At 36.5% G+C, this 121,896-nt stretch overlaps 8 protein-coding genes and 4 long non-coding RNA genes across 44 annotated transcripts; 6 read left to right on the top strand and 6 right to left on the bottom strand.

Moving 5' to 3' along the window:
* Window positions 1-647: 647 nt before the first annotated feature.
* Window positions 648-19,433, bottom strand: LOC115767937 (trithorax group protein osa). The gene is made up of 16 exons (XM_030712309.1): window positions 18,504-19,433; window positions 16,135-17,188; window positions 13,322-13,618; window positions 12,956-13,165; window positions 9,863-10,019; window positions 9,435-9,806; window positions 8,686-9,375; window positions 8,445-8,629; window positions 8,132-8,386; window positions 7,277-7,493; window positions 6,843-7,031; window positions 5,995-6,351; window positions 5,202-5,361; window positions 4,835-5,030; window positions 4,688-4,769; window positions 648-4,628 (listed from the first exon to the last, which is right to left on the bottom strand). Exons 2-16 carry the CDS (start codon window positions 17,059-17,061, stop codon window positions 1,165-1,167), a joined length of 7,758 nt encoding a protein of 2,585 aa, XP_030568169.1. The 5' UTR covers window positions 17,062-17,188; window positions 18,504-19,433; the 3' UTR covers window positions 648-1,164.
* On the top strand, window positions 18,670-22,949 carry LOC115767938 (chorion peroxidase; the record flags this gene model as incomplete). Its single annotated transcript, XM_030712310.1, has 7 exons — window positions 18,670-18,685; window positions 20,261-21,466; window positions 21,526-21,853; window positions 21,935-22,091; window positions 22,149-22,307; window positions 22,369-22,688; window positions 22,755-22,949. Coding segments are annotated over 7 exons (2,253 nt in total), but the record flags the coding sequence as incomplete, so codon positions are not given.
* A 135-nt stretch (window positions 22,950-23,084) lies between these two features.
* On the bottom strand, window positions 23,085-23,704 carry LOC115767914 (gamma-aminobutyric acid receptor-associated protein). The gene has a single exon (XM_030712284.1). It carries the CDS (start codon window positions 23,583-23,585, stop codon window positions 23,208-23,210), a length of 378 nt encoding a protein of 125 aa, XP_030568144.1. The 5' UTR covers window positions 23,586-23,704; the 3' UTR covers window positions 23,085-23,207.
* Window positions 23,705-25,880: 2,176 nt separating this feature from the next.
* Window positions 25,881-29,948, top strand: LOC115767884 (lutropin-choriogonadotropic hormone receptor). Its single transcript, XM_030712250.1, is given in 16 exon segments — window positions 25,881-25,964; window positions 26,071-26,222; window positions 26,300-26,374; window positions 26,507-26,584; window positions 27,293-27,367; window positions 27,454-27,519; window positions 27,578-27,646; window positions 27,705-27,779; window positions 27,848-27,965; window positions 28,016-28,443; window positions 28,499-28,651; window positions 28,716-28,861; window positions 28,919-29,147; window positions 29,210-29,405; window positions 29,478-29,674; window positions 29,738-29,948. Coding segments are annotated over 16 exon segments (2,319 nt in total). The 3' UTR covers window positions 29,916-29,948.
* A 274-nt stretch (window positions 29,949-30,222) lies between these two features.
* LOC115767913 lies at window positions 30,223-31,122 on the top strand. The gene is made up of 4 exons (XM_030712283.1): window positions 30,223-30,388; window positions 30,443-30,586; window positions 30,651-30,708; window positions 30,765-31,122. Exons 1-4 carry the CDS (start codon window positions 30,242-30,244, stop codon window positions 30,797-30,799), a joined length of 384 nt encoding a protein of 127 aa, XP_030568143.1. The 5' UTR covers window positions 30,223-30,241; the 3' UTR covers window positions 30,800-31,122.
* A 4,186-nt stretch (window positions 31,123-35,308) lies between these two features.
* LOC115767895 (5-hydroxytryptamine receptor 1D) lies at window positions 35,309-40,333 on the top strand. 2 transcript variants are annotated; one of them, XM_030712265.1, is made up of 7 exons: window positions 35,309-35,432; window positions 36,082-36,157; window positions 36,220-36,565; window positions 37,381-37,483; window positions 38,051-38,176; window positions 38,332-38,515; window positions 38,571-40,333. In XM_030712265.1, exons 3-7 carry the CDS (start codon window positions 36,340-36,342, stop codon window positions 39,312-39,314), a joined length of 1,383 nt encoding a protein of 460 aa, XP_030568125.1. In that variant the 5' UTR covers window positions 35,309-35,432; window positions 36,082-36,157; window positions 36,220-36,339; the 3' UTR covers window positions 39,315-40,333. The 2 variants fall into 2 exon arrangements, with proteins under 2 accessions (XP_030568125.1, XP_030568126.1); XM_030712266.1 differs by lacking the exon at window positions 35,309-35,432 and having other exon boundaries at window positions 35,595-36,157.
* Window positions 40,334-40,395: 62 nt separating this feature from the next.
* On the bottom strand, window positions 40,396-47,174 carry LOC115767929 (5-hydroxytryptamine receptor). 4 transcript variants are annotated; one of them, XM_030712302.1, is made up of 7 exons: window positions 46,176-46,932; window positions 43,621-43,711; window positions 43,004-43,508; window positions 42,766-42,868; window positions 42,583-42,708; window positions 42,142-42,325; window positions 40,396-41,922 (listed from the first exon to the last, which is right to left on the bottom strand). In XM_030712302.1, the coding sequence occupies exons 3-7, from the start codon at window positions 43,473-43,475 to the stop codon at window positions 41,074-41,076; spliced, it is 1,734 nt and encodes a 577-aa protein (XP_030568162.1). In that variant the 5' UTR covers window positions 43,476-43,508; window positions 43,621-43,711; window positions 46,176-46,932; the 3' UTR covers window positions 40,396-41,073. The 4 variants fall into 4 exon arrangements, with proteins under 4 accessions (XP_030568162.1, XP_030568160.1, XP_030568159.1 ...); XM_030712300.1 differs by lacking the exon at window positions 46,176-46,932 and adding an exon at window positions 47,134-47,174 and having other exon boundaries at window positions 43,004-43,711; XM_030712299.1 differs by having other exon boundaries at window positions 43,004-43,711.
* Window positions 47,175-50,826: 3,652 nt separating this feature from the next.
* LOC115767906 (rho guanine nucleotide exchange factor 17) lies at window positions 50,827-62,065 on the bottom strand. 2 transcript variants are annotated; one of them, XM_030712279.1, is made up of 15 exons: window positions 61,800-62,065; window positions 58,612-60,737; window positions 58,055-58,559; window positions 54,707-54,967; window positions 54,448-54,638; window positions 53,935-54,380; window positions 53,650-53,872; window positions 53,501-53,592; window positions 52,813-53,402; window positions 52,600-52,751; window positions 52,431-52,498; window positions 52,232-52,374; window positions 52,043-52,164; window positions 51,615-51,977; window positions 50,827-51,547 (listed from the first exon to the last, which is right to left on the bottom strand). In XM_030712279.1, the coding sequence occupies exons 2-15, from the start codon at window positions 60,729-60,731 to the stop codon at window positions 51,388-51,390; spliced, it is 5,436 nt and encodes a 1,811-aa protein (XP_030568139.1). In that variant the 5' UTR covers window positions 60,732-60,737; window positions 61,800-62,065; the 3' UTR covers window positions 50,827-51,387. The 2 variants fall into 2 exon arrangements, with proteins under 2 accessions (XP_030568139.1, XP_030568140.1); XM_030712280.1 differs by lacking the exons at window positions 58,055-58,559; window positions 58,612-60,737; window positions 61,800-62,065 and adding an exon at window positions 55,058-55,712 and having other exon boundaries at window positions 50,830-51,547.
* Window positions 62,066-63,123: 1,058 nt separating this feature from the next.
* LOC115767912 lies at window positions 63,124-67,069 on the bottom strand. 2 transcript variants are annotated; one of them, XR_004018443.1, is made up of 4 exons: window positions 65,414-65,591; window positions 64,112-64,205; window positions 63,583-63,707; window positions 63,128-63,521 (listed from the first exon to the last, which is right to left on the bottom strand). It is a non-coding gene; the product is annotated as an uncharacterized LOC115767912 (long non-coding RNA). The 2 variants fall into 2 exon arrangements; XR_004018444.1 differs by lacking the exons at window positions 64,112-64,205; window positions 65,414-65,591 and adding an exon at window positions 67,033-67,069 and having other exon boundaries at window positions 63,124-63,521.
* Window positions 64,358-75,907, top strand: LOC115767907. Of its 24 annotated transcripts, none has more exons than XR_004018435.1 (6): window positions 65,795-66,009; window positions 66,074-67,800; window positions 70,974-71,078; window positions 71,143-71,477; window positions 72,520-72,573; window positions 72,699-72,781. It is a non-coding gene; the product is annotated as an uncharacterized LOC115767907 (long non-coding RNA). The 24 variants fall into 24 exon arrangements; XR_004018437.1 differs by having other exon boundaries at window positions 71,143-71,299; window positions 72,676-72,758; XR_004018433.1 differs by having other exon boundaries at window positions 72,676-72,758.
* LOC115767909 lies at window positions 68,304-74,618 on the bottom strand. 2 transcript variants are annotated; one of them, XR_004018438.1, is made up of 4 exons: window positions 74,206-74,618; window positions 72,102-74,139; window positions 69,137-69,639; window positions 68,307-69,070 (listed from the first exon to the last, which is right to left on the bottom strand). It is a non-coding gene; the product is annotated as an uncharacterized LOC115767909 (long non-coding RNA). The 2 variants fall into 2 exon arrangements; XR_004018439.1 differs by lacking the exons at window positions 72,102-74,139; window positions 74,206-74,618 and adding an exon at window positions 70,483-70,661 and having other exon boundaries at window positions 68,304-69,070.
* Window positions 75,908-77,085: 1,178 nt separating the features above from the next.
* Window positions 77,086-77,967, top strand: LOC115767910. 3 transcript variants are annotated; one of them, XR_004018441.1, is made up of 5 exons: window positions 77,086-77,165; window positions 77,227-77,397; window positions 77,452-77,525; window positions 77,582-77,687; window positions 77,746-77,965. It is a non-coding gene; the product is annotated as an uncharacterized LOC115767910 (long non-coding RNA). The 3 variants fall into 3 exon arrangements; XR_004018440.1 differs by having other exon boundaries at window positions 77,579-77,687; XR_004018442.1 differs by having other exon boundaries at window positions 77,087-77,165; window positions 77,235-77,397; window positions 77,579-77,687; window positions 77,746-77,967.
* The last annotated feature ends 43,929 nt before the right edge of the window (window positions 77,968-121,896 follow it).

Here is a 121,896-nt window from a genome sequence, read left to right as displayed (position 1 = left end):
AAAATTAAACCTTGTTCCAGCAGCACTTCAGTAAATAATAAAAAAAAAAACAACATAAAAATTACATCAAGTGCTCCCGTTCTATAATTTCTGCTTTTGTGCAGTTAGCTTGCCAAAATGATTATAAAACAAGTTGTACGAGCATCCAATGAGTTTGAATCATTCGTCGATACTTCACACATACATACATAATACGAAATGAGCTTTGCATTATAGCAACGCGAAAACAAAATACAAGATAGAATTTACAAAATAGTTAAGTATGTACATTTTTTTGTTTTTATAAGGTGTCTGTGTTCTTTTTTTCATATCAGTTTGTCCACGTTAATATCCATTTAATTGTATTACATATTTCTTATCGGGTTACATACGCATATGCATACGTAGTAAGGTTGTATGTTCATTTTATGACTTCATATGACATAAGTAGTATAATTAAGAATTTAAAAACTAGCGTGTATATATGTTTATTTTAACACACGTAATTCGTTTCTATTATTATTGTATATATATCTATATATCTATATATCTATATATATATATATATATATATATATATATATATATATATATATATATATATATATATATATATACATATATATATAGCGTATGCATATGTGTGTATTAGGTTTTAATTATTATTTTTTATTAAATTTAATACATAAGTATATTGTGTGCTTAACTTTTACGCATGCATATATATGCAATTAAACCTTCTGCCTTAAGTTTGACGTTGAAAATTCATTGCTAAAATTTGAAAGGGGCTATTATAACGCCAGACCATTTTTGACTTTATATTAACTATAGATTTGAGTGAAAAAATATACAGTTATTGTGTGACCATAGTAGTTGAGTGGTCATGGTGTTGTGTTTGAAGCTGTTCCAAGTTTTCCGTATTTTACTTTAAACTTACACGGTTTCTGGCTATGCTTTTAAAACAAAATTCTCTTCTCATTACGCACATCGTTTTATATCCCATTCAGTTGATTTACAGTATTTGATTAAACAGTTTTAAGGGAATACAAATCGCATTCTCAAGTTCTAGCAATATAATTGTATAATGTGTGTGTTCGCTCAATACGTTTAGTTTCTTTTGCAAATTCCTTCGACAGCACTAGCATGTTGCCAATAGTAAGACGCTGCCGGTAAAATTGTTGTATACTACGCAACTGCAGCTGTTGTATTCGTATTTGCTGACGGCGGCGCAGTCGGTTGGGTCACAGTTGATGGAGGAGTTGAATTCGACGATGAAGCGGAGTCGTTTATGTGACCTAAATTGTTAGATGACATAGCGGAAGCCGAAGCGGAAGGAGATTTACCCACTTGTTGTTCGCTAGGTGTCACCAAGTTGTTTAGAGTAGGCTGACTACTGCTACCCAAGCTACTGCTATTGGTCTGATTGCTGCTGACGGTGCCGCAGCTATTACTGTTGGTACTACTGTTACTGACATCATTAAATGTTGCCGCTGGTGGCAATTGTTGACTGCTATTGCTGTTATCATCGTTGATCACAGCTGTCATGACAACAGCAGTTGAAGGCTTAGCATCTGCAGACACATCTGGCTGCAAGGAGGGCTCTTGTTTTACATTATTGGTCGCTATTTGCGCAGTTAGCTTTTCAGACGGCGTCTGGATGGGCCGTTGTTGCTGTTGACGTTGCTGCAACAATCTGTACTCAACTGAATGTAATGGTCCGGTCCCGCGAGATACCTGGTAAAGCACTCGCGATATAATCAGTGCTACCTGTTGATCCAAAATATGTGACATTACCAACCCAAGCAACCGCTGCTCCTGCTGCATAAACAGTGATCGATTATCCGGATGCTTGGCCAAATGTAGCAACGTGCCTGCTGCTCGTCGTAACATATCTAAGCTTGTACCCATTGAGTCGGGATTTTCTCGCAGATAGTTGATGCCATGCTGATTTGCGACACCCAAGGCGGTTTGTTCAGCTTGTTCAATAAATGCAACAAGATAAGAGATGCAAGGCGACTGTAGTGCTACGGTGCGAGCCATGGCACTATCTGCTGCAGCCAGATAGTGCAGCAAGTTTACAGAAAACTCGCGCAACACTTGATCCTCGTTCTTGCACAAATGACGCGTCAGAACCGCGCATAGTTTCTCCAATCGTGAAAATGGAGGGGTCGCGATAACCAAGTCAACATTCGCATCTGTTACACATAACTTACATAGCGCTTCTAGGGCAAGGCGTTGCGGTGAGAGCGCAGAGTTCGGGCCACAAGATGGAAATGGGTCTTGGCCATGCGCACTGGGACACACCGCCCAGTGTAGTAATCCGTCAATAAGCGGGCGTGCAATTAACTCATCATAACGAGAAAGTTCCAAATGCCCAGCTATATTAGCCATGGCTACGAGCATATTTTCTCGTATGGTTATTAAATATTCCCACCACCATTCGCGCTCACCCTGAAGTGAGCTGCAAGAATCGGTGAAGTCTGTATCCTCTTCTCGATCGTAGTTGCGAGTTTTAGGGGTCCGCCGCAAGTGGTCGTGGTTCAGCAAGAGTAAGCGGCCGAGCACTGCTAAAAATCTCGTTGACTTAGCCAGCACTGTTTCATTCCCGGGTACAAAAGTCAAATTTCGAAAGATATTTGAAAGAGCAATACAGCGACGTGCTAATGAGTCCTGACTGTCATTTACTAAGTACAAAGAGGCTTCGTCCCGCGTATAGCATTCATCTTCGTAGCTAGAGTCGCGGCGTCGTTTTAAAACTTGCGCATCATCGCGGACTGTTGACTTCGGGTCGAATCCCTTTGGTAGCGAGGTGACTCCATTTGTAAGTCGTAGCTGCCGCGGTGACTCGATTTCCATATCAATGGCTCGGCAATCACTGTCTGTTAAACTGGCTCCCACAATTTCGATGTTCATCTCTTTCTTAGCGTCGACAGTTGGTTGTGCAAACTCTTCTTCTGATTTGGACTTCTTGTTGTCACTACTGGCTGTGCAAATACTGCCCACAAGCCTCCTTTTCTTATTATAAGTCTGTTGAAGAAGACTGCTATCTTCGGTACTACTTGTAGTGTCCTCCTGTTTAAGAACAGATGAAATGTTGTCTGGTCGCATGATTTTGCCACTTTTCTGTGCGACATCCTGCTTGCTCTTATATTTAGAGCGTACGAATCGAGCAAATGGAATGTTAACAATCTCTGACTTAAACACGTCGATAATGCCATCAAGTGGGTCGGGTTCCGTGAAGCCATAAGTCCAAGCATTACTGCCTACTGGTTCGAGCTGCTCATAAACCTTATTAGTGTCAATATCCCAAGCTTTTTGACGCTCGTCAACAAAGATATCATGATCTGCCGTTTGAATGCGGACAGGTACACCCTTTCGCGTGACCAGAGTGTAATTAGGTGTAAACGAAAGGAGAAGCGACCGCTCTTCAGGATTAGGCTGAACACGTACCTGACCCAAGTCGATGCCCTCGTCAGCATCATCGGAGTCTTCACTGCGGCCAACACGCTTTACATCCATGTTTTCGTAGTGCCTTCTACGGTTATAGCTGGAGATGCTGTGCACACATCGGCTTTGTCGTCGTTGCAGCTTATCTTCAATCTTCAATGATACAACAGTACCACTGTCAGCATCATCATCTGCCTCGTCTGTCGCCTCTTCACAACGTTCATCAAACATTTCGGCGAGATTCTTTTGAAAGTGTTCCAGCAGCAGGGTTAACAGACCGGGCAAATTTGATATGCCAAAGAATTGTACTGTGGAATCGTCAAACAAAAGAACATTAAGGACATCTAACGCCCATGTACACTCAGTAAGTAGACCCGAACGCATGGCCATAAAAATTCGCCATGGATCGACAGGGCACACGTCAACCTTCGTCAGGCGTTTTCGGCGATAAAGCACCGGCGTAGTTGACTCTACACTATCGTGAGGGAAGATTAACTCCTTTTTCACCAACTGTGCACCTACGCCAGTTACTTGTGGGGAATAGGCAGCTTGCTGATTGGACAACTGATGTGCCGGCTGCTGTTGCGTAGGCTGCATTCCCTGTCCAACTATTGGTGATTGCTTTTGTGCAACCATAGTGGCTGGTGCGCTACCAACTATTGGCACGCCCGGTAAGGCGCCTCCAGACTGTGATGGGGGTGGCATAGCAAAAGGCGGCTTTACCATGCCCCCTGTCACCGGCGGCATACTTGATGTTGGTACGCCTCCATGTGGTGGTTGAGGTACTGTTTGCCCCTGCTGTTGTTGTGGCGTCATTACAGGCACTCCACTGGGCATACGTTGTTGTTGTGCAACTCCAACTGGAGGACGCAATGATGACCCCGGTTGCGAAATACTTGCTTGTGGTGGCGCTTGAACCGCATTTATTTGCGCCCATTGTGGCGCCGTTTGCTGTTGTTGTTGTCCAGGCGGAGTACTCTGCTGATAAGACTGTTGTTGCTGCTGCTGCGGAGGTGGTGGAGGCTGTTGAGGTGGGTAACGATGCTGTTCCCACTGAGATACACCCGTTTGCTGCTGTCCGTGCGGACCATGCGGACCTCCAGGAGGAGCAGCGCTCCGAGGTTGGGCATTTCCCCACGATTGTGGTGCAGACGATGTGGGATACTGGGGACGATACTGTGGGTTGTTGCCTTGCCAACCACCTATGAAAAAAGAATAAATAAATAAAAAGTGTAAAATAAAAAAACACAGAAATGCTAACCATAAATTTGAGGCCGCGCAGCATAGCCTGGGTAAGGCTGCGAGTCTTTTATGAAGTCCGGATGTCGGCGCGGTTGGGGACTCTTTAAAAGTAAAATTTTAGTTATTTTTGTAAATATATTCTGCAAGCTTGAATTTAAAATTTTACTTGATCTGGCGGTCTATAGTAATCCTGCTGATTAGGAGTACTTGGCACATAGCCACTATTTGGGGGTGCTACTGGTGCTCCACTAGCTGGTGGTCCACCCGTTACGGCTTGAGTTGGTGGCTGTGGTCCGCCCGGTGGTGCCTGACTGTAGGGTCGATTTCCATAGGGACCATACTGATTAGCACCAGCTGGCGGGCTGTGTAAGAAAAATAGCAAATTTCATTAGAAAAAATGAAATGAATTTTAAAATGGCATATGTATTTAAAGCAATGGTAAATAATATTAAGCTGAGTACGGTTGTATTTCTGAATAAAAATGTATGTGTCTGAGTGTAATGAAGATGCATGTATATGAATTGTTCACTCACGCTTCCCCTTCGGGTCCATAGGGAGGGTACATGTTGCGATTCTGGGGTGGATATTGGCCCTGATTTGGTCCAAAAGGTTGACCAGGCGGGCCAGCGGAGTTATACTGATCGCTTGAACCATATTGACCATAAGCTCCTGGTTGTGTTGGATAAGGAGAACCTGTAATAATTATAAATATGTGCTTAAATTCATTGCCATCCTACACAGTTAAAAGAAACAAGTTATAGTGGCGGTACAGAAAAATGTAATACTAATTGTTTAATGTAATTTGACTTTTACTAATTAAAAACGCAGTTTAAAATACAATAAAAAAAGCACAGTTTTGTCTTTAGTTTGTGCAATCATCATTTTACATAATTTTCTTTTTACCTTTTAATGTACCCTTATACAAGATGACCAATAATTTGAGCCGCTTTATAGACTTGTAGTATTTCATCAAATTTATCAGCGCACTCAAACATAAGAACTAAACACTTTTTCTTTGAATATAGGCATAAAGATCTAATAATTATAAATATTTATACTTATATAAATCAATTAAATTTAACAAAACACATAGTTAACAACAGTTGCTTAAGAAAGTTGCTTTGAAATTGGTAAACAAGACAGATAAGGCATACAATGAAATAAGCAATGTAAAATATTTCTATGCACAAGCAATTATTCTACGACCCACATGCAGACCGATTGCAGACTTAAGCCAATGAAGAGTTTTAACAATCAAATTAAAATAATGACACATTAAAATAATTTGTATAACAAAAGATAAAAAAGAAAACAAGATGAATGTACCTGGCGTTCTAGACACAGGCGTTGGATACCCAGAGCTACCCTGTGGATAAGGTACTCCAGTTCCAGGGCGCGCATGCTGCGTAGACGGCGGCCCATGTTGCTGTGGTGGTGGCGCCGGTGGTTGCTGCGACGGCGGCGGCAATTGCGTTGGAATGCCTTGTTGGTGATGTTGGTTGCCCGATTGTGGCGCTGAGTGCGGTGAATGTGGGGGCGGTGGAGGAGCACCGTGTGACGCACCACCAACTGCAGCAACAGCAACACCACCAGCGGCCACACCGCCAGCAATAGGATCTTCAAAGGGATTGCTCACATTTATGTTATCACCGGCAACAGTGGCAGCTGTTTGATTTTGTGTGCCTAAAGCGGCAAGCGGCATTGATGATGGTTATGGATTGATGAAGAAATTAATGAATGACACAGTATAAACGTAATAAGATTTTTAGTTGACAAGAAGTTAAGGTTTGGTTGAGCAATGTCGAAGTTGTTTTATAATTTTAGTGGTGCGATGTGGTGTTGTTGTTGGTGGTGTCAGATGATTGTAATTTTTTATTTTTAATAGTAGTGCGCCCATATTTACGTAACCAACATAAAAATGAATAAACAAATTACACACATGAAATTAATATTCAAATTAAATTGTAGGCGAATAAAATATATATGCGTTATCTATTTGCAATACACATATAACATTGAAAACACAAAATATTGAAGAGGATAAGTATAATCTTACAGCAAATAATTGTTAATAATACATATATATATATATATAATACATATATATATATATATATATATACAATATATATATATGAAACTTTCAGATTAATTTAATAAATGATATTGCTTACCTGGATGAGGTGCCTGCGGATTGTTTTGCGACGGTGGTCTTGGCATCTGGCCTGCTGTGGCATAATCTGGTTGCGGTCCAGCAGATGGTGGATATGCACCAGCGCCAGAGTAGCTCGTGTAGCCATCGATTGCCGAGTTCGGTGCGCCACCAGGTGGTGCAGGGAAAGAATCCTGCGAGTTTGATGATCCTGTAGAATTTGTTGTTCCAGCGTCCAAATGACCACCACCGATTGGTTGGAATTTTTTGGGCATTGTAAGAAATAGTGAGAAAAAATTGGGAGAAACATTATATTGATATAAAATATGAAGATAATTAGGAAAAAGGTGATGCCGATTGTAGCAGATTAAGTTCATTTGCAAACTGTTTAGTAGTATACAAAATCCATGTTACTAGCCTATTTAACCTCTAACCGTATCATCTGTAAACACTTACCTGGTGATGGCACCGATGCTGCCTTTGTTGTCTTTTTCTTGCTACCGGCTTCCACTTGCTGAATGATGGGTAATGGATCAATGTCGCCGCGATCAAAGTGACACTCGAATGCCAATAGATTCTTTGTATAGTGTTTCCGAAGTGTATATGCGGCGCTACTGCTAGCGCCAATGCCCAGAAGACCGGCAATATCCTTCCAGGTCTTGCTCTTAGTCACCTGTCAACAACAACGAAAATATGCGTATATATTTGAAAATAACACAGGTTAGACTATTCAGGTACATCATTAATAAGTATAAAAGATACATAAATTACGAGCAATTGAAGCGTTTAAGTAATACGCATTCAACAATAATTTTAGAAAATGTATTAGTAATGAAAATATAAATCAAACTTGAAAGGCAATTCTTCAAAATAAAATGTTGAACGGAACCTCTTAAGTTTAAAGGCGAATTAATGTTGACACTCAGTAGAAAGTAAATATTGAAAAGTTCTTTTAAAAGCATGCTGACAAAAATTGCATGCAAAAGTGTGAAAATTATTAGATCTATCATGTTTCTGAGTCATTTGACATATGATGTAAAAAAGACGGTAAGTATTTCCAGGTCTTACAAACAGAATGAATGTGGTTGGATGTCATGCTACTGACTATTGGGAAATGTATGACCGTTTTTTGATTGTTTCACATTTAAAGAAATCATTTTTTTTAAGGGTTAGCTAAATTTTTTACTTTGGTTTGTGGTGTTTGGTGGTTTGATTGATTGGTTGGTTGAACATTAATTTTGGTTTGATTTGGTTTTGCTAGTAAATCTAAAAAGAAGTTAGTAAAAGGAGTTACTACGGCACCTTGCATACCTCGACGAATCCGCCACGTTCTTTTACATAAATATATAACCTATATAAATCGAGTGGCTGTTTGGAGATGGTTGGGCACGCCGTTATTGGTGTACGGCGTTCCTCCATAAAAGCACGCAGTTTATCAAGCCAACCTCGCCTATCAGGATTGTCATCCATCTCATACAACTTGCAAAGCGAGTCTGATTTTTTCGTAGTTGTAATAGAACTACGAAATGGCTCTTGTTGAACAGGAACATGACTGTTGAAAACCTGCTGTAAATAGAAGAGCGGGTCATTTTGTTGAACATTTTTTAAATTAAAACATGCTTACCGAACTAGCGGCTGGACGTGGCCAATTCGGGGGCGAATTCATTTCATAATCTTCGCCCGTTGGACCAGCGCCTCCATGCATTACAACTGGATGCGGAGAAGTGCTTGGCGGAGCTAAATGACTTTGGTTATATGGATCATGTTTGCGCGACTTTGGTGTAGTACATTGTGGATCTTCGCCTGATGCTGTAGCATGACAAAGGCTCAGTTATTCGTCTTAACATTTATTTAAGAGTACCCACCAGCTGACGCATTTGAAAGTGTGCTCTGTTGACTAACTTCATCCATCGGTGTACCATCTGGTCCAGTTGTAACAACTGCGGTAACTGCATGCAATGCTGCGGCTGGCGAAGACGCTGATGAACTTATGCCATTGTCTTGAGATACATGCTCCGTATCACTTCCGGCCTGTGCGCCTAGCATAGACTGAGGCGGCGTGCTAGTAGGTGGCCCCATACTTTGTGGCGGACCCATATGATGTGGTGGGCCCATAGGCATTGCCGGATGCATGCCAGTCGGCCCATTGCCATATCCCTGCGGCTGTGGAGCGGCTGGGTTAGCACCATATCCGCCTTTGTGTTGTAAATGCTGTTTAAGATAATTAAGAGGGCGCGGAGAACCACTACTTTGTGGTGGTGGTGGTCCAACTGGTGGTGGTGTGCCCTTGCCTTGCACGTGGTTTCCCATACCAGTGCCCATTTGTCCTGATCCACTCCCAGGTCCAGACTGTTGGGGCGAAGGTGGCACCCACTGATAGGGCGGATACTGCGAATGAGGGCTCCCACTGCCGTGATTAGGCATAGATCGAGGGTAACCAGCTTGTGCGCCGGATGGCATGCTGTTGGCGACCCCAGCGGGCTGGCTAGTTGGAGGAGGTTGTGGCCCAGTTCCATACGCTCCTGACGGATACTGAGGGCGTGGCGGGTAGTTGCCTAGTAAAATAAAAATTTTGTAATAAGAGTTCACAAGTGCTACGTTTAAGGAAAAATACCTTGAGGATATTGTTGTGGAGGATATCCCTGCGCGCCGGGACTTTGACCCGGCAAGCTCATTTTGTAACTGCCATGTATATGCTGCGGAATTGGATAACCACCAGCAGCCCCTTGCGGCGGTGGTGGTGGTGTAGCCATATTGTTAACATTTTGGTTTGGCGCCGGTACTGGTGGTGGCGTCTGCTGAGGCGAATTACTCGCTGAAGATGCTGAATTTGAAGCCTGTTGCTGCTGAGATTGTTGCTGAGATGATGGCCCACCCGATAGACCGTGTGGTGGCAATGGGGGTGGGCCAGCAACCACTGCTGGTTGCTGCATGGGACCACTACTTGACTGATTACTCGCTGGTCGCGAAATCGGATGATTTTGTGCTAAATTAAATCCAATTCAGTACTGGGTCAACTTACAAGCATCATTATATACGTACCCACTGCAGGAGACATAGATCTTGAGCCCGATGAGCCGGTAGGTGAGGGTGTTGGCCTCATGACTTGCTGTGGATTAGGTGTACCGGGCGGACCAGAGCCCATTCCACTATGTGCACCGCCACTTGAACTATCGTTACTATTTTGACCAATCAGCTCCTATATTAAAGACACAAATAGTGTTATATAGATAGAATCAGTTTTTCTATTAAATCCTTGAAACATAATAAAAGTAATAAATCCATAGTTTAGTCCCATCAGCAGAGATTAATAAAATACTGCACTTCTTAAAAAATATCCTGTACCAAAAAAATTGCTTAAAAATTCGATTTTGCTTAACTACGATCTATTCATTTTTGCATGCATACTCTGCGAAAACAATATAGTTCCAAAATATTCCAAAAATAAAAATATGATTCTGAATTTCCATCCTCAACGGGTGGTTGTAACTTTCTAAGAATACAAAAAGCTGAACCCAAGTAAGAACAAATAAGACATATGTACATATACTAGTAAATACACACACATGTATGTTTGCAGACACAGCCAAATACAGAGGCTTAAGCCGACAGCAATTCGAGTCGCAGAGTAAAACGAACAGCGCGGGATCAACAATGTCGATATAAATGATGTTGATGAGGGGGGGGGACCGCGACGGCAAAAACACTGTTCGTTTTGGTATCTGAGAAATTAAGTGAACTGAAATGAAATGTACGACGAACTGACGGCACAGCTACAGGCAAAGCTAAAGCGCAAAACAAAAACAACAACAGCAATAGCAGGCAGAGCAAAAGCTATGTATGTGGAACGAATAACGACGAAGCCGACGCAGACTGCAACTTGAAAGCGTGCAGAGGGTCGCGGATTGGAGATGTGGCAGTGGTAGTTATGGCGCGCTTTGAGTGAGCCAACGTACGATGACAAAGACGTAGATAAGAAACAGCAACGTGAACATATATATACACACAGACACGTATACCACACACATTCAACGTTAAACTATAATAAAAAAAAAATTATAATAAAAACAGCGCCAGCTATTCCTTTCTTTGCTCGTTTCTCTGTTCATTCGCTTTCGTGCCATACACATAGAAAAAAAGTAAGAGCGTCGAGTGCTTCAAGTATGGGTGAAATATGTGTTGGGGGAATAGAGGCAAAGCATGGAGTATACTTGAGTAGCATAGGCGATGGCTGCGACGTTGATGACGAGAATAGCAAAGCCACCACAGGCAGCGACAGCAGAAGGCAAATCTAAAAAACGATGAACGATGGGGCAACGCTCCTCAAGATGAAGGCGACCCACGTTTTTACGTGTGAGTGGGTATGTACATATGTAAACGCTTGCCGGCATGTAGAAAAATTACTTGGAAAGAAAAACAACCGCTACGGGAACAGCACAATGAAATAATATACATATAATAAAAATGCGATTGTGCATTTCTTATTGTACAGTGCATTATTGTATAAAGTGTACAAATATTAAAAAAAAAAATTTTAAAGCAAAGTTAATGTTTTACGGGGCATGTAATTTAACTTCATAATTAAAATTTTTTTAATTATTATTTTAGCCTAATACAAGACCGAAAAAAATAAAGGCAATTTGTAGTATAGTTATACTGCAATCACATCCAACCTAACTGCCGCAAAGCGCAAAAAAAAGTCATTCCTATAACCAAAAAGCCCTACCGCATCTGGCGAAAATTCATTAGTTATTTCTGTGTGTGCGCGCCTTTTTGTGTCTGCTTTTAAATTTATGTATTTACTTGTGTTAACGGGTACCACTTGATGAGTAAAACAAATAGTAAGTCAATGTGAATGAAGATTGGAATAGAAGAAAACAAAATGAATATCATAATTTTTAAAATTTGTTCGTTTTAAAGAATTTTGAATAAATAACTAAAGCATGATAAGGGATATAATACGTGCAGTTTAGAAAATGCATTAAAAAATTATTTTATTCCGTAAATTTAAAGTACAAAGCGAAATTATTCAAATATCCAAAATAATAATTATTAATTAATTCGAATTTTTCTGTTAAAAATTCCTACAATGGCAACACTGGAGATACGTTTTAGCACTATGTGCTTATTATTACGGGTTCTCCTTGAACCCCCGTATAAAAGAAAGTGATTTCCTTAAAGCCTAAACTTCACGAGTAAATTTAGTCTGCGTTGTTAGCACGGAATATATACAAGTGAACAGCCCGCAAGCAACAACAACCTTGGCATTGACCCAAATGCATACATATATGAAAACAGCTGCTCTTTGTAAGATCTTGAGTGTATTTGTATTTTATCTATGTATTTGTGCACACACTACAACAACATAAAGGAAATGAGCAAAAAGTGGTATGAGACATGTTGACGGCAGCGCAACGGCGACCATTACGGACATTTTAAATGAATGAATGGGGTACTACGCATGCATACTGACTCCTCTCTAGAAAATAAACAAACAAGAGGTTCTAGTCGGGAGCTCCCGACTAGGGGATACCCTGAATCCTCTTCTTCCAACATCAAATGCATATATATATTCTATTTTAGAACCTATATGTCAAGTTTGGTGACTCTAGCTCTTATTATTTACCAAAATTGACCAAAAAACAGGATATCGATATAGAATTTTATCGATTGTTTGGAAACGGAGTAAGTTATCGATTATCGGAAACAAACTGAATCTGCGCAGGCCGTAGGAGCACCTACATCTAAAATTTCAAGTCTCAAGCTCTTATAGGTTCTGAGATCCTTGCGTTCATACATACGGACGGACGGACTTGGCTAGATCGACTTGGCTATTGATGGTGATCAAGAATATATATTTATGGGGTCGGAGATGCTTCCTTCTGCCTGTTACATACATTTGGATTTTGCACAAATACAATATACCCTTATACCCATTTTTAATGGGTTCATTTTTAATGGGTATAAAAATTGAGAGTCCGCCAACATAAAAGTTGCTGTCGTGGTCCGTACGCTGATAGCGCGTACCAGTTAAGAATGCGTACTTCGATATCGTTTGGTGAGCACTATTAAGAACCCATTGTTGCATCTTGATTTGAAAGTAGAAGGAGTAATATGTTTTTACAAAATAATTACCTGGTGTGGCGATGGTGAAGCCTGCGAGGGCTGCGGTGATGGACTCGGTGCATGCCCTGGACTGCTGCTAGGTGCCGGGCCCCCACCAGCGCTATGCGGCGTTGGCGGTTGTTGGAGTGGTGCATGATGCGGTGAGGCAGGCGGCAATGGATGGCCTGGACCAGGACTAGGAGATGAGCTACCCGGCCATGGTCGGTTAGGTTCGGAATACTAAAAGTATAAAAAAATATCGAGATTTTGATCGTAAATAAAATTTAAAAAATTGTATTTTTCCAACTTTTTATACGTATACGGCATATGTAAGTTCAGAGCCGCTAGTATTTTTGCAAGCAAATTAATATAATATTGATTTAAAATGCTTCATACCTGGTGCGTTGTGTAGGCAGTTCGATGATTGGGCCCAGTCGTCGGTAAGCCTGGAGGTGTTGGGTATCTTTGAGGGTACGGCGAATATTGAGAAGTGGGCGGTGTATTTTGTTGCTGCTGCTGTTGCTGTGAGGGGCCAGGTGGTGGCACCGGCGCTCCAGGAGCGGTAACACCTGTCTGTTGTGTAGCTTGTTGTTGCTGTTGGGCCTGCTGCTGCTGTTGGGGCGAACTTGGATAGGAACCTGAGTTTTGACTGTGAGCTGGCGGATATGGTGATTGACCTCTGGAAGAATTTGTCTATAAATTGAACAAATAAATTCCTGTTTTATTCAATTTCTTTGAAACACTCGATGTGCGTATACGTTTATATACAATGATTTAAATTTGTAGCATATTATATTTTATCAGTCAGAACTGAATACAAACGGAGAGCAAAACAGAGCCAATCTGGTACATATTTTTGTTGAGTGTTGCATAACCTTGCATTATATTATTTTAATTAATTTTTCACAATCAATTCCGTAAGCTCTTTTACACACGAAACAAGAATTTACACTTATGTAAAATTTACGACAGTTATGCATGAATTTATAAAACTATATATATATGAAAATAGAATAGAATAAGATTGACAGTTAAAAATGTGCATTTCAATAATGCAATTGCCATAGTGTGCCTGAAGTTAAAAGCAGACAAAAAGACAAGGCAAACATGTAAGATTTTGATTCAACCTGATAGTGTTACAAGAATCGAGAAATTTGAAGTATAAAATTCATGAAGGCAGAAGACAAGCGAAGAGACGAACAGTTCAACGTTATCCATCCACACCCTCATGCAAAGTCGTCGTATTATTGCAAATGGCATGGCGAAGTAAATTTTGGGAATAAAGCTGAAGTGCGATTTTGGCAACGATCGCCTTTTGCATTTGTGCGTGCGCTGAAACCGGCAGGACAACCAGCAACGGTGGCTGGTCAACTAGAAGGTGACAGGGAACATGAATGGATGGTTTTGCTACATACCGACATCTACTTGCGTTTGACCCTATACATATAGTGAACTCTGAAGCAGAGGAGAAGAAACTAAAAAGGGAAAACTCATCATGAAAATCAAATTCAGAAATATATACGGCAGCTAAGCAGGGTGAAGTGGAACTCAAATTCATGCAGTAAGGGTCGCAAGCTGTCTTATTGCTGTCAACACGAAGACAGCGAATGAATGAGGGAACGAATGGAATCAAACGAGCGCCAGCGCAACGGAGTAAATAACGTTTGTGTGTAACAGGGGCTAGCCAAAGCAAGACAAAAGAACTGTATTTCCTGAGTGTCGCTTTACTAGTGCAAAGTTAAGCCGGTCCGGATTGAAATTACAATAACAGAACGAAACATAAAAGAAATAAGTGAAAGTGATCTAACTGAAATATATGATTAATAGCATGAACATATAACAATCGTACGTATTTAAACGTTGTAGATAAGAGCGGCTAATTAAATAAAAGTACATGCACTCACTTGTCCTGTCCACATAGGTGCAAGCTATTGATTACACTTTCTGTTAGAGATTTGAGTGCATAGTATGTTATTTTTTAAACCTATATCTACAAAAAATCAATTCGTTTACTACCAGTTTTGATATATAGGTATATTGGAATATTGGGAACATGGGTAAATGGCTGTTGTGTGAAACTTCTTTGTTTTTCATTTAATGAGTTTAAATTATTTTCAGAATTATGTGCAAGTTAATTAAAAAAATGTATCTATTTTGATAACTGGAACATTTTAAGTTTAAAACACAAGTAACTTTTAAAGAGCTATTCATAAATTTACACAGTATATGGTACGATAACTTGTTAACCTGACCACCCTTTTTGCATCTTATGAGTAAAGGTAATAAGGAAACGTGTAGATTTGCATACATATAACAAAATAAGAGAAAAGTTCAAGTCGTACATGGGTATATTCATAAGGGACATATGTAAAAATATATGTTTGTTACAAAAACTTTTAGGAGTATCTGCATAAATCATATTTAAATATTCCTCAAGGTCTATAAATAAATATAAAATCAATCACAGCGTATTAAATGAATTTTTTAAAATGTACTTCATATATATATATATATATATATCCAGCATAGTTGCCGGACAGGCTGAAAAATTTTCCCCCACCGGGTCGGTGATTTCCCATTACTTTTCTCTTTGTCCTATCTACTTAACACTCTTTATCTAACTTACATTGCTGTACTTTATTAACAATCTTACTCTCTTTTTTCCTATTTATTGTATTTTCTTTATTAATATTTCAAATTATTTTTCATTTTACTTGAGAACACTTTTTTCCTACTTACAACCTTCCGCTTTGAGGTAGGCTCTAATAGCGTCACTCAAAAAAATGTTGTAAATAACTGAAAATATTGTAAGAATAATTTCTTAGAAATTACTCTTAACAACAATTGTATGTTATTTAAATTTATAATTGTAAATCACCGTACCCAATCAGATCATTAACTAAATAAAATTCAGGAATAAACAAAACAAAATCTAAATATCCAAATATAGCACACACAAACAGACATGTACATGTAAATGCAGCCTTTCTTCTGCTTGCTTCATCAGGTGGTTATGGTACCGGTAACTTCTCCTGCCAACACCATACCTTTTAATGCTTTATTGTTATTATTTTCCCACAACTCGTGCGTTCTTCTTTAAAGTTTGTACCTCGGATATAAGCGAGATTTGTTAAGTGTGTCAATGTGTTGCAAACCTATAGACGCATCGCGCGTAGTTACAATTTAAGGTTAATAAGAGCTCAACTTACCGGTGGTGGTGTCCTATACTGTTGCGATGGGCCAAGCTGTGGGCTGTAGGGCCTTGGGGGTGGTGCCCACCCGCCCTGTTGTGCACCGTACGGCTGGTGTTGTGGTGGCGGCGGTCCATGAGTTGGTAGTGGAGGCGGTGGTCCTCCAGGTTGTTGCTGAACATTTTGTTGATGCTGCTGTTGGGCTGCGGCAGCCGCTGCCGCATTGGCAACTTGCTGGGTATCATAATTATTCGCATAGCGATGCTGGGGCGGTGGCGGCGGATTTGACGATTGCAGTAATGAATTCAGGGTTGGGGTTGGCCCCTGCGGCGGTTGACCGGGTATGTACCGCTGTTGTGGGGGTCGATTCGGGGATCCCCCAGAGCCTTGCGGCTGTTGTTGTTGGTGCGGCGTTTTGCCCCCAGGAGGTGGTTGCTGCGTGGGCGCATGCCCATATCGATAGGGATCTATGTTGGGATCACCTGAGTGATAACGCGCGTAGGCTGGATGTGCATGGGGATGTTGGACGCCGGGTGGCGGTGGCAAATGTGCCGAACCATATTCATCCTTCACACCAGGTGTATGCTCGGGTGGAAGCGGTAGTGGTCCCTGTTGTGGCGGTGGTCCACCGTGGTGCTGCATGTGTGGTGGAAGAGGCGACCCCTGTGGCTGCTGTTGTTGTTGATGTAAATGGTGATAGTGTGACATAGCTGTTGCTGAGTCGGGAGTTGAGCCTGGCAGAGCGCCAGGCGGCGGCCCGCTGTACGGATGCGGTACAGTGCCACCTTGCTGTATAATAGATTCGTTCCCGTTGTTCGGTGTGGGTGGGCCCGCGGTAGGTGGTGTAGCGCCAACTGAACTGGCTGCCACAGTTGGGGATGCGCTTGCACCAGTCGCACCGCTACCACTACTTTGTGTTGATGGCGATTTTATTTTGTCATTCATGGCGTCTTCGTTTCGCAAACGATGCTTATTAAATCAAGAAGCTGTTGTTGTTGAAGAATATCCACCAACAACGTTGACGCTGATGACGACTTCCCCGACTGCAGCGGCAAGTTTGAGGTTATGTTAGCTGCAATTTTTAAAAACAATAATTAGTTTACTTAGCTCAAATTATACAATATAAATAGCACCAAGGCTCACAAAATCCTAACCATAGGACAATCACAGGCTCTATACGTATTTCATTTGGCCGCCAAAGATTTTGTAATTCTACATTCTGTGTATTGAAAAATCAACTACCACTACCACAGCATTCTGACTGTCCGTTTACAAATTGTCGCGCGTTGACAGCCACAGAGCGCTCTCTGGATTCTCTCTTGCGCTCTTTACATTTGGCAACTAAACACGCAAACGCCATCTCACTTGCATGAGAGTGTGGCTCTCACTGTCGCACTTACATGTGCGCGTATGGGATGCCTGTATTAGTTTTGTTTAATAGGGGAAGTAAATTATTAATTAATTATATTTATTTTATACGTCGAATAGGAATTATTGGAATAATATTGAAGAATACTATTTTTGTTTGGAACACGTGCAACAAAACATTAAATGAACATTAATACAGTTTATTAAATTGTATCTGATCAATTATTTTACAGAACTATAAATATAGCCACACAATGTTTTAATATAGAAGTTGTTATTAAAATATTTAAGTTATATGAAATAAAGGCTTTTCAACATTCTATGATTACCGTTTATATTTTACTGATATACAAAATTCAAAAATGTTTGTAAATCCAAGTGAATTAAATTGCAAATTCAAAAGCAACTGCAGACAAAATTGATATTTATTGCACACGAATTCCATACAGATATTCCCATACCTGTTCGGTCAGTCATGTCGATCACAATATGTGGTTTAGAAATAGACTATGTATTTATGTTTATCTTTAGAAAATATAGACCGACAAATACCATTTTCATAATGCTAGACCACAAGATTGCGCTTAACATACATATGCATGTTAAAGAGTATGTGTGCATAAAAGACAGTCATGTAAGGCAAAAGGCTACTCATCCCATTAAATATCAATGTGCATACAGCTTTCTGGTGGTACAATTGCAGCAGTTGTTTTATACATTTTTCATTATCCACTTGGAGTTCACTTTTCATATAATTTGCTTTTGGATTTTTTGCGCGCTCCCGTTGATTTTCTGTTTTGGAGTGCTATTTATCTCGCTTGTATTGTATGCGGCCTTTTTGTATGTCAAATAAGTGTGTAAGAGCGAGACAACCACTGCTGTTTCATATAAATTTTAACGCCGAATGTGAGAACAAAACGAGTTTTGCTGTCGCGTTTTTAACAATTTGTTTTTGGTAATTTTTAATAGGTTCATTTTATTGCATTACTATGAATTTCACTCTCAATTTATATATTTACGTAAATATTTAATAATTCAGGTAGCTTTTCATTCGTTTGGTGTAATAGCACTGCTCGCTGCTGCTGACGTTTATCGTTGTCGTCATCTCGTTTAGGCTTCATTGAAGGTTTCTTTTTATTTTTTCTTTTATTTTTTTTAAACTTTTTTGCATGATTATCTTTTTGGTTTAGTGCTTTGGCTGGTAAGTTCAGATTGATACATATTGGCGAAAATGTGACCCTGCAGTGATGATGCAAGGATGTGGCTGACAATTTAATATTTTAAGTATACACACACACGTATCTGTACCGTACCGAACTTTGAGCCTGCATGTATGTACATATTTGATTTTTACTTATAGAGCTTGTACTTTTCACTCGCTAGTGAAACGAGTCCGGTAAATTATTGGTGATTTAAGTCTTTTTCTGAACTAATCGACACACATGTACACACCCACACTTACACATAGAAATATATTCACGCATCGACCGTCCATAGACTTGCTATATACACTAAAAACGAACTCGCGTGAGAAGACAAGCTCGGTACGAGTACGAACATTACACTGTATGCAAGTTTTGTCTGCCGAAAAAAACCATTCATAACCGTCGAGCACAATAAAAACACCTGGTAGTTATTAAATACACACTGAGTTAGTAGCTCGAAAATGTATTCATATAATCTTTACACTTTTTCCTTTTTATACAGTGTATTTCACTTATTTTTCGTAATTTCTCAACATGACGAACTGGCCCTATACAAAGCGATTTTAAGCGTTGCCAGACTTCTCTAGTGACGCGAACAAATATGGCGGATAGTGCATTAAGAAATATTGAGCTCATCTCGATACTATCGATATTAAGATTTCCCATTTTGTATTTTTCTGAGGCGATATTTTTAACTATCCATTTTAACAATATCGAGTATTTAATATCGGTAAAAATAAACCGAAGCTAGGCTTTTTTAATATGTAACTTTCTATGTTGTGTTGAACAGCAGTAAATGAGCTAATGCACTGTCCGTCCAATCAATTGGAAACTTTATAACTCAATTGCCTTGGGTACATATATATAAGGGGAAAGACTAAATATTCTTACTTCATCATAAAACATATACAAACATAATACAAAGTGGGGATAGTATTTTTAATGAAAGTTTTCAAGTATTTAAACAATGCTATATTTTCGGTATTCTTTCCTCTTGAGGTATATTCAACTTTACCGTACGTGGTCACATTATTAAAGAAGCACCGTTATATAGTTGAATTAAATTCATTTCCTGTTATTGTACATCTAATCAAGTATTCGGGGTCGACTGAAATGCGGAGATTATATGTTTTGTTAATGTTTTGCCATCTTGTGCATGTACTTGCACTATTTAACTTTGTTGGCGCACTTTCGATACGCAAAAATGATTTGAATGGTGTGGAAGGGCACAGTCACGATGCGGGTAAGATCAGGTGTTACGTTATAAGGTCTAAGTTGTTAAAAGGTTAAGGTATACATACATTTGGTATTCGTACTAACATCCAATAAATAATGGCGGATTCATAAACAGTTCCATTTTGAATTATGGTTATCTCACTCTATCGTATACTTTTGACGGTCAAGTTGGACACTAATGTATTAGCATACATACATACATACATATAAATTATTTTGCTTAGAAGTATAAGCAAAGAAATTCATATGTATGTATGCATGTGACATGCATAAAGTCATTTACATATATATACAGTTCGAATGATGTATGCATACATGTATTATATATGTTGCAGATGTCGCTAAAAGTGGATTGCTTAAAATGTGTAAGACTTGCACATCTGTAAAATGTGTACCACAAATTCAATGTCCCGCTCATGTCCGCATGGGGGACCACGAGAAGCCACAAATTTGCGATCTGCCCGCTGGCAAATTTGGCTATTGCTGCGAAACTGGACAAAATCACACGGCGCAGCAAAATAAGGCACGCCGAGCAGCGATTCCATCATTTTTGCCACCTGATGTGCTTGAAGAAGCACGCAAGAATTTTGAGCATTTAATGCACGGAGTTGTCCAAATGCCGGTCCTTCGTGGGCATCCAGATTTTACTCATGGTATGGTTTTTCAATCCACACCAAAAGAAGATTTACATAACTTTGCACTGTCGAACAGTGCGCTTGAATTGGTAATTGCCAGTCAAGTGTTTGGCAAGAAGGAACAGGTGACGCTTGATGACCTGATCACAAACAATGTGCCAATAAAATTTTCAAAGACACCGTTGGCTCAGCATTGCCAAACACAACCCATTTGCCTAGGTAGACACCATTTTCGGAGTATGGATGGCACTTGCAATAATCCGCTCCCCCAACGTTCACATTGGGGTGCTGCTGGCCAGCCAATGGAGCGGCTGCTTCCCCCAGCCTACGAAGATGGGATTTGGACTCCTCGCTCTCATTCAAGCGATGGAACTGCTTTGTTAAGCGCTCGTGAAATTTCTAGCGCTCTATTTGCCGATGTTCATCGACCCCACCCAAAGTACAACCAGTTGATAATGCAATTTGGGCAATTATTGGCCCATGATGTTTCACAATCGGCTTCGGTGCGTCTCGATGAAAATGGTGGCTTGGTGCAATGTTGTTCGCCGGGAGGCAAAAGCATTTTGCCCCCAGAAAAAAGGCATTTTGCCTGTCTGCCGATACCGGTATCCGAAAACGATGAGTTTTATAGCGCGTTTGGCGTGCGCTGTTTGAACTTGGTAAGACTATCACTTGTGCCCAGTGCCGACTGTCAGTTGAGCTATGGAAAGCAACGGAGCAAGGTTACCCACTTCTTAGATGCCTCGCCCATATATGGGTCTAATGAGGCGTCCGCACGTGACTTGCGCTCTTTCCATGGCGGCCGATTACACATGTTTAATGATTTTGGTCGTGATTTGCTGCCCCTAACCAGTGATAAGGATGCGTGTGGCAGCGCGGACACGGGCAAAACGTGTTTTAAGTCAGGTGAGTGGATCTGGATTGTCAACTATAACAATCATATATATGTAATTCCGTGTTTTAAGGCGATGGTCGCACAAATCAAATTATATCTCTGATCACCCTGCAAATTGTTTTTGCACGTGAACATAATCGCGTTGCCGATATCTTGGCTGAATTAAATCCGACGGCGAACGACGAATGGATTTATCAAGAGGCTCGCCGCATTGTTATTGCAGAGCTACAGCACATTACATATAATGAGTACCTCCCGGCAGTTATTGGATCCCAGCAAATGAAAAGGTTTCGTTTGATGCCTCACCAACAGGGATATTCAACCGACTATAACGTTGATGTGAATCCAGCTATTACTAATGAGTTCTCGGGAGCTGCTTTTCGAATGGGTCATTCTAGGCAAGTAATACAGACTATACTGTGTAAAATATCTTAAAAAAAACTAAATTAATCATAATCTTTACTAACTTTTGTCTTTAGTGTCGACGGCAAATTTCGAATACAAGATGAGGTGATTAATATTCCGGATGTTATGTTTAACCCTTCTCGTATGCGCAAGCGCGAGTTCTACGATGATATGTTACAAACACTTTACACGCAGCCAATGCAACAAGTCGACAGTTCTATTACACAGGGTGTAAGTGTATTAAAATTATTAAAATGGCCAACAAGCATTAATTTCCTTAAATCATAGCTCAGTAGGTTTCTCTTTCGCGGCCACAGTCCGTTTGGATTAGATTTGGCCGCAATAAATATACAACGGGGTCGCGACCAGGGCCTGCGCTGCTATAATGACTACCTTGAAGTAATGGGAGCTCCAAAGCTGAAACATTTTGGCCAGCTTCCAAGGGATGTGAGTATTTTGGCGTTTATTTTCTAGATGTAAATATCTCAACGTTATTGAATCTTCTTAGATTGGCGAAAAACTTTCTCGGGTCTATAGGACGCCTGATGACATTGATTTATGGGTAGGCGGCTTACTGGAAAAATCTGTTGAAGATGGTATCGTTGGGATCACTTTTGCGGAAATTATTGCCGATCAGTTTTCTCGTTTTAAGCATGGAGATAGGTATTACTACGAATATAACGATAAGGTAAATCCAGCAGCATTTAGACCAGCTCAGCTGCAGGAAGTGCGAAAGGCTACCATTGGACGTTTGATCTGCGATAATGCCGATCACTTGACTTTACATTCGGTGCCTTTGGCTGGATTTGTACTCGCCGACTTTCCTGGGTAAGCCGATAATTTCGATGATTAGCCGATTAGCGATTAACCCCATTTTAAATCATCTCATTGCAGTAATAGGCTAATAAGTTGCGATGACCCAAACCTTCCTACAGTTAATTTAAATATGTGGCGTACCTAAATAATGCTCATATAGCTCGTTATTAACTTGTGGTTGCCTAGTTTGATTGTTTGCAAATATACATTTTTACATTTTTACACTAAACTATAAATACCATAGGTAAAAATAGTATAAGGTGAATTTGTAAAAACCCCCTTTAAAATATACAGGAATTTTCATAAATCTTAATAAAACTATGCGTTTGAGACTCTGAAGTTGTCGCAAAACCAGCACCAAAAACTAGAAATACCGATACATAATATAAACCTTATTAAAGTTGTGATTTAACTGCTCTAGAAAATTGTTCTAATCACAAACTATTTTATTGAAAGACTGCAATTTTTGTAAACCAGATAACACTTTGAATTGTTAACCATTCCAGAAGATAATTTAGCAGCATTTACAAACTACGTCTCATATTTTTCATGTCCATAGACATTCTCATCGGAGTAAGCCATATACAAGAAAAAGTCCTTATCACGGTGCTCATGATACAATAGTCCCATTGAAGCCGATGTCGGAGGAATGATACTGTTAACGAAGAAAAACAGAGCGTCGTCCGGTCGAAGATTAATGCGTTTACGGATAAGAAAGTAGAACTGGCCAACTGTCAGATCATTAGGAACCAAATATTTTTTTTTATCCAGAGCTGCATGACGTGTCTTTGGTGCCTTTTCCACGATGACAGGTACGCGATCAGGATACTTTCTGCGTATTTTGTCCCCTTCTGCTCGTCGCTTTTCAAATGAGTGATCCTTCTTAAACTGGAAATTCACATTCATCATGGAAATTGTATTAGCAATTAAACCAAAAATAATAGCAGTTAAAATTTTTGTAAATGAGTGCTGCTGCTCAGATTGATGATGATTTTGTTTTGCGCTTCGTTCAAAATTTGTGATTCTTATTTGGGATACTTATTTGAAATTTGGAATTTTAAAAGCTCACTATGTTAAAGGCTTTTAAGCATGTACAAATTGCAATACTATTTGAGCTACCCTGACGGAGCTGGCTACTAAGTAGGCCCATGAAAACGAAAGCTTTTACCAAAGCAACAGTAAAAGTTATACACCTACTGAAAGCTTAAATCGAAAGCCTTGGAGTCGTGCATTGCTTAGCTTTAAGAGCTTATTTTCTCAACATATACAAGCCGTAATAGGTTGGATGTGCTCTCAGCGTTCGCTCGGTTTCATCACTCGGCTTGCTTTGATATATATAGACGATTTCGTGTAGCGCCTCTGCAATTTTTATATTCCCGATTTCCGGTTTCCATTGAAGCTGCTCTTGCTAATCAGATATTTCAGTTGTGGCTATTCAACAGGTGTATAAAGTCGGCTACGGTAAAACGGTCCGAGACGAAAGTTAAGAGAGATACCAAAATTGTGCATAAAGAGCTGTATAAAATTTCTTGCGTCAGGCAGCAGTAAAAATCTGTAATTTAATATAACTGCGATTAATAGAAACGCCTGTGTAATTTAATACATTAGCATCTAAATAAGAGCACTCGAATTAATTAATATGCAAGCAATAACTGAACAAGAATTAAAGAAAGTTTCATAGACAAAATACAAAATCGGCATGTGCATATCCACAATTTTGCACTTCCCACATAAACTTTGGTCAGCGGAGGTCAAGTGTAAATGAAATCCAACCATAGTTTTCGGCTACGGCGAGGCATTTAAAATTTATTGACTTCAATACTGAATTATAAAATCGTGAATAATGTACATGAATAAAGTAGTGGTAAGTGTTATACTTCTATAAAAATCCAAAGCTACTACAAATCAAGTTGCTTACGTGAACATATTTTGTATAAGTTCTGTTTTAAAAATCATGTCTACGAATGTTGAATTTTACGGATTTAACTGATGTAATAAAAATAAGTTATTCATAATAATAATAATTATCAATAGTTTGCCTAGCGGAGGAAATCTGCGACTTAAATCATTTTAGTCTCAAAGGCTTCATGAATATTTGTGTACTTAAGTAGAAAATTAAGAGCAATAGAGCTTTTTTTTCAGTAAAATAAAGAAATAAATGAAAGCGATGCCGACATTTATGTGTCTATTTCTACATTTTTAATTAACAAATATTTGTTTGTTAAATATGCACAGTTTGCCTTTGTCTTGCTTGGGATTATAATGATAAAACTATCTAACATGCGTGTAAATATAATACGTATAACATAAGCGGATAAATCTTATGAGATTTAATTTGTCTACTTCCGCTCTAAGTTAATTTTAATGGTAAAAATAGGAAAGGTTAATCATGTCAAAAGCTGACGGCAGTCGTGTCTCAAACACCCCTATCGTTCTATTAGGCAAAATACTTGCATAGCCTTGTTTGCTTTTATAATTATAGTGAAGATATTCGATTTCGGTCACAGTTTGCATGTTAAACAACATTCACGGAATCGAATCATAACTATATAAATTGAAAAGTCAATCAAACATGTCGTCGCCATACGTGAAATTTTAATTCACAACTTCATCAATAGGTGCAACATTTTTCAGGCTCTGTTTTGTGAATTCGTTTGACAGACATTAGGCTCGAGTTCATATATATATATATATATATATATATATATATATGTGTGTAATTATACTATGTATGAACTCGAGCCTAATGACTGTCAAACTATACGGAAAATTAAAACTTAGAAATGTTTCTTAACTAATTATAACTAGGCTAATGGTATACACTAAAATAAAGCAAAATAATTTTTTTCTTTTGTTTTGAACAACCGTTTTAGCGGAGCAATGAATTTACACCTAGTCGCACTATAGTGCAACTAACAAAATGAACCAACTGACGACATCTGACAAAACTAGCACATATAGCTACACTGAGCCGAGGAAAGGAAAGCTTCAAAATAATAAGAATTATATTGAGTGTGTACTTGAACAAAAATGAAGTGCATGATAATAATATCCCAGTTTGATTTTTTAACATTCATTTTGCTTTCACTGGCCCATGCCACCCATCAAGCAAATACTAATTGTCATGATAACAACAACGGTTTTAATAGTTTTTTTAATAATCTGTCGATTGATAATGGTAATGAAACTGATATGTCCGACATAATGACACAGGCGCCAATCATGTCAACGAATCCGACGAGTGATGCTTCCGTTTGGAAGTGTTGCTGCTGGGATGCAACTAATCAGGTAAGTGCCAGTCGATTGCATAAGCATTTAATAATTCCAATAAAAAATATTTGCTTTAAGCCGTGTAACTTTTTAATGTATTTTATAAAATTGTATTTTTTAACAGAATGAGTTTGAGTGCCGATGCGAGGGCGAAGCGCTGACACGTGTGCCACAAACATTAAAGTTGCCTCTACCAAGGCTCACAATTGCATCAGCGGGCTTGCCACGGTTGCGGTCGATGGGTTTGAAGGTGTATGCTACCACATTATTGGATGTGTGAGTTATACTAAAATCCTATAAATTAAATGTACATATTTAAAAACAATACATGTGCCATATTTGTTTCTTTGCAGTGCCTTTATAGACTGTCTGCAACTTGAAGCTATACAGAACGGAGCTTTCTCAAACTTGACAGTTCTCCGCACCATGTATGTCTATGTGAAAGCAATGTTTATCATACATTATCATTATATTGTAAATTACCATTATATATACTGTAAATCGTAAATTACCATTACATATACTGTATATCGTGAATAACCATTTTATATTATTTATAGCTATATTTCAAATGCTCCAAAACTAACTTACCTACCCAAAAATGTATTTGAGGGAATTTCCGACACTATTGAAATTATGTAAGTAAAAATCCTTATATCGCGAGGACATACATTCTAACAAGCGTTAGAAATAATTGTCTTATCACAACATAAGAAAAATTCATGTATGTTTGCAAGTCTCGTAGTTTGGTGAGAGGCTTAAATCATAAGCTGTCGTTTTACAGGTGATAAGCATACTATATTCATATACATAGATATTTACGTATATTAAACAAGCAAGCTGAATATAGATATATATTTCGAGTCTGTACCAATTATAAGATATAACTTTGTACAATGGAGCTCTGCGAATTTGTAATACTGAACCAAAATGAATCATTGACAATTAATATTCTTGATCATCATTAACTCCGAGCTGTCTTCATACCAGGTCCATATGTCCACTAATATGACCGTCTGTATGCCCGTGGCGAGATATCAAAGACAATGAAAGTAATAGACTCAAACAATGAATCGTATAGCCTATTGGGATTTCATTTGCTTTAATTTATTGACTCCACCTACAGTTTTCAAAATCTAATTATATCGATTTTCAGCAACAGTTCTATTCATCTCAGAGATGTCAGTTTTCGAATGTTAGTTATATTAGCAGAACAATTATATTTCACTATTTAGATTCCCCACCATCCTTCATATACCTAAAACAAGAAATAATAGCTGTTTTCGAAAATGTAAAGTTCAAAGCTATATATATACCTTTAATTGTAAATTAACCTTTTTATTTAGACGCATTATAAATAGTGGTTTAACAAGTGTGCCCGATTTTGGATATTTACCCCCCAATAATATATTACAAATGATGTAAGTGCCCATATGATGGAATTGTTTTATTTCTGTATAAATTGAATAACTTTAAACTAAACATTGATATATATTTATGCATATAGAGATCTCGATAACAATCAAATTTCTCGAATTGATTCAAAATCTATTCAAGTAAAGACTGCACAATTGTAAGTAAAAATTTATATTGATATTGCCCAAAATAATTGCACAGTTTTTATTCATAAGTGTTTTAGCAAATAACGACATAAATTTCATTGATGATTCTGCCTTTTTGGGTTCGAAAATAGCTAAACTGTAAGTTTATTGCCAAGAAGATTTTAAATAATAACTTTTTGTATAACACATATTACAGTTCATTGAAGGATAATCGCAGGCTTAGCGACGTTCACCCGAATGCATTTTACGGTATAATTGATATAACAGAACTGTAAGTAATTTAAATTTTTCGCATTAAAATATACCAACAGTGATATGCGTACTTCCACTTAACCATAGAGATCTCTCAAGCACATCTTTAGTCAGCTTGCCATCAGCTGGACTACAGACCGTCGAAGTATTATACATAATCAATACGCATACTTTGAAAACGATACCCTCCATATACAATTTTCAGGTATATACATCAACACATTTTTTTTCTCTTTTACTCATTTATTATTACAGAACTTACAGAGAGCCCACTTAACGCACTCATTCCATTGCTGTGCTTTTCAATACCCGTCGAGGCATGATCCCAAGAGGCACGCTCAACGCTTACAGGAATTACAAAAATGGAGAGAACAATGCAATGGTGACCGGGACTTACATCGGGATTTCGACAAGAAGCTAAAAAAAAACACATCCGTGAAAGATACGGCAGGAGTGCATTATACGTACGTTTGATCAATAGCTCTTATTAACCAAATATTTATAGGCCTTTATAGAAACCAAAGTGGAACTGCTACAGATAATCTACTGACTGACGCTGCTTCCGATTTGTATGACTACATGGCTGATTCTACAATGAACAACATTGGAATTTTTCATGAGCAGATTACAATAAATCCAGATGACAACCAATTGGCTGAGTATTGCGGAAACTTCACATTTAGGTAAGCGTTTCTTATTATGTTAATGCTTTTTATTAAAGTAAAATTTTGAATGCAGAAACCCAGATATCCAGTGTTATCCCATGCCAAATGCCCTAAATCCATGTGAAGACGTCATGGGATATCAGTGGCTGCGAATAGCTGTTTGGATTGTAGTTGCATTAGCTATTGTTGGTAATTTGGCGGTTCTTACTGTCACCCTATCTATTAAGTAAGTTTACCCGTGAATGATTTAATTTATTTGAATTTCTTCATCATCAAATATTTTTTTAAAGATCAGAGAGTCCATCAGTGCCACGCTTCCTAATATGTCACCTTGCTTTTGCCGACTTATGTTTGGGCCTCTATTTACTGCTTATCGCTTCAATTGATGCACATTCAATGGGCGAATATTTTAACTATGCATTTGATTGGCAGTACGGTTAGTAGTTCTCTAATGTGAATTAGTGTTTAGATAATTATTGTATCATTTACACAGGATTGGGCTGCAAGATAGCCGGTTTTTTAACCGTGTTCGCCAGTCATTTGTCGATCTTTACTTTGACTATTATTACAATTGAACGCTGGTTTGCCATCACGCATGCGATGTACCTAAATAAGCGTATTACATTACGTCAGGCTGCTGGAATTATGCTAACGGGTTGGATTTACTCCATAATTATGTCTTCATTGCCATTGTTTGGTATCAGTAATTATTCATCTACCAGGTGAGGTGTTTTCGACTGCATTTTATTTTTTTATTGTTTGTTTTTAATGTAACTTCATTTAGTATTTGCCTGCCAATGGAGATACGCGATATATACGATTCCATATATTTGATATTGATATTGGGTTGCAATTTTGTGGCGTTCACAATTATTGCCATATGCTATTCACAAATATATCTTTCTCTCGGGCAAGAAACGCGTCGTGCACGACGCAACAATCACGGCGAAATGAGTGTTGCTAAGAAAATGTCACTTTTGGTGAGTTTATCCTTAACATTTAACGAAACCTCAACTCATTTTAAATTATTGGGCGCTTTTCTTCTTTTACAGGTGTTTATTAATTTTACTTGTGGGGCGCCAATTGCTTTTTTTGGTCTTACTGCATTAGCTGGGTGCCCGTTGATTAATGTTACAAAATCGAAAATATTACTAGTCTTCTTTTATCCCTTGAATTCGTGTGCGGATCCATATTTATATGCCATCCTAACATCTCAGTATCGACAGGATTTATTGACTTTCTTGTCCAAGTATGTATCCGAATCTAAAGTATCTAAACATCCCACTCAATGAAAGCACAATTAATCCAACAGATTGGGCATTTGTCGCCAAAACGCACTTAAATATAAGCACAGCGATTCGTTGCATGGAACTTCTCATTACACTATTCGCGGGTCGATTGAGCAGCAAAGTTCACTTTGCCAAAAACCCCAGGAAAATGGGGCCGCGGAGACACAAACAATGCTAAAGAATAATGAGGATTATGTGTAAATGATTTATTTATCAATATACTTTTTATGGTTCTGCGTGTAATCTTTAGTTTATCTTGGGTGGGTTATATTGCAGGATCCGCCAATTCCAATTCCACCAAGGAGAAATGCATTTTTCGAAAAGTGTGTAGCCCCCTGATTTTGAGCAAAGATATTTGAAAATGAGTTTTTTAAAGCTTGTTACCAGATGCTTCTGTAGTTGTCTGTGAATAGGCTTTTTGGTATTATATTTTAATAGGGACTACCACTATTGTGTAGAAAATACCAAACGAAAGAATATTAAATGATAAATACCAAGATTTGTCGACGGTTGACAGTCGAACAAACATGTCACGTCTTTCTGATATATTCGGTATAATCGTTATCATAAAAATTGCTTTATGTGCTTCAGAAAACTTTAGGAATAATAAACCTCTATCTAGGGCAGCAACTTTTCATTTTCCTGAGTACGCGTACAAAGAAACAAGCAAAAATGTATGTATAACATGAAGAGAGACTATTGATTTTTCAAATAATTGTCTTTTTTAGGAAATCACCTATCACGATTACGAGCTAGCCTGTGGACAAAACTCACTATGTGTTAATGCCAATTTAGCTATGGTTTCCAAATTAAACTGCCTAAGGCAATGTATATCACATTCTTGCTATCAAGATATTTATGCTTTTGATGAGGTATGCTTTATGAATTCAACTAATATTTAACAACATAAATAATCAAAGTTGTTCTTTTATGCAGCTTGAAGAAGGTGAAATCGACGTCCGAACGAATTCATTTAAAGGTTGCGTTATACAACGTATGTAGCACAAGGCCCCAATCCTAAATCGATTGTATTTCACTAACTACCTACAGGAACTACAATGGAAGATTTCCGAGTATATTTATAAATGGATATAAATTATCTTTTTCAAATGCCTATATCTACAATTTTCAAAATTCAAATGCCTATATCTACAATTTTAAATTTCGAATGGTTTTAGAAAACAAAATCCCTTTTTCTGAAAATGAGTGACTATAAAAAATAGTCAAATTCACATTTTTTATCTTTATTCTAAATACTTGAATCAGATAAAATAGTAGACGGATCGTCTATCAACAATATTTTAGACTATTAAGTGATATGATGTACACATGTTTAAGCTGGAAAGATTGGCGCCGTCGGCGAACGTCATCCAATGTCAAAATAGTTGATCAAATAAAAAAAAAAAAATAAAATAAAGAAGCTTAGAGCTTTTATACGTAATTTATAAGTCAATAAAAAGTGTTGCATGCACAAGTTAACGACAATTACGAGTATGTGGTTATGCTAAAATTCCCATGTTTATAATATATTATATATTTTATATATATATACATACTATATATATATATACTAGTTCTCAAAAAGCTTTGAAAATGATTTTGAAACTGATCGTACGGTAAATAACGCATATACTGCATTATATACATACAATTATACTTGCAAGAGTAAAGTTTAATTGCATAAGCTTAAGTGTTTGTTTCTCTTTTTATACCCTGAACCCATTAAAAATGGGTAAAAAGGGTTTGTATTCTATTTGTGTAAAATGTAAATGTATGTAACAGGCAGAAGGAAGCATCTCCGATCGCATAAAGTGTATATATTATTGATCAGCATCAATAGCCGAGTCGATTTAGTCATGTCCGTCTGTTTATCTGTCCGTCCGTCTGTCTGTCCGCAAGTATAAACGCAAGGATATCAGAACCTATAAGAGCTAGAGAAATTTTAGCTGTAGGTCCTCCTAGTGGCTAGTGTCGCAGATCGAGTTTGTTTCCGATAATCGATAACTTACTCCGTTTCCAAGCAATCGATAAAAATCGATATCGACATCCTGTTTTTTGAGAAAATTGGATAAATAATAAGGAGCTAGAGTCACTATTCATGATATGTTTCTTCTAAAATATTATATATATATCAAGTATCTTCCATTTTATACCTATCGCCATCCCCCGCTACCACCGCAGAGCTATAAATCAAGTTAATAACCCAACTTGTATTGCCAACCAATTTAAGCCACAATTTAAATGCAATTGACTTTATGCAATTTACCTTTTGAGAATACACCAATATTCTATGGTACAATTAGATATACTCCAGCCAATATCAGGAAGGTCGGTTAAGAAACACATGTTTGCGGCACCAGCGCTATTGTATTGCTTTCTGTGCTGCTATTTTAATTTGTTTTTTTTTTCTCTCAAAAGGACTCAATTCTGGGTGTGCTGTTAGAGTAGAGGCGGTGCCAAGTGGTGTTGTCTGTCGCGAGTTCGAGACCTATCGAGGAAACCATTTTTTTTGTTTTTTGTGGCTGGTGTGGCTGTTGAGTAGAGACGGCGGCAAGTAGTGCGGTTAGTTGGGAGTTCGAACCATGCCAAAGGAATTTTTTAAGGTATCTTTATTACTACAAACGAGCGCGTAGCGCGTGCTGCATTTGGTGTTGAAAGAAGAGGGTTCAGGGTATCCCCCATGTTTGTTTCCGATACTCGATAAATAACTCCGTTTCCAAGTAATCGATAAAAATCGATATTGAAATCCAGTTTCTTAAGCAAATTGCAAAAAATAATAAGAGCTAGAGTCACCAAAAGTGATATGTTTACTCCAGAATACTATATATATACATATATCAAGTATCTTTCATTTTATACCTATCGCCTCCTCCCCGCTGGCTATAAATCAAGTTAATAACCCACCAATTTAAGTCACAATTTTCATGCAATTGACTTTTTGAAAATACACAAATATTCTATGGTATACTGTAGAAAATTAAATGAAGATCGGTTAAAAAACACGTGTTTGCGGCACCAGTGCAAATTCGAAGAATATCCGCATGCTGGTAAACACACACATTCATGCGCGTCTGGTTCGTATTCATCAACAGCATTATAATTGCGATTGTATTGTTTTCTGTGATACTATCTTAATTGGTTTTTTTCTCAACAAGAGTTAATAATTGGTGTGGCTGTTGAGTAGAGGCGGTGGCAAGTGGTGTTGTGTGTCGCGAGTTCGAGACCTAACGGAGAAACTGTTTTATTCCCGGAACCGATTAAAAATGGGTAAAAAGGGTATATCGCATCTGTGCAAAATGTAAATGTATGTAACAGGTAGAAGGAAGCATCTCCGACATTCATAAATATATATACTTGATCACCATCAATAGCCAAGTCGATCTAGCCAAGTCCGTCTGACTGTCTGTCCGTCCGTCCGTCTGGCCGTATGTATGAACGCAAGGATATCAGAACCTATAAGAGCTAGAGAAAGTCTAGGTCTTCCTAGTGCCTGCGTAGTGCCTCCGTTTCAAAGTAATCGTTAAAAATCTATATCGAAATCCTGTTTTTGAGCAATTTTGGTAAATAATAAGAGTTAGAGTCACCAAACTTAACATGTAGCTTTTAGAATAGTATAATATAAATTTGCATTTGGTGTTGGAAGAGGAGGGTTCAGGGTATCCCCTAATCGGGAGCTCCCGACTAGAACCTCTTACTTGTTTTTTTGTGTGGCTGTTGAGTAAAGACGGCGGCAAGTAATGCGGTTAGTTGCGAGTTCGAACCCAGCCAGGGAATTTTTTTTATATATTTCTTAATCGCTACTAAAGAAAAAGAGCACTTAGCGCGAGCTGAATTTGGTGTTGGAATAAGAGGGTTCAGGGCAACCCCTAGTCGGGAGCTCCCGACTAGAACCTCTTGTTTCATTTTTTTTGTTTTAAAAAAAATTAGAGCAACAAAGACTGTGTAATTACCCAAGCAATTCATATTGTCAAACAAGTGGACAGCCGCACGCATATTTACATTCGTGTGTATATAGCGCCCATACGCACTAATGAAACACAGCAATATGGGGCAAGAGGACCAACTAAAGCGAGTGGGAAAGTTGGCTAAATATTTCGTTCACAATTGTGTTAGTCGTAGCCGAAACGTCCTGGCGATTGGTTGCAAAAAAAAAAGACTCTGATAAAGTAGAAAAATATTTCATCAAATCATTCTCTCAATAATAAAATTTAAATTACTATTAGTTTTTGACAAGAGATCCAAATATTCTTTAGTATTTGTTATACTACTGGTCTGAAACCATAATAAGTCAATATTAATATACTTCAATGTGTGCATGGTTACCTTCAACTAATAATAAAAGCTTATGAGTGTATAACAGGACATACGTCAAAAGGTATAAGAGCTGTAATTAACTGATAAACTTATTAATTCGTTACCGGCGCATCGCACAGAGCTAGTACAAATTTGCAATGAAGTTTAAGTGATGAAAACTTTGCTTTGAACTTATAAAAAATGATCATGTTTTTTAACTAGAAGATATATTTCTTTTGACATCATATGAAAATTAAATCATATAAATTAGTGCAAACGAAATTTTTAAAAGGCCATTAAGAAATTTGGCTCTAAATAAAAATGAAACATAATTGTTGTTGCCTTTATAATTTTATTTTTTGTGCCTAAAATTAGTAAATATATATAACATAATATATATAAATATATTTATAAAGTTCTGCATAAAACGGTAATAAATTCTTGTTATTTCTTGTTATATGGAAAATATATCCCTTGGGCGTCGTTTATATATTTTTTTCATAAAATGTGTAAGCCCTAAAAGGAGACATCCCGGACCCCATACTGTACAAATAAGTCTGACTTTCTATTACAGGCAGTACATACATTTTGTTTTTTTTTTTTTTTTAAGATATCTGGACCAAACATTGTTTCTTTATTTCCTTTTTTGGCACACTGTCATTACCCAATCGCTAAGAGAGAACCTTATTACTTCTTGAGCAAAGAAAAAATTTGTTCCAGGGAACGTAGTGAAACTAGTAAACCGATAGTTAGTTGTTCATACAAGAAAATATAGAATATAGCTAGTAGTGAAACTAAAAAATTCAAACTCATTGCGATTGGGTAATGACAGTGTGCCAAAAAAGGAAATAAAGAAACAATGACGTTATACACCAGTTGACACCGCTTCATGTGGAGACACAAATTTTGAAACCCATGGACATTGTGTTTTTACAATTACTTTTGCTTGTTTGGTGTTGCTTTTTGTTGCTTTTGACTCGAGCTGTAAACTTTTGTCGCACCGTATCAAATATAATTAGAAATATATGTTCATCCACGTAATAAACTAGAATAAAACAAGATTATTAACACCTTAGCTGTTTTCAATTTATAAAACGTAAAGCAATTTTCGGAAAATTTTCAATATTTCTTTAACAAAACAGCTACAAACATCAATGTGTTCAGCCGATTTAATAATGCTAAAAATAATAATACAAATTCCAAAGCAACAAAACGCAAATGTTGAATAGCCAATGAATTCTCCCATGTTGGTTTAGTGCGCTGCCTTTTGTGTACTTTAGCAGCCAATAAAAAAAATAATAATGCTCATACGAGGCAGTGGCTGCGATCAGATTCAGCGCCGTCCAAACGTCAAAAAGTTGCTCTGCCAGTTTGTTATTAACGTGTGCTTAGACCAACTGTGTGGTGCATAAGAAATCTCTAGAGGTTGCCTTTTCTTATTCTTAATTAAATTAAATATTATGGAATCTTATATCTTAGGGACTATAAAAAGAAAAAATATTTAATTAACATTGATGCAACTACTTAGCTCGTAGATATAGATGTGAATCATCCAATAATATCGGGCTAAAAAATGTGTTAGATAATAGAATATAAAGAATAGTTATGGTTAGTACATGCAACATTTTTCAATTATAAGTTCGTTTGTATTACAAATTTGTTTAACATGTGTGTCAAAATAGCATATTGTCTATGAATATTACTTAGAAACTTAAAAGCTATGGATTTACGTCTTTGACTAAAGGTTAAATACACAATAGCATAAGTAAATGCTATAATCTGTTAAAAAGTCAAAGGGAGAATATTCGTTTTGTGGAATGTCCGATCTGCTTCGTTCTTCTGGTTGTCTGTCCATATAAACAATATTTTTGGACGCCATGAATTACTGCATATAAAGCAAGAGGCTTTTGAAAATTTATTTTTCGTGGCCAGAATAAACACATTGGTGGGTGTGCGAGCGTGGGTTTTCATGTACAGATGTAAGCTATTATAAGTTAGTGTAGAATGGTAGGACAGTTATGAACTGGGTACTCCATTATTTTATATATTTGCATGTCATCTTCGAAACACGAAGCTATAAACGATTAGAATCTACGGAAAGCCTGGTCAAAATTCATAGATGGAACATTTGGGTATGAATATGAATATATGTAAGTATGCTCCTTATCTCTATTATTTTGCTGATTATCTTTTATAAATTTTTTTGAATTAGGTTATCAGTTAAGATGATAGTCCGCCGACCATAATTGTTATCGTAATAACCATGCGTGAAATATATAACTTAAACAAATTTTGAGATATTTGCATCGACAATGTCTATCAACTATCAATAATGAACTCATCATTGAAAAGTTTGGCCTGGCCAAAGTCTATAGCTGTGGCTATTTTCTTACTACTGATATTGGTGACTGTCATTGGAAATATGCTTGTTATATTAGCTGTCTTAACCACCAGAAGACTTCGTACCGTTACAAATTGCTTTGTGATGAGTTTGGCGGTTGCTGATTTACTTGTGGGCATTTTCGTCATGCCACCGGCAGTAGCCTTGCACGTCATTGGTAAGTATTTACATTCTGGAATGTATGTTTTTTCATCCGTTATGACCTTATCAAATATCAAGTTAGGTGTGCGCGTTTTAGCCAAGGCCTTACTTGCACTTTGTGACAATTTTATTTATAACAATTTCCATATGTATGGGTATTGTATGAACTTTTTTTATTTGGTTAACCTTTGCACATTGTACATGAGTTTTAATCAAATTAATTTGTGTTTACTAAAAATAATTATTTCAACAACTTTCGCTAGGACAATTCAAAACGTAATTACATGCTTTTATGATTCCTAAAATGCATTAAAACTTTTCCCTTTTAAGGGCAACCTTTTACAAACAAATAATCGAATTAAAAAATGAAGAGCTGTACAATACCTTTAAGTAGATGCAGGACATAGTATAGGTAGGTGCAAGTTGTTTTAGAAGCCGAACGAATTCGATTGAAGTAACCAAAACACAAACTTTGCCTTCCCAGCCCTTTTGTGAATTGGGAGTAACCATTTCCATTTAAGCTTTAAAAACATAACATGGTTTTACATACTTTAAACTGCCAAGGCCTGGGGCAAACATAATTTGTATACGTTGCTTGTCGTAAAAACACCTTACACCGATGAATACATTGCATAAACCATTTTAATTAAAAATGTTACGAAATGAATATTTAAATCATCAGATTACTAAATATTAAATTAAATTATATAATTATTATACTTATTATTATTTATTATACTGGATAATAATTATTATATTGGATATCAAAGATAGTTTTTCTTTTGTGAAATCTTGTTTATTTTTTATATATTATATGTATTCTTAATGCAGGCTCGTGGAAACTTGGCTGGCTGCTCTGCGAGTTTTGGATATCCTTCGATATATTGCTATGCACGGCGTCTATTCTTAGTTTATGTGCCATCAGTTTAGACAGGTTCGTTTTAAATAATTGATAATATTCATATATCTGATATCGTGAGTGAAAATAGTGTTACAGTCCGTCATCAGCACATTCTGTATGTCGCGAATAAATAATACTCATAGATGTATGTTCGAGTACATGCACCGTTTGGTAGGATTATTAATGTTAATGACTAATATATGTGAAAACTCGTATACCGCCTTAGCTAATAAAATCCTTATGTCGTGCGCTAATTCGATGTTATAAAAAATGTAATTCATTGTTATGACGTCATGGACATATAAAAAGGTGAAAATACTCTGCAAAAAATGTTTTACTGACCCATGCTGTACATGCCGTTTAAAGGTAACAGGGCGTGGGCAAAAAATAAAATAGTATAGAGAACCCGATGGTAATAATGTGGGCGGTACGTAGAGCTCGCTCTATTGTTGGAAGTTTCAATTACATTTAAATGGCATTTCCAAGCTGACGCCATGCTTCGCTGTTTGCTAGGGACGTTTGTTAACAGCTTAATACACAATGTGCCGCTTGGTTTTTGTTTTCATTTACTCTGTTTTTATTGCTTTGTACTTAACATAGGTATCTCGCAGTGACACAACCATTGACATATTCGAAAAAATGGCGTTGCAAACGATTGGCATTGTTAATGATTCTTGGAGTGTGGTTACTGGCCTTTGTAATCACCTGCCCCCCCATGCTCGGCTGGTAAGTATGCTCACTTAAGGATGATATTTGTCATATTTTTTTTTTTTTGTTTGATTGAAATTAGGGAAAACGTTTAAGAAACATTTTGAAGAAATACAAAATTTAGTGCTCATATAATAACAAAATGTGTATCATTCTCTATTTTACTTATTCAGGTATGAGCCGGGAAGGAATCGTCATCAAACAGACTTTGTTGACTGTCGGTACAATCAGAATAAAGGATATGTCGTTTACTCAGCGATGGGTTCTTTTTTTATCCCTCTCACTGTCATGTTGTACGTTTACGTTAGAATTGGTTATGTTCTGACATCACGACGACAACGGATTGTACGCGATGCGGTAAGCATTCCAAAATATATTTGTATTATTATATAATTCAGTTTTCTTCTGCCAGAACTCGGAACGCACGGCTGATCATGATTTAGACGGCGACAACTTCATCCTGGAATCTGAACATTATCGTTGTAACCTGCACAAATGTTTACCATGTTGTGAAGCTCGTTGCAGTGTAATAAGCACCCATGTAAATCCTATTCTAAGTTCAAACCACGTTAGATGCGTTAAATGCCAGGACACCGAATTGGGCGATAAAAGAATGAAACTCAAACATCAACCGACATTCTATGAACTTATAGAATTTTCACGAATGTCAACACATAATTGTAAATATCATGCAAAATGCGCGTCCGCTTTCTCTATACCAGCTTTATGTTACAAAGAAAATCAATGTCTGGCTGGCACATCTTTAGAAACGGCTTATAATAACGGGCCCAACAGGTCGTCTACAACATTACATCAGTTTCAAAGACAGTTAGCAAGTCATCGCATTCCAATGCGAGTATCAACAAAAATAAAAAATACCAAAACGACCAAAACCCTTACCATTGTCATGGGAGGTCTGATTGCTTGCTGGACTCCATTTTTTGCATACTATTTGTTGATACCCTTTCTGCCGCAGTTAAAAAAACTCGAAAGTCTTATGTCATTTTTTACATGGGTTGGCTGGCTGAACTGTGCCATCAATCCATTTATTTATGCCTTTAATCCCGATTTTCGAGCTGCGTTTTGGCGTTTAACATTTCGGCGAATCTGCAAGCAGAAACTTACTCGAAATCGTATGAAGCTGTTTCGCACTTAAAGCATTAAGTCCCACAATAGAAACATACATATTTACGTCTATGTTAATTGCTTAGAAAGTCCATAGGTTTTATTTAAATTAAAACATAGGTAAGAGCACGTAAATCAATTTATTTAAATGCTTATTTATTTACTTAATTTCACTTATTTATGTGGATTCACTTAATTGAGATGGATTATCCATTTGATATGAGTCCAAAACTTGTACATGCTCTACCCTCCGACATTAAATACAATAAGACAGGTATAGTGCTAAGTTACCATTCGAAAATTATGTATATCCAATTTTGTCACTAACTTCCGGCTTCTTCAAAATAGGATATTACCGATGTAAAGTATACGACATACAGAAATCAAATTAGGCATTTTGATTATTTTATAGAATATAAAGAATATATCACTGTTACCCTAAAATTAAGAGTGGCTTAGTCAGTGGTGTTCGGCTCCGAGATTTTTCATACCCAGATTGGCGTATGCATAAGTATAATTATTCAAATGGGCTAAGGGAGATATTTATGGGCCTTATAAAAATATATGTACATTCTTGGTTATCAAGTTGTATGTTAAATACCTCGATCATCTAGATCTACTCAACATGAAGAAGTTTAAAAATATTTAATTTATTTTAGAATTAGTGCATTACTTTTGTGAAAAATGGAAATTTTAGGGGTGTATAAAAATGGGGGTAGGGCGAAGGGGGTAGGGCTTTATGAAAAAAGTCAATGAAGACCTGATTCAGCGGTTTTGGAAATTCCACCCCGTAATAGCGGCCTACCAAAATCATTTTAAAGGATTTTAATGAAAATTCATTTAGGTTGTGTTCCCCACTTTTCGAAAAATTCGCCCCTTTCCGATGATTAATGCGAGTCGGAAGTTGTAAAGGCGGGGCTTTGAGTTTCGTCCGATTTGTAGCTCTTACCGTTCAGTTTGTCACTGGGTGTTTTATAAGAAATTTTATGAAAATGATATTCAGTTGTCGGTGAGCAGGAATTTCAATTTTGGATTTCTTAAACATTTGCATATATTGATATACTGTATATATACATATTTGATTTTTATATATATATATACATATATATATATATATATATATATATATACATATATATAGAAGATTACTTCTACCTTTTCACAATTGACTGCAATTTCTAGTTTCTTTTCGTGATTTTATTTATGATGCCACCTAAAATGGATCTAAGAAATGTCACTACATCTAAATTTTAAATGTTATTAGCTTTAATAAGGTGTAAATCACAATAAAAATGTAATGCGTGTATATATTTATTTTCAATTATTATATATACGAAAAACAATACTACTATGTTTCTTGTGGAAGTAAATGTTGTAAAGAAAATCTCATTAGTAGGTTGGTAACCAAAAATATAATTAGTGACCTTTGTCTAAAATTTGGTTTGTATTGTTGATTATCGACGTAGGCACAGTTGCACCAAGTGCTTATTCGTATGCTCATCTTTAGAGTGAAATATGTATATGTGTATATGTCTATATGCTAATCTTAAATGAAAGCTGGCAAATACTTGTTTACATAGCATCATAGAATTATATAAAAAATATTCTTTAAATAAAACTTCAACAAACCAATTGGGATCCATAAATATAATTTTAAATATTTTTGTGCTTAGCAATTTCTGGTTGTATAATCTAAAAGCAATATTGTAGGAAATGTCGCCAAGCCCTATCCCTAATATCATCATTTTTGTGGGTGTATAGGAGGAATGTAAGGTGGCGACACGCCACGACTATCGCCTAATAGACATTGTGTTTGTGGGAAATTGTGGCTTTTGGTCGTCACTAAAAAATCGTTTACAGGTTAAGCGCCAAAAGGCGGCACGAAAGTCGACACTGTAAAATGCGTAGATAAAAGGATTGATAGCGCTGTTGAACCAACCGAGCCAGGTAAGAGCCTTTGCCAACGTGCCACTGACCTGGTGCTCGGCCAGAAATGGTGTTATAAGATAGTAGACAAAAAAAGGGAGCCAGCAGGCGATAAACCCACCAACGACAATGCTTAGTGTCTGGGTTGTTTTGTTTTCCTTTTTAAGGGATGTAATGCGGTTCGACAGAGATTTAATATTGGTTGAAGTAGTGGTGGAAACATCAGCCGTTCCTGATCCTGCAGACGGATGATGATGGTGGCCACGCAGCCTGTCTCCACCGCCCACACTAAGATGGGAATGCCGAAAGCTATGAGTTGGCGGTTGTTGTTGTGGCTGGGACTGCCATGGTGCATCTAATAAACTACTGCTTGGACCTACACCGCTTGCCATTGTGGTTATAGTCGTAGAAGCGGTAGACGTCCGTTTCAGAGACAATGAAGATGGTCGAGTTAATTCATAGCAACCGTTTTTTCCACTAGCATTATGGGTTGATGGCAGAGCCAGCAAGGTCTGGCAATTTCCAGCATTAACTCCATCTGATGTTGGTACTCCAAGATTGTCGCTATTGCTAAGTACAATTTCATGTAGATCCTTAGATATTCTTTGGTTAAAGAATGTTTGCGCAGCAGCCTGTTTGCTTTTGTAGCCCGTACTATGTTCCTGTTCGGAGAATTCATTTTCAACGTCGGCGGCGGTATACCGTTTAAACTTCTGTGTATGAGATATAAATTTTAAAAATTTTATTTCTCTTTATAAATAGTATTTGTTTTGTTTGTAATCTTATAATTCATTTTCTATACCCTACGGATATTTTATGGCATTTGTGTAAACATATACATACAATTTATTTAGAACAATATTATAATTATCGAATGAATGCTACTTTAACACTATTTATCAATATTTTGTTATGTTCCGTTTAATGCTTACCTTGTTATGAACATTAATGTCAGACATATTGTCGTGTCTTTTTGCAATTACACAAGAAATCTTGGCATAAACATAAATCATAACAGCCATTGGTATAAAAAATGAACCCATCGCTGAAAAAATGACATAGCCTTCATTTTGGTTGTAACGACACTCTCGTAGGTCTCGGCGTCCAGGTTCATACCTATGCAAAAAGTTATGAATGTTACATACGAAGTTATGAATATTTAACGTATTATTGATTATTAATAAAGTTGAATAAATTGTGATAAACAATAAATTTATGAAATGTAAATATCTGACTTGCGTTAATCACTTTCCATGAATATATAATTGGTTAACACACACAAATGGTCAAACATTTCGTAGCTGTTAGTATACATATCTGATTATTTATCCTTTCACTATTTTCTTTTAGTTATATAAGTTTTATTTGCTTACCATCCTAACATGGGAGGACAAGTAATTGCTAATGCCAGGATCCAAACGATAAGAATCATTAAAAGCGCAAGGCGCTTAGAACGCCGTTTCCGAGAATAAGTAAGTGGCTGTGTAACAGCAAGGTATCTAAAAAGTTAATTTTTTTTGTTAACAAATTAGGCTTGTTATATTAAACTGGAATACCTATCAACACTGATGGCACACAGACTCAAAATAGATGCTGTACATAGCAAGACATCAAAGGATATCCAAATATCGCAGAGTACCCAGCCGAGTTGCCAGGAACCTGAAAAAATCACCGAATTAAGCTTAGGAAAAACTGTAGTTTAAAGTGAACTTGTATACAACAATATGCAATTTAATCTTCGTTTGAATAAATGAATTGCGTGTATATTTGTACTCGATTGGTAAAATTGCTTACCAATTAGATGTACAGCTACTGCTGGCGGCATAACAAAAATCCCTACAAGTAAATCAGCTATCGCTAAACTCATAACAAAACAGTTTGTAACCGTTCGAAGTCTTCGAGTGGTCAAAACAGCTAATATAATGAGTGTGTTGCCAATAACGGTGACAATGATAAAAGTGCAGAACACAGCAATCAAGCAAATGCCCTGCCACGAAAGAATGAGATCGTAGAAGTGGGCCCATTCGGCCGTCGCTGCAGATTCATTGTAGTAATTGAAAAGTGTTAGGGTAGGCACTGAATCTCCGAAATTTCCAGAGTCATTTAGTTTTGACTGCAACGAAGGGATGCCAGATGTATATGACGTTGGTGACAAACTCCGATTGCCAATACTCCATGTTTCTAGAAAGTTATCGTAACCAATAGAAACGTTTTGCTGCAATCCAATAACGCCGCTTGTGGCAAGGAATGTAGTGGCCACATACATCAGTGGTGGAATTAAAACGTTTTGATATTCCAACTGTGAATGGAGAGCCATATATGCTGTATCAGAGTCAACAGTATGTATTATTGTTGAATTGACATAGTTCAAGCTTTACAGTCATTGTTAGTTTTTTTTTAGATTTTTATACCCGGTAACTTTAAGTCGCCATTGAAATTGGAATACTTTAGCGTCATCATTTTTCATGTTGGTTATTTTTTTTTTTATCTTCAAACGATGCCCTGCGATGATAAAAAAAGATATTATATTGTGTTTATTTTATTTTTTTTTAATACATTTTATTTTCAGCTAGTAAGCCAGTTTGATAATTGCTTTCTTTACTACTACACCTTACTACTAGCAGAACAACAATTTATATACGATCGTTATAACGTTTTCAGTATATAGATATAATATATATATAAAAAATTATACACTAAACGAGTCGTGATATAATTATTTAATATTGACATATTTTTATTGGTAACATGTTCGATGTGCCATTTGTAAATAAATTTACCCAACTGAACTAAATGTAAATTTAATCACAAAGAAACCGTACGATTGTAGTTAATTTTAAATATTTATTAAAAGTGAAACCGATTAATTATCACAACCAAAAACACTAACACTTAAATAAGACGTTTGGCTATAAACTCAAATAATGTATAAAGGTTATTTTCCGACTCTTTTTTCAGGCATATGTACAATGCATGTGTTTTCGGGGCCCCTGGGGTGTAACCGACCAATAAAAGTAAACTGATGGAGGAATGAAACAGAACCCGGTCTGCCTTAAATCGACCGTTTTCCACGTTGCCAATAACAATAATGTGGAATTAAGCATTATTTATTTTTCGTCTGATAGCGTTTACCAAATGCCGTGGCTGTCGCAGATTGATATTGCGTATATACTTATATACATATGTATATATAGGTGTGTGATAAGCAAATTAAAACCAAAAGTGATATAGAAAAAGTGGCGTTCGTAAGTATATAAACAGAGAGCGTAAGGATTGTCTTTAGCGAATTTGACATTGTACTACCTACGCCCATATACTCTATCCTTTGCTCTGCTTTGTTTAAAGAGTTTTTAAACTTAAATCTATTATTATAACTCTTGAATACAGCCCATATATGTAGGTACATATATGTATATACCACAAAGTATTCATTGTCATAGAGTTTCTTATCGCACATATGATAACAAATCAAGCGATTTCCTAATGCAATTATTTATAAACCCTCATTTTTATACCCTGAACCCATTAAAAATGAGTATAAGGGTATATTGTATTTGTGCAAAATCCAAATGTATGTAACAGGCAGAAGGAAGCTTCTCCAACCCCATAAAGTATATATATTCTTGATCAGCATCAATAGCCGAGTCGATCTAGCCATGTCCGTCTGTCTGTGCGTCCGTCCGTCCGTCCGTATGTATGAACGCAAGGATCTCAAAACCTATAAGAGCTAGAGACTTGAAATGATGTAGGTGCTCCTATGGCCTGCGCAGATCGAGTTTGTTTCCGATAGTCGATAACTTACTCCGTTTCCAAGCAATCGATAAAAATTGATATCGATATACTGTTTTTTGGGCAATTTGGGTAAATAATAAGAGCTAGAGTCACCAAACTTGACATATAGCTTCTAAACTAGAATAAATATATATATATATATTTGATGTTGGATGAAGAGGGTTCAGGGTATCCCCTAGTCGGGAGCTCCCGACTAGAACCTCTTACTTGTTACACATATGCATACTGCGTATTTCATCTTTATATTTTGTTTGCATTATATAAATTTGGTTATTATGGAAGATAAATTGTGTTTAAAATAATGGTACTAATTGGTCATATCTGTTGTTTGATAAGCAAAAATGTCTACTTATTTCAATTATAAAAATACGTACGAACGACAATTTTTCAAAATGTGCTTAAAATACAAAATCGATTGTCTTAAATCGATCAATATATAAAGATTTTCAAAAGAATAGTCACTTAGAAAACAACTTAAAATCAAAACAAATAAATTGCACGACATGTTAGGAAAATTTTCCCTTTCGTTTTTGTTGTATACATATCTACAACTTTATCTGTCATTTTAATTTCAAGGGCAGAGTGAAGCTGGCGTCATTCCCTTATTACCTAATTCAAAAAAAAAAGAACATTTATTACATTATAAGCTTCTAATGGATATTTTTATGCAAACACGTAATTCCAGCGAAAAAGAACGATACATATATACAATTTTATTTATGTATATATACGTTTGTGTATCAAAATTGATTGTCTGTATATGTATGTATACGCATACTTATAAAAAATTGTTGCAAAAATAAGAAGGCACTTTATTTGGGTTGAATCTGAGCATTAAAATGCTATTAAAATGGCCAGCTGTCAATAATAGCTTCTACAACAGCTGTTGGTACATCGGTTTTTATTTCTACAATATAAGTTCTATTTGGCGGATAGAAAGATATTATTAAATGCGTTTTTGCTCTACTCATTAATTTGTAATTTTTGTTTTGAAAATTTTGTCAATTTCTGACAAGTTCGAATATAATTTGTTAGGAATTCATATTGGCTTAATTCTTCTTCAATATATATTACTTCAGTTTTGTTAACAATTCAAGGAGACTTGAACACATAGAAATTAGCCATTTGTCTAAAAAATGTGTTAACCTATAAGTTATAAATATTAAAGCATTACCTTGGCAACTTGTAGCTTTTATTATTTATTTAACATTTCTCGTTGGTTATTTTCACTTAGGTTAATTTTACTGTGTTAATTATAAAAGCTTTTTCCATTATTATTATCAGCATTTCCCTATATGTACATGATATGTATGTGCATATGTACATATTCAATGCACTAACATTGCACAAGCAATAGTTTTACCCCAGATACATTACAGGGGATATTTGTGTGTAGCCAAGTAAACATATAACTTAATGTTCTCGAGAAGATGGTAATGTAATGCTTGATTTATATGTAGTTCATAAAGGATAACTTATACACACAGGTATTTACGAAATTTCTCATTTGGTACATTTTTTTTTTAGGCATACGTTTCTTGTGAAGTCTACTCGGAATCATTCAAAATAATTTTTCACATTTTGCAATTTAAACATTTCTTGTATAGGTCACTGGTAAGTTTTTATAAATATATAACTTTTGAGTGCAGCGTATTTCTTTTGGTGCTTCTCAGAGTAAAGATGGTATTTTTTTGTTTCACACGGGTTTTAATTGTTATTAAACGTTTCCATTAAGTAAATATACATTTGATCAACTCTATGTGTTTGGCTAACGATTTTTTAAATGCCACATCCAATTAGCCGAAATTATAGACGCGACTGCATTGGTTCAGAGCTCTTCCAAAACTGCCGTCTGCTTTGACAACCGTAACACAACAGAGAGAATATATGTATCTGTAAGTGTGCCTTTGAACACGAAAGATACATGCTACGAGTGTTCTTTACGTCTCCCAGTGTGCGTATATGGGGGAAATCGTATTTGCTATGTAAGCGGCATACCGCAACAGTTTCCAATATGTGGGACCCGTTTATATATATGTTCTATATATGTATCTGTATTGCCTATTTTAGATTATACAGTTCAGTGTAGCCTGGTGTTAATCCTTCTATCGCGATTGTAGGTTCGTATTTACCTTTCAAAGGTACAACGAAAAATACGTTGTATTTTAAAACAATATTTGCATGTTTGCTTTAAAATGTTTATGTACACATATTTACGTTTATAGTAATATCTTTTTGAACGCATTTTAATAGTATGCTCTGTAATGTACATTTAAGATTGTAAGCAAAAAATTATTGTTCTGAAGGAAAAGGAAAACTTAAGCGTATGGGTTTCCGTAAATTTCTGTAATGTCTGTAATAATGGAAAATACACTGTGGAACGTAGGTTAAAGGAATTAACGAAAGGTATGTATATTTACGCGCATGCGTATTTTTATACCCTGAGCCCATTAAAAATGGGTATAAGGGTATATTGTATTTGTGCAAAATCCAAATGTATGTAACAGGCAGAAGGAAGCATCTCCGACCCCATAAAGTATATATATTCTTGATCAGCATCAATAGCCGAGTCGATCTAGCCATGTCCGTTTGTCTGTCCGTTTGTTCGACCCTCCGTATGTATGAACGCAAGGATCTCAGAACCTATAAGAGCCAGAGACTTGAAATTTTAAATAAAGGTGCTCCTAGGGCCTGCGCAGATCGAGTTTATTTCCGATAATCGATAGCTTACTCCGTTTCCAAGCAATCGATAAAAATCGATATCGATATCCTGTTTTTTGGCCAATTTTGGTGAATAATTAGAGCTAGAGTCACCAAACTTGACATATAGCTTCTAAAATAGAATATATGTATGCGTTTTATGTTGGAAGAAGAGGGTTCAGGGTATCCCCTAGTCGGGAGCTCCCGAATAAAACCTCTTACTTGTTTATGATGCAATGTCTGGAATAAGTTTAGATACTTATATTTTAATTATATTTGGTATATTAAGCAAATAAAATTCATAACAATGTTTACTCCAACATTTTAACATGATTATAAATTTAAGATTGGATTGAAATCGTATCTAAAGTGCTAAGGTATATAAAACACCCCCTCTATAAGCATTTAACTTTTACATTTCGGCAAAACTCAAGCGATCTGGAAATGACTGGGTATGCCTCTTTCTGCTTTTATATATGTGAATTTACGTACATTTAAATTGTAGCAAATATATTAAGCAAACAAAGTACACTAACAAAGTTAAATTTATGCTTGTAATTTGAATAAATCATCGTACACTCTAACATGATTATAAATGTAACATACGAATTACATCTTACCCGATGATATACAGCAAAAGCGCGAAGGTGTGAGAGCCTCCCCTCTAATGGCATTTCATTTCTACAACGGGGCAAAACTGAGGCAATCTTGGATCGGTTGTTTATGCTTATGGATAATGGTTGTTGAGGCTTATGGGAAATGACTCTTTCTGCTTGTTACATATAATTATTTGCTTAACACTATTGGCTAATTTTCTTACACCCCCAACAAACAATTCTAATTTATGTAGAGATACGCATGCAAAACAAAAACCAATTAAATAATATTTACATTCATTGGTAAGTTACAAGTATACATAACGTATTTATCCATTACTGCTGAATTGAATAACGTGCTTTCATGTCATAATTTATTTTATTGCAAAGCGGCACAGGATATAACAAATTATTACCACAGAGCCTGGCTATCTTCATAATATGAGTCACATTATGACAACATAACTATTTTTACGTTTTACTAATGATTTGTCCCCCGGCGTATTAAGATATGTGTGAATAATTATACTTAGCTTACATATGGGCAATTTCCGACACTTGCACAAGATTATAACAAGTAAGAGGTTCTAGTCGGGAGCTCCCGACTAGGGGATACCCTGAACCCTCTTCTTCCAACATCAAATACATATATATATTCTATTTTAGACGCCTAGCTCTAATTATTTACCAAAATTGCCAAAAAAAAAAAAACAGGATATCGATATCGATTTTAATCGATTATTTAAAAACGGAGTAAGTTATCGATTATCGGAAACAAACTCGATCTGCGCGGGCACTAGGAGCACGTACATCTAAGATTTTGGACGGACGGACGGACAGACAGACGGACATGGCTAGATCGACTCGGCTATTGATGCTGATTAAGAATATATATACTGTATGGGGTCGGAGATGCTTCCTTCTGCCTGTTACATACATTTGTATTTTGCACAAATACAATATACCTCTATACCCATTTATAATGGGTTCAGGGTATAACAAGTAAGAGGGTCTAGTCGGGAGCTCCCGACTAGGAGATACCCTGAACCGCCTTCTTCCAATATAAAATGCTTATATATATTCTATTTTAGAAGCAACATATTAAGTTTGGTGACTATAGCTCTTAAATTTTACCAACATTGCTCGAAAAACAGGATGTCCATATCGATTTTTATCGATTGCTTGAAAACGGAGTAAGTTATCGACTATCGGAAACAAACTCGATCAGCGCAGGCACTAGGAGGACCTACATCTCTAGCTCTTATAGGTTCTGAGATCCTTGCGTTCATACATACGGATGGGCGGACGGACGGACGGACGGACAGACAGACGGACATGGCTAGATCGACTCGGCTATTTATATATATCAAGAATATATACACTTTATGGGGTCGGAGATGCTTCCTTCTGCCTGTTACATACATCTGGCTTTCGCACAAATACAATATACCCTTATACCCATTTTTAATGGGTTCAGGGTATAAAAATACATCTAATTATGTTCTTAATGATACCACTTCATAGGAAGTCTATGGATAAGTTAACAGAAGTTTATATTTTACATCAGTTTGAAAATTTGGTTTATTTAACAGGTAACGTACACATTTATATTTATACATTTAAATTTGTTTATTGTTAAATCTTACTTTGCAATTTGTATAGGGAAGTTATTGTTTCACAATCTATTATTACAGATCTGTTTCAGATTTATTCTGGTATAAGTGTATCGATTTCTATTCTAACACCTGTTTGTATTTATAGAGGTAGGATAACAATTGTCAGATGCCGTTAAAATAAATTAAAATTAAAGTAAAAAAGTCTATTGTAGTTAGCAAGTTACAATTATTTTATATACATTTGCTTTAAAAAAGTTTCATTTTATTTAATTTTAAAAAGTTTAAATAAAAATATACTCTATGGATTTAACTACATTAAGAGATACACAAACACTAGTACAATTTTTGTACCATTTTTTAACCAAAATATGGACAGGTGGCGTCGACAAAAAGGTGAGCTCACTTGTTAGGCAATGCGTCTCAGAATAAAGAAAAACACTTTTTTGCCCGTAAGTTAATTATTTGTTTGTATTGAAGAGAAAGGTTCCCATCATGCCTAATACTGCAAGCATCGCTAGCAATAATCAAGGTTAGTAATATGTTATTTCGAAAAATATACACACATGTTGATACATTCCCAAAAATTTAAATATCACTTGGTATGTATGGGTTGTCAGTTTTTTGAAATTCAATTCTCTTGCATGAAAGTTGTATTACATTGCATTTTGAAAACGCCATAAGTTACCTAGTTGAATAAATCGAAATATACTTAATGTTAATACTATGATTCTTACAAACTTTTTCAAACATTTCGCTCATTTTTAAATAGAATGAATGTATGTGAACTCAATGATTACTTTTAGAATAAATTCGATAACGTTTTTCCTTTAATGTGTTTTAAGGGCGATATTATGTATTGTATTAGAATTTTAATAAATTTGTATATATCATATACATATATATATATATATTTACAATTTAACATTGGTATTTTAGATATCAGTATATATAGATACATACATGTATAATAAATATAGGAAATAATTTAGTCAGCATATTTCGTATATTTTATAAAAATAATGTTTTTATATGCGTTTGCAGTTATGCTTATTGGGCATGGAATATAACGTCATTGGACCTAGCTATAGGTTTTTTATTTGACATATTTAATAATTCATTCCGAATGTTTGGCGCAATTAATGTGTATATTTGGCACTCATAATTCTTGTGTTAATATAGTCTTCTACCAATACAAAAATTATAAACATTGCTACCTATTTATTAAAATATATATAATTATATACCATTAGCAATGCAATTCTTGTATAATTTACATACACTAGTGGTTACTGTTCCACTGGTCTGCCAACTTATGTTTGTCAGCATAGTTTCTAGTACAATAAAAATCGCGGCAGTCTACTTTTAATTCTCAATTTTTCAGTTGGTTAAAGATTAAGGACATTTGAAGACGACCTCAGTTGTTGTTTTTCCATCTCGAAAGCAGTAACCGCCAGCGATTTTTACGTCTTCTGCTTCAAATTTGCCATATTAATAAGTGATTGGTGCTGTCTTCGCGACCAGCAATTTCACTTAGTGAGTTGGCACCAGAATTGCGAAAGTCTTCGTAGCCATCACCACCAGAAATAATAAGTATATTTTTTGTTTCCACTTTTTTCTTAGAGTTCTTCGTTGAACTGTCAGCCAAGAATTATAAAAACGGGTAAATATAAATAATAAATGCAATATCTTATCATAGCTCACCCTTGTTTAGTGTACTCATCGCTAGTGCCGCTTCCTGCTTCACGTGATGTCGCAGGTGTTATTATTTGCGAGCAACCTTCTAGCCCATGAGACGGTGTCTCTACAAAGGTTAGGAATCGCACATGCCCTGTATGACCGTGCGGTATGCCTGTAGGTACAATATTGTGTGCACCTTTTTCATAGCCCTGGGCAGGTATTGTTAACAAAACTCCTGCACTGGTTCCTATCCAAATGAGATCTTTGCAGCAAAGAAGAGAAGTCACGCGAAGACATGCGGCTTTATGTTGCCTAATTATTTCGTCACAATTTGACAACATTTTGTTAACTGCAGGAGCGAGATTTACCTCTGTAATAAGTTGGTGGCTATTGAATTAAATAAACAGTGAGTATATCATTTAGATGTCAAGACAGATCATAATACCACTTACGTATTGGAATGAAAACACTTAATATGAGCTGAATTTTGTATTGATATCCACACAAAAGAACTTGCTACTGTCATATTTGTAATTGGTTTTGAGTCCGAAGAAATTTGTATTTGATTAACGACCTGCAATATTAAAACATTACCAAGCCGTCCAGGCTGTTTTTCAAATTAAAAGTTTTAGGTTTCATACCGAAAAGGATTCAGTATCTAAAACTTTTATAATCCCCTGTATGGAGCACCACAGACTGCCATTAACGTTAAGCAGTTTAGTCACTGGACTGGAAACTGTCCCAATTGAGAGGCAATGTGATGAGCATGTATTCCAAGAAGATGCTGAAAGGTAAATCAGTTTTGCCGTCTCATTTAAATTATATAAATGTATATCTTACCACCATCTCTGAGATATACACAAATATCGCCATTTGCTAAGGATACAAAAACACGATTGTCCAGGTATCTGTAATGCAGGAGCTAGTAATTAGGTACCAATTGTATGTCATTGTATCACTAACCACAACTTATGTTGCATAGTTAGTGATTGTACGTATGTGCACTTACAATATGGAAAAAACAGCTGAATGATGTTCAATTTTAATACGATTCTTCTTAATACGTATATTATCAGTACTATTGTAAACATGAATGCAGCCGTCTTCAGTACCAATCCACATAGTTGATTGATTACATTCGTTTTCATCGGGATTAGAGTCCTTAAAATGAATCATTTACAACTGCATAAAATACAAAATACTTTGAAATTTAAATACTTACTTGTTGCACATGATATGTGGCATGTAATGAAGGCGCAGGACTAGGAATACGTTGTTCTAGTGGCGCAGCTGAAACAACATCCGCCTCATCTTCGCTGGAGCTTAGATTTAAATCTAGCTGAGTATCACTGTTGCTGGTGCCTTCAGCACCGTTGCCAATAATGGAGGTGGGGATTTTTTTTTTCTCTAACACTGCCAATCCCAAAGAAGGCTGTGCAACAGGCGAGATGCTTTTACGATAATCACGCAATTGTTGTGTGTAACTATGGGATAGTGTACTAGTGCAGCGCAATATCTGTTGCTTATCCTCCTGTCCACTTTGTTGTTCTTCAGGGCTGTTGCTGTACGCTGGTACTGACGCTACGCAAAGTATCCGTGCATTGCAAACGCCATTACAGCTGGTTACATTTGGTTCCGGATGTAAGGACATAATGCACACTTGGCCCACATAGCCATCACTATTGCAAACCCAAACATCTCGTTTATCGCTCAGCGTAGCTGCTGCGCAAGTAAACTGTAGACCCGCACGTGTTTTGCGTATAGGTATAGATGTAAGGAATTCAGGAATAGGATGTCGTTCTAGTGTAGCGGCTACAGAGAATAACATATATATAAAATAATGCAAATATAAAACATATTTAAAACAGTAATTTAACCACTAAAATATATCTTGTAGTAGGTAAACATACCCAGTTTTAGTTTAGCTTCATTAAAAACCTCCTCCCAATTAGAACGCCTTTCTGCTTTGCTAAATACTACCGTCAGCTTTTGACTTCCATTCCTAAAACAACAGCACTATCTATTAATTATATCAAAATATATGTATTTTTGTTCTTACGGTGAACTAACTGTCAATTCCAACACATTTAGCGGTGTGTCATTTGTTTGACGCTCGGATAGCTGTCGCTGAATTTCGCGATGCAGTTCACGTATAACGTCTTCTAAATACTGATGAGGATACTTAATGGATGCCGTGATTTCACTTATTTGTTGTAGCTTATTGCTGTCTTCGCTAAGGTTTTCTATTTCGCTAACGATGCGTTTTATGTTCTCATCTTTAGCTGTATACAATTGTAGGTTAGGCTATTGTGTTGTCATCATGATATAATATATAAAAACTTACATTTGACAATCTCTAAGCAATCTAATGAAATTTTTGTGAGGAACTTATATTTGTTAGTGTCCAAAGTAGTTGCCACTGAGCCGGGGCAAATTGAGCTATTTGGTTTCCTAATTGTCCCACTGCGCTTTTTAATACTCGTCAAAACCAATAGATCATTAAACAGAAAAAAACCGCGATCCTTGCGGGCACCCTGCCCTGATGGCATGGATACTAAATCGAACAACAGAAATTGACGCTCTGGTGCTATTAAATCAGTTATTCCCTCTATGACGCCTTCCAACTCCCGTAGAGTTGCCTCACGCTGTCCATTTTCCATAATCTCACGTTCCTTGCAATTAATGTGCACCAAAATGTCATGCACCAATTTAAGCACATCCTGTAAATGTTTCTGATCTGGATGATCGTGATCTGTATGCTTGATAAGGCGTTGAAAGAGCAATTCGTAGCTACAGAAAAATTAAAATGAATCACATAAGCATTATAAGATTAAAATTGGGATTTATATATATGTACTTTGGAAATTTTTGTACTGGCTTAATAAGCAAGTTGTCCAGAGTTAGTTTTCCTTTGTGCTCACGAGCTGTGGATTCTAAAAATTTGGCAAATGAGGGTCGCTGATGCTTCATCAAACGAATGGCATTTTTTGCTCGATTACAGTTGTTTACAAATGATGTGTAGACCTCGAGTACCTCTAGCTTTGAAAACTGTGCAGTTTGGTTTAAGTTATGTTTATGTTAATATATCTACACATATTAAAATCAAATATACATACAGTTTCAATAAACGTATCTCCTACTTTTTGCTGTATATCCCAGTCGTCGAGGCGTTGTTTTAACTCAGCCAAAAATTTCTCATGTATTTCCAGTATGTCAGGTACCATAAAGAATATCTCATCCACGGTACGTGTATCAATCATGCCTGCATGTTCTGGTGATTTCAACACTTTCAAATATTTAAGCACAACTGTTTGCAGAGATTCCACATATGATTGCTCATTCCGATAAATCTCTTGTACAACGTAGGTGCGAGTGTCCTATAAATGAGAGAATACAAAGCTTTAGAATCAAATCATATTTAGTCCTACAAAGTGTTATTAAATGTTCATCACTACTACCACACTTACGCCATCATAACCGCCCAGATTCCATTTGCTGCTCATTTCAAACTGTGCTCGCCTTTCCGAGTCATCCTCAGAATCGGAGCAAGTGATGGAAGTCATTTTCTTTAGCCTATCACATTTGTCATTTTGATGACCCGCTGTACCAAAACCTGCCTTACTCAGCCGAGCAACCGTGGTTGTAGCCTGAGAGACAGCTTGTGATACACTGCTGCTGTTAGCCGGCAGTGTCGACGCTGTCGCAAGCGGCTGTATAACATGACCTTCTGTTTGTGGCAACAGAGAAGCAGCAATGGTATTCGAAGGTGCAGTTAAGGTAGCTTGTAAATCCAACAAACTTAATCGTAGATTTTCGCGGTTGTGCGACATTGTTAATTTAAATTGTGATTTGTTAAATCGATATATTTTTATTTTGTATTAAGTTGACACTGATTATTTATATTTTCTGTCGATAACAGCATTAAGTATTCTGAATGTCTATCAGGGAATAATTTATTGTCTCAACTTTTCATATAAAATGTTCTAGATTTGGTGGAACAAACTATAGCCGCGTGTTCGTCCATTTATTAAAGGCAGGTAACTAAAATCGCAAAACATGTTATAGGTCCAAAAGTGCTCCAAAACAAGAAACGCATTGGCATCGTAATACTGGAGGAGCAGGAAGAGCAGATGTGCTGAGGCTCATGGATAAGTCTGCGTAGACGGCGAGTGGGAGAACAGCTACAACCCACAAGCATATATATATAGTTCGTGGAGTTTTTTTTTATTAAGTTGTAGCAGCGACGTATAAATTATTCTCTTTGTTTCTTTTCTAGCCAAAACAAGTTGTTAGTGTGTTTTTTTCACTCAGAAGTACCACAAAAAAACAACTGCTTTTAATGGATGTGAACTTACATGCCTATATACACATACATTTATATATATAGGAAACTGTGCATAACAACTATATATGGTTATAGTATATAGTAGTACTATACTATATATATATGCAGGCAGATATATATTTGAATATATAAACTTTCAATTGAATCCATGTACGTATGTATGTATATGTATATGGTATACATACCATACATGGTTGTATATATATATATATATATATAATAAATAATAATAATAATCAAATTCAAAAAATTGTTTAAGAAACAAATTGGGGTTACGGCATGTGTAGTTCTACATCATTTATCTAAAAATTTCTTTTAATTGCGCTTTGTCTTCCAAATCAAAGCATTAAGCGTGATTTCCCAGTGCACATGCGATACAACCCAACACAATTACAATTTTTCGAGTTGCGCGGCGCAACAAGAGGTTGGTTTTGGTAGACTAAATGGTTTTGTGTATACATATGTACATATGTATGTAGTTAGATACAGACTTTTGTATACATATCTATTTTTTTGTCTATTTGTTTTTCTTTTTCAGTTGCTGCCCTATTCTTTTGGTGTAGTGCATTAACGAGGATTGCATTGAAATAATATGCATTCATCCGTACATGTTTACATGCGTGTACATTCATTTACCCAAAAATTTGATATATGTTCGCTTGTGTAAAATAAGGGTATTTTTTAAAAAATTATCATTCTATTATTTATTTTAAAACTATTGATATCTATAACTTCGAGAATTTTAACGTATTTTAATTGATTTATTGTTATTGTTGTCGAATTTTTCGAGTGACTGTTTAGATTTATCTATTTTCCACAACACCACAAAATAAAACAAACGAAACACGAAAAATTTCGCTATACAACTGAGGTACAAAAAGCAAACGAGGAATTTAAACGCGCGCAGCAGCGTTGGCGGAGAAGATTCTGTTGCTGCGCGGGAGAGCATCGATAATAAATGTGTGTGTAGTGTGTGAATATGCGAGTGTGCGATGCGGTTTAATACTCATATTGTTGATGGCGCATACAACTAGCTGCACAGGAGTGTACTACTCAACACGTTGAAAAGCATTCCATTGTGCCACATACACACTTAAATTCCATTTTTCATATTCCAACTGAAAACAGCCACCCCAGCAAGGCTAATGCTTACGATAAAATTGGAATACGAAATTTACGGCCTGCACGCGACAAGTGTCAGAGAAAGGGTATATGGGCATAAAACACGCTTTTTCATTAGTGCAAAAATATTAATTGATCAAGGAATATTCTGCCCAATCGCATAATTAAAATCATTTTGAATAACATATTTAGGAAAAACTTTACTTTGATCATATTTTGCAGACAACTAGGTATATATAAACACTCATCTCGTTAATGCTCAAAATATTAACCACAAATGACCGAACTGTGGCATATTTCCATCAAGAACTTATCAAATGTTAAAAAGAATCGTACGAGTTTTTAAATTTTTTACCAACTGATGTTTTTAGACGCTAGGTACAATTAGACATGACTAAATACTGATTCTCTTAAAGTTATTATAAATATTTGAGTTTTTGTTCTTTGAACAGCTAATCACTATGAGAGTCTCTTAAGAAAAAAAACCAAAAAAGCTTTAGCTTTGACCACGGTGCATGTGACGAACAAAGAGATGAAATAAGCTTCAGAGGCTCTCTTCTAACACAGTGACACATTTCCAATGCGCATTGATTGTTGGAGCATGCGCACACTCGCATTTTCATTTTCCAATTATTTTTCCACAAATACTCTGCAAACAATACAAAAGCTGGCGCTCATGCCTTAATATTTATAAAAGCTGGCGCTTATGCATATACAAATATATACACATGAGCATGAGCGTCAGGTTATATATAAATTATAAATATATATGTATATATATATATATATATACATATACATATATATATATATATATATATATATCTAATGACTAACACATTTTGGGATTATTAAAAACAAGAACTTCAGAGATGGAGATCGATGAGCGGTATACCAAGTAATAAATTTAGTACATTTTATCCCAACACCGTTGCAATTTACGTTGCCCTAATTTTAGTAAAATATACACAATAGGTACATGGATGACGTTACTTACCGAAATCATTTTCTGACGCTGCTCGGAGAGCATGTTTTCGCTGGAGCCCTTAAGCAGTTCCGCCAGCAAAGCTGCTGTTGGTGGTGCGTCCGCAGCATAAGAAACTTTAGGCTTGTTGCTGCTACTACTGTTGTCTTCAACATTGCGCTTGGTAGAGTGATGGTGATGATTATGGTGATGTTGATTTTTGTTTTCATAATTATTGCGCTTGCTATGATGCATTTTTGGAGTAGGTGTCTCGGACGCGGCACGTTTTATAAGATTTTGCGGCGGCTTATCAGCTTCTAATATCGTCTCGTTAAGATCCTTGGCAGACAACGAAATTGGCTTATTTACATGCTCAATTTGCGAAGGAGTCGAAGCTGCGCGTGCATGCGTTGGTACTGGCAAGTAAGCACTTGACTTACGTACACGCATGGAGTTAGAATACTGTGGCATGTTGCTACGTATGGAGCCAACTAAAGGCTTTCTCTCAACGATGCTATGCTCAGGACGCGGGTGCAGTCTAAGGCAAAATCGGTTTTATTTTAAAAAAAATGACACATGCCGCAACTTACCTGTCAGCGTCGCGTATTTCATCAAGAATCTCATCAAAATGCAATCGATTTTGCTTTTTAAGCTCGGCTTCTAACATTTGCCCATATGGACCTCGTACAGTGAGAGGGCGCTTTGAGTAGCGTTTATTTTCATAATCTCCGCTGGGAGTTGGACTCCAACTAACACGCTCTTCAGTGTCTGACATCGAATCATTTTGCGGGATGCTGTTGCTTTTGCTGGTATTATTGTTGGTTGCGTCTTCCTTCTCTTCGCTACTTTGGCAGCTAAAGCTGCTTAGCAGTTGAGACTTTTCATTTGATCTTCTCCATGTAGGTGGTGCCTTCTCCAATTCTGGTGTATTCATTTCAAACATTATTGGACTATTGGTGTACATCTGTGTATCATCTGTGGAATCTGGCTTATTGGCCTGAAAATTGGCAACAGAGATATCTAATGCAACTGGCTGATGCCAGTCTGAATTATCTATGTACATGCCCTTCCGTTTTGTGGATTTGTCTAAGTAACGCTTTTGACGCTCACCAATGCTGTGTCGAGGTGTAGCTATTGTGTCTGAACTCTGCCGCTCCAAAACAAGGTCTTCTTGGCTACACTGTTGAAACTGATTTTCCACTGAATCGCAAGTATTAGGTCGATCGGACATTAATTCAGGGTGGGGTAAGATTATATCTTTTCCACATTCATCACCCTCTTCTGAGCTCCGACTCACAGATATTGTTGGCAATAAATTTCTGGGTAGAGTTGTTAATGTTTCTGTTTGCATTATTTTGCATGCCGCATGTGAGATAGGTGGCTGTATTATTTCGGGCACAATATCAAACTCTGGTGCTAACTCAACCCATTCTTGAGCGGGTGTTTCAAGCCATTCTTGCGCTGCACATTCATAAACCGGGACAGGTATAAGGCAAGTGGTTGCTGTTTGTAAAATATTGTCGGATGGCGACTCAATCAGAGACTGTTCCTCTAGAAGTTTGCCTATGTTGGGTGAACTAACTTCCGAGTCAACTGTGGGTTCCTCTATATTAGGCGTGAAATTCCTATTTACTGTCACCATCGCACAATCCTTGTTAATATTATAGTCTCCTTCCGAGGGTATAGTATCCGAAAGCGACTCCATTTTTGCGTGAGCCGCAATAACACTGCTAGCAGTTGCTGGTAAAGCACCAGCTATACTGCAATTGTCTGTATTAAATATATCTTCTTCACCTATGATATCAGGCATATCTTCTAGAACATGTTCAAGAGATTTCTCCTGCCCATAGTTTAAGTTAACAGATAAGCCCGTGTTCCTGAGTGGTATGTGCACCAGTCCAGGTTCCGGAATACGCAATCGATCGCACAGCAATTCCGTAGATTCGATGGTTTTGGTGTTGTTTTGAATCGGAGTGGGTGTTTCAATTGCCTTATCCCGCCGTAGTCGATCGCGCAAAGCACTCAAAGTTGATTTACAGTCAATTTGTGAAAACGAAACAGAGCGGAATGGTAATATCCCTTTTTGGGTGCTAGTGCTGCTTGCAGTGCGTGATTCTGGTATGGCCAGCTGTGAAGCCCACTCGCTACTGGTTGACTCGACCTCATCACCTACTGCAAGGGGTGGCGGTGATTTAGACTTCTCGCGAGTGCACATCATGAAAGCTTCCAAGTTGGAGAGACTTGTGTTTGGTCTAATTGAGTGTAAGATACGTGCGGCTGTAGCGGGCACGCTAATACTCCCGCTGCCACTCTTGTTGCTATTTGTGTTGATCTGCTTTAGTGATTCAGTAGTCATCCCTGAATCCGAATCTTCTAGGCCACATGTTGATAACTTACATTCATGAGTTTCGATACTGCTAGTCGTCGAATTATTATGAGGAATTCTAGGCTTGCGGGGCGGTGGTACTGGTGGGGGTGTTGGCGTAGAAGAGGCACGTGAAATGCTGCCACCACGCAAAAGCTCTGTCAGTTCTTTAAGGCGCTCTGATCTTTCGGAAATATTACACTGTCTATCTGAACCAGATTGTTTATCTGGACCAAATGACCTACAACCTTCATTAGAGACAGCTTCAGAGGAAACTGAAGGCTTAGATTTACGTCCAAAAGCTAGGCGTTGAAATCGGTCCAAGGTGTTACGTCGTTTATCCATCGTATGCTGAAAACAAAGGATTCAACAATAGAATTTTGTTTAATGAGTGTTCAACTTAAATTTAAACACAGTTTACACTGAAGCGGAACATCTTAAAGATAACTTCCAGCCCAAGAAACTAATTCGTAATTTTTGCATCATACATTAAGTACATAACAGAATTTGCCAGCAAAAGATACAAAAAATCTTTGACTGACTAATAAAATCGGCAAAGAATAGTTGTAGTTGATTTTCGAACAAAATGAGATCTATATTACCTTAACATCTATATTTTGCAGTACAAAGGGGTGCATAAAGTACATTGTAAGGCAAAGCAAAATGCTATGGTCTTAAATATACATACATATAAATATATGTGTACAATGAAAAAAACTCACTACATACGCACACAGTGATATTTTTAGTATAAACAAGAATTTATATTGAATACAGAAGAGAGCGAGCGTAAAGAGCAGCTAAAATTGTAAATATGTTTTTATATGTATGTACCCGTGAACATATTAAAAGAATCTTACACAAATCACAGCATAGAGCACCACAGAGAACAAGAATATCTCAAACAAATTGTGGAACAAATATCACAACTATATACTTTTGTATTCATAATAATGTCTGTAAGTAAATACAAGTACGTAGTCAAATTTACAATCTTGCATCCCCCATGTGCTGTGTTTCCGTTTGCATGAACAAATTTCTGTACACATATGAGTGGAAATCAGCTGAATTCAGTAAAACCCAATCATATTGTAAATGATTCTCTGCTCATGAAAAATATTACAGAGCTTTTTTAAAAAAAAATTTGTTTAGGCGGTCGAACGAACAATTACTAGGGAAATATGCAGTTTTATGCCCCTATTAAAGGGTCCGAAAGACTTATCAATGGTAAGCTAATCAAGTTGACTGATACAATGAATCAGATACATTCACACACATAATAAATGTTAATAAAAAAATTCGCTCTTAAAAACCGGTACTTAAAGCTCTTATTTTTCGTACATATTTTAATATGTAAGTATTAGCAACATTTTCGAACATAAGCTAATTTGTTTGCTGAGTGTCAATACTTACATCTTTGTCGCAGTTTAGCCCAATTGTAGAAAACTGATAAGAACTGGCAAAAGTATGAGTACGTGGAGGTATTGAGTTTTTCACTTTGCAACAGCTGGTAAATCCTAAATTATCCACCGATATGTTAGCGCAGGTTAAATTCAACGAAATATTAGAGGAAATGTTCGATTGGGAACAGCTCTTTTCATAATTATGAAAAAACAATGAATTTTCGCTACGATTTGAAATTGGTTCACCTGGTAAATCTATGTATATGGACAGCACTCTCGTCAGATATTTTTAATTTAGCTTCGGTTCTATATGATTTCAGTGAATCCAGCTCATTCGACTTTACCTTTTTATAGGAATCAATATAGCTACTTTTTTCATTTTTAAACAGCCGTGTTATATTGAGATATTCACTTGTTTCGTCCCTATTTACTGTCGTAGCTTGTTGATAAATTTCCTGTTCCCCCTGCTGTTTTAAGCCTCCGTTTATGTTTTGAGTTGCTCTTTTGATTAAAGTTTATTTTATGATGTTCGTTACGATCGTAGCGTAGTATGCAGGTTGATTTCCACTGCAATTTCTTACGCGACGTTGAGTCAGAGCTATTTTCAGCTGTCACTTGCGTGCAGCTGTTAGCGTTAGAGTAAATGTATTTTAAATCTGAGCAGCTTCTGAGTCTACGTCTTAGAGAATAAGTATTTGTCAACACCAATGGCTTTTTAAGCGGCACACAACTCAATGGGTGGACATGTCGATGCTTTTGACACTTTTCCAATCGGCGTATTTTTGGTGCAGGCATCCGATATGGATGCTACTGCAAGCGGCCACTGCAAAGCAAATTCGAGGGCAAGATTTGAGTTTGGGCTGCACTGGTGGAGGATTCCGACGACCACAACGTAAATAAGATCTTAAACAGTCCCTGCTAAGGCGGCACGAGTCATTAGGACAATGCCCAATTGTAGCATAAATTTTTCTACAAGATGTAGAGTCATTTAATAACTGCTGCTCCTGTGTCTGCGGCTGAATAACTTTGTATTGGTAACACACTACGAATATCATGCCGTAGAGAAAATGCTGACGCGCGAGGCACCACAACTTTTGAGGCCTTATTCGTTGCCGATGTTTTTGTGTATTGTGCTATAGTTGATGTTTTTGACTTCTGTTGTTCTATTTCTACACACGGCAGAGACAGCTAGCCAACACTAACGTCATCATTAGCATCAACAGCATTATCATTGGCTTCCTCTTCATCGGAGACAAAACGATACGACGACAAATCAGATACTGAATCCATGCACGAGCGATAAAAAGCTACGATGCCAGGCTGCTGCTGCTCTTGCCGTAGCTGTAGTCTCTCTCCGCAGCACCGCCCGCAGAACGACCATGCCGGCGAGCTTTCTGTAGCATTTTCACTTGAACATTGAAGCTTTTCACGCAAACGATGCATCTGATTTGGTTTTGTTTTGGCGGATCTCAATTTTTTATTGTTATTGAATATCGTAGGTAGTTGTATTTTGACAGTAATACATTTTTAATGATTTGATTCCGTCTGCTATATATGTATATGTATGATGCAATAAGTAGTCGACCATCAGTTGATATAATTGCAAATCTCCAGTTAATGAATGTTGATTTCTTGATACATATAGGCCCAGTTAGGTAGTTTTGAAGCTATTGATGGATATTCTGATACTAATATTAACAGAAATCTATTACAATATGGATCATACTTATATCTGAATTGAGAAAACTCTTGATGAATTAATAATGCTTTTATTGTTATTTTTGTATACTCACAGTTGCAACTGAGTAAATATTGCTGGTGATATAACAGCCCCGTAGTAATTGTTGGAATGTTTGAAGAAAGTACAATATGAGCAGCTCTTATCTTCGCTGTATCATGGACGCCATCCAAGATAGCTCTTTTAACAAACAAATGAAACCCTTTGTTAGATTAAATTTTTCAGAAGAACAATTTAAAAATTTTAAGCTTAAACCTGTTTTAAAACTGTGAGAAATTAAATTATGAAATCCATGGACAAAATATTTATATAAAAATATATGAATAATATAACCATTAAAGTTTGTTTTATAAAAATGGTATGGATATAAAAGTTTGTGTTCTAACATACGTATACAAATTTTGTGGCTGTGTAAAGCTACATTTTATCTATAGTTTTTATCTAAGCATTTGGTAAGCAAATAAAAAAAATTAAAAAAAAAAAACAGAGCTAAACAGTAAGAACATTTATACTTCAACAGGTTTAAGATGCTTTCTTCCAATTTTTAACGGGTTCAGGGTATAAATATGTATACTTATGCACACCTGTCTATATCTATATGCTGGAACCAATTATTGAATTTACAATTTGTGAATGCAAACAGCTCAAATATTTGCCAACTTTAATGTGCTTAAATATCTGGAAAAAAAATAATAATTATATAAGAATCTCGAACTCAAAAAATCAAATAAAGAAAGAACAGATTGTTGTAAAAAGTTTAGAATACATATTACGCTATTTATTATATAAAAAAATGTATATAATAAAAAATTAATGAATACGAGGGAACAATTGAATCTATAATTCAATATCTTTATACCCCCCTATTACTATCAAAATTATATAAAAGGGTAGCTTAGCAAACGCGTGTATTTGAGTGTACGTGAATGTCTATTTTCGTTTTGGTCTATAAGGAGACAATTCGAACGTTTATTACGATAGTCCGATGTTTAGAGTATCTTGATTTCACATTAAAATGCTATGAAATTATACTTGTTACGTGCCTGAAAAAAATTTAATATAGTCATCATTTATATAAGAGAACACCTACATATTAATGCATAATCCAAAAATCCACAAAGTGTACTTTATTGTGGCCTAAACTAATTTACTATACCTATAAACAAACAGTGCAAAATCTTTTGAACTGTGAAGCATTGTAAATATGTATTATTGAACAAAATAATAATAATAATGACTTTAAAGACAGCTTCATTTGTTTTGTGTACTACATGTTCCTCATATGTATATATAAAAGCAAAAGTATGCCTCAGCACAACAGTCAACGCGCAGCTAACTTTAGGAAAAATCATCTTCAAAATACAGTCGTGCTGTTTTTTGTGGCATATCTCCCACTTCTTTCTCTGAAGCTAAGTGAGCATTTGTATTGATGCAAAAGCGGTTTTTGTGTTGTTTTTTTCGCAGTTTTTTTCCCCCAAATGAAATCAATGCGAATTTGGGTCGCGCTTGCTTTTAGTGGATTGTTAAACTTTGAGTCCCTCGATCTTCTTGCCAGCAGAAGACCAAAAACGTTAAAGCGCACTTTTAACACATAGTCAAAAGAAAAGTTGTGTGAAATACTATTTGTTGAACTTTAGCAAATAAAGTAGGATTTTAAACTTTAAGCCAGATAAGTGAACAAAGTAAATGAAATTTGAATGGGCATGCTGTGCCCTATATAACAACTCCAAGAGCCTTGTAAATGTTAACGCATTTCACTCAGACCTAATTTTAGTCACATTATTTGTATCGCTCCATACCCGATAATACTTTAGCAAGTACTTTTTAAATATGTATATCGGCTAAATATAGGCACCCAATCATTTTATTTTTTAATATCTGCGTACTTTGCAGTATCAAAATGTTGCAAGCTAATATTCGTGAATGACGAGTCTTAAACAAAATAATATCAAATCGAGTATGACCGATGTTAGTCGCGTTCGATTGTACCCTATCCATTCTCTTACGAATCAGCCTATCGATAGTTTAATAACCATCTAGTTAGAGATATTCACCTTGTCCTTAAACAAGTTAATGTTTGTATTTTTATTCTTCTCAAAATACATTTAATCGAATATAAAAAAATCAGATTTACTTCTTAATTGAAAATCAGATCTGTGCGTTTAAAGTATCCATGAATCGATACCGTTTTGCGCATCTCTTATTTTAGCTTCTTACTGCCACACTGCAAGTTTTTTATTCATTAATATCATTGTTGGGTAAATGCTAATATACAGTTACAATTTTACCATATCTCTATTCTATTTTGAAATTAAAATAAAATTAGATAAGTTTACGTAATTCTCAATTAAATTTCATATGTCTCTAACTATTTTAGGTTGGACTTGTCATTCTTTTTATATCAGAGCAGAGACTCAACAATGCTACAGTTTATGGAGGTCCGACAAAGCAAAGGCGCCAAGACACATCAACAAAAAAAAAAGTATCAGGAATTAAGCCATATTCATACAATTCTTGTTATTTCCTAATATATTTTTATTTTTTAGTTTTATTGGAGTTTGTGTTTGAGAACCACAATTTAATACCCTGGCCGGTAACTTTAATGGTGGTACAAAAAAAAACTACTGCCAAACAAAGAATTGTTGCTTACCGCTGTCAAGAAAGCGTGACGCGAATGATTTTCAAACAAATTTGGTAGGCAAGGTAAGTTTGTAAAGTCAGACATTATTAAGTAAATTTTGGTAGCGTTATACATAAAATATGTAGAGCCGGATTGCGACGACAGCATTAATATTACATATAATAAGCCATCAGGTTGGATAAATGCTGACAAATGGAGAGGTCAACTGTGTCATATGGCAAGAGTGCGGAATAGTGACCGGTAAGAGCTAGTTACTTTGACAATGACAGAATCCAAAACACATACATCTAGCTATGACAAAGATTTACTGTGGACTGTATAAAGTCAACTAACAAGCGGAGATACTGGCAGCCAGCTGGATTTCATTGTTTAGCATAGAGCGTATTGATGGGTAAGTGTAAATGTACACGCAGATTTGCCTCGTAGGTAGCTGGTCAGGACCGGATAGACGTCAGCAGGTATTTACATATATGATTAAAAATTACTTGAAGCAACGGTTAAAGCGTGGACTGGGCACGTAGACACGTGAGCAGCTTTAGGCCTGGACAGTCATTAAATTCACACCATCACTAGGCAGCAGCAGCCCTTTAGATCTTCTTATTAAAACAACACTTGGAAAATATTTCTTGGTTTCTTTAGTTGGTGCAACTGTCAATTTGGCACGGAATATATAGTATCGACTGAGAAACTCTTGTTATAGCCTCTGCCCAGTGGCTTAAGAAATGTCACATTTTCAAATTTCACATATTGGTGTCCCATTGGTTGTCGGTAACATAATGCGACCTCGAAGTAAGGGCTGTATTTTACATATTCTTTACGACATTTCGTCATGTTTAGATTCTAAATTTGTTGTGGGATTAGTACCATTTAAATTTTTTTTTTTAAGATGCTGCTTGCACTCGTTGATATATCAGCTGTTTTTGCGTTTGATACTTTCACATTTTTCCCAACATCGATAGAAATCTCGATTAATCATCGCAAAAAACACGAAATTTTCGGGGCAAAAATACACCTTTTTCAAAAATGTGACATTTTTACACATTTTTCAAATATGTGACATTTTTTCAAAAATGTGACATTTTCAGAAATGTGTTTAGTGGACAGAGGTTAGAATAAATGGCAAGACCTAGATGTGAAATAGTTTGTCCTGACTAACTTACGAAATGATTACCATACAAGGTTTATTTTCCGATAGCTTCCCCATCGAGAGCATTCCATTAGTTTTTTTTATCGATAGTTCGACTGCCATTCAATCAGAAAAATGTATGCATCTCTTTTTTAGTTATTTTCAGTCGCGCTACTGAGGCCGGAGATTACTATTAAAAGTTAACAACTTGTAAGTGTCAATTATTCCTAGAGTTCTCGATTGCTCTCCTATAACACAATATAACAATATACATATGGACTTTTATATTGTTTCCGCCTAAACAAATAATAGTATCGGTAACGCTTACTACGCAGATATATATGGCGACCCATCTTGGTCATTGTGAAATTAAAATAAAGTAAGTTTACGAGTTCGTAAAGTCTAACTCCGCCGCTGAAAGTGCTCAGGCTGCCAATGTTGCTTTAGCCGTCCCTTTGAGTGCTGGGCTTTTGCTACTTGGAAAACGCCAACATTTTCTTCTGCTGGTAAGTTACAACAAATCTTTTAAAAATGGTTTTGTACCTGATGATTCTGCATTGGCATGGCGCCATTTATTTTTGGGGTAATGCATCGTTTTTATTACTCTACAAAAGTGAACTTCAAATAAGTTGGGTGTGGTGTCTATTCCACGTAGTTTTTTCTCAAGATTCTATTTCCGGCGTCGAAACTTAACTTTATAGTTTTTTTTTTTATTAAATTTAAGCATTTAAATGTTGCCGATAGCGCTGGTAGCACGATTGTCAAGTTTCGTGCAGCAACGATACTATTTGATGATGAATTTCCGATAGTTTTTAGCTATCGGCAACGCTTCGAGATGAGCGAATGAGAGCTGCTAACTATCGATAATAAATCATTAAAAATATTGCATTTTCGATTTGGAGGAAGCTATTGTTTATTTTAAGTGTATGAAACTAAAATACCAAAACTAGTGTTTGCATTTGTAATATTTTTTTCAATAATTAAACTGAAATGTAATTGTAAGTTAAATTGAATATTTTGTAATTAATGCAAGCTATTAAAAGTTGTTATGTAATACATTTCAAAAATAATAATATATATAAAAATTGAAATATTAATATACCTATGTTTTACATTAGTAATATAATTTTAAGATTCATTTTAAAAATATGTAAAAGAGTTTACAATTCGGCATTAACCAGGCCATTTTATTTCATCAAATTTTGGATAATCAAATCTGGATTATAACTATCTTTCTATTAGTATCTTTCTTCAAATTATAATTTAAATGTAGTATATTTTTAAATTCACAACAGATTAACATGATTTCACCTTTAGTAGGTTTTCGCGTCTGCACGTCTAAGTCAACCAGTTTTCGCGTTGTTAAGGCATACTTCACATTCATACGGGCGTTCCTTGATTTTAATGCTGTGGATAACAATTATTAGTTTTTATTAGAATATAACGCAAAGTTCTGTTATCTCTAATCTAAGGGCATATGTATTAAAACCGAATGAAAAGATCTATTAATACAGAGATTTACACCAGTCAGCATAATAAAGATATTTATATTTACTAAAAATAAACAAATGAATATTATCTATAGATTTTTAATCAATCCTAATAACTTAGCCGTTAAGTAACTATCTCGCACTCAAGCGGTTTGAGACCAATGTAAAATTTCTTTTGCTGGGACAGACGCGTCTGTTAAATGTTATCACAAATATCTCAAACATTCATTATGCTCGCCGTCGCTTTGGGTCGATTTTACCCTTTGCGTGCTAACATGCGTGACATCTGCAAAAAATCAAATTGCAAGTGAAAAAACTATCTGTTTTCGTAGATAAGATGATTGATACCTACCAGGGTATCCCAGCGCAGAAGTGCATCATCTGATCGTGGCGGGTGCTGACATTTGAACCCAGATGTCTAGCCATATATCTTTTCCCTCGATGGGATTGCTTGGGGATACCCGACAGGCACTTTATCCAATTGTTGAAAATAATATAATAATATCCTCGATGCGCGTTTCAAAACAATGCGCACGCATATATGTATGCTATCACAGTTTACACTGATTATCACACATACATAATTTGTACGAATTCACTTGTACATTATTTTGCAAATAAGGTTTGACTATATGTATACATATCAACGGGCATTTCATCATTTTCATTTGCATGCTTATATTTTCGTTTATTTAAATAAAAGCGGATACAATTGCCTCAATTTGCTTTTATTAATTTAACTGATGATCGGAATAAAAACAAGATGTTACAATTCGAACGTTTATTACGATAGTCCGATGTTTAGAGTATCTTGATTTCACATTAAAATGCTATGAAATTATACTTGTTACGTGCCTGAAAAAAATTTAATATAGTCATCATTTATATAAGAGAACACCTACATATTAATGCATAATCCAAAAATCCACAAAGTGTACTTTATTGTGGCCTAAACTAATTTACTATACCTATAAACAAACAGTGCAAAATCTTTTGAACTGTGAAGCATTGTAAATATGTATTATTGAACAAAATAATAATAATAATGACTTTAAAGACAGCTTCATTTGTTTTGTGTACTACATGTTCCTCATATGTATATATAAAAGCAAAAGTATGCCTCAGCACAACAGTCAACGCGCAGCTAACTTTAGGAAAAATCATCTTCAAAATACAGTCGTGCTGTTTTTTGTGGCATATCTCCCACTTCTTTCTCTGAAGCTAAGTGAGCATTTGTATTGATGCAAAAGCGGTTTTTGTGTTGTTTTTTTCGCAGTTTTTTTCCCCCAAATGAAATCAATGCGAATTTGGGTCGCGCTTGCTTTTAGTGGATTGTTAAACTTTGAGTCCCTCGATCTTCTTGCCAGCAGAAGACCAAAAACGTTAAAGCGCACTTTTAACACATAGTCAAAAGAAAAGTTGTGTGAAATACTATTTGTTGAACTTTAGCAAATAAAGTAGGATTTTAAACTTTAAGCCAGATAAGTGAACAAAGTAAATGAAATTTGAATGGGCATGCTGTGCCCTATATAACAACTCCAAGAGCCTTGTAAATGTTAACGCATTTCACTCAGACCTAATTTTAGTCACATTATTTGTATCGCTCCATACCCGATAATACTTTAGCAAGTACTTTTTAAATATGTATATCGGCTAAATATAGGCACCCAATCATTTTATTTTTTAATATCTGCGTACTTTGCAGTATCAAAATGTTGCAAGCTAATATTCGTGAATGACGAGTCTTAAACAAAATAATATCAAATCGAGTATGACCGATGTTAGTCGCGTTCGATTGTACCCTATCCATTCTCTTACGAATCAGCCTATCGATAGTTTAATAACCATCTAGTTAGAGATATTCACCTTGTCCTTAAACAAGTTAATGTTTGTATTTTTATTCTTCTCAAAATACATTTAATCGAATATAAAAAAATCAGATTTACTTCTTAATTGAAAATCAGATCTGTGCGTTTAAAGTATCCATGAATCGATACCGTTTTGCGCATCTCTTATTTTAGCTTCTTACTGCCACACTGCAAGTTTTTTATTCATTAATATCATTGTTGGGTAAATGCTAATATACAGTTACAATTTTACCATATCTCTATTCTATTTTGAAATTAAAATAAAATTAGATAAGTTTACGTAATTCTCAATTAAATTTCATATGTCTCTAACTATTTTAGGTTGGACTTGTCATTCTTTTTATATCAGAGCAGAGACTCAACAATGCTACAGTTTATGGAGGTCCGACAAAGCAAAGGCGCCAAGACACATCAACAAAAAAAAAAGTATCAGGAATTAAGCCATATTTATACAATTCTTGTTATTTCCTAATATATTTTTATTTTTTAGTTTTATTGGAGTTTGTGTTTGAGAACCACAATTTAATACCCTGGCCGGTAACTTTAATGGTGGTACAAAAAAAAACTACTGCCAAACAAAGAATTGTTGCTTACCGCTGTCAAGAAAGCGTGACGCGAATGATTTTCAAACAAATTTGGTAGGCAAGGTAAGTTTGTAAAGTCAGACATTATTAAGTAAATTTTGGTAGCGTTATACATAAAATATGTAGAGCCGGATTGCGACGACAGCATTAATATTACATATAATAAGCCATCAGGTTGGATAAATGCTGACAAATGGAGAGGTCAACTGTGTCATATGGCAAGAGTGCGGAATAGTGACCGGTAAGAGCTAGTTACTTTGACAATGACAGAATCCAAAACACATACATCTAGCTATGACAAAGATTTACTGTGGACTGTATAAAGTCAACTAACAAGCGGAGATACTGGCAGCCAGCTGGATTTCATTGTTTAGCATAGAGCGTATTGATGGGTAAGTGTAAATGTACACGCAGATTTGCCTCGTAGGTAGCTGGTCAGGACCGGATAGACGTCAGCAGGTATTTACATATATGATTAAAAATTACTTGAAGCAACGGTTAAAGCGTGGACTGGGCACGTAGACACGTGAGCAGCTTTAGGCCTGGACAGTCATTAAATTCACACCATCACTAGGCAGCAGCAGCCCTTTAGATCTTCTTATTAAAACAACACTTGGAAAATATTTCTTGGTTTCTTTAGTTGGTGCAACTGTCAATTTGGCACGGAATATATAGTATCGACTGAGAAACTCTTGTTATAGCCTCTGCCCAGTGGCTTAAGAAATGTCACATTTTCAAATTTCACATATTGGTGTCCCATTGGTTGTCGGTAACATAATGCGACCTCGAAGTAAGGGCTGTATTTTACATATTCTTTACGACATTTCGTCATGTTTAGATTCTAAATTTGTTGTGGGATTAGTACCATTTAAATTTTTTTTTTAAAGATGCTGCTTGCACTCGTTGATATATCAGCTGTTTTTGCGTTTGATACTTTCACATTTTTCCCAACATCGATAGAAATCTCGATTAATCATCGCAAAAAACACGAAATTTTCGGGGCAAAAATACACCTTTTTCAAAAATGTGACATTTTTACACATTTTTCAAATATGTGACATTTTTTCAAAAATGTGACATTTTCAGAAATGTGTTTAGTGGACAGAGGTTAGAATAAATGGCAAGACCTAGATGTGAAATAGTTTGTCCTGACTAACTTACGAAATGATTACCATACAAGGTTTATTTTCCGATAGCTTCCCCATCGAGAGCATTCCATTAGTTTTTTTTATCGATAGTTCGACTGCCATTCAATCAGAAAAATGTATGCATCTCTTTTTTAGTTATTTTCAGTCGCGCTACTGAGGCCGGAGATTACTATTAAAAGTTAACAACTTGTAAGTGTCAATTATTCCTAGAGTTCTCGATTGCTCTCCTATAACACAATATAACAATATACATATGGACTTTTATATTGTTTCCGCCTAAACAAATAATAGTATCGGTAACGCTTACTACGCAGATATATATGGCGACCCATCTTGGTCATTGTGAAATTAAAATAAAGTAAGTTTACGAGTTCGTAAAGTCTAACTCCGCCGCTGAAAGTGCTCAGGCTGCCAATGTTGCTTTAGCCGTCCCTTTGAGTGCTGGGCTTTTGCTACTTGGAAAACGCCAACATTTTCTTCTGCTGGTAAGTTACAACAAATCTTTTAAAAATGGTTTTGTACCTGATGATTCTGCATTGGCATGGCGCCATTTATTTTTGGGGTAATGCATCGTTTTTATTACTCTACAAAAGTGAACTTCAAATAAGTTGGGTGTGGTGTCTATTCCACGTAGTTTTTTCTCAAGATTCTATTTCCGGCGTCGAAACTTAACTTTATAGTTTTTTTTTTTATTAAATTTAAGCATTTAAATGTTGCCGATAGCGCTGGTAGCACGATTGTCAAGTTTCGTGCAGCAACGATACTATTTGATGATGAATTTCCGATAGTTTTTAGCTATCGGCAACGCTTCGAGATGAGCGAATGAGAGCTGCTAACTATCGATAATAAATCATTAAAAATATTGCATTTTCGATTTGGAGGAAGCTATTGTTTATTTTAAGTGTATGAAACTAAAATACCAAAACTAGTGTTTGCATTTGTAATATTTTTTTCAATAATTAAACTGAAATGTAATTGTAAGTTAAATTGAATATTTTGTAATTAATGCAAGCTATTAAAAGTTGTTATGTAATACATTTCAAAAATAATAATATATATAAAAATTGAAATATTAATATACCTATGTTTTACATTAGTAATATAATTTTAAGATTCATTTTAAAAATATGTAAAAGAGTTTACAATTCGGCATTAACCAGGCCATTTTATTTCATCAAATTTTGGATAATCAAATCTGGATTATAACTATCTTTCTATTAGTATCTTTCTTCAAATTATAATTTAAATGTAGTATATTTTTAAATTCACAACAGATTAACATGATTTCACCTTTAGTAGGTTTTCGCGTCTGCACGTCTAAGTCAACCAGTTTTCGCGTTGTTAAGGCATACTTCACATTCATACGGGCGTTCCTTGATTTTAATGCTGTGGATAACAATTATTAGTTTTTATTAGAATATAACGCAAAGTTCTGTTATCTCTAATCTAAGGGCATATGTATTAAAACCGAATGAAAAGATCTATTAATACAGAGATTTACACCAGTCAGCATAATAAAGATATTTATATTTACTAAAAATAAACAAATGAATATTATCTATAGATTTTTAATCAATCCTAATAACTTAGCCGTTAAGTAACTATCTCGCACTCAAGCGGTTTGAGACCAATGTAAAATTTCTTTTGCTGGGACAGACGCGTCTGTTAAATGTTATCACAAATATCTCAAACATTCATTATGCTCGCCGTCGCTTTGGGTCGATTTTACCCTTTGCGTGCTAACATGCGTGACATCTGCAAAAAATCAAATTGCAAGTGAAAAAACTATCTGTTTTCGTAGATAAGATGATTGATACCTACCAGGGTATCCCAGCGCAGAAGTGCATCATCTGATCGTGGCGGGTGCTGACATTTGAACCCAGATGTCTAGCCATATATCTTTTCCCTCGATGGGATTGCTTGGGGATACCCGACAGGCACTTTATCCAATTGTTGAAAATAATATAATAATATCCTCGATGCGCGTTTCAAAACAATGCGCACGCATATATGTATGCTATCACAGTTTACACTGATTATCACACATACATAATTTGTACGAATTCACTTGTACATTATTTTGCAAATAAGGTTTGACTATATGTATACATATCAACGGGCATTTCATCATTTTCATTTGCATGCTTATATTTTCGTTTATTTAAATAAAAGCGGATACAATTGCCTCAATTTGCTTTTATTAATTTAACTGATGATCGGAATAAAAACAAGATGTTACGACTATTTTATAATTATATTATATCTAAATCAACAGCGCATTCGAAAATATTTGTTTGTGTTAATGCTGAAATTGAAGAAAATTTAATTAAAATGCTATGCGAGCTTTTTAGGGAACTTACCGAAATTATGGCCTCTGCTATTTGCATTTCACAGAGAGTTTCCAACTCGTCTTTATACTGGAATAAAAAATTGTTTGATAAGTACTTTCTTTAAAATGAATTTTAAAATATTACGAAGACTATTCTTAAAGATAAAATGCTTACATCTTCATATGTGCAGTCTAAATTAATGTTCACTCTGCCACATCGGTTGAAGACCAACTATCCGAAATGATCGTTGTCCCATCCGCTATCTTTTCTTTTATAATACACAGCAGCGTGCTTTTGGTGCGGTTTTCGACAGGAACGATGTACAGCCTTTTGGCATCCCTTTCATAATTACAAAATACCCATTGGCCTAGAAAAATTCCCCCACAATTACTTTTTCTTTTAAAAACAAGGCTTTCGTGTGTTTCTACTACCTTGCTCTCTCATCCAAGCAATCCAAGGCTTAACTGTGCAGCACAAACTTGAAAAACTTCGCGCAAATAATTACGCTAATTGACTATTGTTTCATATGTCAATGAGAGCTCATTTTTTAAAAATTCAGTGATGGGTTCAACTCCCATCAGTTCGCAAAATACAAAAAGCCAAATTTTCCTGATAGTCCGACGCGATCCCGCGAAGAAATTAAAAAATTACACTTTTTTGTAAATTTTTACAAAAATATGCGTCAGACTACACCGAAAATAAAAGTCGCCTTTCAATGCGGCATACTTGCAGGGTTCGCCACAGACAGGATAGTTCTTGGATTTCAAAATAAGTCCGTAATCTCTTAACTAAGACATTAATTTAACTTCGTCATGTATTATTGTTAAGAATGCATATGCAGAAATTTTATCCAACAAATGGATTTTCCAGCTAGTAACATGCACTTGTGAATAGATTTAGATGAGAGAAACTACAAACATGCATATGCATACAAGCATACGTACTCTAACACATATGTACATTGGTAAGTTATTCCATAAGTATGATGTACATGCGCATTATTTTGGCACGCGCTTCAAGGGACGTTCATATGGTATTATTATTATAATTTTACAAAAATAAAAGTTTAGCTTCTTTTATAGGAAATGCCCAAGCAATTACAACGAGGACGAATATATATGACCAAACGCCTTGAATAAAATGTCAGCACCCGCTACGATCAGATGATTCACTTCTTTGCTGGGATACCCGTAAGTAAGTCTCAATCAGCTTATTTACTTTTTTTTTTTTTACTAATTATATTTTGTTTATTAAGAAATCTGGTATCCTGTTACTCTATGTTAGCAACTTTTATCAGAGTGACATAATTACTTAGCTTAGCGATGATTGTGGTTTTACAATTAGTTTTACAATTAGGTTAACAGATTACAGAAACATATTTTGATGTAATTAACGAAGCTTGTCACCTATACATAACGATCGATTAGGTCGGTTGGGTAGGTCCTCTTCAGTCGCCTTCTTCTTCGCCTCCTTAGCAGGCTCCTCGCCAGGATGTTTGGATGGTTGTGGAGCTTTGTTGAGTAGCTCGCTGCTTGCCTGTTGACTACGTCGCCCACCATTGGAACCTTGAGGTCCTTGGCGATGTCGCGTGTGCGAATATACCATTCGGCTCCAGTTATTTTGCGCAGGGTTTTGGCCTGAATGATGCGAATTTTGTTCAGGTGTGTTTTTGCAGCTATACCGTAAACTTGAAGCCCGTAACGCCACACTGGGGCAAGGATTACCTTGTAGATTAGGACCTTGTTTCGAAGCGAGAGTTTGTTTTTGGAGTTGAGGAGCCAGCTCATTCGCCTTATCTTAGATTTGATGTTGCTCGTTACTGCAGAGACGTGCTTACTAAATGTAAGTCGTCTGTCGAGAGTGACACCTAGGTACTTGTGTTGACGATATTGCTCTAGAAGCTCACCATGAAGAAAAAGTCCGGGGCATGAGTCCTTGCGTAGAGTGTGGGTAACCGTGGCGCATTTTCCAGGGTTCACTGCGATGTTCCATCTACAAGCCCAGTTTTCAAATCGCTTGAGGTATTCCTGCAAGAGGTCAGTTGCCACGCACACACATTTGTTTTTTGCAAGGATTGCCGTGTCGTCAGCAAACGTGGCCACCAGAAGGTCCTGCCGATCATTCCGTCTGCTTGCATTTGCTGTGGGCATGTCATGTGTAAACAGGCTATATAGCGTGGGACCCAAGACGCTGCCTTGTGGAACGCCCGCTTTTATGCGTTTGGTTTGAGAGGCTACTCCATCCTGCACCACTTGAAAGGTTCTCTCAGTTAGGAAGCTCGCAATGGTGCTAAATAGCTGCGGATTCAATTTGTCCTTTATCTTGGAGAGGAGTCCTGCGTGCCACACCCGGTCGAAGGCTTCTTGGATGTCGAGGTATGCTGCCACCACATACTCTTTCCTGTGAAAGCCGTCCAAAATATAATTTGTGACCCGATGTAGTTGCTCAGGGGTAAGCTTATTTACAAAAACTGATTTGCTCACTTGCACTTTAGAGATGACCCGTCACGCAGAATTACAGAAGCTCTGCTGGATTGTGTACGACAGCCACGCAAAGTGCAACAGCGACCTAAGGTGACGACGAACATAATAAATGTTTAAGTTATTTGTGGTATCATTTAATGGATGCGTCTGGGCGTCCAGCAAAATAAATTTCACATTGGCGTCCAGACGAATTAATGCGAGTAAGTTATGAAAAGATAATTAACCTCACGAATAATCTTCTGTATACTTTGCAGAAATTGTGGCCATGGTTCTGTTTAAATGCGGCAAATGAATAAACAGATCGCTTTCCTACTAGCAAGCATCATTGGTAGGTACTCCAAAGTCCCTTTTTCTTTAACTTAATTACAAACTTATTCACAGCAGAGATAACAAGTAGCGTACTTACGAAAGGGATATGCGCCTTAAAACGTTAACCTATTCGGACAATTCTAAATTCTTCAATAGGATACAAAAGGGGAAAACCGCACTTGTAAGTTTTGTGCAACCATATATTAGCCTCCAAAGTACAAATTCATTATTTATTGCAGTTGTGTTGTTAACACCCATAAAATACGATTGCATCGTGTGTCGCATAGGAAACGTGAAAACTTGTAGACTTGGACATGCAAACGCAAAAGCCTATTAAAAATGATATGGTTACCTGTTGAATAAGAGAAAATTGATTATGTAAGATTTAAGAAGTTATATTTGACCTTGTTAAAACCGATCTATAAACGGTGGTCAATTCATACATTTTTTAAATTAGACTTCAAATTACATTACTAATGTAAAACATAAGTATAATTAATATATAAATTTTTATATATATTATTATTTTTGAAATTTATTATACACTAACATTTAATAGCTTACATCAATTACAAAATATTCAATTTAACTTACAATTACATTTAAATGTAATTATTGAAAAAAAAAAATTTTTTGCATATAAAAACAGTAATTTTGGTATTTTAGTTTCTTACACTTAAAATGCACAATAGCACTAACCATACAATGTATAGACATACCAAATGGCCCTTTTTATCGAAACAAAAAAAATCGAAACGAGGCGACCCCAAGGGTACCTGCGACCATTTTAATGTGCCCAGACAGAGTAAGACTGCTGAGAGTGGCAGCCGAATGCCGGCCTCAAAAGCCGAACGTTCAGTATGAAGCCGCATCTCGCTCAGCGCACAACGTCGCTGCGGCTGATGATGTGTTTCTTAATATATATGTATATGTATGCCATTTTTAAATCCTTACAGCCCAAAAACATATGTGTGTATGCATGTGCCTCGCTCTCACTCATTGCTTCGTGCACTTGCATCCATCTCTTTCTCCCTGCATAGCTTCCCACAAAACCCCGAGATCTACAAAAATTCATACGTTTGTGTTGTGTGGATGTGCGCATAAGTAGATCGCGGCGTTAGTCGCGAGCCAGAGGTTATTTCTTCAATTGTGTGCCTTTTGTGCCTGTGGTAGCAATAGGCACACACATTTAAATACTCTATCATATATTTCTTTGTCCAGTCAGGCATGATGAGAAGAATTTGATCTAATTTTATTTAATACACAATTAATTGACCTAAATGAAATATTTATAATTATTTTCTGTTTAATGTAGGGACCTATTTTGCTTAAAATACAAAAATATTTAAGTCGTATTTCTGCAAGGGTAATTCATCGTCGGCTTGTAAGAATTTTCAGAAAAGTACAAAAATTTACAATGTTCACTTTTTGCGACTTGCTGCTTGTGCACACCCACACTCTTTCGAGTAAGCAGTTGTGTGATATTATTAAAGGGTTTGTCCTGATCATGTGCAATATTGCTATTTCCCATCCTGGTTGAAAGGGTAAGGGTACCTCAAAGTTGGCCAACCACGCACACTTACACACTTTTCTATATGGATGGAAGCATTTATACGTTTGTTGGTTGGTTGGTTGCATGCCTGCCCGATGCAAATTTGACACAAGTAAGAGGTTCTAGTCGGGAGCTCCCGACTAGGGGATACCCTGAACCCTCTTCTTCCAACATCAAATGTATATATATATTCTATTTTAGAAGTTACATTTTAAGTTTGTGACTCTAGCTCTTATTATTTACCAAAATTTCCCAAAAAAAACAGGATATCGATATCGATTTTTATAGATTTCTTGGAAATGGAATAAGTTATCGATTATCGGTAACAAACTCGATCTGCGCAGATACTAAGAGGAACTACATCTAAAATTTCAAGTCTTTAGCTCTTATAGGTGCTGAGATCCTTGCGTTCATACATACGGACAGACAAACGGACGGACGGACGGATGCACAGACAGACCGACATGACTAGATCGACTCGGCTATTGATGCTGATCAAGAATATATATACTTTATGGGGTCGGAGATGCTTCCTTCTGCCTGTTACATACATTTGGATTTTGCACAAATACAATATACCCTTATACCCATTTTTAATGGGTTCAGGCTATAAAAATTTGAAGTTTTTGGCATTTGTGAACTTCGAGCTCTACACATGGAATACAGGAATCACAAAAAACTTCCAATCTTGTCAAATTTGCGAGGCAGGCCACCAACTGGCACGAAAGCGCACAAATTCCTCTATTCATATACAAAATATGCAAGTGTGCATGAATTTTTGGGCATTTTTGCTTGTGCGGACAAATACACACACAGACAGTGCAACGGTAAATACACAAATTGAAAGAGCACTGAGAGTAAGCCAAAGCAGTTACCTGCAGTGGGAGGGAGTAAAAAAAATCAGCGATGTCGTTTTATGAACCCGAACAAAAATGAAAGAGACTTTGTACCAGCCGTAGAGAAAACAAGATGCTCCATCGCCGTCCACTGATTGTCCAGTCTATATGTTCTTTGGTTAGTGCTTTTATCACACATCTTATATTTGTATATTTTTTAGAACGCTGAGGACAAGATTTCGAAATACTTTTAACATGACCGTTACCAAGCTGAGAATCCGGTTAATCAAGAAGAGCATTTGAATCCGAAGGTTGGGGATAAACAAACGTAACACCCATGAATACTAGAGGTTACTTTGATGTGAGACAGCTAGATGATGGCGTTGGGTTTTTATTGATACACAAGTTTAAAGACGAATCGTTTGAGGCCTACGACTTGCGTATCACTGACACTAGCACCCTTCAATATGGAGCGCATTTGGCCAGAGGAAGCCAAAAGACAGGTACGCCACAAATTCTTCATTCGACCTTTGGGAAAGCCACGTCGCTCTGCTACTGCTAATGCCTATTTTGCTTTTCATGAAATAATTGTGTAATAAAATGTGAACGACGATGCTGGCAATGACCTAAAATGACCTTTTGTGGATAAAGATGTGAAGACGCGCCTGCAAAAAGTTATTTCCAGGGCCAAACTGTTTCCTAATGTAAATCTCGCAAACCCTACGAGTCCTGAAGAATTTTAGTCTTGTACAACTATATTAAATTATTTTCTAATATATACATTTTTCCAAAGAACATTTGACAACATTTTTTGTTATGGTTTATATATTAACGCAATGATATATATATATGTATATATACTCGGTTTTCTTCGCCATAGACAATTAATAAATATATATATATACATATATACAGACACACACATAAGTATTGGCACAGCAAGCATTTTCTACTTTGCAACCATTTTGCGTCCGTTTTTGGTAACAAACATCCATGCAAATTAATTTTCCTGTATAGGCCAGTTAATTTCCTACAAAAATCAGTTAAAGTTTTGTAACAAAAACATAACAGTAATTTTATTAAATTTTTTAAATAAAAAATGGCACATTTTCTTGGCACAAAAGTATTGGCACACTTAGTTTTTAGCTCGATTTATTTTTATGCAAGAACATGTGTTGCAACCTACCGTTATTTAAAATCACAGATTTTTGTCGAATTAAAACTTGCATTTTGTACCAAACAATAAGAAAAATATGAGTCCAAAACAAAAAGAAACCACTGAATCTCAACGCAAAATAATTTTATATCTGCATAAGCAAGGTAAATCTTATGCTGAGATAGTTGAAATGATGGAAAGAAGTCGTTTCACGATTCGCAGCATTGTACAACGCTTTAAAGGATCGCAAAGCCTTGAAAACTCTGCGCGACAAGGCCGCCCTCGGGTTTTAAGTGACCGCGAACGGAGCGATATAGTGCGTAAAATTAAAAAGAACCCAAAAATAACATCTACGCAAATAACTGCTGAGGTTAAAAATGAATTTGGAAAAGAGGTACACCCAATGACTATCAGAAGGGTACTGCATGAGGCCAACTACAGTGCACGTGTTGCTAGACGTAAGCCACTTGTTTCCTCTGCCAATAAGATTAAACGTTTGGAGTACGCAAATATGTATAAAACTAAGCCATCCGTTTTCTGGGACGAAGTACTATTTTCTGATGAAAGCAAATTTAATATTTTTCGCTCAGATGGCAAAGTTACTGTGTGGCGCAAGCCAAATACTGCCTTCGAAAAAAAAAACCTTGCAGCAACAGTAAAACATGGCGGCGGGGGAGTGATGGTATGGGGCTGCATGTCTGCTGCCGGCGTGGGCGAATTAGTATTCATAGATGGGATAATGGACAAAACAGTTTATTTAGGCATATTAAAGGAAAACCTCAAAAAAAGCGCCGAAAACCTAAACTTACCATCCAACTTTACTTTTCAACACGACAACGATCCCAAGCATTCGGCCCATGTTGTTAAAATGTGGCTGGCATATAACACGGCACATGTTTTGCCACATCCGCCACAATCTCCTGATTTAAACCCAATTGAACATTTATGGGAGGAACTGGATAGGAGGGTCAAAAAACGGGTAATTTCCAACAAAAGTCAGCTGAAAACGGTTTTATTGGAAGAATGGCAAAATATCGGGGCGGAAACGACCAGAAAATTGGTTCATTCTATGCCAAAACGTTTAGAGGCTGTTATAAAACAGAAAGGCTTGCCCACCAAATATTAGTTAAGTTTCATATATAATATTTTTAGGTTTTATAATTATGTGTGCCAATACTTTTGTGCCAGGAAAATGTGCCATTTTTTATTTAAATAATTTAATAAAATTACTCTTATGTTTTTGTTACAAAACTTTAACTGGTTTTTGTAGGAAATTAACTGATGCCTGCTTCAATCCATAAATTGACTTATTTAGTTTGCAGACTTTATCACTGGCATGTGATAAACCTTCTGGAATACTCATATAGATTTCTACTTTTAAAATGCCATGTAGAAATGCAGTTTTCACATCCATATGGTGTACCTTTAGCTTAAATTGCTAAAATGATAAAATGAATCTAAAGATAGAATCTAGATATTCTTGCAACTGGATCAAATGTCTCATCGTAGTCTATAAGATACTCCTGTGTCAATCCTCGAGCTACTAGTCTGGTTTTATATCTAATTGGATTGGCATTTTCATCACTTTTAATGGAAACAAGTAAGAGGTTCTAGTCGGGAGCTCCCGAATAGGGGATACCCTGAACCCTTCTATTCTGAATTTCAGCATATGTAACTGGAATACTATAAGTAAAATTGTGCGCGTTTATTAAGCAACTGCTTAACAATTTATATGAAACCTGTAGTCTATCTTTCAACCTTTTACTTCTTCTGACTACAATTTCCTCCTTATTTGATTTCATACAAGACACATTATCCCCAACCATTTCAGTTTGACTGGCATTTTCAGTTGATGTACCACTAGGCTGTTCTACTGATATTTCACTATCAGTTCTTCCTTCCGTGCTCTCATTCCGGAAATTTGACTCAATTTCATATTATAGATTATCCAGATCACTCTGGATATTTTCTACCCGTTCCGTACTCTTGGTATGGCAACTTGAGTCCAACAGGCCTAGATTTTTCATATTAATCATCAACATCTCTTGCTATCAAAAACGATAGTACCCATATCCCACAACTTATATCCTTTTGGTTCATAGCCAACAAGTATACCTGTCAAATGGAGTTTGCTTATCCAACATAAAAAAAATAAAATCAAACATTTATTTTTGGCATTGCGTTCGGATACTCCATTTAGTTGTGGCGTATGGGGAATTGTTAAATGGTAGCCTTTGCCTTTTTCTACACAATAATTACGCATGTCGTTAGACAAGTACTCTCTCCCATTATCAATGTAGAGATTCGCAACCTTTAAGTTAAAATGTGTCTCGCTCTTTGCCACATAATCTTTAAAAACTGAACACATCAGATTTATAAGTTATCAAATAGGTTACACAATAATGTGTACATTGATCTACAAAAACTACATAATAGCTTTCTCATTCAATGTCATTGGACCACAAACATCCGAATGAACCATAAATAAAGGTCCACTAAACGGGAGTCTAGTTTGTTTACCATTAACACAAGCCTCACATAAATTGTCATTCAGTTGTATATTTCTTAAAATTTCTATATCCTCAAATATATTATTTCGCACTTTGCTCTCCAAGTCTTGCAATAGCGATCTCAATTGGTGTTTTCAGTAAATCATATTCCACAAACAGATTTACATTATTAATCATATGGTGAGGCTCCTGAATCCAATATGAATAAAATATTACATTCGTCTTTATAATTCATACCACCCTGCTGCTTCAACATAAAAGCAAAACCTCTGCTCTGCTGTGTGGTTGCTACATGGGCCTGTCTATTTCATTCATTGTTTTTCAAAAAACTTTTAAAATTCAAACAATCCTTTTAAAAATGTCCCTTTTTGCCGCAAAAATGTCATTGCACATTCATTTTAAAATTTGTGTGCCTGGGCTCAAATTTTGATTTAAGAAGCCACGGTCCTGTTTTATTGCCCCTTTTGACATTTTCAGTTACAGCTTGCAAACTTTTACTGCTCGTACCTTTACTAGCATTCTTAAGTTTGATCTCATGATCAAGTAGTCGATTTTTGACAAATGCCAGAGTCAGGTTTTCAATTAACAAGGTTTCAATAGCATTTACCATCCCATCATATACGGAAGGTAAAGTTAAAAGTAAGTGTGACACTTTATCTACCTCTTTAATTTTAGCTCCTGATTTATTAATTTATTAAAATTACCCATAAGTGAGTGTCATCACATAATTTGAATGTTAATTGCTTCCGTATAAAAGGTTGTGATGCTAAACTCTTACGCTCTTATACTGAGCCTAACTTTTTTTTTTTCTTTTTTTTTTATTAAGTGTAGAACCTGTACAATCATAGTTTAGTACCTTAACAACACATGTATAGAAATGTTATTTAGAGCCGAACATAACGTAAATAGTATGAGGATTTCAATGCGGGTGGTCTTACTGGCGCCCAATCGTCTTGGCAAAACCTTGCCGTTTGAGTCGCCTTAGAGGTTGGGCAGGGAGAAGTCCTCTTGCGAGCAGGCTGCGGTGTCTCAGCAATTTGTCGATGTATCTGCTTGTGTGCCTTCCAATCTGTTCTTCGACTATGTGCACTTTGAGGTCTTTATGGAGTGTAGAACCGCGTACGTAACAGGGACAGTTGGTTATTTGTCGCAATACCCGATTCTGCAGTACCTGTATGCGTTTATAATTTGATTTGGCTGCAATTCCCCAAATCTGCACTCCATAGAGCCATATCGGCAAAATACAGTGCACGTATACCGCTCTTTTGCATCTCAGCGGCAATGTGCTCCTTTTATTGTTGAGCCACCGCAGTTGTTGCAGTCTGTGGCGACATTTTTTTACCGTAGCTTTGAGGTGTGGCCCAAAGGTAAGGCGCTTGTCTAAGGTGATGCCGAGATACTTAGCTTGTGGCGGCTGCTCCAGGGTAACTCCTTCAAGCTGAATTGGAGGGATATGCATCTGCATTTTGAGGGTGAAGCATGGGTTAATAGTTTTTGACGGGTTAACCTTCAAATTCCACCGTTTGCAGCAAGCTGCGAGAGTATCCAGATACCCCTGAAGTCCATTGCTAGCTTCTACGCAACTTTTGGAGTTATAAATGACTGTGATGTCATCTGCATATGTCGCAATAATAGCCTTAGAGGGATCGTCCATATGTTGAGAGGTAGGGCTGGATATATCTGAGGTATACAACGAGTAGAGCAGCGGACCAAGAACACTACCCTGTGGCACTCACAGTATAGGTGGACGAGTATGTGTCCCTTACCTTGACCTTGAACTCTCGTACTTCCAAATATGACCTTAGAAGGCCATAGTACGGTGCAGGTAAAAGGTTTTTTATTTTGCACAGTAATCCATTTGACACACCTTATCGAACGCTTGCTGCATGTCAATGAAGACAGCGTTTGAGAACTCTAGGTCGTCAAAAGCCTGAATTATGTGCTTCACCAGTCTGTGCACCTATTCCACAGTGCCGTGTCCCTCTCGAAATCCGAATTGGTGATCCGGCAAGATATTGCATTGGCTTGTAATGGCAGTAATCCGATTGGCAATAGTCCTCTCCCATAGTTTAGACAGGGAGGGTAAGAGACTTATTGGCCGATACGACTCAGGATCAGCTTCTGGTTTGCCTGGCTTGTGAATCATCATAATCAGCTAGTTTCCATTGCTTTGGGAACACTTGGAGCCGGATAATAGCATTAAAAATTAGCACTATATACAGAAGCGCTCTTGTAGGCGGGGCTTTCAGCGTAGCATTACAGATCCTATCGACACCCGGAGCTTTATTTTTCGGCAATAGCTGGATTGCGTCAGTTATTTCTTCAATTCTTATAGGCTCAATAGGCAGGGACATCTGCAGGGGCGTCTGCAGAGTCAGATGGGTCTCCCTGGTCTGCTCTATCGTAGCAAATTCATAAGGAGTGAAACGAACCTCAAGATGATATCCGAAAGCATTAGCCTGTTCCCTTTCGTTTTTAGCAAGTTCGCCACCAGGACATCGGACAGGTACCTGTCTAAAGGGTTGTCGTTTGAGTGATTTTGTACATTTCCATAGAGAGTAGTTCGCATCAACGGTGTAGTCCATGGAAGCCAGATTTTGCTCGAAGAAATCACTTTTGAGTTCCCTTAGGAGGTTACGTAGCTGTTTTGCTGCTCGGTTCCACAATATTCGGTCCCAAGGATCTTGGATCGAATTGCTCTTCTTCGAAGGCATCTCTTTGATCTGATCAGCTCTTTAGCCTCCCTCGTAAGAACAATGTCATAACGAATGGGATGTGACTCGGTGATGTGTGGAGTTGTGGCAGCAGCAGCTTTCAGCCTTCAGTTAGAAAATCTACTGCATTCTCAATGTCTACTCCAGAGTCCAAGGTCGGGTTTAATTGAAACGAGCATTCAAGATGTTCTCTGAAAGCCATGATGTCAGTACGGTTAGTAATTAATCGAGGGTTTGGCCTGACAAGAACCATCTGTTTGCAAATTTACAACAAGGGCTATATGGTCAGAGTCTAGGTCCCAGCTTTGGCCGATATTTATTTGAGAATCCGGTATTCCATGGTATAATGCGAAATCAATGCAACTAGGTGTGTGACTAGACACATATGGGTATCTAGTTGGTGATCCTGTTGCGAGAATATTAGCTCCTCTGGCTGTAATGGCGTCGGCTAGTTCTTGGCCCCTGGGTGAGTTGTAGGTATCTCCCCACAGCCAATGTCGCGCATTCCAGTCTCCACCAACCAGATACCTTTGGCCGTAAGAAAGAAGTATGTCACTGAAATGCCTTTCTTCAATTCTATTTCTTGGTGGTCAGTATATGGCGCTATATTCCATGTCTCCCAAACCTGTAGCAACTTTTATTGAAGACATTTGTATGGTGCTCGTTTCAATTACTCTTTGTGGAAAATGGCGGAGAGTACTCCTCACGAATACCGCCGCTCCTCCGACACCGTGACTGTGACGTGATGGCCTGTAAGCTGGATAGAAGGTACCCGTGTATTTTGACTGTTTCTTCTCGGTTTAGTCTGATTTCACTTAGAAGGAGAAAGTCAACATTGTTGTTGTGCGCGAAGAGCTCAACTTCGCTGGCTTTTCCTGTGATGCCATTAACATTCCAGATAAGGATCTTGAGTGGGTTCATTGGGAGGCTGAGGCGTTGCTATGAAGCTGGGGAGTCGATCTATCCCCTGTCCATTGCCATTTCATGGACCATAATTTCCAGCCGTTCTAGTCGTTCATTATTTTGCTTGTTTTGTTGTTGTTGTTCCCGTTGCTGCTCCTGAAGCCACAAGAGGAATTGCTGCTGCTGCTGTAGTTGCAGCTGTTGTTGCCATTTCAAAAATTGCTGTTGCTGTTGTTCCAATAATGATTGGACGTCAGCTGGATGCTGCTGCTGCCTGATATTTTCTATTGGCTTAAGTTGCTGTTGTTGCGCTTGCAAACTATGTAGACGGCGCTGGGCAGGTTCGTTGCCGTTCCTTGCTATTGAGGCATAGGACTTGCCTCCAGTATTGACTCTAGGAATGTTAGGTATTTGTTGCTGTCGAGTTGGTTGCTGCTGCTGCTGCTGTTTCCTTTGTGGTTGTTTCTGGTTTGGTCGATCTTGATTCCTGGTGATCTGTCTAGACGGTTGCGTGTGAGCCTGTTGCTTCATTAAAGAGCCCATTGATCTTCGTAGATAGTCCTGGTACCATTGGCAACCCTTGTAGCTTGCCATATGATTCCCTCCACAGTGCAGACAGGAACGCTGTTCATCATGGGATCGTGTGCATAGCTTGGTGAGATGATCTTCACCGCATCGTGCACAATTGGGGTGACGACGGCAGTATTTGGCTGTGTGTCCGTATTCCTGACATCTTGTGCATTGGGCGATTTCAGATGTTTTGCGCATCCTTTTTATCCTCCCTTTTTTTCGGCAGAGTTTTGATATCATATATATCATTAATTGTTGCGCATGGCCTTATGAAAAATATAATGCGTTTTCCATCTTTGTTACTCCTTGGTCTTGGGTTATGTACCTGCAGAGCATCAAAGCCATTTTTTTTAAAATTGTCACTAATTGCGTTGTTAAGAGTGCTATGGTGAAGCCCCTTAACTACTATCCTGTATGGTTTTTCTTCCTTCAATTGGTAGGTATGGAACTCAATACCAATACCATCAAAATGATTGACATTTGACATTTCATTTGAGGTGTGGCCCAAAGGTAAGGCGCTTGTCTAAGGTGATGCCGAGATACTTAGCTTGTGGCGGCTGCTCCAGGGTAACTCCTTCAAGCTGAATTGGAGGGATATGCATCTGCATTTTGAGGGTGAAGCATGGGTTAATAGTTTTTGACGGGTTAACCTTCAAATTCCACCGTTTGCACCAAGCTGCGAGAGTATCCAGATACCCCTGAAGTCCATTGCTAGCTTCTACGCAACTTTTGGAGTTATAAATGACTGCGATGTCATCTGCATATGTCGCAATAATAGCCTTAGAGGGATCGTCCATATGTTGAGAGGTAGGGTTGGATATATCTGAGGTATACAACGAGTAGAGCAGCGGACCAAGAACACTACCCTGTGGCACTCATAGTATAGGTGGACGAGTATGTGTCCCTTACCTTGACCTTGAACTCTCGTACTTCCAAATATGACCTTAGAAGGCCATAGTACGGTGCAGGTAAAAGGTTTTTTATTTTGCACAGTAATCCATTTGACACACCTTATCGAACGCTTGCTGCATGTCAATGAAGACAGCGTTTGAGAACTCTAGGTCGTCAAAAGCCTGCATGATGTGCTTCACCAGTCTGTGCACCTATTCCACAGTGCCGTGTCCCTCTCGAAATCCGAATTGGTGATCCGGCAAGATATTGCATTGGCTTGTAATGGCAGTAATCCGATTGGCAATAGTCCTCTCCCATAGTTTAGACAGGGAGGGTAAGAGACTTATTGGCCGATACGACTCAGGATCAGCTTCTGGTTTGCCTGGCTTGTGAATCATCATAATCAGCTAGTTTCCATTGCTTTGGGAACACTTGGAGCCGGATAATAGCATTAAAAATTAGCACTATATACAGAAGCGCTCTTGTAGGCGGGGCTTTCAGCGTAGCATTACAGATCCTATCGACACCCGGAGCTTTATTTTTCGGCAATAGCTGGATTGCGTCAGTTATTTCTTCAATTCTTATAGGCTCAATAGGCAGGGACATCTGCAGGGGCGTCTGCAGAGTCAGATGGGTCTCCCTGGTCTGCTCTATCGTAGCAAATTCATAAGGAGTGAAACGAACCTCAAGATGATATCCGAAAGCATTAGCCTGTTCCCTTTCGTTTTTAGCAAGTTCGCCACCAGGACATCGGACAGGTACCTGTCTAAAGGGTTGTCGTTGGAGTGATTTTGTACATTTCCATAGAGAGTAGTTCGCATCAACGGTGTTGTCCATGGAAGCCAGATTTTGCTCGAAGAAATCACTTTTGAGTTCCCTTAGGAGGTTACGTAGCTGTTTTGCTGCTCTGTTCCACAATATTCGGTCCCAAGGATCTTGGATCGAATTGCTCTTCTTCGAAGGCATCTCTTTGATCTGATCAGCTCTTTAGCCTCCCTCGTAAGAACAATGTCATAACGAATGGGATGTGACTCGGTGATGTGTGGAGTTGTGGCAGCAGCAGCTTTCAGCCTTCAGTTAGAAAATCTACTGCATTCTCAATGTCTACTCCAGAGTCCAAGGTCGGGTTTAATTGAAACGAGCATTCAAGATGTTCTCTGAAAGCCATGATGTCAGTACGGTTAGTAATTAATCGAGGGTTTGGCCTGACAAGAACCATCTGTTTGCAAATTTACAACAAGGGCTATATGGTCAGAGTCTAGGTCCCAGCTTTGGCCGATATTTATTTGAGAATCCGGTATTCCATGGTATAATGCGAAATCAATGCAACTAGGTGTGTGACTAGACACATATGGGTATCTAGTTGGTGATCCTGTTGCGAGAATATTAGCTCCTCTGGCTGTAATGGCGTCGGCTAGTTCTTGGCCCCTGGGTGAGTTGTAGGTATCTCCCCACAGCCAATGTCGCGCATTCCAGTCTCCACCAACCAGATACCTTTGGCCGTAAGAAAGAAGTATGTCACTGAAATGCCTTTCTTCAATTCTATTTCTTGGTGGTCAGTATATGGCGCTATATTCCATGTCTCCCAAACCTGTAGCAACTTTTATTGAAGACATTTGTATGGTGCTCGTTTCAATTACTCTTTGTGGAAAATGGCGGAGAGTACTCCTCACGAATACCGCCGCTCCTCCGACACCGTGACTGTGACGTGATGGCCTGTAAGCTGGATAGAAGGTACCCGTGTATTTTGACTGTTTCTTCTCGGTTTAGCTGATTTCACTTAGAAGGAGAAAGTCAACATTGTTGTTGTGCGCGAAGAGCTCAACTTCGCTGGCTTTTCCTGTGATGCCATTAACATTCCACATAAGGATCTTGAGTGGGTTCATTGGGAGGCTGAGGCGTTGCTATGAAGCTGGGGAGTCGATCTATCCCCTGTCCATTGCCATTTCATGGACCATTTTTTCCAGCCGTTCTAGTCGTTCATTATTTTGCTTGTTTTGTTGTTGTTGTTCCCGTTGCTGCTCCTGAAGCCACAAGAGGAATTGCTGCTGCTGCTGTAGTTGCAGCTGTTGTTGCCATTTCAAAAATTGCTGTTGCTGTTGTTCCAATAATGATTGGACGTCAGCTGGATGCTGCTGCTGCCTGATATTTTCTATTGGCTTAAGTTGCTGTTGTTGCGCTTGCAAACTATGTAGACGGCGCTGGGCAGGTTCGTTGCCGTTCCTTGCTATTGAGGCATAGGACTTGCCTCCAGTATTGACTCTAGGAATGTTAGGTATTTGTTGCTGTCGAGTTGGTTGCTGCTGCTGCTGCTGCTGCTGTTTCCTTTGTGGTTGTTTCTGGTTTGGTCGATCTTGATTCCTGGTGATCTGTCTAGACGGTTGCGTGTGAGCCTGTTGCTTCATTAAAGAGCCCATTGATCTTCGTAGATAGTCCTGGTACCATTGGCAACCCTTGTAGCTTGCCATATGATTCCCTCCACAGTGCAGACAGGAACGCTGTTCATCATGGGATCGTGTGCATAGCTTGGTGAGATGATCTTCACCGCATCGTGCACAATTGGGGTGACGACGGCAGTATTTGGCTGTGTGTCCGTATTCCTGACATCTTGTGCATTGGGCGATTTCAGATGTTTTGCGCATCCTTTTTATCCTCCCTTTTTTTCGGCAGAGTTTTGATATCATATATATCATTAATTGTTGCGCATGGCCTTATGAAAAATATAATGCGTTTTCCATCTTTGTTACTCCTTGGTCTTGGGTTATGTACCTGCAGAGCATCAAAGCCATTTTTTTTTAAATTGTCACTAATTGCGTTGTTAAGAGTGCTATGGTGAAGCCCCTTAACTACTATCCTGTATGGTTTTTCTTCCTTCAATTGGTAGGTATGGAACTCAATACCAATACCATCAAAATGATTGACAGTAAGTAAGTGTCACTGTCTTTTGGAAATATTCTGTCCGTTTTTCCTTGATTTACTTTCACTGCCACGTTATCTAGACTAGTGACCTCCATAATGAGTTAAAAAAGATCATTAAGGTCAGTAACACTCACAACTATTTGCGGTGGCCTTGGGGTACCGTGAATCTGGTCGTTGGTATTGTTTGCGTTATGTTGTGGGTTGTTGGCTGCGACGCTTACATCAGTACTGACGTTAGTATTGTTCTGCTGATCATCCTCAGAAGCGCTTTCATTTGCAGATCTGTGACTTTCAACATGGCTTTCGTTTGTTACATCCATGTCCATGTCCATGTCTAGCAAGGCAAACCTGTTGCCAGAGATTGCCATACTTTTTGATGCTGAGGTCGAGACTAGCTTCAAATCTTTATTCGGCCTCTTAGAGTTAGTATTGGGAAATAATGGTTTCTTCCTCTTATTTTTCAGATTATTTTGGGCTGCCACCAATTTTGTAGCAGCTTCACTAAGAACTAAGGAGTCTATTTTAGAAGCTCCACTGATTGTTGGAGAGATAATGTCTGATGCGCATTGGGTAAAGCTAGCTGCATGGTTATCCATGCTTCCGCTATGGCTCACACTGCTGGTTGCAGCAGTTGTCGTGGTGTAAATAGAATTGCTAGTGGTATTAGTAAATGTTAACGTTGTTGTTATTGTGCTGATGCTCTGAGTATTAGTACGTAACAGGCTATTCCTAAAATCGTTCCAGATTTCCAATGGTGATTTTCCAGCTACTTAGCGCATTTTTCCATAATCAATCGGCTTATTACTAAGCTGAGAGTTAGAAAAAATGTTCTTATCCATATTAATTTAGTTTATATTTGTTAACTTTAAGATTAAAGTTAAGCTTATAAACAGAAAACTTAGCTGATAAGCGCGGCGTTTATTGCACCTCTTGTGCGACTGCGCGCGGAGAGAGGGGTAATGTTTTGCACAAACGGGCAACGAATGCAGTCTTATCGCACTACACTTGCGTTTTGTTGTTGTCAAACTGCCGACACTGCACAAGACAGCGTCCGAAATGCTCGATTTGTGCTATTTTTAGCACACGTAGATTGCACAATTGATCAACTCGTACTTTGTCTATGCGCGGCACAACCGATCTTGATGAGAGCAGATTAGCGACTCTGAGTCTAACTTCTTTAAAATTTCCTTAGCAGAATTCTCATTCTCAGCAAATGACAGAAAAGAATCGCTAAGAAATTCAATTATTATACATTTTGCTGCTCTTTCTGCCTTAGCCCATTTTTCGTCTATCATTTACGGGTTCTCCTTTTCAATAACATAAAATCTTGTTCTGAGCAAAAAGGTGATACGAAATTTCCATACAGAATACTTTTCTCCATTAAGAGGAATAATATTCACTCACACACTTTCAATTATTATCTTTTTCAGAGCTACTGTAAGCTTACAAAGGAGTTGTGTTAATTACCCGTCGCCGCATATACATACACATATAAACTATACAAAAAAAATATAAAAAAATTAAACAAGTAAGAGGTTCTAGTCGGGAGCTCCCGCCTAGGGGATACCCTGAACCCTCTTCCAACATCAAATGCATATATATATTCTATTTTAGAAGCTATATGTCAAGTTTGGTGACTCCAGCTCTTATTATTTACCAAAATTGCCCAAAAAACAGGATATCAATATCCCGCGCAGATCGAGTTTGTTTCCGATAATCGATGACTTACTCCGTTTCCAAGCAATCGATAAAAATCGATATCGACATCCTGTTTTTTTTAGCAAATTGGGTAAATAATAAGAGCTAGAGCCACCAAACATGATATGTTGCTTCTAGAATATTATAGATATTTCAGGTATCTTTCATTTCATACTTATCGCCACCTCCCCGCTACCACCCCAGAGCTGTAAATCAAGTTAATAACCCAACTTTTTTTGCCAACCAATTTAAACCACAATTTAAATGCAATTGATTTTTTCAGAATACACACGTATTCTATGGTACAATAAGATATACTGTAGAAAATTTCATAAAGATCGGTTAAGAAAAACCAAAGTTATATGCAACTGCGCAATTGAATGGGGCAGCAGCTTTAAGAATTTCTGTATACATGTACACACACACATTCATGCGCGTCTGCTTCGCATTCTAATAGCATTGTAATTGCATCTTTTTTTGTAATGTTGTTTTAGTTCCTTTTTTTTCATAAGTACTTAATTGTTGGTGTGGCTGCTGAGTAAAGGCATAGCAAGTGGTGCGGTCTGTCGCGAGTTCGAGTCCTACCGGGGAAAGTATTATTTTTTTTTTTTTTTTTTTATGCAAAATCCCATTAGGATCGCACCACTATATCATATAGTTGCCATAGGAACGATCGGTCGAAAATTAAGTTGTTATATAAAAAAACATTTTGTTTTTCGAGATATCTTGACCAAACGTGGCATTTATTAGTTTTACTTTACTCCTCATATATATGCAAAATCCCATCAGGATCGCACCACTATATCATATAGCTGCCATAGGAACGATCGGTCGAAAATTAAGTTGTTATATGAAAAAACATTTTGTTTTTCGAGATATCTTGACCAATCTTGACCAAAATTAAGTTGTTATTTGAAAAAACATTTTGTTTATCAAGATATTTCGAACAAACTCGGCATTTATTAGTTTTAGTTAGCTCCTCAGATATATGCAAAATCCTATTAAGATCGGAACACTAGCTGCCATAGGAACGATCGGTCGAAAATTAAGTTTTTGTATGAAAAAACATTTTGTTTTTTTAAGATATCTTGACCAAACTCGGCATTTATTAGTTTAACTATGTTCCTCATATATATGCAAAATACTATTAAGATCGGAGCACTATATCATATAGCTGCCATAGGAACGATAGGTCGAAAATTAAGTTGTTATATGAAAAAACATTTTGTTTATAAGGATATCTTGACCAAACTCGGCATTAACTATTTTCCCTGTGCTTCTTAGATACGGGCAATGCACTATAAGCATTATGAGAAGGTTGGGTCTGCAAGGGTATTAGATATTCGGCGTGCCGAAGATAGCCTTTCTTTCTCGTTTTTTTTTTTTTTTATTTCACTCAAAAAAAATATTTTTTTTATTTAATTGTTTATTGAATTGTGTACGATTTTAATTTTGTTTGGTTATGCGATGCCTGGGCCCATAACTTATTGAAATTTACACAATTAAATAAAACGCTTTGTTTGGTTTAGTCGATTTCAATATTTATTAATTTACTTTTTTGGGCACGTTAACTTGTTTTACTCTTTAAGGTTCAGAGAAGAGATAGGCTATAAAAGCATTTCAGCATCAAAACTGAAAATAACAAAAGCCTACTTGGTCATTGTACCTTTTGTATGAATGAGTGTTTGTGTGTATTTCAACACTCATTATTCCAACAATAATTAACACATACAAATTATTTTTGTAGCAATGAGGTACTATTAAAGTGGAATTATTTAATAAACAATCTTCAAAAAAGCAATAATTATTAAGTTAACAAGGAAAATGTACAAAAGATTCCTCTCTATTTTCGTATAAAATAGCTGTTAAGCAAGCATCAACAATAAAATTTCTTAGCCAATTCCGGACATTTAACGAAAATAAATCCTTAATAGTAAGGTAGTGCGTGAAACGACTTGAATTGGAATCGCCGTGCACACATCTAAACAATGATTCACAACTTAAAATGTTCAGTTCTGAATTAATGTTTAACTCAATATTTTGTTTTAAAATGGACAAATCACTTTTATATTTTGCTTCCATTTTAAAGGCACTCTTGTCTTCTACGATTTTGTAGGAATGGTCATGGCATATGGATGCTTCATGACTTTGTTCTAGAATTTTAAATATTTTAGAAAAATGTTTTTTAATCATTTCTGCTTTTAGTCTTTTATTACGCGCTTTTTTAAAACTTTCCTTGTGCTTGGAAAGTTTTCGCTTGTTACGAATCATCGAATCGTTTTTCTGTTTTTGATTTAAATTTGTTCTTTGTAGAACTTACAAGTTTACGGTTTTTCAAGTTCACCTTGTCTAGCAATGGACTTTGAAAACTCTTCCAGCTTACGGATAAATCGTCCTAGCTTTAAGCCGTTTTTATTATTTGTCAAGATAATACTATATTTAAGTGCTTTAAAGAATGATTCTATGGGCCCATTACTCAACCTTTTATTGGATCTATCAATAAAAGTACCTATAATATTGGTACAAAACAGTGCGTAAGCTATGTATTTATTTAAAATTAGGTCCAGCATTTCTGGACTGTAATAAATATTTGATGTACAAAAGTTTCCCTTATATTGTGATACACGTTCTGTTACTTCTGTACGTATTTCTTAAAACTTAAGTTTAAATGGACTTTTTTCGGAATCATTGACAACTTCCTTACTTTCTCCCAATTTTATACTGTCTATTAAATAAAATGTGGATGGCTGTTCACAATATTTAGCCAAATAATTAATGGTATCATTCACACTATTATTAACATACGGAGAAACAAGAATGATTGTAATGTTTCTGAACCATTTTTGTAATTCTCCAATATTATTTATTGAATATGCACAACCCAAGGCATTTCTTAATATGATCTGAGGTCAATATTGTCCAAACCAACTACTTCATCTATGTTGCGGCACATCATTTTGCTGTAGTGGCTTGTACAAAATTGAACGCAGACTTTTGGGAATGTGCGATTTAAATTATACAAAAAATTTAAACAAATTTCATTATACGTCGCAAGATCAATGTTGTTATATTCTTTAAAAATGGCACCAATTATTGCAAAACTTACATCAGTAATAATTCTTGTGAAAATAGACCATTTTTTTTTTTTAAGCAAAACTCCCGACATTCACATAGAAATCAATCATACGATGTATGATTGGAGAGAATTGCATGTGCGACAGGGAAAACGACACGAATTTCTGGAATTTGATCAACCTATTAATATAAGAATGTACGTTTTTTGACAAAGTTGACATTGGCTGCACTACATTTCCAGTCGCAGCAATATGCAGTGTGTGTAGCTTTAAATGGATCAACAACATACTTATATGTGCCATAAAAACACTTCTAGTTTAGTAGAAAGAAACTGAATGAAGTTAGTATATTTATTCGAAATCATATCAAAGGTATCTTTGAATGGATCTTTGGCAAAATCAAATTTGCAATTTACCTCCAAAACTAAATTTATATAAAAGGGTAGTGTCTCATTAGTAATCTGATCATTACCAACTCTGGCTCGAGACATATAGATTTTGTTCAGTATACCCTGATCCCATTGAAAATGGGTAAAAAGGGAATATTGTATTTTTGCAAAATGTAAATGTTTGTAACATGCAAAAGGAAGCATCTCCGACCCCATAAAGTAAATACAAACACACACAGCAAGCAATTTCTACTTTGCACCCATTTTGCGTCCCTTTTGCGGTATTAACCAGTTAAGTTCCTACAAAAATCAGTTAAAGTTTTGTGACAAAAACATAACAGTAATTTATTAAATTATTTAAATAAACAAGTAAGAGGTTCTAGTCAGGAGCTCCCGACTAGGGGATAACCTGAACCCTCTTCTTCCAACATCAAATGCATATATATATTCTATTTTAGAAGCTATATATCAAGTTTGGTGACTCCAGCTCTTATTATTTACAAAAATTAGCTAGTTCTTATTATTACAAAAAATTACTGTTATGTTTTTGTCACAAAACTTTAACTGATTTTTGTAGGAACTTAACTGGTTAATACCGCAAAAGGGACGCAAAATGGGTGCAAAGTAGAAATTGCTTGCTGTGTGCGTTTGTATATACTTTATGGGGTCGGAGATGCTTCCTTCTGCCTGTTACATACATTTGGATTTTGCACAAATACAAAATACCCTTATACCCATTTTTAATGGGTTCAAGGTATAAAAATGGCATATTTTCCTGGCACAAAAGTATTGGCACACATAATTATAAGAGTTAAAAAGATTATATATGAAACTTTAGAGTTTCTAATGGCAGCCTTTTCCATAAATCTATTTATCGCTCTGCACTGCGTTGACTTCTTAAGGCCATTAATATGGGAGATATGACGGCTACTTGTGTATACACTTACAACACCGTCAAATGTCCCACGAATTAAAATGTAGTTGCATGATGGATCTTTGCAGTAACTATATGCAGCAAAAGAGTTTTTGTAATTGACTTTAAATACGAAGCACATGCATTGCAAGAATCGCACTCAATTGATTTAATGTGGCCATAAATTCTTGGATACTCATTTCAGTATCCAAATTGTTGTAACCTGTAAGTTTTGCTCGGCAACCTTTTAAATGACTTACTAATTCAACTGTTCTTTTTAAGCTTTTATCGAAACTGTGGAATTTTTTCCGAAAGGATCTTAGGGTTCTTAGACGGATAGTTAATGGTCTTATTAAAACTAGAATTAGAATTATTATTATCTATGTTAGACATATTACTAATAATATTGATTATTACCACCATTAGATACGTCTTGGAGCTCTTTCAAATAGGCAGCTTAAAACTGGTAAAGCAATACAAGAATTAGGTTTGTAATAAATATTAAAGCTTTATGATCACTTACGCGTTTGAAGCGTTTCATTATAATCTTTCGATTCTTAACATTAGCTGCCAGTTGAAAATCTGTCCAATTTTGATCTATAAACTTATTGTTAACAATAAGTAAAATAGATTGAAAATCAGTTGGACTTAAATTTCCAACTGGTGATATTATGTTTCTGACAATGGAGTCTGTTATGGCATCATGAAATCCAAGAAAGATGTTCTTTAAAAAAATTGTTATATATCAATGATAAAATTGAATCGAATTAGTAAAACAAAAATTGTATTATCTATTTTTAGTTTTTACTTTTAAAAACTCAGTACAATTCCAAAAGATATGATTCCTTCATAACCAGTTAGATACATTTACAGAAAAATTATCACTCATTTTCAATAGCTTCTAGGAAAAAAACAGATAAGATTGCTCTAGTTGGGAGTGTACAGCTAGAGGATAGCTCTCCTACCAACAACAAATGCCGCTATTGAATTTGACGAGTGCATACATACGACTAGGCTATTGATGCTGATCAAGAATATATCATTTAAGGAGTCGGAGATTCGTTCTGACTGTTGTGCAGTTGCACAAATACATTATACCCCTTTTACCCATTTCTAATGGGTTCAGGGTGTAAAGACGCAAACAGAATAATACAAAAAAATAAAATCTTACCGTTTTACGATTCCTGGAGCCATTTGAACTTTGTTTTATTAAAATATAAGCAAAAATATAAATATATTTATATTAATTTCTTATCAATTAAATAACATTGCTATTATATGCTATTATAAACTGCCGCTATGTTAGGGGCTGCCAACTTATGAAGAAAGCTAACCTATTAGAACATAAAGATGCCACATTGTGAAAACAAGTAAGAGGTTCTAGTCGGGAGCTCCCGACTAGGGGATACCCTGAACCCTCTTATTCCAACACCAAATAAATTAATAAAAAAAATTTACCTTGGCAGGGCTCGAATTTGCAACTGACCGCATTACTTACTGTCGACTCTACTCAACAGCCACAACAGCAAAAAAAAAAAAAATAATAATACTTTCCCCGGTAGGGCTCGAACTCGCGACAGACCGCACCACTTGCTATGCCTTTACTCAGCAGCCACACCAACAATTAAGTACTTATGATAAAAAATGGAACTAAAATAACATTACAACAAAAAGATGCAATTACCATGCTATTAGAATGCGAAGCAGACGCGCATAAATGTGTGTGTGCACATGTATACAGAAATTCTTAAAGCTGCTGCCCCATTCAATTGCGCAGTTGCATATAACTTTGGTTTTTCTTAACTGATCTTTATGAAATTTTCTACAGTATATCTTATTGTACCATAGAATATTTGTGTATTCTGAAAAAATCAATTGCATTTAAATTGTGGTTTAAATTGGTTGGCAATAAAAGTTGGGTTATTAACTTGATTTATAGCTATGTGGTGGTAGCGGGGAGGTGGCGATAGGTATGAAATGAAAGATACTTGAAATATCTATAATATTCTAGAAGCAACATATCATGTTTGGTGGCTCTAGCTCTTATTATTTACCCAATTTGCTAAAAAAAACAGGATGTCGATATTGGAAACGGAGTAAGTTATCGATTATCGGAAACAAACTCGATCTGCGCGGGAACTAGGAGCATCTACATCTAAAATTTCAGGTCTCTAGCTCTTATAGGTTCTGAGATCCTTTGGCTCATACATACGGACGGACGGACGGAGAGACAGACGGACATGGCTAGATCGACTCGGCTATTGATGCTGATCAAAATATATATACTCTATGGGGTCGGAGATGCTTCCTTCTGCCTGTTACATACATGTGGATTTTGCACAAATTCAATATACCCTTATACCCATTTTTAATGGGTTCAGGGTATAAAAACATGGACGCGCAGCTTCAGCGACTTACGGCAGAGGTGGCTATGCTAAAGGTGACAAATGCGCCGCAGATGCCACAGGCTCCACAGTCACCATAGCCACAGGCGCCCCAGCAAATGCCACAGCCGCAGCAGCCATGGATGCAGTGCGTGGCATACGAGTACATGGCCCAGTAAAAATTTATATGTGTATGTGTATATAGATTATAATAATAAAATAATACAAATAAACTAATAATAAAAAAAAATTATCTATAAAATACTTTTATTGAAATTTACTAAAAATTCCCGCAAGCTACGAAAAAAGCTTTAAAAAAATAAAATAAAAGCTCAACCCATATAGCATGTCAATTGCGAAGTATTTCATTTGAACTGTATTTTTATATACATACATTCAGCGCCATTATTTTAGATACTGCCAACTTATGCTAACAAAAACGAGAAAGAAAGGCTATCTACGGCACGCCGAAGATCTAATACCCTTGCAGACCCAACCTTTTCATAAAGCTTATAGTGCATTGCCCGTATCTAAGAAGCACAGGGAAAATAGTTAATGCCGAGTTTGGTCAAGATATCTTGATAAACAAAATGCTTTTTCATACAAAAACTTAATTTTCGACCGATCGTTGCTATGGCAGCTATATGATATAGTGCTCCGATCTTAATAGGATTTTGCATATATATGAAGAGTAAAGTAAAACTAATAAATGCCGAGTTTGGTCAAGATATCTTGATAAACAAAATGGTTTTTCATACAACAACTTAATTTTCGACCGATCGTTCCTATGGCAGCTATATGATATAGTGGTCCGATCTTAATAGGATTTTGCATATATTTGAGGAGCAAGTAAAACTAATAAATGCCGAGTTTGGTCAAGATATCGTGTAAAAAAAAATGTTTTTTCATACAAAAACTTAATTTTCGACCTATCGTTCCTATGGCAGCTATATAATATAGTGGTCCGATCTAAATAAGATTTTGCATATATATGAGGAGTAAAGTAAAACCAATAAATGCCGAGTTTGGTCAAGATATCTTGATAAACAAAATGTTTTTTCATCCAATCACTAAATTTTCGACCGATCGTTCCTATGGCAGCTATATGATATAGTGGTCCGATCATAATAGGATTTTGCATATATATAAGGAGTAAAGTAAAACTAATAAATGCCGAGTTTGGTCAAGATATCTTGATAAACAAAATGGTTTTTCATACAAAAACTTAATTTTCGACCGATCGTTCCTATGGCAGCTATGGTCCGATCTTAATAGGATTTTGCATATATTTGAGGAGCAAGTAAAACTAATAAATGCCGAGTTTGGTCAAGATATCGTGTAAAAAAAAATGTTTTTTCATACAAAAACTTAATTTTCGACCTATCGTTCCTATGGCAGCTATATAATATAGTGGTCCGATCTTAATAAGATTTTGCATATATATGAGGAGTAAAGTAAAACCAATAAATGCCGAGTTTGTTCAAGATATCTTGATAAACAAAATGTTTTTTCATACAATCACTAAATTTTCGACCGATCGTTCCTATGGCAGCTATATGATATAGTGGTCCGATCTTAATAGGATTTGGCATATATAGAGGAGTAAAGTAAAACTAAAACATGCCGAGTTTTGTCAAGATATCTTGATAAACAAAATGCTTTTTCATACAAAAACTTAATTTTCGACCGATCGTTCCTATGGCAGCTATATGATATAGTGGTCCGATATTAATAGGATTTTGCATATATTTGAGGAGCAAGTAAAACTAATAAATGCCGAGTTTGGTCAAGATATCTTGTAAAACAAAATGTTTTTTCATACAAACACTAAATTTTCGACCGATCTTTCCTATGGCAGCTATATGATATAGTGGTCCGATCTTAATAGGATTTGGCATATATATGAGGAGCATAGTAAAACTAATAAATGCCGAGTTTGGTCAAGATGTCTTGAAAAACAAACTGTTTTTCAAACAAAAACTTAATTTTCGACCGATCATTTCTATGGCAGCTATATGATATAGTGGTCCGATCATAATAGGATTTTGCATATATATGAGGAGTAAAGTACAACTAATAAATGCCGAGTTTGGTCAAGATATCTTGATAAACAAAATATTTTTTCATACAACAACTTAATTTTCGACCGATCGTTCCTATGGCAGCTATATGATATAGTGGTCCGATCTTAATAGGATTTTGCATATATATGAGGAGTAAAGTTAAACTAATAAATTTATTTATTTATTTATTAATGGTCGACAAAACGAGTGTCTTCCTAATTATTCAATAGATTATACAATAGAATTTTATGCTAAAAGCCTAGTTAAAGGATACAATTTTCTAAATAGCATCACCGACCGATGGAGGTGTTTTATTTGCCAGTCCGGCCAGCTGTGCCCCTTTTCACAGCTAATTTTGTCAGTGACGCTATTAGAGCGTACATCTAAGCAGAAGGATGTAAGTAGGAAAAAAGTGTTCTCAAGTAACATTAAAATAATCTTAATTTGCTATATTAATAAAGAAAATACAATAAATAGGAAAAATGAAAGTAAGAAGATTGTTAATAAAGTAAAGCAATGTAAGTTAGATGAAGAGTGTTAAGTAGATATGACAAAGAGAAAAGTAAGGGGAAATCACCGACCCGGTGGGGGAAAATTTTTAAGCCTGTCCGGCAAGCTATGCCCCTGCTCATAGCTGGGAATGGTCAGCGACTTCCCGAAGGTATCCTGAAAGCAACGATTTTATTAGGGGTAGAGACAGTTCGGTAGAGAAAACGTGATGCAAACTATTATAATTTTTACATAGCACGCGAAAGGGGCGATAATTTCTAGTTGGTCTAGCCGGAACAGAGAATTGAAGACGCCCTAGCAGAAAAGGAGAATCTATGTCGCCAATAATCAACTTATGTAGAAGGACAACACCGAGAATTGTCCTACGGTTGGTTAACGACGGAAGGTTGAGAAGAAGCAGTCTGCTGGAGTAGGACGGCAACCGAAGATTAGGGTCCCAATTTAAACCTCGTAAGGCAAAAGGCAGAAATTTCTTCTGAACAGATTCAATACGATCCTGGCTGTTGTTATACTATGGAGACCAGATGCAAGAGCAGTATTCAAGGATAGGGCGAACAAGAGAGATGTACAGAAGTTTTGTTATAAAAGGATCGTTAAACTCTTTAGACCATCGTTTAATGAATCCAAGTACACCTTTTGCCTCATTAACGATGGTATCTATGTGAAGATTGAAACAGAGTTTAGAATCAAAAATTACGCCTAGATCCTTAACTGTTAGTATACGTTGCAAAGGGATATTGTCGATTGTATAACTGACAAGATAAGGTGTAGTACGATTAAAAGTCATAAACATACACTTTGAAGAATTTAGATGCAATTGATTGGCCGAACACCATAGTTGCATAGCGTTCAAATCGTCTTGTAGACGAGAATGTTGTAGGGAATTAGTGTATGATAGAAAAAGTTTGACATCGTCCGCATACATGAGTACATGGACATGTGATATAACAGAGGGGAGATCATTTATAAAAAGAGTAAAGAGTAAAGGTCCAAGATGACTACCTTGAGGAACACCAGAAGTAACGTGAACCCGTTTAGAGGTAGTCAGCCTCAGCATTACTCTTTGGGTCCTACCTTTTAAATAAGAATTAATCCAAAGCAGAAGAGACAGGGGGAAACCTATTCGGTCAAGTTTAAAAAGTAAAATGTCATGGTGCACAGAGTCAAACGCCTTACTGAAGTCAGTGTAAATGACATCAGTTTGCATTTTCGAAAGGAAAGCATCGTTTACCAAGGAAGTAAACTCAAGCAGATTGGTCGTAGTTGACCGATTCTTTACGAATCCATGTTAAACAGGGGAAACAACTGATTTGCAGAAATGCTGCAAATTCGAAGTGATTATTTTTTCAAATAATTTAGGAATAGCGGACAGTTTTGCAATGCCCCTGTAATTTCGTATATCAGACTTCCCACCTTTCTTGTGAGGAGGAATGATATTAGATTCTTTCCAAAGAGATGGAAAGACAGAAGTTTCAAGGGATAGATTAAAAAGCTTTAGCAATGGATAAAGAAGGGAAGAACTACACTCCTTGAGTAGACAACTAGGAATATTGTCCGGCCCAGGAGAGTAAGAAGACTTTAAAGAGTTTATAGCTAATAGGAGAGAGGAGTGTGAAATAATTAGAGGAGGTATATAACTTGCGGAAGAAATAGTATAAGGGTAAGCATTAGTATTAGGACAGACTGAAGAGTAAGTTGATTGGAAAAAATTAGCAAAGAGGTTAGCAGAATCAGTGTCATTGCTAGCTTTATCCAAGCCAAGAAAAAAAGAAGATGGCAAACTTGAAGATTTACGCTTCGAGTTTACAAAATTATAAAACTCTCTCGGATTTCGGGCAAATTGCCTTTTACAACGTGTTAGATAATTCTCATAGCATTGAGAATTAAGAAGAAAGAAGTTCGACTTGGCTATGGAATATTTAGCCAAGTCTGTACACGAACCAGACTTTTTAAAATATTTGGATTTTACATTTTTTAGATGTGATAATATGGTAGTAAACCAGGGTGGTTTTGAAAAAGTAGTCGAAGGAATTGACTTAGGAATACACACATCTAAGAGGGAGATTAGGGTGATGTAAAAAAAATTAATGGCTGTATTCATATCAACTGAGTCATATAAGAAAGACCAATCGGTTGAATAAATAAGCTGATTCAGCAAAGAATAATTTCCTTTGCGAAAGCAATAGCGGGGCTTATTGGCTGATGAGCACGAAATGAAAGGATTACAATTTAGCATTGCAATCTCTAAAGTTGGATGATAGACATCCTCAGGAAGAGATAAAGGAGGGGACCTAGACACATTAGAAATAAGGTAGTCGTTAACAAATACAAGGTCAAGGTTCTAATCAAATGATTAGAAATTGAATTGATTTGAAACAACGAAAGATCAAGCATGCAGTCTATAAAATCGTGCTGTGCTGAGGGCACTAGATAATTTTTGGCAGTAAATAATGACCAAGAGATGTTGGGCAAATTAAAATCACCCAACACCATAAATAGGTCATTATCACGCACGTGTGAAGAAACTTCTTTAATACAAGTAATATGTTTCATATAAACTTGAATATCAGAAGAAGGTGGGACATAAGAGCATGTTACATAGACATTCCGTGTATGAAAAGACACCTTAACTGAGACAATCTCAGCGTCAGTAGGCGTACTAAAACAGAAAAGTTCAGACTGGAGAGTGGCTTTAACGGCAATTAACACCCCACCACCTCGAGTCGGCCGATCATTTCTATACAAAATAAAGTTATTTGATAAAATCTCAAAATCAGATATGGTTGAGTTCAACCATGTTTCTGAAAATGCTATTATATCCGAATTGAACGAAGTGCTGGCCATGAAAAGATTTTTAAGTTTTGAAATGAGACCTCTGACATTCTGATAATGAATATAGATTTGGTCAGAAGATGAAGCTAGTTTTTTGGGGCAGAAATGGTACCCTGTATTGAAGGGACTGGAAGGGTGACAGGCTGGTTACGCTTTTTAGGATTGAGTTCGTGAACAATCATGTGTGGAGGCCAAAATTTGGGATCACAAATGATTGGGAACATATCATGTGAAACATTTATTTTGAATGATGATATTTCACGAGGGGTGGATAAATTAAATTTGGTTATTGGCACGCTAGCAGAAGATTTGCTAGCAATATAGGCTGCCAATGACTCAGAAGTGGTGTCTGACGATAGTCGAGACACAAAAACTTGCCTACGAGAGGCAACTACCGTTAAAATAGGCGCTGATGAGGCTGTAGGTAATACAGGAGTTGGAGGAGCTAACGAGGCACAATGATTGTTTTTAACAATCTGGGCAAGATTGCGCGCAGGTCTACCTTTGCGGCCAGGAGCTGATGGGGCTGAGGCAGTTTGATTAATTGGGGCGGGATCAGGTACGGGCTCTACTGGGAATAGTACAGGGGTTGAAACAGGGGTAATTGGACAGTCGCTTGGAGAAGGCGATAAAGACAACATTGGAGATACCTCCAAGTTGCTAGGAAGGGACAAGAAAGTCGTAGGTGTCTGAACAGACGTAGAGGGCAATTGCAAAAGTTGAGGCTCCAACCGGCGATTGGTTGAGGACTCAAATTTATATTTGCCAAGCAACTCGAAACTCGAGTCAAAATTACTCAATAGCTGCTTAGCCACATTATTTAATTTTAAGAATTGATTTCTCACAGAATTATACATTCTGGAGAAATCAATTTGCTTGTCGATGCATTCTGGGCACAACCAACGCAAGCCACCACAGCCCTTCTTGGCAATAGCAGCGATCTTGTCGCAATCACGCCCAGCGAGACCTGCACATTTAGCATGCATTCTCACACAACCAGCAATTAACAAATTGCGGCAGTGCAGAATCATCAGCCTGCTTGAACGTGCACAGTTTCTTACAGCACGACATAATTATTTAATGCGTATGCAAATTGCGAGAGCACAGAGCAAAACGAAAACGTTGCACAAGATAGAGCAAGTAAATACACAAACAAATTGTTTGGAGCGAAAAGCAATAGAAAAAGTTTGCGAGAGCGCGATGCACAAGCAGAAAGTATGCAGCGAACAAACGCACAAACAAGTGTATGCACACGGAATGAAAAGGCTAAATATGATAAGTCAATAAAAGTATTAACACTATTAATATATAATCGCTCCTTTTTTATTTGGTACATTTGAATATTTTAAAGATGTTAATTCTTACACAAATTTCCGCTGGTCATAAAATTATTTAGGTTATCAGTCACTTGACCTGCATACAGTTTGTCAAGTAATTGTTTGCAAAATGAAAAACAGCACACAAATTCATTTTTAAACTTATATTTTACCGATTTAAACTATTTCTTCTTAATTTTTTTTGCATATAATTATTATTCTAAGCATTCTTCATAGATATAAGGCACAAACATAACAAAATTCAAAACGCAAATGTTAAAAAAACAGACAAAACTAAAATGAGGCAATTTTTGCGCTGTCAATTAATTCTTTGCAAAATGCAAACACAATTCGAAATAGAGCCCAAGCAACCTAACGGTACTCCAAATTCAGAGAAATTTGAATGCGTGAGTCATTTATATGCAGTGTGCGAACCTTCTAAGCGATTTTGCGTTTTTAACAGTTTACATCTTGCCTAATTTAGAGCTTTTTGCAATGCCTGGTCAACGAGTTAACGAAAATCTAATTCAATTAGTTTATTTCCACTACCACAAGGGGAAATCTGCTAAAGAGTTGGCGGAAATGTTCGCAATTAAGTTAAGAACTATTTATAATATTAAAACCCGCGCCGAAAAAAGAAAACAGATTTGAATTAAAGCACTCCGGAGGCAGACCAGCGAAGCTCACTAGCCGCGATCAAGCAAAAATTTTAAAACAGATCAACGATCAACCTCAAACTAGCCTCCGACAATTGGCATCGGACTTACAAAATGACTGCAATAAGACAGTGAGCCACGAGACAGTTCGAAAAGTCTTAGAAGTGCATAAATACTCCTCCCAAATAGCTAGGAAGAACCCACTACTGTCCGCAGTAAATATTCAGTGGCGGCTTAATTTTTCAATTGCCAATGACAACAAGCCCGCGGAGTACTAGGATGACGTTATTTTTTGTGACGAGACAAAAATAATGTTATATTATTATGACGAGCCCAGCAAATTTTGGAGAAAGCCCGATACAGCTCTGGAACCGAAGAATATAATACCAACAGTAAAGTTTAGCAAGCTTTCGGTAATGGTGTGAGGCTGCATATCGTCGAAAGGTGTTGGTGAGCTGCGTATTTTCAATGATGTGATGACGAAAAAGCTAATAAAAACGGTCTCATCAAGGCCATTCAAGAAGAATGGATAAAAATACCCGAAATGTATGACCTGAATAACCTTATTCAGTCAATGTCTCGTCGTCTGCGGGCTGTAATGGATGCTAATGGCCAATATACCAAATATTAGTACCACAATAGCTATAGTTTCCTAGATGTAGTTATGTATATAGTAATAGTTTGCATTTTGCAAAGAATTAATTGACAGCGCCAAAAATTGCATCACTTTAATTTTGTCCGATCGTTCCTATGTCAGCTATATGATATAGTGATCCGTTGTTGATAGGATTTTGTATATATATAAGGAGCATAGTTAAACTAATAAATGCCGAGTTTGGTCGATATGTCGTAATAAACAAAAAATTTGTCCAAAAAACAACTTAATTTTCGACCGGTCGTTCCTATAGCAGCTATATGATATAGTGGTCTGATCTTAATAGGATTTTGCATATATATATGAGGAGCTTAGTAAAACTAATAAATGCCGAGTTTGGTCAAGATATCTTGAAAAACAAAATCAACTTAATTTTCGACCGATCGTTCCTATGGCAGCTATATGATATAGTGGTCCGGTGTTAATAGGATTTTGCATATAAATGAGGAGCATAGTAAAACTAATAAATGCCGAGTTTAGTCAATATATCTTGAAAAACAAAATTAACTTATTTTTCGACTGATCGTTCCTATGGCAGCTATATATGCTATATATATATTTATGAGGAGCATAGTTAAACTAATATATGCCGGGCATGGTCAAGATATCGTGAAAAACAAAAAATTTGAATAAATAGAATGAAAAGGCTAAATATGATAAGTCAATAAAAGTATTAACACTATTAATATATAATCGCTCCTTTTTTATTTGGTACATTTGAATATTTTAAAGATGTTAATTCTTACACAAATTGCCGCTGTACATAAAATTATTTAGGTGATCAGTCACTTGACCTGCATATGTATGCAGGTGCAAATGCTTTCCAAAAGTTTACCTTTCGGTCCAACGGGCTGCTGCAGGTATAAAGGGATCAACATTCATTGACCAATTTAAACCCAAAATCATAAAAAAGAAGGGCGCGCACCCGACGCGTGCCAATAATGAAATTTTCTTTTAGCCCATGATCTGCCCATTCATACAAATTTGTGTTTATGTGTATCTGTGTGTAGAGGTCGAAAATCAGAAATCCCAAAATCTTGTCGAAAATGCAACGGGGACAGGCACACAAGCGCAAAATTGTTTACAAAATTTGCAAGTATGCGTGAATAGCGAGTCCAAAATATTTTGAATAGACACATTTCGCATCGACTTGGCAAACCGTTTCTTTATTTCATATTACTCGTGCCTTCAAAAGGGTAGAAATTCCACCGACTGTTGAAAAAAACGAATTTGTGCGCATTTTTGATTGTCGGACACATACACACACACATTTAAACGATCCCTAAACATGAGAGAGCACTGAAAGTAAGTGCGAGCGAGATAAAAATAAACAGCGTTGCCGTTCTATCGCACAAATCATATGGACGAGAGTAAGCCAATCAGTTTCCTGTAGTGTAAGCGAATAAAAAGACATCATATGTATATCTTACACCCTTGCTCGCAATTTTGGACCAGATGCCACCGATATTTTTGTGCCCAATTTCGCCCTATGTGACGTCCAGTCTATATGTTGTTTGCTTAGTGGTATATCTATGCATTGATATTCATGTGCGTCAAATTAGCGATGGTCACTTAGCGTCGATTTTTTATACTTGGTATCGGAAAAGGAATCGGTCATTTTTAAATGCATTTTTTTATTTTTTTTTTTAGGACGAAACCAAATAAATTGAAATGCAGAATTGTAAAAAATTAAATTACTTATTGTCCACATTCATTTGTTTGAAATTTTTATTTATAATATGGGTAAACCAAGGGGTTTCCACCATTCTTTAAATATCTTAATTTAGGGATAATGATAATGATAATCGATCAGCCCGTTTTTAAGATATCTGTACAACAGTGCAACAACCTCGTTGCTCGCCCGAAACAAAATGACCGTAAAAAATTACCCTTGCACTTGAACCCTAAAATCTTTTGTTAGGGATGATGGCCCTCAATGCACGGTATACCAACATGAAGATACTACACGGTAAAGAAAGCTTTACGCAATAATTCTAAACAATTCTGACCAGCCGGTCATTATTTGTATATGGAAAATAAATGCAGTAATGAAAGAAATAATTGGCATTTTATAATTAAACGTTATCATTCGTAAAATAGACTGCTGCTGAATAAGGCAACAGTGCATTTATGTATTTATACACAGTATAATAACAACAAGTAATAGGTTCTAGTCGGGAGCTACCGACTAGGGGATACCCTGAACCCTCTTCTTCCACCATCAAATGCATATATATATTCTATTTTAGAAGCTATATGTCAAGTTTGGTGACTCTAGCTCTTATTATTTACCAAAATTGCCCAAAAAAAGGGGTATCGATATCGATTTTTATCGATTGCTTGGAAACGTAAGTAAGTTATTGATTATCGGAAACAAACCCGATCTGCGCGGAAACTAGGAGAACCTACATCTAAAATTTCAAGTCTCTAGCTCTCATAGGTTCTGAGATCCTTGCGTTCATACATACGGACGGACGGGCATGACTAGATCGACTCGGCTATTGATGCTGATCAACAATATATAATTTATGGGGCCGGAGATGCTTCCTTCTGCCTGTTACATACATTTACATTTTGCACAAATACAATAAACCCTTTTACCAATTTTTAATGGGTTCAGGCCATTGAGTAATAAAGAGACAGAGGAGGCTTTTGGATCAAAAGCTCTTTTTCGAAACAGTTCACGAGCGACAGCGAGGTTGCAAACACAATTGAGTATAACTCAATGACAAATTGCAAGCACAACACTCGGCTGTCTATTGCTACTTCTGCTGTTGCTCAAAATTCATTGACGAATAAAGAATGCCCAAAATGCAAAGAAAATTATTGTTTTGTCTTCTTTCTCTCTGCTTTCCATCAGTGCGCGCGCTTTTACAGCTGATATGCTTTGTATGTATGCGTGTCTTGCATCTTTGCATGTACATATTCATTTTCGCGCTTTTTATGAGCAAACCAAACTGGTTGTCAATTTTCGCTGACACATTTTCATTGATATTTAAAAAACCAAATTTTATTGATAATGCGTACAGTGAAGTGTGTGGTAAAACGATGCAATGAAGGCAGCCGCCTATTTCGTATACCTGAGAACAATTTGTTGGAGTGGTGTGCGAATCTACAACTAAATGTTCAAGATGTCAATTCTCGAACTAGAGTGTGCGACGAACACTCGAAAAAGATTGCCTCTTATTAAAAAAGATTAAAGACGGTGCAATGCCCACGCTAAATTTGGATGAGTGCATACTGATACTCATTGAGCATTGAGTAATAATGACTGATACCTATAAAACAATTTGTTTACGTACGAATGTATGTATATAAAGTTTCCGTGTCGTTGTGACGCTGAAGATGTCGCTCGTTGGCGAGGGAGGGGAGTCATAAACTGACTGTGCCTCGGCATTTAGCGCACGATCGGTCGTCGACCAATTTGATTCTTCGTATGCGGCAACGAAGTTATTTTATGACCTACCCCAAGAAATTTCGTGGTACCTTGTCCCCTCGCCAATGATTATGTTGTATTTATATTTTAAGCGAAATATGTATATATATATGCATTAAATAATAAAGAGATGCTTAAGTGTGTAAAACATATCTATGTCTTTATTTGTTGTATTGTCGTAGTAAACTTTGTGTATGTGTTTATAAATTAAGCAACAACTAAAACAAGTGTGACAAATTTTGTTTGGTTGGATGTTTACTGTTTTCAATGTATATGTTTATGTGATGTTTTGTTAATTGTGTTGTCAATATCTGTTCCGTGTTGAAATGTGGCTTATGTGTGTTTATTAACAGCATATGCATAATGCATACCTATTTCAGGACATGATGAGAAGCCGAAATATAGTTCTTGTTTTAGCCGTCCCTGGTAACCTAAACGACATTGCTGTATACAAAATTGTAATTGCTCCTCTCCCCCTTCGATTATTCATGCTTTTCCCATTAATTCGATAGAAAGAGCTGAGTGGAAATCGATTTTTAATATTAAACCATCGTTTAAAGATAACATGCATTTATATATATGCAACAAACATTTCCAACCTCAGGATATTTTAAATAAAAAACTAAGAAAAAATTCTCGACCGATAATGTACATAGAAAATGTACATGAAAGCCCTTTAAAAAAAATAATAACAAAGAAAATATAGAAATTACTGAGTGTGAGTTGTTCAGAAAGTTCCAAAATAAAACAGATGGTGGCATTCAAAAGTGGCTCTCTGAACCAGTGCCAGTTTTTGACATTGAATTGCCTAAAAATAATGAAAATAATACATTAGTAACATCCAACAAACGCCTTGCAGATAATTATTTTCATATAAATATGCATAACGGGGAATGTAACATGTATTGCCCCCGTTGTGAATTATACTGCCGTAATGAAACATATTGGCGAAAAATTAACTACGACCTCAAAATGAAATACGACAAGCTTGTCGATAAGTTTGAAAATAATGGAAAAGAAAAAGATAAATTTACAAGCAAATTAGCGGAAAATAATGCAATTTGGACTTCGAGATGTGAAAATTTATACACAGGGTCCATTGCTATATCTGCAGGTACGAATGATGAAAGTAAAGCATTCGCAGCTATGCTATTAAATGGCAAGCAAAAACAATATAGTGCACTTGAAAAAAATGTGTTACTTAACATAAATTATAGATCTGCAAAATGCTATAAATTCATGAGGTCGAGCCTATTGTTTTCCTTGCCGCACCCAAGAACGTTGCTAAATTGGAGCCCGATACGAAGAATAGCACCAGGCATTGATGAACTGGTTTGCTTAAATATTTCGAAACACGTTCAAAGCATGATGGAAAGCGAAAAGAATTGTGTACTCGTGTTTGATGAAATACACGGTCGCTCAGAACTTGAATACAACTCCACGACTGATGTAACTGATGGCTTTGTAGATTATGGCAATGGAAAAAGAGACCCAAGAGTAGCTAACCACTTTCTATTTATACAGATTAAAGGCCTTGTTCAACCCTGGAAGTACGCATTTTCGTATTATTGCAGCGCGAATGGAATAAATCTTGCGAATTTGAAGGAAATTATGAAAGAAAATATAAATGGAATTTGCAAGATTGGTCTACGCGTCAGAGCAATTGTAAGTGATCAGGCAGCTACAAATCGTGGTCTTTTTAAATCGTTATCAGTAAACAACGAACTGAAATTTAACGATATAAATAGCAGACTGATTTATATGTTGTATGACTATGTTCACTTATTTAAAAGCTTTAGAAATTGTCTGTTGGCAAATAATATAGTGACGCCTAAAGGAAAAGTCAGTTGGGCTGTTATTTCGGAGTTATATAAAATAAATAAAAACTCGGCAACAACTAGAATGGTCCCTAAATTGACAGAGGCGCACATAAATCCTAAATTCGACTGCGAGCTATTGCGATGATGGTCTATCCAAAATAGAAATGCTCCAAAAGCAGCAGACGGAACCCCTTATTTACGCCAGAAATTTCAGTGAAAACGTGCTCCATTTAAAAAACCCAACAGATATGTTTTTTAATATATCAAATGTTCATTACAGGGTATTTGCAGAACGTTTTGCAAAAAATGCTCACCATACAGATATTTGTAAGAGCATAATGAACGAAACAAATAAACATTTTCCTGAATGGTTCGCTGCTACCCACAATTGTCACAGTCATCGAATTTCAATTTTAAATAAACTAGTTGTGATATTGTTAAGGAAAAAAGCTAGATGGCTTCTAAACGATACCTTGACAACAGCAAAATATGAACTTAAAGAAAAACAAGGGCCGGCTACAAGAAAAATGCGAATATTAGAAAAATAGGGTTTAAAATTGAATAATTTTATAATGAAGGTGGGAGAGGTAGGCATGTCTCAATTGTATGTATACACATTGAATGGATTACGTTATGCGGACAAAAAGGGAAGTGTGCATATTAAACCAAAAAAAACAAAATATTTTGCTTTACATTTTTCTTTTCTTTTGATAGATCGCCGATGACATAAAGAAGCCATAATGCGGGGCTTCCTAATTTTCCATTATAAAATACTCAATGCGACACTGGCTGGCAACACACTGGGAAAGATGTTTGCCTTAAATAAGGAGATCAAATTTTCTTTATTGAATATGTTTTTGTTAAATTTTTTTTTATAATGTAAATATATTATATAATTTATATTATATTTTTTGTTGGCTACTAATATAAGTTAATAATAGGGAAAATTAATAAAATAATAATTTTGAAATAAAAAATGTGTATAATTATGCAATGTTAAAATTTTAAAAATTTGTTTATTTGTTTAATTAAGTCAAAAAAGTCAATCAGCCAAACTTACTTTCGATTTAGAGTTCATATGCATATATATGTACATATATTCATGTGCACAAACATAATTGAAGTGAATTGCGCTGGCCAGCCCGGAACTCAGCCTAGCTACTTCAGAACTTTTTTTTATTAGAAACAACAACCAATAATCAAAACAAACGACTCGACAATAGAAAAAATAGACAAAAACAAATTCAGTCATTGCTATTCCTTTTTGATTCGGGGTACAACCTGTATAATGTAAGACTCTGCACTCTTCTAACTCGTTGTTGGTGTTTCTAAACACTGCTATGCCTATCATTCGCAAAGTCACAAAGTCATGCCTTCTTCTACCCCACTTGCTTTAAACTTGCAAGCAGCCCGGCAGCTTTAATAATTTTTCATTTTTCGATCAGCAAGACACCCTTTCTCAAAATAGCGTATTTTAACTATTCATAAGTTCTGTCATCTAATACCACGAAACTTCATATATATGCATTTTTATCTAATCTCTGAGAAATATATAATATCGTATTTGGTGTGCAACTGTTAGTGCAATCAATAATAATTGTTTTCTTGAAACATTCTATACCATTTCTATAAATAAGGGTATCAATGCCTCGACGCGCCAAATAGTTGTTGGCATGTGTGTCTCATCTCACACACATTGGCATAAAATATGCATGTGTGTGTTTTCGAAGCCAAGGGAAGTATATGAATTTAAGAAGATTGCAACATTCTGTTGCGCATGTGACGTCACATGCTATGGCTTTTTGTATGCAATCGTGGCGTACAATAAAGTAATAGATTATTAAATGCAAGAAATGAAATTCTTCAAGCCGTGACGTAATAGTATGTTGACGCGCCGTATGCGTAACCCTTTGATTTAAATGGCATGGACTGCTCGCATTCGATTTTTCTACCTACTTGCGCCAAGACTCGGCTATGCAACAACAACATTAGAACCCAAATAGTGTTGTTGTTGTTTCTATCCGCCGCCTTGTTGGAACGACAGAGAAACCAGCAACAAACACAGTGGCATTATTTGTCCCTTTTCTTTGCACTGAGTTTCCTATGTCCTCATCATCGCGCAGAAACTTTCGAAGATCAAGACGGACGACGAAAAAACAAATGGGTTTTCATGCGCACTGTTGTTGTTTTGCGCGTGATTTGTTGTTGCTTCGTATAGTAAAAGAACTTTATTTTTGAGTTTGATTTTGCGTTTGCGAACCATCCAGATCTACCTCTCGGGATTTTCAAAACGGTAAAAAAAGCTCGGAGTGTGAATTCAGCTCTGTCTCCTTATTACTCAATGAGCCTGGCCTTTCATGTGGCCTTTGAGGCTTCGTACGTCATGCCTGCCGACTGGTTGTTCGTTCTCCAAAGACCAGACGATCGAATGCCGAAGTCGCGGCTTGCTGATGCTGACACGAGCAACGAAGTTAGTCGCCAGCCTGCCTTCAGCAAAGCTGGTCGATGCTGCTTTGCGTCGCTTCGTTTTGGAAGTACATTGAGCGAAAAAGTTTAGAACTTACGATCGACGCAAAGTGCTTGTGCTTTATCCATGAAATGCATGCTTTATTTAAATGATATATTACCCTAGATTATAACGATTAATTTTACAGGAAAATTAAAGAATTAAATAATTTTTACACAAGGCGCATCTTGTGCAATAACTACGATAAGAAAATAGCACACATAGATTGATTTCACTTTTGTTTTTGAACAGTGTATGCTCGAGAAAAGTTCTTGTCTCAGCCAATGGCGTGCAACACCTTTGGTTGTATGCGTGAATGATACATGCATAAGAACTATAAAGTATGTATGTATGTGTTGCTATTCACTGCTCTGGCTTTAGCTGGCAAGAAATTAATTTTGTTAGTTTTCTAGCGCAGATCATGACCTATCCCAAATTTGTGTTGATATATGAATGCATTTTGTGTACTGAGGTTGGCTCCGCAGAAAATATGTATTTCTAAGTCGATTAATATTATTTATATTCTCTAATTAAGAAACAAAAGAGTGCTAAAAAATAAAATAAAAATATTTGTATAAATAAATATGACGTTTGATTCAATATTTAGTTATATATTTTATTAATTCAATTTAGATATTGCACTTGCAACTCTATGCCAAAAAGGGCGCCAAGCTTTAAGAATATGGAGCACAAAATGTAATCGATAGCTTACGATTGCATCGAGCTGCCGACTTTTCCATTTTGCGAAAAATTATTATTTGATCGCATTTTAAATACTTAAAAGTTAACATTCGTGTCAGTGACTTAACGGAAAATTAGTTTGCAATTAAAATGTAGTGTTTAGTGCCAAAATTGCAAAATTCCAAAGCAGAAATACTTTTGGCGCAAATTTCGGGTGACGGTGTGTCGCGTTCTTTCAAGAAATTCTGCTTGCCACTTTTAGCCGTTGCTGCTTGATACGACTGGAAAGGTTGCAAGTATCTAACTTAATATAATAGCCTTTTTTAAGGCTCAATCAAAAGAGCAAATACTAATTTAAAACAAAAGATCAAAAGATTGAAAGTCAACGAATATGAAAGTCTTGTTTCAAAAGTTGATAAAATGGATCTTACAGGAAATGAACAAATTCTGATAAATATGCTTTTGAAAGAAAAAAAAAGGAACATGTTTAAGATGGAACGATTCCGAAAAACTATTCGCACAGGGTATATTTTACAGGTCCAGGTCAACATATAAGTTTTTAAGAGACTTTGCAATTAAATCTTCCTAGTCCATCATCCTTGCAAAAATGGAACAGCCTTAAAAAGCTACAGCCTGGAGACAACGAATGTTTGTACTCGGCTCTTAAAGATGCTATTAAAGGAATGAGCGAATGCGACAAGGAATGCATTCTCACATGCGATGAAGTTGCAATTAAGAAAAATTTGACCCACAATACCTCTGTTGATGCTATTGATGGCTTGGAACATTTACTTGAACGTTCTAACAAAATGGTCAGTTACATTTGCGTTTTCGTTTTACGAGGAATTTTTAAAAAATGGAAATTTATTTTAAACTATTTGTTCCTGAAACAAATATAAAAGGAGAATGCTTGAAAGTCCTTATTTTAAGAAATATAAATATTGCTGAGAATATCGGATTCACATTAAGGGGTGTAGTCTATGATCAAGGAGGAAATAATAGAAAATGCACCTCATTGTTCAAAGTGACAAAAGAGAAACCATATTTATTTAATAATAATAAGAGATATATGTTCTATGACATTCCTCATCTTTTTAAATCTATTAGGAATAATCTCTTAAAAGCCAAATTTGAAACTCCTGATGGATTAGTCGATTTCGACGTTATAAGGGAGGTTTACGAACTTGAACAAGGATCAGTCACGAGAATGACTAAATTAACGAAAAGTCACGTGAATCCAACAAGGTTTGAATTAATGCGAGTATGTTTGGCTACGCAAATTTTCAGTCACACCGTAGCAGCGGCTATTAGAACTTGTAATAAAAACAAGCAATTGCAACGAAGCAGCTCCGAAGTGGCTGATGCAACCGCTACTTTTGTTGAAAAAGTTAATGACTACTTTGATTGCCTGAATAGCAGAGTTTTAAATGATAACAACCCCATGAAATGTGCACTCCAAAAAGAAAATGTAGTTTGGAAAAAATTAAAAGAAATGCAGGTATACTTAAGAAATATTAGATACCAAGGCAATCTGACATATTGCATTGATGGCTTGGTCCAAACTACTGAGGCTATTTTTGGACTTGTCGAAGACCTTTTTAAAGACCATCCCAACAATTTTTTCTTTTTAACAAGTCGGATCAACCAAGATCCACTTGAAAATATATTTGCATCTGTTCGAGCCAAAGGTGGAAACTGTAGAAACCCATCAGTTTATGAATTCAACATCATTATAGCAAAATTAATTTCATTACACATTTTTCATTTTACCAAAAAATCGAATTGCGAGTCCGATGATGATGTTATGCTGCCTGTTGAATTCGATTCAATAATATATGAACCTTACGAAAATAACGAAAGTAAGGTAGTGCCTGATAATGAATTTTCAGTGTCATTATCACAAATTGTAAAAGGTAATGAAACCTATTTTGACGAACATATGGACAATATGTTGACAAATAAATGATTTACCGATTGAGGTGACATCAAGTAGATATTTTGTAGGCTATATTGCAAAGGGATCAAATTGCGAAAAATGCCAAACGTACCTTATTAAAAATAGTGAATTTTTAACAGCACCTTCAGAACAATTTATATCTGAAAAAAATTACTCGAAGGACACAGACTTTGAAAACTTAAAAGCACTATCAGATTTATTTTTTAATGTTAGCAAAATTCACATAAAGGTTTTTGAAAATATATTTTCTACTAATAAGATGCAACTCAACATTAAAAAACGCATTATAGAGCAATGTATAAAGTGCACTAAAGAAAGTGTTTACTCATCGTGGTTTGATGAAAATTATTCATTCTTCATCCATAAAATATCTCTTCTGGACAAACTTATTAAAGTTTTACTATTTAAACATTGTAAATGGACAATGATGACGGATAGCTATAAAAAGAAAGCAAACTTAATATACTTTCACATAAATGAACATGTTACAAAACGAATATGCAGATATATGCCAGATCTAAAAGAAAGAACTTCTATAACAAAATAACATTGTTGGGGAATATGGAAATATTTTAATTAAAAAAATTAAAGCATTTCAAGTCGACTCGAAGGTCATTATGATCCCATTATAATTATAATGGCCTCCTCGCGGTGTTCCCTGGGTACCGATTTTGCATCGGTAGCTAATTCGAGCGGCGACTTTGTTCTTTATAATTCCAACAAAAAATAATAAAATAAAAAAATAAAAATTAATTAAATGTATCTTTGAAAACAACAAATTTTCACTTTTATTTCCTTAATTTATGTTGTATTACTTAAAAATAATAATAATTTAATTAATAATTTCAAATATAAAAAATTACATAAATATTTGCGTCGACTTAAAAATACATATTTTGTACAGAGCCAACCTCAGTACACAAAATGCATTTATATATCAACAGAAATTTGGGATAGGTCGTGATCTGCGCTAAAAAACTAAGAAATTGTTTTGTTGCCAGCCAAAGACTTTGCCAGAGCAGTGGATAACATCACATTTAAATATGCTGTTATGTATGTATATTCACACGCATACAAACATAATTGCTTGCGCGGCCCTCATAGAGCCGAAGCTGAGAGCACATTCTATTTTTAGCGTTTTCGTTCTCTCGGCTGTGAGAGCGCAATGCTACAGATTTCGTTTTCGTTCTCAATTTTCAAAAAATCAAGCTTCATAGTAGCATTTTGTTGTATGGCGTTACTCATCTTAGTCTTTATATTGTCTTTGGTTCAGGGTATAAAAACATGGACACGCAGCATCATCGACTTTCGGCAGAGGTGGCAAAGCTAAAGGCGACACATGCGCCGGAGATGCCACAGGCTCCACAGCCACAGGAGCCGCAGTAAATGCCACAGACACAGCAGCCATGGATGCAGTGCGTAGCATACGAGTACATGGCCCAGTAAAAATCTATATGTGTATGTGTATATAGATTATAACGAGAAAGAAGGGCTATCTTCGGCACGCCGAAGATTTAATACCCTTGCAGAACCAACCTTTTCATAATGCTCATAGTGCTTTGCCCCTATCTAAGAAGTCCTGGGAAAATAGTAAATGTCGAGTTTGGTCAAGATATCTTGAAAAACAAAATATTTTTTCATACAACAATTTAATTTTCGACCGATCGTTCCTATGGCAGCTATATCATATAGTGGTCCAATCTTAATAGGATTTTTCATATATATGAGGAGCATAGAAAAACTAATAAATGCCGAGTTTGGTCAAGATATCTTGATAAACAAAAAAAAGAATCCAAATGTATGTAATAGGCAGAAGGAAGCATCTCCGACCCCATAAAGTATAAAGTATATATTCTTGATCAGCATCAATAGCCGAGTCGATCTAGCCATGTCCGACTGTCTGTCTGTCCGTATGTATAAACGCAAGGATCTCAGAACCTATAAGAGTTAGAGACTTGAAATTTTAGCCGTAGGTCCTCCTAGTCCATGCGCAGATCGATTTTGTTTCCGATAATCGATAACTTACTCCGTTTTTAAGCAAACCAATAAAAATCGATATCGAAATCCTGTGTTTTGAGCAAATTGAGTAAATATTAGGATATAGAGCCACCAAAAGTGACATGCTTACTCTAGAATAGTACAGTGGCTCACAGCTTATTTTATGCAGTGCATAATCACGACTTAAGAGGCATGTAGCAACAAAACTATATATTAGGAATTGAATAAACATTGTGGTACCATTGGAAAGTGTAATATGTCTAGTTTTATAAGGAACATAATTTATTAATAATATATTGTTACTATGTACCTTAAAAATTAAAAAAACAAAAAATACTGAAAATTTTAGGTCACAGCTTAATTTATGCAGGTAGTTAGGATTGGCATAACTTTACTTATTATGGTAATACTTATATTTTTTAATACTTTGTATGATAGCCTTGATTGTTTAAAACTGATTTAAGGCGATTCTGCATCGATGTCACCAACTTCTGGGTTACTTCTGGTGCAATTTGCTGCCATTCAGTCTTCAGTGCCACTTTAAGGTCGTTTTTATTGGAAACTTTATGTTTTCGAATGTTTTGTTCCAATATCGACCATAAATTTTCAATAACATTCAAGTCTGGTGACTGGGCTGGCGGAGTCATCAAGTGTGGGCAATTATAAATAAGCCACGACTGAACTATACCTGCTTTATGTTTTGGGTCATTATCCTGATAAAAGCGAAAATTCGTCCGGATGCCCAGATTTTCAGCACTACGCAACAAATTATCCTTTAAAATTTGAAGGTACATAAGTTTGTCCATCGTACTCTCAATAAACGTTATGTTTCCAGTCCCTCCAGCTGACATACAGGCCCAAACCATGACGCTGCCACCGCCATGCTTAACATGCTTCGGTTTCCGCCAAACGTAAGACATGCCATCTGAACCAAAAATATTGAATTTAGACTCATCTGCAAATATTACTGAATTCCAGAATGCTAGGTCCTTTGAAACGTGTTCTCTGGCGAAGTTGAGTCTGCAAAGCCTCTTCTTTAAATTAATGAACGGTTTTTCCGTGCTACTCGGCCATTAAAATCATGATCACGGAGTACCCGGCGAACAGTTTCTACGCTACATTGCTTGCCTAGGTCATCTTGAACTTCGGATGCAAGCTTTGGAGCGGAGAGTCGCGGATTGGCCTTTATTTTGCGTACAATATATCGCTTGTCACTCTCATTGAAAATTGAGTTCGGGGCCTTTCTGCCTTTATTTTGCACCCGATTCTCATGAACGAAGCGTTCAATGATTTTTTGCAATGTGGAGGCATTGATATTGACCATCTCTGCAATTTTTCTTTGAGAATGACCGTTCTTAAAGTGGTTTATAACCAATTCTCTCTGTTCAATTGTTGTTCGAGGACCCATTTTGAATATTTCCAGGTTTGGACACTTCAAGTGACAAATTCAG

This window comes from Drosophila novamexicana, unplaced genomic scaffold (assembly GCF_003285875.2).
Source record: "Drosophila novamexicana strain 15010-1031.04,08,12 unplaced genomic scaffold, DnovRS2.1 tig00001488-arrow-arrow-pilon, whole genome shotgun sequence".
Classification (NCBI taxonomy): Eukaryota; Metazoa; Arthropoda; class Insecta; order Diptera; family Drosophilidae; genus Drosophila; species Drosophila novamexicana.
Note: the sequence above shows the minus strand (reverse complement) of the source record. Positions and strands in the feature narration are given on the sequence as shown.

Excerpts from the sequence above, each read along its gene's own strand:
- LOC115767913 (XM_030712283.1), top strand. The coding sequence starts at position 30,242 with ATGTCACGTCTTTCTGATATATTCGGTATAATCGTTATCATAAAAATT. Across the intron at positions 30,587-30,650 it reads ATATTTATGCTTTTGATGAG|CTTGAAGAAGGTGAAATCGA; the intron begins GTATGCTTTATG and ends TCTTTTATGCAG. Across the intron at positions 30,709-30,764 it reads TAAAGGTTGCGTTATACAAC|GAACTACAATGGAAGATTTC; the intron begins GTATGTAGCACA and ends AACTACCTACAG.
- LOC115767937 (XM_030712309.1), bottom strand. The coding sequence starts at position 17,061 with ATGAATGACAAAATAAAATCGCCATCAACACAAAGTAGTGGTAGCGGT. Across the intron at positions 8,630-8,685 it reads ACTTTCAAATGCGTCAGCTG|CATCAGGCGAAGATCCACAA; the intron begins GTGGGTACTCTT and ends GTCATGCTACAG. Across the intron at positions 4,629-4,687 it reads TGCGCGGCCTCAAATTTATG|GTGGTTGGCAAGGCAACAAC; the intron begins GTTAGCATTTCT and ends CTTTTTTCATAG.
- LOC115767914 (XM_030712284.1), bottom strand. The coding sequence starts at position 23,585 with ATGATGAATGTGAATTTCCAGTTTAAGAAGGATCACTCATTTGAAAAG.
- LOC115767929 (XM_030712300.1), bottom strand. The coding sequence starts at position 43,526 with ATGGCTCTCCATTCACAGTTGGAATATCAAAACGTTTTAATTCCACCA. Across the intron at positions 42,709-42,765 it reads TGTGCCATCAGTGTTGATAG|ATACCTTGCTGTTACACAGC; the intron begins GTATTCCAGTTT and ends TTAACTTTTTAG. Across the intron at positions 42,326-42,582 it reads TGTCCTCCCATGTTAGGATG|GTATGAACCTGGACGCCGAG; the intron begins GTAAGCAAATAA and ends CTTTTTGCATAG.
- LOC115767906 (XM_030712279.1), bottom strand. The coding sequence starts at position 60,731 with ATGGATAAACGACGTAACACCTTGGACCGATTTCAACGCCTAGCTTTT. Across the intron at positions 58,560-58,611 it reads GAAATACGCGACGCTGACAG|ACTGCACCCGCGTCCTGAGC; the intron begins GTAAGTTGCGGC and ends ATTTTGCCTTAG. Across the intron at positions 53,873-53,934 it reads TTGCTTAGAGATTGTCAAAT|CTAAAGATGAGAACATAAAA; the intron begins GTAAGTTTTTAT and ends AATTGTATACAG.
- LOC115767895 (XM_030712265.1), top strand. The coding sequence starts at position 36,340 with ATGAACTCATCATTGAAAAGTTTGGCCTGGCCAAAGTCTATAGCTGTG. Across the intron at positions 36,566-37,380 it reads AGTAGCCTTGCACGTCATTG|GCTCGTGGAAACTTGGCTGG; the intron begins GTAAGTATTTAC and ends TTCTTAATGCAG. Across the intron at positions 37,484-38,050 it reads TGTGCCATCAGTTTAGACAG|GTATCTCGCAGTGACACAAC; the intron begins GTTCGTTTTAAA and ends TACTTAACATAG.